The sequence below is a fragment of the Bombina bombina genome, chromosome 10 (assembly GCF_027579735.1).
Source record: "Bombina bombina isolate aBomBom1 chromosome 10, aBomBom1.pri, whole genome shotgun sequence".
In the NCBI taxonomy this organism is placed as follows: Eukaryota; Metazoa; Chordata; class Amphibia; order Anura; family Bombinatoridae; genus Bombina; species Bombina bombina.
The window spans coordinates 144,015,966-144,160,144 of NC_069508.1; positions in this window are offsets into that span (position 1 = coordinate 144,015,966).

Below are 144,179 nucleotides of genomic sequence, written 5' to 3' on the forward strand. Positions count from 1 at the left end.
AACTAACACCTGCGATCGCGGAAACAAACGTTCCGTAACGCAGCCCCATTGATGTCTATGGGGAAATTAAAATACAGTTTAAACCTAACACCCTAACATAAACCCTACGTCTAAACACCCCAAATCTGCTGCCCCTGACATCACTGACACCTACCTACAGTTATTAACCCTTAATCTGCCGCTCCCGATATCGCTGCCACTATACTACCTTTATTAACCCCTAAACCGCCAGCCTCCCACATCGCAACAAGCTAAATTAAACTATATTAACCCCTAAACCTAACCCTAACATAACCCTAACCCTAACACCCCCTAACTTTAACATAATACAAATAAAGCTAAATAAAATTTACACTTATTAATTAAATAAACCTATTAACCCCTAAACCACCAGATCCCCACATAGCAACAAGCTAAATTAAACTATTAACCCCTAACCCTAAAACTAACCCTAGCATAACCCTAACACCCCCTAACTTTAACATAATACAAATATAGCTAAATTAAATTTACACTTATTAACTAAATAAACCTATTAACCCCTAAACCACCAGTCCCCCACATCGCAACAAGCTAAATTAAACTATTAAACCCTAACATCCCCTAACTTTAAAATAATTAAATTAGATCCAAATTAAATTTACAATTATTAACTAAATAATACCTATTTAAAACTAAATACATACTTACCTGTAAAATAAAACCTAAGCAAGCTACAATATAACTAATAGTTTAGCGCTGCAAATACCTGATGATAATAATAATAATAATAATAATAATAATAATAATAATAATAGTTACATTGTAGCTATCTTAGGTTTTATTTTTATTTCACAGGTAAGTTTGTATTTATTTTAACTAGGTAGACTAGTTAGTAAACATTTATTAACTATTTACTAACTACCTAGCTAAAATAAATACAAACTTAAATGTGAAATTAAACCTAACCTGCCTTACACTAAAACCTAACATTACCAAAAATAAAAAAAAACTACCATTACAAAAAAAACGAAATTATCAAAAAAATAAAGATTAATCTTATTCTAATACTCTTAAAAAAAGAACACCCCAAAATAAAAAACCCTACTCTAGAATAAATTACCAAGGACCCTTAAAAGGGCCTTTTGGGGAGCCCTTTAAATGGTTCTTTTGTAGTGCATTGCCCTGAGATAACCAGCTCTTTTACTTTAAAAAGAATACAAACACCGCCTAACACTATACAAACCCCCCAAACTACCAAGGGCCCTTAAAGGGGCCTTTTGTAGGGCATTGCCCTGAGATAACCAATAGAATTAGCCAATAGAATGAGAGCTGCTTAAATTCTATTGGCTGATTTGAATAGCCAATAGGATTTTAGCAGCCCTAATTCCTATTGGCTGATTAAAATCTTTTAGCCAATAGGAATGCAAGGGACCCCATCTTGGATGACGTCACTTGCATTGAAGATTCACTTTACGTCGGCGACCGTAAGAAGAGGAGCTCCGCGTCGGATGTCTTAAGGATGGACCTACTCCGAGCCGGCTGGATGAAGATAGAAGAGGCCGCCTGGATGAAGACTTCTTGTCGCATGGATGAGGACTTCGCCGGCTGGATGGATCCTTCAAGCGGGACTTCAACAACTGTAAGTGGATCGTCTTGGGGTTAATGTTAGGTTTTTTTAAGGGTTTTTTGGGTGGATTCTTTTTTAGTTTAGGGTCTGGGCAGTAAAAGAGCTAAATGCCCTTTTAAGGGAAATGCCCATACAAATGCCCTTTTTAGGGCAATGGTTAGCTTAGCTTATTTTAGAGTTAGGGTTTTTATTTGGGGGGTTTGGTTGTGGGGGTGGTGGGTTTTACTGTTGGGGGGGGTGTTTGTATTCTTTTTACAGGTAAAAGAGCTGATATGTTTGGGGCAATGCCCCACAAAAGGCCCTTTTAAGGGTCAATTGTAGTTTATTGTAGGCTAGGGTTTTTTATTATGGGTGGGATTTTTTATTTTGATAGGGCTATTAGAATAGGTGTCATTCTTTTTTATTTTTGATAATTTGTTTGTTATTTTTCATAATTTAGTCATTCGGCTAGATTACGAGTTTTGCGGTGCTAACTTGCATGTTATTGTCACCGCTCGCTCACTTACCTACAGCACTGGTATTACAGGTTTTCATAAACCCGGCGTTAAAAGGCAAGAAGTGAGAATAGAGCAAAATTATGCTCCATGCCGCACTCCAATACCAGCGCTGCTTAAGTCAGCGGTGAGCTGGTTGTACGTGCTCGTGCACGATTTCCCCATAGACATCAATGGGGAGAGCCGGCTGAAAAAAAGCCTAACACCTGCAATAAAGGAGCGTAAAGCTCCGTAACGCAGTCCTGTTGATTCCTATGGGGAAACTAAATTTATGTTTACACCTAACACGGTCACCCTAACATTAACCCTGAGTCTAAACACCCCTAATCTTACACTTATTAACCCCTAATCTGCTGCCCCCAACATCCCCGGCACCTACATTATATTTATTAACCCCTAATCTTCCGCCCCAATGTCGTTGCAACCTAACTACATTTATTAACCCCTAATCTGCTGCCCCTAACGTCGCTGCCACTATACTAAAGTTATTAACCCCTAAACCTAATTCTAACCCTAACACCCACTAACAAATATAATTAAAATAAGTCTAAATAAAACCTACTATTAATAATTTAATAATCCCTATTTAAAACTAAATACCTGTAAAATAAACCTTAATCTAGCTACAATATAACTAATAGTTACATTGTATCTAGCTTAGGGTTTATTTTTATTTTACAGGCAAGTTTGTATTTATTTTAACTAGGTAGAATAGTTACTAAATAGTTATTAACTATTTACCAACTGCCTAGCTACAATAAATACAAATGTACCTGTAAAATAAAACCTAATCTGTCTTACACTAACAGCTAACCTTACACTACAATTAAATAAATTACATAAATTAAATACAATTAACTAAATTAAATACAAATACCTAAATTACAACAACAAAAAACACAAAATTAAAAACAAATTACAAGATATTTAAACTAATTACACCTAATTTAAAAGCCCTATCAAAATAAAAAAGCCCCCCCAAAATAAAAAAAAACCCTAGCCTAAACTAAACTACCAATAGCACTTAAAATAGCCTTTTGCGGGGCATTGCCCCAAAGAAATCAGCTTTTTTACCTGTAGAAAAAATACAAACAACCCCCCCAACAGTAAACCCCACCACCCACACAACCAACCCCCAAATAAAAAGCTAACTAAAAAAACCTATGCTCCCCATTACCCTGAAAAGGGCATTTGGATGGGAATTGCCCTTAAAAGGGCATTTAGCTCTATTGCTGCCCAAACCCTAACCTAAAAATAAAACCCACCCAATAAACCCTTAAAAAAACCTAACACTAACCCCTGAAGATCCACTTACAGTTTTAAAGAGCCAACATCCATCCTCAATGAAGCCGGGAGAAGTCCTCAACGAAGCGGCAAGAAGTCCTCAACAAAGCCGGGAGAAGTCTTCATCCAAGCCGGGAGAAGTGGTCCTCCAGAGGGGCAGAATGTCTTCATCCAGATGGCATCTTCTATCTTCATCCATCCGGCACGGAGGGGGTCCAACTTCAAGACATCCGGCATGGAGCATCCTCTTCTTACGACGACTCCCGACAAATGAATGTTCCTTTAAGTGACGTCATCCAAGATGGCGTCCCTTAGATTCCGATTGGCTGATAGAATTCTATAAGCCAATCGGAATTAAGGTTGAAAAAATCCTATTGGCTAATGCAATCAGCCAATAGGATTGAACTTCAATCCTATTGGCTGATCTAATCAGCCAATAGGATTGAGCTTGCATTCTATTGGCTGATTGGAACAGCCAATAGAATGCAAGCTCAATCCTACTGGCTGATCGAATCAGTGGCGGCGACGTTGGGGACGGCAGATTAGAGGTTAATAAATGAAAGTAGGTGGCGGTGATGTTAGGGATGGCAGATTAGGGGTTAATAATATGTAACCAGTGTTTGCGATGTGGGAGTGCGGCGGTTTAGGGGTTAATATGTTTATTCTAGTGGTGGCGATGACCAAAGCGGCAGATTAGGGGTTAATAATTTTATTTTAGTGTTTGTGATGCAGGAGGGACTCGGTTTAGGGGTTAATAGATAGTTTATGGGTGTTAGTGTACTTTTTAACACTTTAGTTATGAGTTTTATGCTACAGCTTTGTAGCGTAAAACCCATAACTACTGACTTTAGAATGCGTTACGAATCTTGCGGGATAAGCTGTACTGCTCACTTTTTGGCCTCCAAAAAAAAAAGCTTGTAATATCGGGGCTATGGAAGTCCCATTGAAAAAAGACTTTTCGAAAATTGTGTAAGTTAAAGGGACACTGAAACCAAATTTTTTTCTTTCGTGATTCAGATAGAGCATGAAATTTTAAGCAACTTTCTAATTTACTCCTATTATCAAATTTTCTTCATTCTCTTGGTATCTTTATTTCAAATGCAAGAATGTAAGTTTAGATGCCGGCCCAATTTTGGTGAACAACCTGGGTTGTCCATTGCTGATTGATGGATAAATTCATCCACCAATAAAAAAAGTGCTGTCCAGAGTTCTGAACGTAAAAAAAGCTTAGATGCCTTCTTTTTCAAATAAATATAGCAAGAGAAGAAAGAAAAATTGATAATAGGAGTAGATTAGAAAGTTGCTTAAAATTGCATGCTCTATCTGAATTATGAAAGAAAAAATTTGAGTTCAGAGTCCCTTTAATTTGCAGTACGGCCAAAAAAGTGTGTGGGACAGCTGTGCCTACAAGACTCGTAATAGCAGCGGTAGTGAAAAAGCAGCGTTATGAGCCTTAACGCTGCTTTTTTAATCATAACACAAAACTCGTAATCTAGCCGTTTTTTTTTTTTTTTTTGTAATTTAGTTAGTTTTTATTTTTTGTAGGTAGAAACTTTTTGTAAATTTTAGAGTAGTGTTAGGATTTTTTATTGGTAGTTTAGTTTTATTTAATGGGTAGTTAGTTTAATTTTAGTTTAATAATTTTAATAGTTTAATTGTTAGTTTAAAAAAAAAATTTAAATTTGACAAGTAAGTTTTAATTTAATTTAAGATAGGGAAATTGTAATTTTAATATAAAGTTAGGGGGTCGTTAGGTTTGGGGTTACTAGTTTTAATTAGTTTATTTCGTTGTGGGGGGCTTTCAGTTTAGGGGTTAATAGTTTATTTTAGTATATTTTGTTGTGGGGGGCTTGCGGTTTAGGGGTTAATTGGTTTATTATAGCAGCGATGTGGTCGGACGGCAGATTAGGGGTTAATAATATTTAAATAGTGTTTGTGATGCGGGAGGGCGGCGATTTAGGGGTTAATAAAAAATAGTGGTGGCAATATCGGGAGCGATATCGGCTTTAGTATAGTGGCGACGATGTCGGGGAATGGTGGTTTAGGGGATAATAAAAAATTAGTGGCTGTGATATACGGAGCGTTAGATTAGAGTTAATAAATTTATTATAGTGTTTGCGATGCGGAAGGGCCTTGGTTTAGGGGTTAGTAGGTAGTTTATGGGTGTTAGTGTACTTTGTAGCAGTTTAGTTATGAGTTTTATGCTACAGCTTTGTAACATAACACTCATAACTACTGACTTTAGATGGCGGTACGGATCTTGTGGTTTTAGGCTGTAACGCTCACTTTGTAGCCTCACCGCAAAACTCGTAATAGCAGCGCTATGGGAATCCCATGAAAATACATCATTTTTATGTGTGGGGGACGGATGTAGCGGTACAGGCTAAAAGGTGTGCGGTACACCTATACCAACAAGACTCGTAATAGGGGCGGTGCTGTTTTAACGCTGAAAATGCCATATTTTCAGCGTTACAAGCCACAACGCAAAACTTGTAATCTAGCTGTATGTTTGCAGTTCAAATTGAAGTCCAGAAATCATGTTTCCTCAAAAGAGTGTTTTCTGATGAATTGGAAGACTACTGCTGAATAGGGCAGGTAAAGGGACAGTCTCCTTGGAAATTGTTATTGTTTAAAAAGATAGATAATCCCTTTATTACCCATTCCCCACAGTTTTGCACAGCCGACACGGTTATATTAATATACTTTTTACCTCTGTGATTATTGTATCTAAACCGCACAACCTGCCCCCTTATTTCAGTTCTTTTGACAGACTTGCATTTTAGCCAATCAGGGTGGACTCATAAATAACTCCATGGGAGTGCGCACAATATTATCTATATGACACACATGAACTAGCACTGTATAACTGTGAAAACTGTCAAACTGCACTGAGATAAGAGGAGGCTTCAATGGCTTACAAATTAGTTTATGAGCCTACCTCATGCAGCACACAGGGACTATCACTGGATGACCTTTCGTTTTTTTTATGGCACTATGCTTGTGCTTTTAATATTTGTACAACAGAGGAACTTTTTATTCATCTTTGGGAGTTGCTTCTTAGGACCAGAAGTGCAGGGAGCTCTTGTTTTCCTATGAGCCTACATAGGTTTAGCATTCAGCAAAGAATGCCAAAGAACAAAGCAAATTTGATGATAAAAGCAAATAGGAAAGTTGTTTAAAATGACATGCCCTAACTGAATCCTAAAAGTTCAATTTTGACTTGACTGTCCCTTTAACCCAGTGCAGAGTAACATAAATCTAAGTGTTAAGCACATTTTCAAATTGATTAAGATTTAAGCACCCCAACAAAAGTAATTCAAATTATTGTAATTGATTAGAATAAACTTCATAGATCATGGAGTTACTTGTATCACTTTTCTTTAACAGAATTTCATAAAAGAAAGTCTTGCTTTTCCAGCTATTCACCCAGAACGTCACACTTTGTTACATATGCCCTTTAATATTTCTACAGTTATTGATTTGATCAAATCCCAGGGACAGCATGTGACATAAAGTTATTTTTATGTAAATATTGCCCTTTATTTTATAGTTTGGCATACAGTTAAAAACAGAAACTGCAGTTGCTGGTAAATAAATGTCTAGCTCACAGTCTACTGCAGGGAATTATCCAAAGCAATTCATGCATATAAAAATGTGTTTATGTTTCTTTTAAATCAGAAATATAAACTATGTCAGATGTTTATAGAAAAACACATTTGCAAGTTTTCCTTTATATTCACCCTATTAATACGCAGAGTGTGTCCTCTAAACCAGTGTTTCTTAAAGGGACAGTAAAGTCAAAATTAAATTTTCATGACTCAGATCGAAAATACAATTTTAAACAAATTTCAAATTACTTCTGTTATCAAATTTGCTTTGTTTTCTTTGTATCCCTGGTTGAAGACTAAACCTAGGTAGGCTGATAAAAGCTTAGGAGCGTGAATGTGTCGATTGCAGTCTATGGCAGCGGTGTTTGTAACTATTTATAGCATTGCTATATATTAACAATGTTGCAAACACTGCTATCAGATGGTTAAAGACATGTGCCCACTTCCGAGCTCACCTAGGATTACTCTTTAAACACTTTACAATTTACTTCTATTATCAAATTTGCATAGTTCTCTTGATATCCTTTATTGACTCCTGTTTCCAGCGAGACTGAAGCCTCGCGCGGAAACTGATGTATTTGGCCCCATAAGAGCAATGATAAATCGCCCCCAAAGGTTTTACTTTAAGCCAAAACAGTTTTTATGGATATTTATTAAAGGTGGTCCTGTTAGTGCCTTCCTGCTGAACAATCTATATATCTATATCTAGGGCTATTTTTGTGGGGGTACTCACCTCTGTCTTCTTATAACAAGCAATCTTTGTAATTTCTAGTTTTCACAAGATGGGCTGCAAAATATATCAAGCATTGTAAATATCTTTATGCCTTAGCGTTTCTCAAAGTTACTGAGCACAATATATCAGTGAATCTATCTATCTGTCTGGGTCTGATATTCACCCTATTAGGTAAAATAAAGTGACGGAAGCAGACAGAAACATATACTGACATCCATTTTCATAAACTACTTTTTCATCTTTATAACATTTTTTTCCAGGTTCTGTTAAAAGAAAGACCAAAAAAATGATACACTTCAGATTAAATTGCATAGCAAGCCCTACCCTGTTAGTATGAGAGGGACAAGCTATGTGTCAAGCACTTTACTTGTGGTCGCCGTCAGTGAGTTAGACAGAAAATAGGAGCATAGCGAGTAGGTATTAAATACACATGCAGAATGGTGTCTCATTAAATATTTATTACTTATCAGATAGAACATTAGTTAGGAATAAACAAACACATACAAACATAAATGTTTTTTGTCATTTCATTTATATACATTGATTGGAAGCTTTATTTGTCCTTTTAATTTCCATTAAGGTGTTTTGAGTATTACATGTCAAAGTGCTGTCATAGCGCGGGGGCATCAATTTCATAAGGTATACTTGGCAAGATTGATCAAACTGTAGACAGAGATGCTGCCAGTATATATTACCTTAATATATGTAATAAAAGGGTAGTTGATGTTAAAATATTTCCCTCTTTCATTATTATTGCTTTTTTAAACTATTGAATGTTATATCCACTGTGGGCTGTACTAACCACCAGGTTAAGAATATATAAACATGTTTGGTTTGTAACTAGTGTTTTTATTTATTTGAGAGGACTAAACGGTTAAATAAATAAATAAATATATATATATATATATATATATAGATAGATAGATAGATAGATAGATAGATATATATGTATGTATATATATATATATATATATATATATATATATATATATATATATATATATATATATATATATATATATATATATATATATATATGGAAAATTAAAAACTTTTCTGATTTATTTAGGCCTAGATTTGGAGTTTGGCGTTAGCCGTGAAAACCAGCGTTAGAGGCTCCTAACGCTGGTTTTAGGCTACCTCCGGTATTTGGAGTCACTCAAAAAAGGGTCTAACGCTCTCTTTTCAGCCGCGACTCTTCCATACCGCAGATCCCCTTACGTCAATTGCGTATCCTATCTTTTCAATGGGATCTTTCTAACTCCGGTATTTAGAGTCGTGTCTGAAGTGAGCGTTAGAACTCTAACGACAAAACTCCAGCCGCAGGAAAAAAGTCAGTAGTTAAGAGCTTTCTGGGCTAACGCCGGTTTATAATGCTCTTAACTACTGTACTCTAAAGTACACTAACACCCATAAACTACCTATGTACCCCTAAACCGAGGTCCCCCCACATCGCCGCAACTCGATTAAATTTTTTTAACCCCTAATCTGCCGACCGCAAAGCGCCGCCACCTACGTTATCCTTATGTACCCCTAATCTGCTGCCCCTAACACCGCCGACCCCTATATTATATTTATTAACCCCTAATCTGCCCCCCTCAACGTCGCCTCCACCTGCCTACACTTATTAACCCCTAATCTGCCGAGCGGATTTATACAATATAATTTATATTGTAGCTATATTAGGATTTATTTTACAGGTAAGTATTTAGCTTTAGATAGGAATAATTTATTTAATAAGAGTTAATTAATTTCGTTAGATTAAAATTATATTTAATTTAGGGGGGTGTTAGTGTTAGGGTTAGACTTAGCTTTAGGGGTTAATACATTTATTAGAATAGCGGTGAGCTCCGGTCGGCAGATTAGGGGTTAATAATTGAAGTCAGGTGTCGGCGATGTTAGGGAGGGCAGATTAGGGGTTAATACTATTTATTATAGGGTTAGTGAGGCGGATTAGGGGTTAATAACTTTATTATAGTAGCGCTCAGGTCCGCTCGGCAGATTAGGGGTTAATAAGTGTAGGCAGGTGGAGGCGACGTTGTGGGGGGCAGATTAGGGGTTAATAAATATAATATAGGGGTCGGCGATGTTAGGGCAGCAGATTAGGGGTACATAGGGATAATGTAAGTAGCAGCGGTTTACGGAGCGGCAGATTAGGGGTTAATAATAATATGCAGGGGTCAGCGATAGCGGGGGCGGCAGATTAGGGGTTAATAAGTGTAAGGTTAGGGGTGTTTAGACTCGGGGTACATGTTAGAGTGTTAGGTGCAGACGTAGGAAGTGTTTCCGCATAGCAAACAATGGGGCTGCGTTAGGAGCTGAACGCAGCTTTTTTGCAGGTGTTAGGTTTTTTTTCAGCTCAAACAGCCCCATTGTTTTCTATGGGGGAATCGTGCACGAGCACGTTTTTGAGGCTGGCCGCTTGCGTAAGCAACTCTGGTATCGAGAGTTGAAGCTGCGTTAAAAATGCTCTATGCTCCTTTTTTGGAGCCTAACACAGCCTTTATGTGGACTCTCAATACCAGAGTTATTTTTATGGTGCGGCCAGAAAAAAGCCGGCGTTAGCTACGCGGGTCCTTACTGACAAAACTCTAAATCTAGCCGTTAGATTTTTATATAAAATAAGGGGTGCAGGGTCATGGGGTTTTCAGAGGGGTTGCAGGGCCAGGGTATCTGATCTGATGCATAATGTGGCTATGTGGCAGTGGATCTGCAGAGCTATAGGGTCTGATCAGAGGTCTGGTATATGCATATGTCTAACAGGAGATCACTAGTCTCATGTGGTTTGTGGATATCAGTGAGGCCATAGGGACAGGGGGTCTTTATATGGAGATATGACCCTCAGGGAGGCTCCAGGCAAGGGAATATCACACTTGCAGAAATCATACAGGTTCAGTTAGAGAATATCACCACTGAAATGGAAAATGAGATGAATAATTTGAGCTGTTTGCTCAAATGGCGGCAACCAATGTAATTATTTTATGTCTTTAAATAAAAAGTACAAAGAGGGGCTTTTTGAAAACAAACAGTGACCCCGGAAACAAATCTCACATTTATCTACAGGAAAACACTGTGCACAAGTTTTATTTTTATTCTAATTCTTATAAATTCTTATAAATGTATATATCAAAAACCTCTACTGTTGTGGATACATATTTATCAACAGGTAGCTTTGATATTGGTGTATGTGTGGAGACCAAAGTGCAGCTTCAAATCAGCCAATAGGATTTCAGTAGCTCTCATACTATTGGCTGTTTTGAATTTGAAGAATCAAATCAGCCAATAGGAATGCAAGGTTTGTCATTTTGAAATGGCTACCTTGCATTCAACTTCAGTGTACGGCGGTGACCGTATGAAGAGGACGCTCCGCGCAGGATGGGATCGGCTTCCAGTATAGCTCCGCTCCGCACCGCTGGGATGAAGATAGAAGATATCCCCGAGATGGTTGAAGGTGTCGCCGCCTGGATGAAGGCTTCTCGCCGCCTGGATGGAGATGGATGTCCGTACTTCAGGAACCGTGAGCAAATATTCTGGGGTTGGTGTTAGGTTTTTTTTTTTAGATTAGGGCTTTGGGCTTTTGTAAATACCCTTTTAAGGGTAGTGAAAAAGGGCTGAATGCCCTTTTAAGAGCAATGCCTATACAAATGCCTCTTTAGGGATAATGGGTAGCTTAGGTTTTTTTTAGAGTTAGGTTTTTCCCTTTGGGGGGTTGGTTGGGTGGTGGGTTTTACTGTTGGTGGGACTTTGTATTGTTTTACAGGTAAAAGAGCTGTTTAAAGGGACAGTCTACACCAGAATTTGTATTGTTTTAAAAGATAGATAATCCATTTATTACCCATTCCCCAGTTTTGCATAACCAACACAGTTATATTAATATACTTTTAACCTCTGTGATTATCTTTTATCTAAGCCTCTGAAAACTGCCCCTTTATTTCAGTTCTTTTGACAGACTTGCCAGTTTAGCCAATCGGTGCCTGCTCCCAGATAACTTCACGTGCACGAGCACAGTGTTATCTATATGAAATACATGAACTAACACCCTCTAGTGGTGAAAAACTGTTAAAATGCATTCTGAAAAGAGGTGGCCTTCAAGGTCTAAGAAATTAGCATATGAACCGCCTAGGTTAAGCTTTCAACTAAGAATACCAAGAGAACAAAGCAAACTTGGTGATAAAAGTAAATTGGAAAATTGTTTAAAATTACATGCTCTATCTGAATCATAAAAGTTTATTTTGGCCTAGACTGTCCCTTTAACTTAGGGCAATGCATTGTAGGTTAGAGGGTGTCTTTATTTTGGGGGGCTTTTTTATTTTATAGGGCTATTAGATTAGGTGTAGTTGTTTTTATTTTTTATAATTTTGTTTATTATTTTTTGATTGGTAGTATATTTTTATTTTAGAATAATAGTTATGTTAGGTCAATTTTTAGTTTAATGTTAAGTTTATTTTTATTTCACAGGTACATTTTTATTTCTTTAAATATAGTTATATTGTAATTTTAATTTAAAGTTAGGGGGGTTAGGATTAGGGGTTTATAGATTTATTTAGTGACAGTTATGTGGGAGGCCGGAGGTTTAGGGGTTAATAGGTTTATTTAGTGGTGGCGATGTGGGAGGCTGGAGATTTATGGGGTTAATAAGTTTATTTAGTGACAGTAATGTGGGAGGCCGGAGGTTTAGGGGTTAATAACTTTATTATAATGTAGGTAATGTCGGGGAGCCGCGATTTAGGGGTTAATATATTTAAATAATGTTGGTGATGTGGGTGGATGGCAGATTAGGGGTTAATAGGTTTATTTAATAGTCAATATGTTTTGCGATGTGGGAGGGTGGAGGTTTAGGGGTTAATAGGTAGTTTATGGTTGTTAGTGTACTCTGTAACACTTTAGTTATGAGTTTTGTGAAACATTTTTGTTTCGCAAAATCCATAATTACTGTTTTCAGATGGTGGTATGGATCGTGTCGGTCGGCACTATGAAAATCCCACACAAAAACACAATTTTTTTTGAGAGCGGAATGGACGTTGCGTTACAGGCTAAAATGCTTGCGGTATAACTATACCGACACAACTCGTTATATGCGTTCCTGGCCATTACTCTGGAATGGCCATTTTTTCAGCTTTAAAAGCTGTACCGCAACATTTGTAATCTAGCCTCTTGTTATTTATTGTTCATTTAAAATGGCACAAATAGCTACCTAAGAAGAGAAATATCAAACTGGCATTATGTATGTAAGTTATCTGCACCAAGCTTGCACAAACTGCTACCACCACATTTTTTTTTTTTTTAACTTTATTTATAGAATAGAATCCAAGACATACATGACAAGTACAATCACATTGGTATAATAGGTTTTGATATCAACAAATGCATCGTAAGACATATAAGGCAGTGACCGTGTTATAAGGCCCGATACTTAAATGAAATCTTCATGCATGCACTTGGACTCATCTTTTTTCAAGAATGTTTTAGTATACAGACAAACAAAGGGAAGAAGAAGAAAGGAAAAAGAAAAAGCATAATGACTAAGATAAGGAAAGAAAGAGAATAGCATAGAAGGAAAAACGGAAAGATCAACAAACAACAATTATGCTCATACTCACCCAGGGTACCTCCGGATCCCCCCCACCTAGCCAACACCACGCCTCCGCAGATGAAAGAAATTCTCAACAGTTTGAATCAGTGGAGAGACACCAATTACCCTTTAGATTTTCATTAAGGACATACTGACTATTTTTAAAGGGAAGGAGAACTCTATCCCTAACTATGTCTGCTACCATCACATTTATGCAGGAGGAAGAAAACAGAACAGCTCTGCTACAACTATCTGGGTTGCCATGACAGCTGTTATTTTATTCTTGTCAACAAATCTCCTGACTTGTCTGGACGTGAAAATGTAAAGCACAATCAATTGTTTTACTCTGATAGTTATCACAATTATTTTTTCTTGCCACCTGCAGCTCTTGCTACCTTTTAAATTGTCTACCTTCGGTCTACCTTCTGCTTCTTGCTGACCTCTGATTGTCACCTTCATTTTCCTGCTCCCAACATTCATCAAGAGATGTATATAACTGAAAACATATTTTTATTTTTATTACTATTCACCAGGATGGAATACGTTTGAAGATATTGCTCACATAAACCACAGATCAGACATATTTTTTTTCACCTTCATTCATGGGTAATGAAAATGAAAGATAAAAAATGAAGAATGAAAAACATGATGTTATGATGAAATAGACAATTTCCGTTAGCTGGGGAGATGGCCAACTGCCACGGTACTCAACTCTGATTGATGAATTTGCCTATTTTTCTTCATCTTATAATTTTCACCAGTTGCAATTTCCAGTCACAACTACTGTAGCTTAATCAGTGTTGTATACTTACAACTAACTTGAGGTCTCCTTTGCCCAAATAAAAAAAAATATATATATATATATATGAGAAAATGAGCGGTTGTCACAGAACATTGGTTTGCAAAAAGGAGAAGATAAATTCTCTTCTTACAGAGCTACATAAGGGAAATGCTATGAATTAGAGTGGCATTCTTATTGAAGAACTTTTGTGTAGTGGTCTGGGATGTTATGATTTAATATCAATATTGCAACAGAACAGTATACATATAAAAATGCCTTGTCTACAAGTTATACTTTCCTCCATACTCTTCTCTGTATTTGTGACAATAATAAAATATTTTGAGTAATTTGGAAAGAAATCAACATGTCATAGGGACATATTGGACCTAAAGCACACAAAATGTATCCTTTAATAAATGTGCACTGTAATACGATTGGATTGTTATGAGTAGAGAGGCTAAATACATTTCTAGACGATCCCAACCTCAAACAGATAGTAACAGGGACATGAAACCCAAATTTTTCATGATTTAGATGGAGTATGCCAATTTAAACAACTTTCAAATTCAAATCATTCAACTTTAATCAACTTTCGAATTCAAATCATTACCTTTGTTTTCTTTATATACTTTATTAAGCAGCATACCTAGGTAGGTTCAGGTTAGTAACACACTACTGAGAGCTGGCTACCTATTGGTGGCTGTACATATATGCCTCTTATCATTGGTTTCCCTGATGTGTTCAGCTAGCTCCCACTAGTGAGACAATCTGATGCATAAGACCATAATGTTGTGAATATTATCCTTATTATTATTATTTCAGTAGTGTACCAGCAAAGTGCATTATGTGTTAAGACAAAATAAATATTATAGATCTTCTATATCATTCTGTTAATGTAACTCAATATATATAAAATATTGGTTACCAACTTTGCAGGGACAATGTGTGTAATTTAATAACACTCTGAATTATATAATTTGCAAAGAATAATACATATAAAACCTGAATCCTTTTAGTTCTGATTTATCTATTAATTAAATTGAGACCAATCAATAAACAAACTTACAGCTAGATTACGAGTTTGGTGTTATGAGTGAAAAAGCATTGTTATGCTTCATAACGATGCTTTTTCCCTAACGCCGCTATTACAAGTCTTGTAGGTATAGGTGTACCGCACACCTTTTTGGCTGTCACGCAACATCAGTACCGCACTTTAAAAAAAAGTTATTTTTCAATTGGACTCCCATAGCGCCGGTATTACAAGTTTTGCTGTGAGGCCAAAAAGTGAGCAATACACCTTATACTGACAAGATTCGTACCGCCATTTAAAGTCAGTAGTTGATTTACGTTACAAATCTGTAGCATAAAATTCATAACTAAACTGTTAAAAAGTACACTAACACCCATAAACTACCTATTAACCCCCAAACTGAGGCCCTCCCGCATCGCAAATACTAAAACAAATTTATTAACCCCTAATCTGCCACCACTTAAAAAAATGTATAAACCCCTATTCTGCCCCTCCCCAAGATCGTCGCCACTATAATAAACCTATTAACCCCTAAACCGACTCGCCCTTCCGCTTCGCAAACACTATTTAAAGATTATTAACCCCTAATCTGCCGTCCACCCACACTGCCGCAATAATAAACCTATTAACCACTAAACCGCAAGCCCACCAAAATAAAAAATATTATTAAATAAACTATTAACCCCTAAACCTCTGGCCTCCCACATCACTCCATAAATATATTAAACCCTAACCCTAATGTAACCCTAAGCCTAAGTCTAACACCCCCTAACTTTAATGTAAGTTTAATTTAGATTTATTTTAATTATAAGTATTACCTAAATAATTCCTATTTAAAACTAATTACTTACCTGTAAAATAAAACCTATGGCCTAGATTTAGAGTTTGGCGGTAGCCGTGAAAACCAGCGTTAGAGGCTCCTAACGCTGGTTTTAGGCTACCGCCGGTATTTGGAGTCATTAAAAAAAGGGTCTAACGCTCACTTTTCAGCCGCGACTTTTCCATACCGCAGATCCCCTTACGTCAATTGCGTATCCTATCTTTTCAATGGGATCTTTCTAACTCCGGTATTTAGAGTCTTGGCTGAAGTGAGCGTTAGAAATCTAACGACAAAACTCCAGCCGCAGAAAAAAAGTCAGTAGTTAAGAGCTTTCTGGGCTAACGCCGGTTCATAAAGCTCTTAACTACTGTGCTCTAAAGTACACTAACACCCATAAACTACCTATGTACCCCTAAACCGAGGTCCCCCCACATCGCCGCCACTCGATTAATTTTTTTTAACCCCTAATCTGCCGACCGCCACCTACGTTATACTTATGTACCCCTAATCTGCTGCCCCTAACACCGCCGACCCCTATATTATATTTATTAAACCCTAATCTGCCTCCCACAACGTCGCCGCCAGCTACCTACAATAATTAACCCCTAATCTGCTGACCGCAAAGCGCCGCCACCTACATTATAGCTATGTACCCCTAATCTGCTGCCCCTAACACCGCCGACCCCTATATTATATTTATTAACCCCTAATCTGCCGCCCTCAACGTCGCCTCCACCTGCATACACTTATTAACCCCTAATCTGCCGACCGGACCGCACCGCTATTATAATAAAGTTATTAACCCCTAATCCGCCTCACTAACCCTATAATAAATAGTATTAACCCCTAATCTGCCCTCTCTAACATCGCCGACACCTAACTTCAAACATTAACCCCTAATCTGCCGACCGGAGCTCACCGCTATTCTAATAAATGTATTAACCCCTAAAGCTAAGTCTAACCCTAACACTAACACCCCCCTAAGTTAAATATAATTTTTATCTAACGAAATAAATTAACTGATAGAATCCTATCAGCCAATAGGAATTTGAGGGACACCATCTTGGATGACGTCATTTAAAGGAACCGTCATTCGTCGTTCAGTCGTCGGCCAGGATGGATGTTCCGTGTCGGAGGTCTTCAGGATGCTGCCGCTCCGGATGGATGACTATAGAAGATGCCTCTTGGATGAAGACTTCAATCGGATGGAAGACCTCTTCTGCCCCGCTTAGATGAAGACTTCTACCGGATGGAGGACCTCTTCTTGCTCCGCTTGGATGAAGAATTTGGCTTGGCTGGGTGAAGACGACTCAAGGTAGGGAGATCTTCAGGGGCTTAGTGTTAGGTTTATTTAAGGGGGATTTGGGTTAGATTAGGGGTATGTGGGTGGTGGGTTGTAATGTTGGGGGGGGTATTGTATGTTTTTTTTTACAGGCAAAAGAGCTGAACTTCTTGGGGCATGCCCCGCAAAGGGCCCTGTTCAGGGCTGGTAAGGTAAAAGAGCTTTGAACTTTAGTAATTTAGAATAGGGTAGGGCATTTTTTTATTTTGGGGGTCTTTGTTATTTTATTAGGGGGCTTAGAGTAGGTGTAATTAGTTTAAAATTGTTGTAATATATTTCTAATGTTTATAAATATTTTTTTATTTTTTGTAACTTAGTTCTTTTTTATTTTTTGTACTTTAGTTAGTTTATTTATTTGTATTTATTTGTAGGAATTGTATTTAATTTATTTATTGATAGTGTAGTGTTAGGTTTAATTGTAGATAATTATAGGTATTTTATTTAATTAATTTATTGATAGTGTAGTGTTAGGTTTAATTGTAACTTAGGTTAGGATTTATTTTACAGGTAAATTTGTAATTATTTTAACTATTTTAGCTATTAAATAGTTCTTAACTATTTAATAGCTATTGTACCTGGTTAAAATAAATACAAAGTTACCTTGAAAATAAATATTAATCCTAAAATAGCTATAATATAATTATAATTTATATTGTAGCTATATTAGGATTTATTTTACAGGTAAGTATTTAGCTTTAAATAGGAATAATTTATTTAATAAGAGTTAATTAATTTCATCAGATTTAAATTATATTTAACTTAGGGGGGTGTTAGTGTTTAGGGTTAGACTTAGCTTTAGGGGTTAATATATTTATTAGAATAGCGGTGAGCTCCGGTCGGCAGATTAGGGGTTAATGTTTGAAGTTAGGTGTCGGCGATGTTAGGGAGGGCAGATTAGGGGTTAATACTATTTATTATAGGGTTAGTGAGGTGGATTAGGGGTTAATAACTTTATTATAGTAGCGCTCAGGTCCGGTCGGCAGATTAGGGGTTAATAAGTGTAGGCAGGTGGAGGCGACGTTGTGGGGGGCAGATTAGGGGTTAATAAATATAATATAGGGGTCGGCGGTGTTAGGGGCAGCAGATTAGGGGTACATAGGGATAATGTAAGTAGCGACGGTTTACGAAGCGGCAGATTAGGGGTTAATAATAATATGCAGGGGTCAGCGATAGCGGGGGCGGCAGAATAGGGGTTAATAAGTGTAAGGTTAGGGGTGTTTAGACTCGGGGTACATGTTAGAGTGTTAGGTGCAGACGTAGGAAGTGTTTCCGCATAGCAAACAATGGGGCTGCGTTAGGAGCTGAACGCGGCTTTTTTGCAGGTGTTAGGTTTTTTTTCAGCTCAAACAGCCCCATTGTTTCCTATGGGGGAAACGTGCACGAGCACGTTTTTGAGGCTGGCCGCGTCCGTAAGCAACTCTGGTATCGAGAGTTGCAGTGGCGTTAAATATGCTCTACGCTCCTTTTTTTGAGCCTAACGCAGCCATTCTGTGGACTCTCAATACCAGAGTTATTTTAAAGGTGCGGCCAGAAAAAAGCCAGCATTAGGTACGCGGGTCGTTACCGACAAAACTCTAAATCTAGCCGTAAGCTAGCTACAAAATAAATAATAGTTACATTGTAGTTATCTTATGTTTTATTTTTATTTCACAGGTAAGTTTGTATTTATTTTAACTAGGTAGACTAGTAAATAATTATTAACTATTTACTAGCTACCTAGTTAAAATAAATACACATTTACCTGTGAAATAAAACCTAACCTGCCTTACAATAAAAACTAACATTACAATAAAATAAATTAAATTAATTAAATACAATGATCTACATTACAAAAAAAATAAACACTAAATTACACAAAACAAAAAACAAAATTATCAAAAATTAAAACGAATTACTCCCTGTAAAAAAAAAATACAAACTAGGCGGAGCTTGGCCAGTCAGGAAGATGGCTGCGTGATCACATAGCTCCTAAGCCCTTGTTCCCCAAGCCCAACTAACTAATAGGCATCAACATAATATTTTACCCTTTACAGAGTTCCCTAACATACTAGGACCCAGCAACACTAAAAGTGGAGGAACCAACCTGATACAGTGAGAGATCGACAGGTAAAAGCAACTGCCTCGGCTCTGTAAAATCGGCCATTACGGGAGCACAACTGCGCACACAGAAAGCCATAACAGACTAAGCGCTATAGCAGATCAGGGGTATCCAGCGCCAGAGCGTATCAAAGGGATAGGATCAGCAATGTTTTACAGGTAAAAGAGCTGATTTCTTTGGGGCAATGCCCCGCAAAAGGCCCTTTTAAAGTGATGGTAAACTCTTTTAATTGTAAAAGCCATATTTACATTGTTATTGTTATATAAGATCAAACCGCATTATTATTTTTTCATTTTCGAATGTAAATTATAAGTAATATTCCTCATATTTTGTTATCATGTTTGCAACGCAGCTCCCCGCCTCGCTCCGCCCCTCTTACATGCCCGTAACCACACTTTCTGTGTAGTCCTCTCTCCTCCCTCTCCTTACGTCATCCTGAGTGCTCGTTCACGATATTAGATTACTAAACGCATGCGCATTAATTTCACTGACGTCTAGGAAGTAAACATTGACTCGTGACAGTCAATGTTTACTTTTCACATTGGTAACGCTTAATTGGTGTCTATCGGGTGTTTGAGCGATCTTGACCACGTGCACGCGCAAAGTCTTATCAGGATTTGGATGATGTTGATTGGTTGGTAGTATCGTCAGGAATGATCGGAAAGGCGCATGCGCTAAAATTGTATTGCTAACAGCCTGTTTAGCGACTGGATAGATGATTGGGCACAGGCAGGGGAAATCAATGTGACGTCAGGGTGGGCTGGCGAATTTACAGAACGGAGAGATTCTTGATATGGAAAATAAAAGGTAAACTGCTATTTCATGTTTAGATCGAAATTACACAGGACATTTTAATACAATATGACAATACAGATTACATATTCACCCTATACTGAGTTTACCATCCCTTTAGGCGCCATTGGTAGTTTAGTGTAGGCTAGGGTTTTTTTATTTTGGGGGGCTTTTTTATTTTGGTAGGGCTATTAGATTAGGAGTAATTCATTTTTATTTTTGATAATTTCATTTTTTATTTTGTGTAATTTAGTGTTTATTTTATTTTTTTGTAATTTAGATAATTGTATTTTAGTAATTTAATTTATTTAATTTGATTGTAATGTTAGGTTTTATTGTAAGGCAGTTTAGGTTTTGTTTTACAGGTAACTTTGTATTTATTTTAGCTAGGTAGTTAGTAAATAGTTAATAACTATTTACTAACTAGTCTACCTAGTCAAAATAAATACAAACTTACCTGTGAAATAAAAATAAAACCTAATATAGCTACAATGTAACTATTATTTATTTTGTAGCTAGCTTAGTTTCTTTTACAGGTAAGTATTTAGTTTAATATAGGAATTATTTGGGTAATAATTGTAAGTTTAATTTAGATTTATTTTAATTATATTTAAGTTAGGGGGGGTTAGGGGGGTTAGGGTTAGACTGAGGGTTAGGGTTACGTTAGGGTTAGGTTTAAGGGTTAATATATTTATTTAGTGTTAGTGATGTGGGAGGCCAGAGGTTTAGGGGTTAATAACTTTAGTATAGTGGCACAACATTGGGGGCGGCAGATTAGGGGTTAATAAGTGTATTTAGGTGGCGGCAATATCGGGAGCAGCAGATTAGGGGTTAATAGTTTTATTTAGGTGGTGGCGATGTTAGGGGCAGAAGTTTAGGGATTAATAACTGTAATGTAGGTGTTAGGTTTAAACGTAACTTTTTCTTTCGCCATAGACATCAATGGGGCTGCGTTACTGAGCTTTTTTTTCCGCGATCGCAGGTGATAGGCTGTTTTTTGGCTTGCTCTCACCATTGATGTCTATGGGTAAATCCTGCACAAGCACATCCAAACACTGCTTGTATTTGGGTGAGGTATGGAGCTCAACGCAACCATATCGCCCGCACAAGCTGGGTTTTTAAAAACGTCTAATAGCAGCGCTATAGGGAAGTGAATTAACTACGCTTTTGTGGTGCTCGTTAATTTCCCTATATCGCTGAAAACTCGTAATCTAGCTGTTAGTTTATTAAAATAATTATTAGAAATGATAAGCAATATTTGAATAAAGAAATCAATAAACATACATCATTACAATGATTTAATGATGATCAGGTAAGAACTAATAAAAACAATCACTAAATGATTTGATTTGCAGTAGCTTGCGTGTATAATAAAGAAACAGAAATGTTTGTTATTTGAATTCTCAGCATAGCTGTCAAGAATCAGGTAATCTAATAATCATAGCAAACCATAAGAAGATTATATTATTAACAGATTCCAGATTGACCCAGTGTTATTGTCAACAAACAAAAACCTTTGTGACTATAAAGGGCAAACCAGAATTGATTAACTCAACTGATTAAATAAGAACACTTTGAATATAAATGTAAAGAGTGTATATCTTACTAGCAAAACTGTTTCATATAGGTTTGTTTCATACTTATAAATATTGTGGGATCCTTCCCTAGGGTTCAATGTAAAAAGAACCTCTTAGGTTATCCCTGGACTCTCTCTCTCCATTATCCTGACTTGTCTGTTTAGCCAGCTTAGCCTTCCATCTCCTCTGGACAAGGTGTGGTCATCGTGCATGCTCAGTGTAGCCTCTCTTGTGTCGCCTGCTTGTGCCCCTTTTGTGAGTGAGTGTGTACTTTCTCTTGTTAAGTGTATTCAGTCCACGGGTCATCCATTACTTATGGGATATATTCCCTTCCCAACAGGAAGTTGCAAGAGGATCACCCAAGCAGAGCTGCTATATAGCTCCTCCCCTCACATGTCATACCCAGTCATTCTCTTGCAACTCAACTAGATAGGACGTTGTGAGAGGTCTGTGGTGTTTTTTATACTTAGTTTATTTCTTCAATCAAAAGTTTGTTATTTTAAATGGCACCGGAGTGTGCTGTTTGTTCTCAGGCAGTATTTGGAAGAAGAATCTGCCTGCGTTTTCTATGATCTTAGCAGAAGTAACTAAGATCCACTGGCTGTTCTCGCACATTCTGAGGAGTGGGGTAACTTTCAGAAAGGGAATAGCGTGTGGGGAATCCTGCAAACAAGGTATGTGCAGTAAATTATTTTTCTAAGGAATGGAATTGACTAAGAAAATACTGCTGATACCGATGTAATGTAAGTACAGCCTTAAATGCAGTAGCGACTGGTATCAGGCTGATGAATGTATGTACAATAAGTAATTTTCTAAGGAATGGAATTTGACTAAGAAAATACTGCTAATACTGAAGTAATGTATGAGCCTTAACTGCAGTAGAAGCGACTGGTAGCAGGCTTATTAATAACACTACCTAACTTTTAAAAGTGCATGTTTAAAAAGTTTACTGGCATGTTATTCGTTTTTTGTGAGGTACTTTGGTGATAAATCTTTTGGGGCATGATTTTCCACATGGCTGTCGTTTATTTCTACATAGAAACGGTTAACTGAGGTTTCCCACTGTTGTAATATGAGTGGGAGGGGCCTATTTTAGCGCTTTTTTGCGCAGTAAAAATTCAGTTTCAGTCTTCCTGCTTCTTCCTCCTTGATCCAGGACGTCTCTAGAGAGCTCAGGGGTCTTCAAAATTCATTTTGAGGGAGGTAATCAGTCACAGCAGACCTGTGACAGTGTGTTTGACTGTGATAAAAATGTTAATTATTAAATTGGTTATCCGTTTTTTGGGTATTAAGGGGTTAATCATCCATTTGCTAGTGGGTGCAATGCTTTGCTAACTTAATACATTTACTGTGAAAATTTGGTTGCTATAACTGATTTGGTTCATTGTTATTTCAACTGTGACGATTTTTTGTGCTTCTTAAAGGCGCAGTAGCGTTTTTTATATTGCTTGTAAATTTATTTGAAAGGATTTTCCAAGCTTGCTAGTCTCATTGCGAGTCTGTTTAAACATGTCTGACACAGAGGAATCTGTTTGTTCACTATGTTTGAAGGCCAATGTGGAGCCCCACAGAAATATGTGTACTAAATGTATTGATGTCACTTTGAATAAAAGTCAATTTATATCTGTAAAGAAATTATCACCAGACAACGAGGGGGAAGTTATGCCGACTAACTCTCCTCACGTGTCAGTACCTTCACCTCCCGCTCAGGAGGCGCGTGATATTGTGGCGCCAAGTACATCAGAGAGGCCCATACAAATCACTTTGCAAGACATGGCTGCTGTTATAACAGAGGTATTAGCTAAATTGCCTGAATTAAGAGGCAAGCGCGATAGCTCTGGGTTAAGGACAGAGCGCGCTGATGATGTGAGAGCCATGTCTGATACTGCGTCACAATTTGCAGAACATGAGGACGGAGAGCTTCATTCTGTGGGTGACGGATCTGATCCAGGGAGACCGGATTCAGAGATTTCTAATTTTAAATTTAAGCTTGAGAACCTCCGTGTATTGCTAGGGGAGGTATTAGCGGCTCTGAATGATTGTAACACGGTTGCAATTCCAGAGAAAATATGTAGGTTGGATAGATACTTTGCGGTACCGGTGTGTACTGACGTTTTTCCTATACCTAAAAGGCTTACAGAAATTATTAGCAAGGAGTGGGATAGACCCGGTGTGCCCTTTGCCCCTCCTCCGATATTTAGAAAAATGTTCCCAATAGACGCCACCACACGAGACTTATGGCAGACGGTCCCTAAGGTGGAGGGAGCAGTTTCTACTTTAGCTAAACGTACCACTATCCCGGTGGAGGATAGTTGTGCTTTTTCGGATCCAATGGATAAAAAATTAGAAGGTTACCTTAAGAAAATGTTTGTTCAACAAGGTTTTATTTTACAGCCCCTTGCATGCATTGCGACTGTCACTGCTGCTGCGGCATTCTGGTTTGAGTCTCTGGAAGAGGCCATTCGCACAGCTCCATTGGATGAGCTTATGGCCAAGCTTAAAGCACTTAAGCTAGCTAATGCATTTGTTTCTGATGCCGTTGTACATTTAACCAAACTAACGGCTAAGAACTCCGGATTCGCCATCCAGGCGCGCAGAGCGCTATGGCTTAAATCCTGGTCAGCTGACGTGACTTCTAAATCTAAATTGCTTAATATTCCTTTCAAAGGGCAGACCTTATTCGGGCCCGGCTTGAAAGAAATTATTGCTGACATTACTGGAGGTAAGGGTCATACTCTTCCTCAGGACAGGGCCAAATCAAAAGCCAAACAGTCTAATTTTCGTGCATTTCGTAACTTCAAGGCAGGAGCAGCATCAACTTCCTCCGCTCCAAAACAGGAAGGACCTGTTGCTCGTTACAGACAGGGCTGGAAAGCTTACCAGCCCTGGAACAAGGGCAAGCAGGCCAGAAAGCCTACTTCTGCCCCTAAGACAGCATGAAGAGAGGGCCCCCTATCCGGAAACGGATCTAGTGGGGGGCAGACTATCTCTCTTCGCCCAGGCTTGGGCAAGAGATGTCCAGGATCCCTGGGCGTTGGAGATCATATCTCAGGGATATCTTCTGGACTTCAAAGCTTCTCCTCCACAAGGGAGATTTCATCTTTCAAGGTTATCAGCAAACCAAATAAAGAAAGAGGCATTTCTACGCTGTGTGCAAGACCTCTTAGTAATGGGGGTGATCCACCCAGTTCTGCGGACGGAACAAGGGCAAGGGTTTTACTCAAATCTGTTTGTGGTCCCCAAGAAAGAGGGAACCTTCAGACCTAAAAATCTTAAACAAATTCCTAAGAGTTCCATCATTCAAAATGGAAACTATTCGAACCATCCTACCCATGATCCAAAAGGGTCAATACATGACGACAGTAGACTTAAAGGATGCCTACCTTCATATACCGATTCACAAAAATCATTATCGGAACCTAAGATTTGCCTTTCTAGACAGGCATTACCAGTTTGTAGCTCTTCCCTTTGGGTTGGCTACGGCCCAGAGAATCTTTACAAAGGTTCTGGGCTCACTTCTGGCGGTTCTAAGACCGCGAGGCATAGCGGTGGCTCCGTATCTAGACGACATCCTGATACAGGCGTCAAGCTTTCAAATGGCCACGTCTCATACAGAGATAGTTCTGGCTTTTCTGAGGTCGCATGGGTGGAAAGTGAACGTGGAAAAGAGTTCTCTATCACCACTCACAAGAGTCTCCTTTCTAGGGACTCTTATAGATTCTGTAGAGATGAAAATTTACCTGACGGAGTCCAGGTTATCAAAACTTCTAAATGCTTGCTGTGTCCTTCATTCCATTCCACGCCCGTCAGTGGCTCAGTGCATGGAAGTAATCGGCTTAATGGTAGCGGCAATGGACATAGTGCCATTTGCGCACCTGCATCTCAGACCGCTGCAATTATGCATGCTAAGTCAGTGGAATGGGGATTACTCAGATTTGTCCCCTCTGCTAAATCTGGACCAAGAGACCAGAGATTCTCTTCTCTGGTGGCTTTCTCGGGTCCATCTGTCCAAGGGTATGACCTTTCACCAGCCAGATTGGACGATTGTAACAACAGATGCCAGCCTTCTAGGTTGGGGCGCAGTCTGGAACTCCCTGAAGGCTCAGGGATTATGGACTCAGGAGGAGAAACTCCTCCCAATAAATATTCTGGAGTTGAGAGCAATATTCAATGCTCTTCTAGCTTGGCCTCAGTTAGCAACACTGAGGTTCATCAGATTTCAGTCAGACAACATCACGACTGTGGCTTACATCAACCATCAAGGGGGAACCAGGAGTTCCCTAGCGATGTTGGAAGTCTCAAAGATAATTTGCTGGGCAGAGTCTCACTCTTGACACCTGTCAGCGATCTATATCCCAGGTGTGGAGAACTGGGAGGCGGATTTTCTAAGTCGCCAGACTTTTCATCCGGGAGAGTGGGAACTTCATCCGGAGGTCTTCACTCAACTGATTCATCGTTGGGGCAAACCAGATCTGGATCTCATGGCGTCTCGCCAGAACACCAAGCTTCCTTGTTACGGATCCAGGTCCAGGGACCCGGGAGCGGCACTGATAGATGCTCTGACAGCCCCTTGGGTCTTCAACATGGCTTATGTGTTTCCACCATTTCCGATGCTACCTCGACTGATTGCCAAGATCAAACAGGAGAGAGCATCGGTGATTCTGATAGCGCCTGCGTGGCCACGCAGGACCTGGTATGCAGACCTAGTGGACATGTCGTCCTGTCCACCATGGTTTCTACCTCTGAGGCAGGACCTTCTAATACAAGGTCCTTTCAAACATCCAAATCTAATTTCTCTGAGGCTGACTGTATGGAGATTGAACGCTTGATTCTATCAAAGCGTGGCTTCTCGGAGTCAGTTATTGATACCTTAATACAGGCACGGAAGCCTGTTACCAGAAAAATTTAGAGATATGGCGTAAATATTTATATTGGTGCGAATCGAAGGGTTACTCATGGAGTAGGGTTAGGATTCCTAGGATATTGTACTTTCTACAAGAGGGTTTAGAAAAGGGCTTATCTGCTAGTTCGTTAAAGGGACAGATTTCTGCTCTGTCTATTCTCTTACACAAACGTCTGGCAGAAGTTCCAAACGTCCAGGCTTTTTGTCAGGCTTTGGCTAGCATTAAGCCTGTGTTTAAGACTGTTGCTCCTCCGTGGAGCTTAAACTTGGTTCTTAAAGTCTTCAAGGGGTTCCGTTTGAACCCCTTCATTCCATTGATATTAAGCTTTTATCTTGGAAAGTTCTGTTTTTGATGGCTATTTCCTCGGCTCGAAGAGTCTCTGAGTTATCGGCCTTACATTGTGATTCTCCTTATCTGATTTTCCATTCAGACAAGGTAGTTCTGTGTACTAAACCTGGGTTTTTACCTAAGGTAGTTTCTAACAGGAATATCAATCAGGAGATTGTTGTTCCATCATTATGTCCTAATCCTTCTTCAAAGAAGGAACGACTTTTGCATAATCTGGACGTAGTCCGTGCCCTGAAGTTCTATTTACAGGCAACTAAAGATTTTCGTCAAAATTCTTCCCTGTTTGTCGTGTACTCTGGTCAGAGCAGAGGTCAAAAAGCTTCGGCAACCTCTCTCTCCTTTTGGCTTCGTAGCATAATACGTTTAGCCTATGAGACTGCTGGACAGCAGCCCCCTGAAAGAATTACAGCTCATTCCACTAGAGCTGTGGCTTCCACCTGGGCCTTTAAGAATGAGGCCTCTGTTGAACAGATTTGCAAGGCTGCAACTTGGTCTTCACTTCACACTTTTTCAAAATTTTACAAATTTGACACTTTTGCTTCTTCGGAGGCTGTTTTTGGGAGAAAGGTTCTACAGGCAGTGGTTCCTTCCGTTTAAGTTCCTGCCTTGTCCCTCCCATCATCCGTGTACTTTGGCTTTGGTATTGGTATCCCATAAGTAATGGATGACCCATGGACTGAATACACTTAACAAGAGAAAACATAATTTATGCTTACCTGATAAATTTATTTCTCTTGTAGTGTATTCAGTCCACGGCCCGCCCTGTCTTTTAAGGCAGATCTAAATTTCAATTAAAACTCCAGTCACCACTGCACCCTATGGTTTCTCCTTTCTTGTCTTGTTTCGGTCGAATGACTGGATATGACATGTGAGGGGAGGAGCTATATAGCAGCTCTGCTTGGGTGATCCTCTTGCAACTTCCTGTTGGGAAGGGAATATATCCCATAAGTAATGGATGACCCGTGGACTGAATACACTACAATAGAAATAAATTTATCAGGTAAGCATAAATTATGTTTTTTGGAAAACTCTTAACTCCACCATAACTGATAAGGTTAGGTTCACATAGATGATTGGCTTACACTAATTACAGATTAATTAACATTTTTAGCATTCAGAATATTTTTCTCTCAGAAGATGGAAACCAAAACAAAACAAAAGACATAGACCTTTCTATATTGTACCTTAGTGACATCTCCAGAGGGTGCTGGGAGGGCACTAGCCCCCCAAGCATAATGGCTTTTTCCTACATGCCCCACCAACTATGATCACCCCTTCTTTTCCTAACACCACTCTTCTTAGGCTCCCTCAGTTCCAGCTAATCCTACCATTACACTCCCAGTCCCACCCATTACATTAACAGATCCCACCCATGGCATGTCCGGTGCTGTCCTCCCATTATGGCTCCATCCACAAAACACTGGTAGGTTACTGCATACACATGATTAGATCAAACAAGGAATCGAACATCTGTAATAAAAGAGGAATCAAAAAATATGTAGAATATCGTCTGGAGATACTCCAACTAATACTCATACTAAATTCAAGCTTTATAAATAGAGATATTTTGGTTTGACAGTAATAATAATTTGTAATCTGAAACTATACCAGAAACAAAGTCTGTAAGTCTGCAGATTCCTATTTTGAAGTATAAGACTTCTAGGCAACATGTAATAGATGTTATAGAAAGATAGATAGATAGATAGATAGATAGATAGATAGATAGATAGATAGATAGATATTTATATACTGCCATATGTATCATTACACACACAAGTGTGTGTGTAATGCCTCCCCCTTCTTGCGCTTGATTGGTCAATCGATTGGTCAAACATGTCCTGTCAATCATCCAAAATAAACGTGTTCAGAGGCATTTCCATCCACCAACTCAGAGGTTGCGGTTACGCTGCTTAGTACATTGAGCCCAATATATTTTCTTAGGGTAACTCAGAGAAAAAAAAATCATTGAAACTATTGTTTAAATGCAACAAGCGCAAAACCCCTAAATGCAGTTTCAGTACAAAGGGTGATCCAGACGTGAAAGTGTTAAGATCCATGGATAATATTCTCAGTCTGTAAGTCTACTGAAATGTTGTTTAATAGCTACTTTTTTATATTTTTATGTAAGATTAAGATATAAATGCTTGGATACATTACATGTGCTCCATTCTACAAGCCCCATCGAAGAGAAGTGATATATTTATTTGTCATTTAAATGATGCTAGACCTACTGCAATATACTTGTGGTATATGAATAGAAAAGCTATTAGACTTTACTTAGAGAGCATCTTTTAAAAATAATTTTAAAGTGTGTTTCATAATTTAAGTACTAGCGACCACAAGTGAAGTGCATGATCTCAAAGTGGTCTTGACAATGACTTGACTTTGAGTCTACTCTATGCATATAAATGAATAGGAGAGAGAAGCAGCCCACAGTAGCTATATATACTTTAGATGTATATTGTAAATTGCAAATAAACTTTTTACATAACAACGCTAACAATTTAGATGTTTTTTTAAATGCAACCATTTAAATTATTGGAATTAGGGACGTGCCTTTGTATCCTTTTTATGAATCGGAATGCAGAAGAAGGCAGCCCTAGTTGGAATGTTTCCATGGGTTAAAGTGACATAAAATTGCAACAAGAAAATGGTCTAATGTGTTAGAGAATTATATTATTTTTCTATTACTTGCAAATAACTATCAGCTAGATTACAAGTCTGTGCGTTTGTCTTTTAACACTGAAAATATGGTATTTTCAGCGTTAAAACAGCACCGCAACCATTACAAGTCTTGTTGGTATAGGTGTACTGTAAGCCTTTAACCCTGTAATGCAACGTCAGTACCACACTCGTAAAAATGACGTTTTTTAATAAGATTCCCATAGCGCTGGTATTACGAGTTTTGCAGTGAGGCTAAAAAGCGAGCGTTACACTCTAAAAGATAAAAATATCCCATTAAAGGGATATTAAAGAGCGCTGATGTTAGTAATGGAAAACAATATACAATTTAAAACTAGATATTATACTTTGGATATAGTAGATCAGGTCTACCGTATTAGTCCTGTTTGTTGTCCATATAGTGGTGGTAAATAGGGGATAAAGATGTCCTCTTGAAAGAGATGGTGATGAATCAGGCTGCTCCTCTTGATCCCAGAGAGTATGGAACAACTGTAGAAGAAGAATAGAAAGAGGGCGCCACAATAGCGTGATATCGTCTGGAATGCAGGTACAGATATATGTAGATATTATGCTTACCAGATGGTGTGGCACTGTGCTGTGACCAGTGCAAGAGAGCAGGCTAGCACTTAACAGTGGCTAGTACACTGTAGGAGCCGGGCTCCAAAGGCACTTGTTCTAGTTGCAACTTGGTATCTATCTCCTGCTATCTGGACTTCAGGTTCTGCAGAGGAATGATCTTATGTGTGTTGTTCAATAGGCATATATGAACCACAACACAGACAACTTCAAATAAAAACAACTTCAAATAAAAAAAAGTCAAATTTTTTTATTTGAAGTTGTCTGTGTTGTGGTTCATATATGCCTATTGAACAACACACATAAGATCATTCCTCTGCAGAACCTGAAGTCCAGATAGCAGGAGATAGATACCAAGTTGCAACTAGAACAAGTGCCTTTGGAGCCTGGCTCCTACAGTGTACTAGCCACTGTTAAGTGCTAGCCTGCTCTCTTGCACTGGTCACAGCACAGTGCCACACCATCTGGTAAGCATAATATCTACATATATCTGTACCTGCATTCCAGACGATGTTACACTCTAAAACAACAGGATCTGTACCGCCATCTAAAGTCAGTAGTTATGAGTTTTACGCTACAAAGCTGTAACATAAAACTCATAACTAATGTGTTAAAAAGTACACTAACACCCATAAACTACCTATTAACCCCTAAACCGAGGCCCTCCCACATTGCAAATACTATAAAAAAGTTATTAACCCCTAATCTGCCGCTCCCGACATCGCCCCCACTAATACAATTTATTAATCCCTATTCCGCCATCCCGACATCGTCACCATTATACTAAAGTTATTAACCCCTAAACTGCTGCCCTCCAGCATCACAAACACTATTTAATTATTATTAAACCCTAATCTGCCATCCGCCCACATCACCCCCACTATACTAAAGTTATTAAGCCCTACACCACCACCACTATAAAAAACCTATTAACCCCTAAACCGAAAGCCCCCACAACAAAATATAAGAAATTAAACAATTAAACCCTAAACCAAAAGCCCCCCACATTGCAATAAACTAATTTAAACTAGTAACCCTAAACCTAACGCCCCCCTAACTTTATATTAAAATTACATTTTCCCTTGCTTAAATTAAATTTAAGATTACCTGTCAAATTTAAAAAATCTAATTTTAAACTAACAACTAAACTAATATAATTATTACACTAAAATTAAACTAACTACCAATTAAATAAAATAAACTACACATTAAAAAAATCCTAACACTACTCTAAAAATTACAAAGTATCTAATTACAAAAAAAAGACCAAATTACAAAAAATAACAAACACTAAATTACGGAAAATAACAACCGAAATTATCACAAATAAAAAAGAATTAAAGAATTACACCTAATCTAACAGCCCTATCAAAATAAAAAACTCCAAGCAAAATAAAAAAAAAACCTTGCCTACAATAAACTACCAATGTCCCTTAAAAAACAGTAAAACCCACCACCCAACCATCCCCCCAAAATAAAAAAACTAAATCTAAAAATTCCTAAGCTACCTATTGCCCTGAAAAGGGCATTTGGATGGGCATTGCCCTTTAAAGGGCATTTAGCTATTTTGCTGCCCAAAACCTAATCTAAAAAAAAACACCTAAAAAACCTAACACTTACCCCCGACGATCCACTTACAGTTTTGAAGTCCCGCTTGAACGATCTTCATCCCGGCGGAGAAGTCCTCATCCAGGCGGCGAGAAGTCTCCATCCAGACGGCCTCTTCAATCTTCATCCAGACGACATCTTCTATCTTGATCCCAGCTGCGCGGAGCGGGTCCATCCTGAAGACATCCAGCGCGGAGCATCCTCTTCATACAGTCGCCGCCGTACACTGAATCTTCAATGCAAGGTACGTGATCCAAGATGGCGTCCCTTGCATTCCTATTGGCTGAAATATTTTTTTCTCACAAAAAGAGCTGATATCTTTAGGGCAATGTCCTACAAAAGGCCCTTTTAAGGGCCATTGGTAGTTTATTCTATATTAGGTTTTTCATTTTGGGGTGTTTTTTTTTTAATGGGTATTAGTATAGGAATAATTTTTATTATTTTTGATAATTTGTTTGTTATTTTGTGTAATGTATTTGTTTAGGGGGTGTTTCTTTTTGTAGCAAAAGAGCTGTTTAACTTAGGGCAATGCCCTACAAAAGGCCCTTTTAAGGGCCCCCAAAAGGCCCTTTTAAGGGCCTTTGGTAGTTTGGGGGGTGGGGGTTTGTATACTGTGTTTGTATTTTTTTGTAGCAAAAGAGCTGTTTAATTTAGGGGAATGCCCTACTTTTACGGGCCCTTGGTAGTTTATTCTAGATTAGGCTTTTTTTTATTTTTGGGTGTTTTTTTTTTTTAAAGGGTATTAGAATAGGAATAATTTTAAATTTTTTTTGGATTATTTGTTTTGTTGTTTTTTTGTAATGGTAGGTTTTATTATTTTTTATAATGGTAGGTTTTTAATTTTTGATCGTAACAGCCAATAGAATGCGATCTCAATCTGATTGGCTGATTGGATCAGCCAATCGTATTGAACTTGAATCTGATTGGCTGATTCCATCAGCCAATCAGAATTTTCCTACCTTAATTCCGATTGGCTGATAGAATCCTATCAGTCAATCAGAATTCGAGGGACACCATTTTGGATGACGTCCCTTAAAGGAACCGTCATTCGTCGGGAAGTCGTCGGTGAAGATAGATGGATCCGCGCTGGAGGTCTTGAAGATCAGCCTGTCGTCATCAGATTGAAGAACATAGAAGATGCGGCTTGGATGAAGATGTTTGCCGGTCCGGATGTCCTCTTCTGCCCGCTTGGATCAAGACTTCAGCCGGAGGATGGACGTCACACTTTAGCCCCCGCTTGGGCTTGGATGAAGACATCGGAGGCTCTTCTGGATCGATCGGTGATACCTGGCATGGTGAAGACAAGGTAGGAAGATCTTCAGGGGGGTAGTGTTAGGTTTATTTAAGGGGGGGTTGGGTTAGATTAGGGGTATGTGGGTGGTGGGTTTTAATGTTGGGGGGGTTGTATTTTTCTTTTACAGGCAAAAGAGCTGAATTCTTTGGGGCATGCCCCACAAAAGGTCCTTTTAAGGGCTGGTAAGGTAAAAGAGCTTTGAACTTTTTTAATTTAGAATAGGGTAGGGCATTTTTTATTTTGGGGGGCTTTGTTATTTTATTAGGGGGCTTAGATTAGGTGTAATTAGTTTAAAATTGTTGTAATATTTTTCTGATGTTTGTAAATATTTTTTTATTTTTTGTAACTTAGTTCTTTTTTATTTTTTGTACTTTAGTTAGTTTATTTAAATGTATTTATTTGTAGGTATTGTATTTAATTAATTTATTGATAGTGTAGTGTTAGGTTTAATTGTAGGTAATTGTAGGTATTTTATTTAATTTATTTATTGATAGTGTAGTGTTAGGTTTAATTGTAACTTAGGTTAGGATTTATTTTACAGGTAATTTTGTAATTATTTTAACTAGGTAGCTATTAAATAGTTATTGACTATTTAATAGCTATTGTACCTGGTTAAAATAAATACAAAGTTACCTGTAAAATAAATATTAATCCTAAAATAGCTACAATATAATTATAATTTATATTGTAGCTATATTAGGGTTTATTTTACAGGTAAGTATTTAGCTTTAAATAGGATTAATTTATTTAATAAGAGTTAATTTATTTCGTTAGATTTAAATTATATTTAACTTAGGGGGGTGTTAGTGTTAGGGTTAGACTTAGCTTTAGGGGTTAATACATTTATTATAGTAGCGGTGAGATCCGGTCGGCAGATTAGGGGTTAATTATTGTAGGTAGGTGGAGGCGACGTTGGGGGCGGCAGATTAGGGGTTAATAAATATAATATAGGGGTCGGGGGTGTTAGGGGCAGCAGATTAGGGGTACATAGGTATAATGTAGGTTATGGCGGTGTACGGAGCGGCAGATTAGGGGTTAATAATAATATGCAGGGGTCAGCGATAGCGGGGGCGGCAGATTAAGGGTTAATAAGTGTAAGGTTAGGGGTGTTTAGACTCGGGGTTCATGTTAGGGTGTTAGGTGCAGACTTAGAAAGTGTTTCCCCATAGGAAACAATGGGGCTGCGTTAGGAGCTGAACGCTGCTTTTTTGCAGGTGTTAGGTTTTTTTTCAGCTCAAACTGCCCCATTGTTTTCTATGGGGGAATCGTGCACAAGCACGTTTTTGAAGCTGGCAGCGTCCGTAAGCAACGCTAGTATTTAGAGTTGCAGTGGCGGTAAATATGCTCTACGCTCCCTTTTTTGGAGCCTAACGCAGCCATTCTGTGAACTCTAAATACTAGCGGTATTTAAAAGGTGCGGGGGAAAAAAAGCATGCGTAGCTAACGCACCCCTTTGGCCGCAGAACTCTAAATCTAGCCGATAGTTTCTATTGTAAGAGAGCTTAGGTTTTATTTCACAGGTAAGTTTGTATTTATTTTAATTAGGTAGTTAGTAAATAGTTAATAACTATTTACTAACTAGTCTACCTAGTTAAAATGAATACAAACTTACTTGTGAAATAAAATTAAAACCTAAGCTAGCTACAATATAACTATTAGTTATATTGTAGCTAGCTTAGGTTTTATTTTACAGGTAAGTATGTATTTAGTTATAAATAGGTATTATTTTGTTATTAATTGTAAATATAATTTAGATCTATTTTAATTATGCTAAAGTTATGTTAAAGTTAGGGGGTGTTAGGGTTAGGGTTACGTTAGGGTTAGGTTTAGGGTTAGGGTTAGGTTTAGGGTTAGGTTTAGGGGTAGGTGTAGGGGTTAATAGTTTAATTTAGGTTCTTGTGATGTGGGGGGCTGGTGGTTTAGGGGTTAATAGGTTTATTTAGTGGTAGTAATGTGGGATGCCAGAGGTTTAGGGGTTAATAACTTTATTTAGTTGCGGCGATGTCGGGGAGCGGCGGAATAGGGGTTAATAACTTTAATATAGTGGCAGCGATGTTGGGGTGCGGCGGCATAGGGGTTAATAACTTTAGTATAGTGGCTGCAATATTTAGGAGCAGCAGATTAGTGGTTAATAACTGTAGACAGGCGTCGGCGATGTTGGGGGCAGCAGATTAGGGGTGTTTAGACTTGAGGTTTATGTTAGGGTGTTAGGTTTAAACGTTAGGTTTTTTTCCCCATAGACATCAATGGGGCTGCGTTATGGAGCTTTTCTTTCCGCGATCGCAGGTGTTAGACTTTTTTCTGACCCGCTCTCCCCATTGATGTCAGAACAGCTTTTTGGTGTGGTATGGAGCTTAAAAAACCCATATCGCCCGCACAGGTTTTTTAAAACTTGTAATGGCAGCACTATAGGGGATTAAATAACGCCACTTTTGTTGTGTTCGTTAATTTCCCTATAGCGCTTAAAACTCGTAATCTGGGTGTATGTATTTAACTCTTGCATAGCCTACAAACTCTTAAGCCTACCAATCTAACAGGTAGATTACGAGTTTTGCGTTCATGTTTTAACGCTGAAAAAAATGGTAATTTCAGCTTTAAAACAGCAACACAGCCATTACAAGTCTTGTCGGTATAGCTGTACCGAAAGTCTTTTAGCCTGTAATGCAACGTCAGTCCCGCACTCGTAAAAATTATATTTTTTCATGGGACTTTCATAGCGCAGCCATTACAAGTTTTGCGGTGAGGCTACAAAGCTTGCGTTACAGCCTATACCGACACGATCCGTTCTGCTATCTGAGAGCAGTAGTTATGAGTTTTACACAACAAAACGGTTACATAAAACTCATAACTAAACTGTTACAAAGTACACTAACACCCATAAACTACCTATTAACCCCTAAACCAAGGCCCTCCTGCATCACAAACACTCTTTAAAAGTTATTAACCCCTATTCCACCGCTCCCCGACACCACCGACATTATAATAAACCTATTAACCCATAAACCGCAAGCCCCCCCAACGAAATATACTAAATTAAACTATTAATCCCTAAACCGAAAGCTCCCCACATCGCAATAAATTAATTTAAACCAGTAACCCCTAAACCTAACGCACCCCTAACTTTATATTAAAATGACAATTTCCCTATCTTAAAGTAGAAAAAAACTTACCTGTCAAATTAAAAGAACTAAGTTTAAACTAACAATTAAACTAATATAACTATTAAACTAAAATTAAACTAACTACCAATTAAAGAAAACTAAATTACACATTAAAAAAATCCTAACACTACTATAAAAATTACAAAATATCTAACTATAAAAAATAAAAAATAATAAATTACAAAAAATAACAAAAACTCAATTATGAAAAATAAAAAACGAAATTATCAAAAATAAAAAATAATTACACCTAATCTAATAGCCTTATAAAAATAAAAAAGCCCACCCAAAATAAAAAAACACTAGCCTACAATAAACTACCAATAGCCCTTAAAAGGGCCTTTTGTAGGGCATTGCCCTAAGTTAAACAGCTCTTTTACCTTTAAAAGAAAATATCGAATCAGCCAATAGAATGAGAGCTGCTTAAATCCTATTGGCTGATTTAAACAGCCAATAGGATTTTAGCAGCCCTAATTGCTATTGCCTGATTCAAATTTTTCATCCAATAGGAATGCAATGGTACCCCAGTATAAAAGGGGTACCTTGCATTTCAATTCTCAGTGTGCGGTGGACGATCGCATGAAGAGGACCTCCACGTCGGATCGATGGACCTCCGCTTGGACCTCTGCCTGGACCTTCGCCTTGGACCTCTGCCTCCGCACATCGACTACTCCGCCTCCGCAGGGATGAAGAAGATGCCGGTCCCACGATAGATGAAGGTGGAGCCGCCTGGATGAAGATGGAGCCGCCGGGATGAAGATCGTTCAAGCGGGACTTCAACAACTGTGAGTACCTAAAGAGGGGTTAGTGTTAGTTTTTTAAGTTTTTTTGGGGTGTTTTTTTTTAGATTAGGGTGGGCACTCTTAAAAGAGCTGAATGCCCTTTTTAGAGCAATGCCCATACAAATGCCCTTTTCAGGGCAAAGGGTAGATTTTGTTTTTTAGATAGTTTTTTTTATTTTGTGTGTGTGGGGGTTTGTAATGTTAGTGGGTCTTTGTATTTTTTTTAGAAAAAGAGCTGATATCTTTAGGGCAAAGCCCTACAAAAGGCCCTTTTAAGGGCTTTTGATAGTCTATTCTAGATTAGGTTTCTTTTATTTTGGGGTGGGTTTTTAAAAAAAATGGGTATTAGAAAAGGAATAATTTTTATTATTTTGGATAATTCGTTTGTTATTTTGTGTATTTTCTTTATTTTTTTTTTGCTTTGGGGTGGCTTTTTATTTTTAGATTAGGGGTTGGGCATTTCATAAAAGAGCCCATACAAATGCCATTTTCAGGGCAATGGGTAGATTATATTTTACTTTATTTTTATTTTGTGGGTTTGGGGGGTGGGGATTTGTATACTTTTATGGGGTGTTTGTTTTTCTTTTGTAGGAAAAGAGCAGTTATCTTTAGGGCAATGCCCTACAAAAGGCCCTTTTAAGGGCCCACAAAAGGCCATTTTAAGAGCCCTTGGTAGCTTATTCTAGATTAGGCTTTTTTATTTTGGGGTGGGTTTGTTATTTTTAAACAGGGTATTAGAATAGGAATACTTATTATTGTTTTGGATAATTTCGTTTATTTTTTGTAATGGCAGTTTTTTTTATTTTTTGTAATTTTAGTGTTTTTTTATTTTTTGTAATGTTAGGTTTTAGTGTCAGGCAGCTTAGGTTTTATTTTTATTTCACAGGTAAGTTTGTATTTATTTTAACTAAGTAGTTAGTAAATAGTTAATAACTATTTTTTAACTAGTCTACCTAGTTAAAATAAACACAAACTTACATGTGAAATAAAAATAAAACCTAAGCTAGCTACAATGTAACTGTTAGTTATATTGTAGCTAGCTTAGGTTTTATTTCACAGGTAAGTATGTATTTAGTTTTAAATAGGTATAATTTAGTTAATAATTGTAACTTTAATTTAGCTCTATTTTAATTATGTTAAGGTTAGGGGGTGTTCGGATTAGAGTTAGGTTTAGGGTTAGGTTTAGGGTTAGGTTTAGGGTTAGGTTTAGGGATTAATAGTTTAATTTAGGTTGTTGCGATTTGGGGGGCTGGCGGCTTAGGGGTTAATAGGTTGATTTTAGTGGTAGTAATGTGGGAGGCCAGATTTTTAGGGGTTAATAGGTTTATTTAGTGGCAGCGATGTTGGAAGCGTTGGAATAGGGGTTAATAGATTTATTATAGTGTGGGCGATGTTGGGGTTCAGGGGAATAAGGGTTAATAACTTTAGTATAGTGGCAGCAATATCAGGAGTGGCAGATAGGGGTTTATAACATTATGTAGGTGTCGGCGATGTCGGGGGTGGCAGATTAGGGGTTAATAACATTATGTAGGTGTCGGTGATGTCGGGGGCAGCACATTAGGGGTGTTTAGACGTGGGGTTTATGTTAGGGTTTTAGGATTAAATGTTACTTTTTCCCCCATAGATATCAATGGGTTACGGAGCTTTTCATTCCACGATCGCAGGTGTTAGTTTTTTTTCCAACCCGCTCTCCCCATTGATGTCTATGTTGAAAGCGTCCACGAGCACGTCACAACTGCACTTGTATTTTGTGCGGTATGGAGCTCAACATAACCATATGGCACGCACAAGCCGGCTGTTTAAAAACTTGCAATGGCAGCGCTATGGAGGGTGAAATAACACAACTTTTGTTGCATTTGTTAAAAACCCTCGCGCATAACTCGTAATCCACCATTATGCTTCTTTACAAAAGATACCAATTATGGCCCAAATTAGCTCAAAATCTGATATCACAAGTCCATGTTAACCCCTTGAAGGAATAGGATACACCAATTTTCATATAACTGCATGATATAGACACTACTGTAAAGAAGAATATGCACAGATACTGCAATAATTAATCCAGTATAAAACCTTCTAAAATTTAGAAGCTCACAATCTAGTACTGTTGATAAGGTTCGGCTGGGACACCCACTGAAATGGGCAGAGAAAGTGACACTCCCCCCCTCTCCTGCATATGAAAAGACCCATTACACAAACTAAAGAAAGCAGACATCAGTATACATCTAAAATTTTGGGGCTTGGTTAGGCGTCTGAAGATCAGCACATTATTTAAAAATAAGCAAAACTATACATTTTTACAAAAACACTCCCAGATGGGCTATATCAATGGATCATCTACAAAACGTGTATGCAAAAAAAATTTACAATGTCCCTTTAATGGCCAATGACGGAATTATTTTATGGAACAATTGAGCTGTGTCCGTAAAGGGTTAAAAAATAAATATCAGAGAATTTTAGCGCAGTCAACTTTTATTTAGTGCATTGTATACTTTCAATGCATAACGCGGCCACACTAAACATAGCCTACAAACTCTTATGCCCACCAATCTATGCTTCTTTACAAAGGATACAAATTTTGGTCCAAATTAGCTAAAATCACTTGCTATCTCTTGAGCACGAAGCCAGGGTACCCTAAAACAGTGATTTTTAACCTTTTTTTTGCCGTGGCACACTTTTTTACATTAAAATATCCTGTGGCACACCACCATCCCAAAATTTTAAAAAAATCACACATTGTAGCCTAATACCACATATATATATATATATACATACACACAAACACACACATACTGTATGTATTGTGCTGTTATGCCATGCCTCCTACAAACTACCCCTGCACTGGGAGTAAAAAACAAGCAAGGTTTAAAAAAAATGTCACACTGTTGTCAGTCTGCCGTGGCACACCTGAGGATCTCTCACGGCACACTAGTGTGCCACGGCACACTGGTTGAAAAACACTGCCCTAAAAGATGGTGTGCATTTAGTGCAGATCTTAAAGGGACAGTCTACACCAGCATTTTTATTGTTTTAAAAAGATAGATAATCCCTTTATTACCCATTCCCCAGTTTTGCATAACCAATACAGTTATAATAATATACTTTTAACTTCTGTGATTATCTTGTATCTAAGTCTCTGCAAACTGCCCCTTTATTTCAGTTCTTTTGACAGACTTGCAGTTTAGCCAATCAGTGTCTGCTCCCAGATAACTTCATGTGCACAAGCACAGTGTTATCTATATGAAATACGTGAACTAACACCCTCTAGTGGTGAAAAACTGTTAAAATGCATTCTGAAAAGAGGTGGCCTTCAAGGTCTAAGAAATTAGCATATGAACCTCCTAGGTTAAGCTTTCAACTAAGAATACCAAGAGAAGAAAGCAAAATTGGTGATAAAAGTAAATTTGAAAATTGTTTAAAATTACATGCTCTATCTGAATCATGAAAGTTTATTTTGGCCTAGACTGTCCCTTTAAATGTAGTTCTGTGCTATACTATTAATAGTTATCTCCTAAATTACCATGTTGTGCACATATATAAATCTCAACAATATTCATATATCACATAATATATCATTAATATTTCTTTGTTTGGAGATGTATCCTAAAATAACTTACTTTTAGATTAGTAACCTAATCCTATTAATTTAAAGAGCTGCTGTTTAAGACAACATATTAATGGAGGTGACACAGTGTTCAAAAATATGTAAAAAAATTAATTAATTAATTAATTAATTAATTTAAATATGAAAATAATAAAGTTTAACTTAATGTATCAAATTTCACGTATATGGGTCAAATCCTATCCTTCCGGTATGACAAGGGGAAAAAATATATATAAATTAGTTCATTTTGACCTAACGTATCAGCATCTTGTATGTTGCAGTTTGTTTTCAATGACCATTCCCCTTAAACGTACCTTATATGGCAGAGTCAACCTGGACTTTTACTGGCGTAGACCCAGCTAGCCACTGTAATTTTGTTAGCAATTGTTTTGCAGAACGTTCTTAAAAGCCTCATATCTTATCTTTACTATTAAGAGTGGTTACCAGACTTGTTCAGCACTGAATAATTCAGTTTTGCAAAAACCCATCAGCATGGAGAGTGATCACACAAAATATTTGGAGGTTTTCAGACCTTATATTGCAATGTTGGTTCTTCTTCTTCACATCAAAAACCCTGCACAGTGAGATACAGCTCTCAAGATAAAATGTGATATTCTAACATTTTTGGAAGGGTTTGTAGTACTCCCAAGACATCTTAGATAATCTTGACAGACCAGAGAGAGCTTTAAGAATTAAAGGGACAGAAAAGTCGTAATGAAACTTACATGATTCAGCTAGAGCGTGCAATTTTAAACAACTTTCCAATTTACTTCTATTATAAAATTTGATTTGTTCTCTTGGTATTCTTTGTTGAAGACTAAACCTAGGTAGGCTGATAGGAGCTTGTGTCCATGCTCATATAGCAGTTTATGGCAGTAGTGTTTAGTAACCATGTATAACACTGCTATAAACAATGTTGCAAACACTGGTGCCAGATGGCTTGACACGTGCACGCTTACCTAGGATTACTCTTTAGTGAAGGATACTAAAAGAACTAAGCAAAATTGATAATACAAGTAAAAAGGAAAGTTGTTTAACATGTCGTTCTCTATCCAACCAATTTAAGTTTCATTTTGACTTTACCGTCTCTTTAAGACCTAAGTGTCCACATTGCATATATATCAAATGTTGGCATTTTCAATGTATACAGTCTTGGTAAGAGTCTAACCCTCTTTGCGACATAGGGCCCTATTCTCCAAAACTCGCCAGCATGGAGAAAAATAGTCAGTTTATATTATTGAGCACTATATTGTAAAGCGAGTGTCTTTCCTTTACATAAAGGATATTGAACTCCTCTTAATGAAGTATCTTATAGGACTCCTCACCACACCAGAAAGCTTTAGGGAATTAGGCCCATAGTCACAATGGATTCTCTGGCTTACATTTCAACACACTGGCTTTGTTGTGTTCACTTTTCAAATGTATTGAGGTGCGATGCACAACACCCAGAACAGGAGACCCATGATAAAAGATTATTAAATGTCATTATTAGAACCTACTACCTATTTCTAGAGTGTGTGTGCTATTTAGGGGAAAGGTTTATCATTTACCGGTCCATTCGTGTAAATTGTGACAATTTATTTAGATATAGTGGTTTGATTTTGGCTTTCCTTGACTTTGCTTTAACCCTTTGGTTAAGACTGACTTGGTATTTAACTTTAGCTTGTTTTTGGACTTTGCATTTGTTTAATGAGTTTGTTCTGTTTTTTCCCTATGAGGCTTTGACCTGTACTGGCTGACTTTGAATTTACTTACTCTCTACTTGAGCAAACTGACTTGCAGTTTGCTTTGTATTTGACTATTTCCCTTACACTATTGCTGCTGTTACCCGAATCACCAGTGCTTTATTACCTTATATCTATGCTCTCAGGAAACCTGCATTTAGTCACCTATGTGAGTTGTGAGGTTGTCTTTGTCTGGATAGTGAGACTATACTTTTACAAAGGTACAGTATGTTCTTCTTTTTCAATCAGCTTTAAACATTTACAGTTATTTTCCAGCACTTATTTGTTTCTTTTGCTTTGTAGGAGCTGATTTAAGTACTAGAGATATTTCAGATATTAAGTTTAGTCTCATTGTTCTCTTACCCCTAGCCTCTGCTTGGTTACTGTGTTTAACTTGCAGTGTCCCATTAAGGGTTTGTGGTGACTTGGGACTCTCAAACATTGATTCCAACTTGTTTAATTCTGGAGGAGCAGTACTTCACCTGCTAAATTATTTTAAAACATACGTTTTGTAGATAGATAGATAGATAGATAGATAGATAGATAGATAGATAGATAGATAGATAGATAGATAGATAGATTATAGAGATAGATAGATAGATAGATAGATAGATAGATAGATAGATAGATAGATAGATAGATAGATAGATAGATAGATAGATAGATAGATAGATAGATAGATAGATAGATAGATAGATAGATAGATAGATAGATAGATAGATAATAGAGATAGATAGATAGATAGATAGATAGATAGATAGATAGATAGATAGATAGATAGATAGATAGATGATAGATAGATAGATAGATAGATAGATAGATAGATAGATAGATAGATTGTAGAGATAGATGATAGATAGATAGATGATATATAAATAGATCGATAGATAGATAGATTGTAGAGATAGATAGATGATAGATAGATAGATAGATAGATAGATAGATAGATAGATAGATAGAATGTGTGACTTTATTGCTAGAAAGTAGAAAGGAAAAGATGCATGAAGGTTTAAAAGAAAGTGTAAAATTATCCATTTATTATTTTTTTGGGATACCAGTGCAGATGTCAAACTATATGAAATAGAAATGCTAAACCTTATCCATTTATCTTTCTAAAACCTAATTAAGTTGCATTTATGCGCATCGTCTGGTACGTTGTTTTTTTTTAGATCAGCGGCTTTGATGGAAATCAAGGCTTCTGACCTCTGGTCTAAAATCTTTGTTATAATATTAGTCTTAATATTATGTCAGAATTCATTCAAATTTTATTTTAGCTAAAATGATATAGATGATGTCATAACAGCTTATATATGTGCACTGGCAGCTAAATTAATACAATTCATCATGTACGTTGTTCATGCATTCTTCCAGAGCCAGGTCCATGTAATTACGTACAATGTTAATCTTACTTATTTTCAATTTGATTAACGGTATCTAATTATTCATTTTACATCAGTATCTACTATGTCTACATCTGGAGTCAGGTCCTAGATTTATGGGGTAATTTTAGCTTCATCAGAAAACTTCATTAAATATTCTGAGGATGATTTATCAATGTTTTTCAAAAGTTATCAAATGAATACATTAGTACAATAAAATAGGGTAATATTTTATTCAATATTTATATAGCTGTATGTTTTTTAAATCTGCATTACCACATACCGAGTCATATAGTACTTGGCAATGATATTTAAAGTGAAAGTCAATCGTAGAGTTTTACAAACGCTAGGATTGACTATTGAAAGAAATAAAGGGCACTTTCATTCATGAAGTATAAGATAGAAAGCTCCTTCATTTGTTTCAATTGATCGCTGTTCTTAATTGCTACAGCAGCCCACGGCAAAAACATTTTTTTGCTAAGAGGTGACATTTTCACCTCTTAGCCAATAGCCGTGCAGTAAATCCAGCTCCCAAGGACACCAAGCCGGATTTACCGCACGGCTATTGGCTAAGAAGTGAAAACGTCACCTCTTAGCAATTTTTTTTTTGCCGTAGGCTGCTGTAACAGCTAAGAACGGCGATTGAATGAAACAAATAAAGGAGCTTTCTACATGAAGCATCTTGTACTTCATGAATGAAAGTCTCCTTTATTTGTTTCAATAGTCAATCCTAGCGTTTGTGCAACGCTAGGATTGTCTTTCACTTTAAATCTTATCATGGCTGAATCTGTCTTTAGGCAAAGTAGGAAAATAACACGTAGGGAGTCATGTTTATGGATGTTTAGGTTCTGCAATCAAGCAATCTATTCCTGATTGTCGTACATCCTCTGCCAAGCAAATGAGGTTTTCTCAATCAGAGGCTTGCTTTAAATAGTACATAGGGGCACATTTATCATTCTCTGGACAGAGATAGTGAACCTTTCTATTCCGGATTGCAAGTTATGGGCAGCATTGGAAGCCTGTGTTTATCAATGCACAAGCGTCCGCTCATGCATTACCACCCCCCCTTGTCTCATGTAACCAGTTGCTCAAGAGCAGATCTTGTTAATCACTCCAGGTAGATTAGTTTGGGGTCATTTTAATCTGGATAGCGTTTACGATGCAGCAGTTCAAACCACTGCTCCATAAATATCAGTTGTAGTCTTGCTTATCAAAGGGGCATGTTCCCTTTGATAAATCTGCCTCATAATATTCTTTTAAAGAGGGATACCTTTCTGTTATGCACAGAGCAGTTTTTAAACATGTTAAAAATATATACATGCCCTATGTAGTCCTATATCTGTATTTGCTCCACTTATAGAATAAAATCATTTGAAGATTACTGGTGCTGCTGACTTTTACTTTTCTGTATTTATAGTGGGTGGTGCAGTGACCCACATAGCTTGCACAGTCCCTGGAAGTCTAGTGTGCTGGATGTACTTTGTTGTTTATTACCTTTAGCAAAGGATACCAAGAGAATGAAGCAAATTTGATAATAAAAGTAAATTGGAAAGTTTTTAAAATTGTGTGCCCCATGAATAATGAAATCAATTTTTGGGGGGTTTCATGTCCCTTTAATTGCAAGAATACCCTCTGGCCTTCAGCTAGAAAAGATAGGTGAAATACGATTTAATGAATTATGAACATAATCTCACCTAAAAATCAAGAAACCACAGCAGCATCTTTTCTCCAGTCCACTAGGTGAGCAAAATCTGCATTGTTTTCCAGTTTGTTATCTGATAACCTCTGTTGAGATCATATAGACAGATGTAGCAGGGCTAGCATTGAGTAGTCAGGAGTGTATTTCCATTACTGAGAATTAGAAAACCCACAATTTTCAGAGTTAAACTACACGAAAAGGGGGCAAAATAAATACGACACATAACTAAACATTTTGGGCCAGATTACAAGTGGAGGACAAAATATCGCTTTTGCAAAAGCGATATTTGCTCTCCACTTTGTAATACCAGAGCACGCAAATGTCCTCGCGTTTGCATTGCACAGAAACATTGCGCTCATGAGACCACGGTTCCATAGGCTCCAATGGGAGCCTCGTTCTCATGCCATCAGACACGGCATAAGAACTAGCACAGCGAAGGGGGTAGGTCTCACAGCAATGGGCAGCAAAGTGTAACTATATATGTATATACTTATATGTGTATATACACACATTAACACATACATTTATTTATATATATAAGCATATACATATAAATTTACTTGGAACACACATTTCCCATGGATCACTATGCAAAGGCCCTTTTCAGTGTCTTTTTCTCTTTTTTTTTTTTTCAAACACCTGCAGCCGCCAACTTTAGTCCCTCAAAAACTGCCTTGTGCAGTTATTTATTTACTATTTTTAAATAAAAAATGCTACACTGTATTTTGGGGGGAAATTGGGGCACATCTTCCTCTGGTTAATGAATTCATTTTTTGAGTGCTAATTGCTACCGCAAACTCACTACAGCAATAACCAGCCACTTGTAATGGCTGGTTATTTATTGCCAAACAAATTTGCCTATGTGCGGGCGCACGATAAATTAGGGCTCCACTTGTAATCTAGCCCTTTATATTTCAATCTTGAGGTGTTTATTCTCCCTTTAACAACTATTTCAATAGTGACGCAGAAATGTATCTACTATATATGCAACTGCTTTGTTACATATAAAATATTACTTTTTGTTGACATTATTTCTCTAACTTTATAAAGAATATGAAATGATTACACTGTTATCTTATATGCTATTGAATACATTTGATCTGATGTTATGGGACTTGAAATTAATAAATAACAAATGTATATGGTAACGTGAGATATTAATATTTCTCAGATTCACTTTATAGTTGTATTATACAGCAGAAAAAGACCATAGTTCAGGGCTTTTGGTTCTTAACACAATCAGCATTCTAACAGTAAATTAAGTAACTTACAGGAATAGATATAAGCACAGCTTTAAGGAATGGGCATTGTGCTTGTCATAGAGATACTAAAATTCCCCATAATATTCTTTTCTCGGAAACTGCAGGTACATAAAATTGCTCAGTTACTGGTTTTACAACTCTTGGGATCATCATAAAAAAAAAGATATAAGGTATAAAATGCGTAATCTACTCTAGCACTTACAGCTGTTGTTGCCATATGAAACTTCCATGGAAATGTTGTTGATGCGATAGGGATATATTTTGATGTGCTGGCAGTTCTAAAAGTATCTAGGGGGCGCTAAGCACCCACAATCATTTTCTTAGCGCCACCAATTCTCCAAAAAATCTACAGCCATACATTTGCAAAGCTATTCCCTTTTATATACGTATATATATATATATATATATACAGGGAGTGCAGAATTATTAGGCAAATGAGTATTTTGACCACATCATCCTCTTTATGCATGTTGTCTTACTCCAAGCTGTATAGGCTCGAAAGCCTACTACCAATTAAGCATATTAGGTGATGTGCATCTCTGTAATGAGAAGGAGTGTGGTCTAATGACATCAACACCCTATATCAGGTGTGCATAATTATTAGGCAACTTCCTTTCCTTTGGCAAAATGGGTCAAAAGAAGGACTTGACAGGCTCAGAAAAGTCAAAATAGTGAGATATCTTGCAGAGGGATGCAGCACTCTTAAAATTGCAAAGCTTCTGAAGCGTGATCATCGAACAATCAAGCGTTTCATTCAAAATAGTCAACAGGGTCGCAAGAAGCGTGTGGAAAAACCAAGGCGCAAAATAACTGCCCATGAACTGAGAAAAGTCAAGCGTGCAGCTGCCAAGATGCCACTTGCCACCAGTTTGGCCATATTTCATAGCTGCAACATCACTGGAGTGCCCAAAAGCACAAGGTGTGCAATACTCAGAGACATGGCCAAGGTAAGAAAGGCTGAAAGACGACCACCACTGAACAAGACACACAAGCTGAAACGTCAAGACTGGGCCAAGAAATATCTGAGACTGATTTTTCTAAGGTTTTATGGACTGATGAAATGAGAGTGAGTCTTGATGGGCCAGATGGATGGGCCCGTGGCTGGATTGGTAAAGGGCAGAGAGCTGCAGTACGACTCAGACGCCAGCAAGGTGGAGGTGGCGTACTGGTTTGGGCTGGTATCATCAAAGATGAGCTTGTGGGGCCTTTTCGGGTTGAGGATGGAGTCAAGCTCAACTCCCAGTCCTACTGCCAGTTTCTGGAAGACACCTTCTTCAAGCAGTGGTACAGGAAGAAGTCTGCATCCTTCAAGAAAAACATGATTTTCATGCAGGACAATGCTCCATCACACGCGTCCAAGTACTCCACAGCGTGGCTGGCAAGAAAGGGTATAAAAGAAGAAAATCTAATGACATGGCCTCCTTGTTCACCTGATCTGAACCCCATTGAGAACCTGTGGTTCATCATCAAATGTGAGATTTACAAGGAGGGAAAACAGTACACCTCTCTGAACAGTGTCTGGGAGGCTGTGGTTGCTGCTGCACGCAATGTTGATGGTGAACAGATCAAAACACTGACAGAATCCATGGATGGCAGGCTTTTGAGTGTCCTTGCAAAGAAAGGTGGCTATATTGGTCACTGATTTGTTTTTGTTTTGTTTTTGAATGTCAGAAATGTATATTTGTGAATGTTGAGATGTTATATTGGTTTCACTGGTAAAAATAAATAATTGAAATGGGTATATATTTGTTTTTTGTTAAGTTGCCTAATAATTATGCACAGTAATAGTCACCTGCACACACAGATATCCCCCTAAAATAGCTATAACTAAAAACAAACTAAAAACTACTTCCAAAACTATTCAGCTTTGATATTAATGAGTTTTTTGGGTTCATTGAGAACATGGTTGTTGTTCAATAATAAAATTAATCCTCAAAAATACAACTTGCCTAATAATTCTGCACTCCCTGTATATATATATATATATATATATATATATATATATATATATATATATATATATATATATATATATATATATATTACATATATATATATATATATAGGAATATCTATTTAACAATAGATAGAACATATGTGTTTATATGTGTAAATATGTCTGTAAATACACATTTAAACATTTATATATATATACATACATAGATATATTTAGACACGTGTATGTATGTATGTATGTCTATGTTAAAGCCATATTGACAAGTATTTGTGAAAGGGCGTACTTACATGCCTTGCATCTTTTCGCACCACATTTGTAGAGTAACTAGCTACTGTTATGCTTAGTCAGCCACCTGATTTCACTGGGGGGCCAAAATATTACCTAATGTTTTATTCCTTCTCGGAAAAAAATTACATCCCATAGACACCAAAAGGTGTAGATCTTCTTCACCCAAGAGGATAGGTAAATATCCCTTAACTATTTTAGAAACTATTTTCTTGAAATGTTCTCTGAAACATACTGTTCCTGAAACACTTTATCTGTAGAGCATTTTCTTTTTAGTCTTATAATTTCTCCTTTAAGAATAGTTTTTGTGTTTAGGGTAAATACTTTTTGAATGCAAATACTGTTACCTGCTATGAGTTTCCTATATAATTCAGTTTCATTTCCATCCTCTATACCTTTCAAACCCAAATCTAGGTACTCTATCTTATATGGATCTTTTTTATGAGTAAAGCTCAATCCAAAGGTATTTGAATTCAAAGAACTTAAAAAATGCTGACAAACCTCTTCTGAGTCCCCCATATAAACAGGAGTCATCAATATATCGCTTTTAAAAGAGTATACTATCAGTATGGCAGCCATCATGTCCAAAGACTTGAGACAGCTCCTACCAACCCATCTACAGTTTGGTAAAAGCTAGGGCAAAAGTAACCCCCATGGCTGTCACTCATCTCTGGAGATAAAAACAACCCCCAAAACTGAAGTAATTGTGCTTTAAAAATAAATTGTAAGGTCTTGGAAATAAAGGCTTTATGAGCCTCTGAAAAACCTTAAAAATTGTTCGAGAAAAGGCTGAACAGCCAAAATTCCTTGTTTTAGAGTTATGCTAGAATACAAGCTCACCACATCAATGGTTAACTAGCTTTAAGAAAGTTCCCATTTTAACTGATCCAACATTCCTAACAGCTGTTTAGTGTCTCTTATATAAGAAGGAAGCAAAACCACCAAAGATTGTAACACTTGTTCCAACTATTCTCCCAAAGGTTCCAAGAGGGAACCAATACCTGAAACTATGGGCCTTCCCTGAACATTCTCCAATTAATTAGGGGGTTTAGGCAAAAGGTGGAAGATTGGGTTCCTTGGTTTCTGTACATTCAAGTGTTCACAGGTTGATTCATTAAGTATATCTAGTTCTCTTCCCTCATCCAAAAAATGCCAAATTCTCCTCTGAAAAATAGAAGTAGGATCAGTCTTTAGTTTTAAATAGACTTCTTCATCCTCCAACTGTTTTAAGGTCTACTTAAAATAGTCTTCAGTATTTAAGACTACTATACTGCCACCCTTGTCGCTTTGGTGTATTACAATATTCTTATTTTTCTTCAAGCTTTCGATAGCAATCCTCTCTCTCTTAGTCCCCAATGATCAAAAGTGCTACAAGGTGGAGAAATATTCAAAGGGATCCACCGTTATGTTGCGCGAGCCTGTCAGAATAATCAAAGCTCTCAACATAGCGGCATCACCGAGAGGTGTTTACTATACATGCAATTGGTCGGCAATGCTAGCTTTAGACAGCACCCAGCATCGCCGACCATATAGTAAAGGATCCCTTGAATATAACTGCCATGTTTCTAACCACTAATCCTAATACCCCTAAACCGAAGTACTGCACGATCACAAACTAGCTCTAAACTAATAAACATCTAAACCGCAACATACCCACTGTAAGTCACTATTAACCCCTATGCCGCCACATACCCACCACTACTATCTAACTATTAAGCCCTATACCACCACATACCCACTGCTAGTATCTAACTATTAATCCCTATGCCTATCCGGCTCCTCTTGATACTATGTTGGGCCCTCCTCATCCTGTGTCCAGGTGCCGGGGGCCCATTTTCATGGAGGCCAACTTCAGTGGCCTCTTCCACTGCCTCTTCCACTGCCTCCGCTCTGTAATCTTATTCCATGACGGCGCCCTCTTCATCCAGTCTCCAGGCACTGGGGGTCCAGCTTCATGGAGGTGGAATTTGGCGGCCTCTTGCTGCCTCCGCTCCTCAATCTTTGGCGAGCCCTGGTCTTCATGCGGTCGCTGACTTCCACTGAAATTCTGGAAGCATGGAACCCCAATATATAGGGGTACCACTTAATACTAAATGGCTGATTTTAAATCAGTCAATCCCTATTGGCTGATTTGAATCAGTCAATAGCAAGAACTTTTTAAAATTCAAAATCTAATTATCCTTTTCTATTGTATGATTAGAATTTAAATTTAAAACAGTTCTTGCTATTGGCTGATTATAATCAGCCAATAGGGATTGACTGATTTAAAATCAGCCAATCAGAATTAAGTGGTACCCCTTTATATTGGGGTTCTGCGCTTCTGGGATTTCAGTGTGCAGCGGTGACCATGGCTCCCCGAAGAGCTGAAGATTGTCCCCCCCGCACCTGGAGCCAAGATCAAGAGGGCCCAACGTCAGATCAAGATGAGATTGATTCCCCATCAACTGTGAGTACCACTCTTGAGCTTAGTTAGGGCTTTTTTGGGGTGTATATTTTTTATTTTATAAGCTGTGTAGTTTAGTGTTAGGTAGGATGGTGAGTTTTTTTTATTTTGGATACTGTAGTTTTTTTATGTGACTTAGCTTTTTTTTATTTTTAGTGTGGTTAGTTTTGAGGAGGGGTTTAGTTTAGAGGGGGGTTAGTTTAGATGGGGTTTTAGGTATTCGCGTAGTTCTAGTTCTTTGCATTGGGAGGCGCCTTAATCTCCTAACCACCCCCCATACCTGTATGGGAGTTGATCAGTTGATTATTGTTAGTTAGTATTTTGTAGGCCTTCATTTTCTAACCAACCTTCATACCTGTATGGGGGTTGATTAGGTGATTAGGTTAGGGCATCTTAGGGGTTAATAGGGCATTTAGCTACAAGTTGGGTTTTTTTAAATGCATCCTTATGAATTATGTTTATTCTTTTAACTATTGTGTATACATTAATATGTATTTATATTTTCTTGTTGTGTTTTTTATTTTAAACATAAATATATATTTTAAAATGTATAATCATGTTACAAAAGGAATTAATGCTACAATTGTTTTATTACATAACAGGCATGCAGTTATGTAATACTATAATTATAATGCAACTGCCTTTTATACCATAAATATCTATTTTTTAAAATATATTATTTATATTTACAATAATAAATGCATCAAGCAAGAATATCTACATTTTTATTTATATATCCAATAATTAAAGGGACAGTCTAGTCAAAATGAAACTTCCATGATTCCAATAGGGCATGCAATTTTCAAACAACTTTCCATTTTACTTTTATCATCAAATTTGCTTTGTTCTCTTGGTATTCGTTGTTAAAAGATAAACCTAGGTAGGCTCATATGCTAATTTCTAAGCCCTTGAAGGGCCTCTTATCTAGACAGCGCTAGTTCATGTGTGCCATATAGATAACATTGTGCTCACTCCCGTGAAGTTATTGTTACGTGTGTTATATGACAGTGTGTATGGTATACGTGTGTGTTGTATAATAGTGTGTGTGGGGTGTGTGTTATATGAGCGTGTATGGAATGTGTGTGTGTGTGTTGTATCGGAGTGTGTGTGTGTGTTATATAGAAGTGCATGTGTTGTATGAGAGTGTGTGGGGTGAGTGTGTTTGTTGTATGAGAGTGTGTGTCACGTGTATTGTTGTATGAGATTGTGGTATGTGTGTGCTATTACCTTTTACAACACTTTCAAGTTTTACTACAATCAGGAATAAAGTATGCACACATTTATTCACTTTGATAAACATTGCAACTATCTTATTGTAGATTTCTTCAGAATTTTTCAGACCAAGCATAAAAACAGGGTCATGAAGGTATGTGGTATCATGGCACTGAGCCTTGGGAAATAACCTTGTTTTACCATATGATCTTTGGTACCAGAAAATACCCGTTTTTACACAGCTCAGAGGAGGACATGAAGACAAAGATGCCTGGTTTACATTCTCTTTGGAATTATAACAATACTGAATCAGTATTAAAAATGTATGTTCCAGAATTTGCAAAATAGTGTTGCGAACCTGCAAGGAACTGTTGTTGACCATTAGCTTCTATGCATAGGCAATTTAAGTTACTGTTTTACTGTGTACATTTAATATGCATTTTGTTTTAGCTCACCATCTGTTGTTTACTTGTAATGTAAAACTTTTAATGGCAAAAAAAAAAACTACAAACATTAAATGATTATACAAACAAAAAACACACATTTCTTATGGTTAATAATTAATTTCTCTAAGGAGAGCAGAAATATGACTTCACCCAAGCAATGCAACTCTGCAGTTTTTTAATAAACACATACATAATATGTATATGTGTCCAATAGCAATAATGAAACTTAAAGGGACAGTCTGCTTATAATGTTTTTTATTCTTTAAAAAGATATAAAAGCCCTTTATGAACCATTCCCCAGTTTTGCATAACCAACACTCATATTAATACACTTTTTATCTCTGTGATTTCCTTGTCTCAAAACCTCTACAGACTACCCCCTTGTCTCAGTTCTTTTGACAGACTTGCATTTTAGCCAATCATTGCGGACTCCACGTGATTGATCACAATGTTTTCTATATGACAAACATGAACTAGCACTGTCTAGCTGTGAAAAACTATCAAAATGCACTGAGATGAGAGGTGGACTTCAATGGTTTAGAAATCATTTTGAGCCTACCTCAACTGAATACCAAGAGAGCAAAGCAAATTGTATAACAAGTTGGAGTAAGTAAATATTGTTTTTTAACTGATACAAAAAATACAATTACCTGGGTGTATACAATTTTAAAAAGGTATTTAATCTACTTCTATTATCAAATTTGTTTTGTTTAAGAGATACCTAGGTAGGTAGTGTGCACATGCCTGAAGAACTACATGACAGGAAATAGTGCTACCATCTAGTGCTCTTGTAAAATAAGTTCTGTTCATTCAACTCCCAATGCTCAAAATATCAAGTGCTCTTGCTAATATATAACATTCTTGCAAAACCGCTGCCATATAATGAGTTTACATCCCTTCTTTTCAACAAAGGATTACAAGAAAATGAAGAAAATTTGAAAATAGAAGTAAATTGGAAAGTTGTTCAAAATTGAATGTTCTATCTAAATCATGTAAGAAAAAAAATTGTGTTTCATGTCACTTTAAGCAGCTTTATAAATTGAGCCATTGGGGCCTATTTATCAATGTGCAAGCGGACATGATACAAAGTATTGCTGGTGCAATGCCGCCCCCTGCAGCAGGGGGTGTCAATCAACCTGATCATATTCGATCGGGTTTATTTCTGATGACTGCCTGTTAATTTAAAACTATGTATTTACACAACTAAAAAGCTTTCGGCTAGATTACAAGTTTTGCGGCATGAGTGAAAAAGCAGCGTCAAAGTTCATAACGCTGCTTTTTCACTCCCGCTGGTATTACGAGTCTTGCAGATTTAGGGGCACCGCACACTTTTTTGGCCTTAACGCAAATTAACTTACACAATTTGCGTAAAACCTTTTTTCAATAGGACTTCCATAGCGCTGGTATTACAAGCTTTTTCTGGGAGGCCAAAAAGTGAGCAGTAAAGCCTAAGATTCGTAACGCAATCTAAAGTCAGTAGTTATGAGTTTTACGCTACAAAGCTGTAGCATAAAACTCATAACTAAAGTGTTAAAAAGTACACTAACACCCATAAACTACCTATTAACCCCTAAACTGAGGCCCTCCTGCATCGCAAACACTGTAATAAAAATATTAACCCCTTATCTGCCGCTACGGACATCGCCACCACTATAAAAAAACATATTAACCCCTAAACCACCACACTCCCGCCTCGCAAACACTAGTTAAATATTCTTAACCCCTAATCTGCCGCCCTTAACATCGCCGCCACCTACCTATATTTATTAACCCCTAATCTGCCGTCCCCAACGTCGCCGTCACTATACTAAATGTATTAACCCCTAAACCTAAGTCTAACCCTAACACCCCCTAACTTAAATATAATTAAAATAAATCTAAATAAAAATTGCTATCATTACAAATCAATCATATAAAAATTTTACCAAATGTACCTGTGGGTGCTGGGAAATAATAGATGGCTCTACACATCGATAACAATATAATAAATAAATAAATAATATATCACTACACACTGCAAGAAAATAAACCAAATCATATGTAGAAAAGGGAAAAAATACTTTATTAAATACCTTCAAAAAGCAACCATTTCCTTTAATGAAAACCTTAACCTTATAGGGACACGGAACCCTAAAATTTTTGTTCATGATTTGGATAGAACATACAATTTTAAACAACTTTACTTCTATTATCAAATTGCTACATTCTCTTGTAATCCTTTGCTGAAGGAACAGCAGCATTGTACTACTGGCAGGTAGCTGAACACATCAAGCTAGCCAATCACGAGAGGCAAATGTGTGCAGGCACCAATTAGCAGCAGCTCCCCCTAGTTTTTCAGCAAGTGATACCAAGAGAACGAAGCACATTTGAAAATAGATGTGAATATAAAAGTGTCAAAATAAAATGTTTTATCTAAATCTTGCAAGTTTAATTATGACTTTCCTATCTCTTTAATAACAATGAGAGACAAGGTGTTTCACAATAGACCAATTTCTTGGTTAGCAACAAATTCACTTCTGTAGCAAACACAATTATAGTAAATGGCAAATACATGTATTCCCGGCATAAATAACCTTTTTGAAGGTGCCATCAAATGTTGGTTGCATTGCCAGCGGGTATTAACCCTTGAGAGGCTACAACATATGTATTCTGCAACATATGTATTTACATATTCACCAGCAATAAATTGGTTTTATTAAGAGTAATTTTAAGATACTGTACTTTGATCTAGAACAAAACAACTAGAACTTTTCTCTTTTCCAGTTTTCAATATTATTTAGACTCTAATGATGTCACTTCATTAGAGGAGCAGCCTATAAAAAACACACACAAATGTGTTCGTATAATGTGACGCTAATCATTGAATTAGGCTGCATTTGTGGTATGTAAGTGCACACCAGGCATTTGTCCAAACCCTGTGTTTTAAACTCTGAATCATAACAAAAGAAATTCAGAGAAAAGACTGATATTAAATTGTCATTTTTTATGTTTCTTTATAGAAACAACTTTTGTTTTATATATATATATATATATAAATGCAATGCAAATCTCTGGATAAATGTATGAATCTCTATACTCGATACTAATATGCTGAATGAATTGATATGATGTTGCTACAAAAAGAGAAAACATAATATAATTCCCACAGCGTACGTAAATGCAGCTAATTATATCTATCTACAGTATCTCACAAAAGTGACTACACCCCTCACATTTTTGTAAATATTTCATTATATCTTTTCATGTGACAACACTGAAGAAATGACACTGTGCTACAAAGTAGTTATTTTAATGTCTAAACTGTTGGCAACAAAAGTGAGTACACCCCTAAGTGGAAAGGTCCAAATTGGGCCCAATTAGCCATTTTCCCTCTCCGGTGTCATGTGACTCTTCAGCATTACAAGGTCTCAGGTGTGAATGGGGAGCAGGTGTGTTAAATTTGTTGTTATCGCTCTCACACTCTCACATACTGGTCACTGGAAGTTCAACATGGCACCTCATGGCAAAGAACTCACTGAGGATCTGAAATAAAGAATTGTTGCTCTACATATAGATGGCCTAGGCTATAAGAAGAATGCTTAGACCCTGAAACTGAGCTGTGGCACGGTGGGCACAACCATACAGCAGTTTCACAGAACAGGTTCCACTCAGAACAGGCCTTGCCATGGTCGACCAAAGAAGTTGAGTGCACATGCTCAGTGTCATATCCAGAGGTTGCCTTTGGGAAATATACGTATGAGTGCTGCCAGCATTGCTGCAGAGGTTGAAGGGGTGGGGGATTAGCCTGTCAGTGCTTAGACCATATGCCGCACACTGCATCAAATTGGTCTGCATGGCTGTCGTCCCAGAAGGATGCCTCTTTTAAAGATGATGCACAAGAAAACCCACAAACAGTTTGCTGAAGACAAGCAGACTAAGGACATGAATTACTGGAACCATGTCCTGTGGTCCGATGAGACCAAGATAAACTTATTTGGTTCAGATGATGTCAAGCGTGTGTGGTGGCAACTAGGTACAAAGACAAGTGTGTCTTGCCTACAGTCAAGCATGGTGATGGGAGTGTCATGGTCTGGGCCTGCATGAGTGCTCCTGGCACTGGGGAGCTACAGTTTATTGAGGGAACTATGAATGCCAACATGTACAGTGACATTCGGAAGCAGAGCATGATCCCCTCCCTTCGCACTCTGTGCCGCAGGGCAGTAATTCAACATGATAACGACCCCAAACACACCTCCAAGACGACCAATGCCTTGCTAAAGAAGCTGAGGGTAAAAGTGATGGACTGGCCAAGCATGTCTCCAGACCTAAACCCTATTGAGCATCTGTGGGAAATCCTTAAATGGAGGGTGGGGGGAGCGCAAGGTCTCTAGCATCCACCAGCTCTGTGATGTTGTCATGGAGAAGTGGAAGAGGACTCCAGTGGCAACCTGTGAAGCTCTGGTGAACTCCATGCACAAGATGGTTAAAGCAGTGCTGGAAAATAATGGTGGCCACACAAAATATTGAAACATTGGGCCCAATTTGGACATTTCCACTTAGGGGTGTACTCATTTTTGTTGCCAATGGTTTAGACATTAATGGCTGTGTGTTGAGTTATTTTGAGGGGACAGCAAATTTACACTGTTATACAGGCTGTACACTCATTACTTTACAGCAAAGTGTATTTTCTTCAGTGTTGTCACATGAAAAGATATAATAAAATATTGGGGTGTACTCACTTTTGTGAGATATTGTATCTATCTATCATCTTTCTTTCTTTCTGTCTTTCTATCTGTCTGTGTATTAATCTATTCATCAATGTATCTTTCTGCCTTTCTGTTTACTTATCTTTCTATCTATCTATCTATCTATCTATCTATCATCTATCTATTTATTTATTTATCTATCCATCTATCTATCCATCTGGCTGTATGTCTATCTGATCATCCAACCATCTGTCCATCTTTCCATCTGGTCATCTATCTATTTCTCTGCCTTTCTTCCTTCCTTCTATCTGTCATCTATCTATCTATGACACAAAGCTCATTCACTCACCCTGGGCAGGTCAGAAAACCATTTTTTTTGGTGCTGTAGGTCTAAGTGATGTCGGGTTAACGCGAGAGCAATAAGTGTTCGTTTTTTTGTGTGCTCCATTAAATCTATGGGTAGACGTTCACGATATCCGAAGTCCCAAGGTTAGCGCCCATTGGATTTCACTCATGTGCAAACATTTTACTTTCAACTTGTAATACACGTGCTACCCCGCAGTCATTAAAAGTTTTAGTGAAAGCACTTAATAGTGTGCCACTTGTAATCTGACCCATTATGTTTAGCATTTAATTAGTGTTTAATATCCCATTAAGTTTAAATAAGCTTTCAATACTAAACAGTGATTTTAAATTCAATTGTAAATTTTGTATAAATTAACACAATTTGGCTAAGAATTTGCAGTTTTTGTTACAATTCAGATAACAACAAATTTGAACATTTGAAGCCTCAGTAGTTTAAAAAGTTATTCATGTGCAAAAAATTAGTATTTGCGAATTGTGAGCAATGTGAGCAATGTGATCATTTGTATACAAAGCTTTATAAATCTTCATGAAACTTGTAGCTTGAGGATACAATGGAGTAAACTATCCAGTTGTTGATTTTAGAAAACAAACGACTAGATTACGAGTTTTGCGGTAAGAGCTGCTCGGTAATAACTTGCACGTTATTGTCACCGCTCACTTTCCTACAGCGCTGGTATTACAGGTTTTCATAAACCCGGCGTTAACAGGCAAGTAGTGAGCGTACAGCAAAATTGAGCTCCATACCGCACTCCAATACCAGCGCTGCTGAAAGCTGCAGTGAGCTGGTTTTACATGCTCATGCACGATTTCCCCATAGACATCAATGGGGAGAGCCGGCCGAAAAAAGCCTAACACCTGCAAAAAAGCACCGTAAAGCTCTATAACGCAGCCCCATTGATTCCTATAGGGAAACAAAATGTATGTTTACACCTAACACCCTAACATGAACCTCGAGTCTAAACACCCCTAATCTTACACTTATTAAACCCTAATCTGCCGCCCCCGACATTGCCAACACCTACATTATACTTATTAACCCCTAATCTGCCGCTCCGGACATTGCCGCCACTATAAAAACATATTAACCCCTAAACCACCGCTCTCCCGCCTCGCAAACACTAGTTGAATATTCTTAACCCCTAATCTGCCGCCCCTAACATCGCCGCCACCTACCTACATTTATTAACCCCTAATCTGCCGCCCCCAATGTCGCCGCCACTATACTAAAATTATTAGCCCCTAAACCTAAGTCTAACCCTAACACCCCCTTATTTAAATATAATTAAAATAAATCTAAATAAAAATTGCTGCATTACCTAAATAATTCCTATTTAAAACTAAATACTTACCTATAAAATAAACCCTAAACTAGCTACAATATATTTTACTATATTTTAAATAATTTATATTTTATTTTATATATATTTTACTATATTTTAAATAATTTATATTTTATTTTACAGGCAAGTTTTTATTTATTTTAACTAGGTAGAATAGTTACTAAATAGTTATTAACTATTTACTAACTACCTAGCTAAAATAAATACAAATTTACCTGTAAAATAAAACCTAACCTGTCTTACACTAATACCTAACCTTACACTACAATTAAATACATTTCCTAAATTAAATACAATTACCTAAATTACAAAAAAAAAAACCCACTAAATTACACAAAATAAAAAAAGACATTATCAGATATTTAAACTAATTACACCTAATCTAGTAGCCCTATCAAAATAAAAAAGCCCCCCCAAATAAAAAAAACCCCAGCCTAAACTAAACTACCAATAGCCCTTAAAAGGGCCTTTTGCGGGGCATTGCCCCAAAGAAATCAGCTCTTTTACCTGTAAAAAAAATACAAACACCCCCCCAACAGTAAAACCCACCACCCACACAACCAACCCCCCAAATAAAATCCTAACTAAAAAAAACTAAGCTGCTCATTGCCATGAAAAGGGCATTTGGATGGGCATTGCCCTTAAAAGGGCATTTAGCTCTTTTTCAATTGCCCAAACCCTAATCTAAAACTAAAACCCACCCAATAAACCCTTAAAAAAAACTAACACTAACCCCCGAAGATACACTTACAGTTTTGAAGACCGGACATCCATCCTCAACGAAGCCGGGAGAAGTCCTCAGCGAAGCGGCAAGAAGTCCTCAACGAAGCGGGGAGAAGTCTTCATCCAAGCCGGCAGAAGTGGTCCTCCAGACAAGCATCCATCCGGCGCGGAGCGGCTCCATCATCCGGCGTGGAGCATCCTCTTCTTCCGACAACTAACGACGGATAAAGGTTCCTTTAAATGACGTCATCCAAGATGGTGTCCCTTGAATTTCTATTGGCTGATAGAATTCTATCAGCCAATCGGAATTAAAGGTGAAAAAATCCTATTGGCTAATGCAATCAGCCAATAGGATTGAGCTTGCATTCTATTGGCTGTTCCAATCAGCCAATAGAATGCGAGCTCAATCCTATTGGCTGATCGGATCAGCCAATAGGATTGAAGCTCAATCCTATTGGTTGATATATATGTATATTTATAATAATATCAGTATATATATATATATATATATATATATATAAATGGTATATATATATATATATATATAAATGGTGTATATATATATATATATATATATATATATATATATATAGCATTTTATGCTGAGTGAAGAAGTAGCGTGCGTGCCCCATAATAGTCCAATCTTCACGTCCTAGGCTTTTTGTTACTATTTTATTTTCAACTTGTAATATGAGCGTAAGAATAAGATAGATGATAACACTCAGTAGTGCTAATATTTTTGCATTAATTTTACAAGTGAAAAAGAAAAATTTGAGGTTTCCGTCCCTTTAAAGTTATTACATCGGGGGGAAGAGCCTAACCTAGCTCAGAGATGGCAGCGTGATCTCTGAGCTCCGGGCTGCAATTAAGAAGAAATCGGTCTTAACATTTCAATAAGGACTCTAGTCCTTAACCATCACACGGATGAACCAGGGCTGCTTACAGGGAAGCTATTAGGAGAAGGTCTGCGACCAGTCCAGAGGAGCAGAACATCCGAGCCCACTGATGAATTGAAAGGGCGCCAAAAAGAGCGCCATTAGACCCAGGGCACAACAAAACTATTCAATATTAGAAAATAACACTGGGTCGGTCTGGATCAGCTGAAACACACACCAAGTAAGTTGACTCCTGTACAGAGCTCAGAATAGAGACCTCCGACCAGACACTCATGATTAAAAGCTGCAAAGTGACGTTTAGCCAGAGAGAGCAACGGATCCCTAGAAACTCCACAGGGAATTAAAGCACAAATAGTATTACCAGAGCCACAAAATAAAAACAGCCTCCTAAAACGTTAGTCACAGAGAAGAAGGGTAAGAGTGATTAAGCTGACAATAAATAAGGCAGACCGCATTACTGTACCCAAAGCATACCACAGCACACGCTGCAGCTCATAGGACACAAGCAAGGGGAGAGATGATGCACAACAGTAAAAGGGGCAGATACAGGCACAATTTTACTTTCCACTGAGTTTAGATACCTGTGCAACCCCACATAATGTTAAAGGCCAGTGGTATGTGAAGTAATTAAGACTAAATAATAAAGGAAAGGTCCCCAAAATATTGTCCATATATAGCTGTGAGTTTTGCAGGGCTGCAGTCCTGGGGAAAAGATAAAATAAATGCCAAGCTTACTGCAGAATGTCCTGAGAAGCAGATATTATGACTAATAAGCCCTAATAATTGAAAACAACACTGTTTGTTCACAACCTTGTGGGGCCTGTATATTGCAGTAACATTCCTTTGGCCTAGTCATATTTTGCTTGTTTACATTACGCTCGGCCTCCCCTTCCACCTAGAGGCAGCTTAAAGGATTAAAAAAGACTTAGGTTGTGATTATGTCAGCCAGGAGAAATAGTACTTTTTTCAAGACAGCTAAATATATTAAGACCCTAGGACAGAAATGGAGAATGGGGGAGATTCTGGGTCAGAGTCTACATCACACACACAAGAAGAAGACACCACTCCAGTAACCAAAGCTGATTTATGGGAGCTGGTCTCCAAACAGGACATAGCCTCTAATTTTGAGAGGCTATGGGAAAAGATGGACTCAATGAACTCAGTGGTTACCACGAGCCTCACAAAGATAAGGTCAGACCTAGCGATTTGTGCGGAAGAATAGAGGTCTTAGAGGAGCACAGAGAAACTATTATAGAAGAGCTGACAACGGTCTCCCACAAACTGACTGCACAACAACAATCTTTGATGGAAATGTAGGATAAGGTTAATGACCTTGAAAATAGGAGTCGCCGAAACAACATCAGGCTCAAGGGAGTGCCAGAAAACATCACCAACACCAATCTGTTACCATATCTACAACAGCTTTTTAGGAAGATCACAGGAGACAACGATACAGAATATATCTTGGAGAGGGCTCATAGAGCCCTAAAGGCAAAACCCAAAGAGGAAGCACTACCCAGAGATGTGATCATCAAATTCAGTCTCTATATAGATAAGGAATAAAATGTACAGGCCTCACGAAACAATCCTACCTTTAAATTCCAGGGAACTGTGATGCAATTTTTTCAGGACCTTAGTGTCAGGACCCTTCAAAGGAGGGGATTCCTGTGTCCCTTTACTGCTCTCCTGCGAAAACAACAAATGTATAAATGGGGGTTTCCCTTTGCCCTTTTTGTTCTGAAAGAAGGTAGAACTATCACAATAAGGGAAAGAGAGGAGATCCCGTAAGTATGCAAGATATTGGGGCTGGAGACCCCATCTATGCATACTGAGGGCCCAACCACCTCAAAACCGAACACTTCAAACCCGACCAAATGGAAGAAAGTGAAAAGAAGAAGATCCAAGAAGTGACTATACAGGGAGTGCAGAATTATTAGGCAAATGAGTATTTTGACCACATCATCCTCTTTATGCATGTTGTCTTACTCCAAGCTGTATAGGCTTGAAAGCCTACTACCAATTAAGCATATTAGATGATGTGCATCTCTGTAATGAGAAGGGGTGTGGTCTAATGACATCAACACCCTATATCAGGTGTGCATAATTATTAGGCAACTTCCTTTCCTTTGGAAAAATGGGTCAAAAGAAGGACTTGACAGGCTCAGAAAAAGTCAAAAATAGTGAGATATCTTGCAGAGGGATGCAGCACTCTTAAAATTGCAAAGCTTCTGAAGCGTGATCATCGAACAATCAAGCGTTTCATTCAAAATAGTCAACAGGGTCGCAAGAAGCGTGTGGAAAAACCAAGGCGCAAAATAACTGCCCATGAACTGAGAAAAGTCAAGCGAGCAGCTGCCAAGATGCCACTTGCCACCAGTTTGGCCATATTTCAGAGCTGCAACATCACTGGAGTGCCCAAAAGCACAAGGTGTGCAATACTCAGAGACATGGCCAAGGTAAGAAAGGCTGAAAGACGTCCACCACTGAACAAGACACACAAGCTGAAACGTCAAGACTGGGCCAAGAAATATCTCAAGACTGATTTTTCTAAGGTTTTATGGACTGATGAAATGAGAGTGAGTCTTGATGGGCCAGATGGATGGGCCCGTGGCTGGATTGGTAAAGGGCAGAGAGCTCCAGTCCGACTCAGACGCCAGCAAGGTGGAGGTGGAGTACTGGTTTGGGCTGGTATCATCAAAGATGAGCTTGTGGGGCCTTTTCGGGTTGAGGATGGAGTCAAGCTCAACTCCCAGTCCTACTGCCAGTTTCTGGAAGACACCTTCTTCAAGCAGTGGTACAGGAAGAAGTCTGCATCCTTCAAGAAAAACATGATTTTCATGCAGGACAATGCTCCATCACACGCGTCCAAGTACTCCACAGCGTGGCTGGCAAAAAAGGGTATAAAAGAAGAAAATCTAATGACATGGCCTCCTTGTTCACCTGATCTGAACCCCATTGAGAACCTGTGGTCCATCATCAAATGTGAGATTTACAAGGAGGGAAAACAGTACACCTCTCTGAACAGTGTCTGGGAGGCTGTGGTTGCTGCTGCACGCAATGTTGATGGTGAACAGATCAAAACACTGACAGAATCCATGGATGGCAGGCTTTTGAGTGTCCTTGCAAAGAAAGGTGGCTATATTGGTCACTGATTTGTTTTTGTTTTGTTTTTGAATGTCAGAAATGTATATTTGTGAATGTTGAGATGTTATATTGGTTTCACTGGTAAAAATAAATAATTGAAATGGGTATATATTTGTTTTTTGTTAAGTTGCCTAATAATTATGCACAGTAATAGTCACCTGCACACACAGATATCCCCCTAAAATAGCTATAACTAAAAACAAACTAAAAATTACTTCCAAAACTATTCAGCTTTGATATTAATGAGTTTTTTGGGTTCATTGAGAACATGGTTGTTGTTCAATAATAAAATTAATCCTCAAAAATACAACTTGCCTAATAATTCTGCACTCCCTGTATGGAGGAACAGAACACCCTTCCTGAAGAAGTGGAAAACTTCATGATCTCCACCCTGAAAAGGAGCTAGCCTACTCCAAGGAACATGTTTCATTTGTTCGATTCATGGACAGTCTTGAAATTCAGGACATTGTGTGGACTGTACAGATGTTGTGCTCCTAGATGAAAATGTAGTACTCTAAAAATCATCTAACTGGTTCATAGTTCTTAGTTCTGATTACTGGTTTAAAAAGTTTAGTTTGAAAATTACATACAAGTGCAACTCATGTTTCCAAGAATCGGATGAAAGTAGTATTTTTTCAGGTTTAGAAAAGAATAAAAAACAGAGGCACCACCATGGCCTAATATCGCCAGTACAGGTATAGATAACAGCAAAAGGGAATGTGAATACTCACAAACATAAAGCACCCCACTGGTGCTAGTAAAGCAGGCTGACACTTCACAGTGGTTCAGCACACTGTATCCTAGGCGCAGAGACAGTAAGATATCCTCTGAAACTCCAATATTGATGTGCCTATAGATATAGGAGAAAGCAAACCAACATGGCCCAATATCATCAGGACAAGGAGAAAATAACCCAAATGCTTGCACTTACAAGATGGTGAGCACCTGCAGGTTCAATCTCAGCAAACTGGAACCAAATCGTTACCCAATAGACTTGTGAACAGGCAATCCTCAGCAGGAACCCGGATCAGAAAAATAATTATCACAGGAGGTGATAAAACACACACAATAGCAAGTGTATAAAATTATAAAAAAGTCTTTATTAACACAGCAACGCGTTTCTCAGCCTACTCAGGGCTGTTTCATCAGGCTATAACAAACATTGTAATACACTTGCTATTTAACAGAAAACTAAAAACAAAGGTCTATTGTGATTGGATAATCAATTAGCAACAAACACACCTGTCTGTAATCACCTTTGTGTGGTTGTTTAGGTAACCATTGTAAACATATGTAGGTAAGATGATGTTTAAAAGTGTTATACCTCCTTACAATCTAATTTATAAAAAAACATATAAAAATATATAAAAAAATTGCCTTGATACATACACTAAAATTAACACTCTTGTGTTTGGTCTATCTCAGTAGGGATTGATTAATATAGACAATAATTTGTAGAACCGTTACTACTAGCTAAAAATAAACGCAAAGTACATCTGTTGAACCTACCATACATTTTCGCAATCATTATATCCCTATTTTTCGATATGCAGCAAGACTGATGTTCATAACATTAATATTGACCCCTGCTAAGGCTAACAGATTCATGTCATATGTGAAATAGCACATTGGTGCTAACTAACGGTTTATTTGGGTATCATGTAGTGATCTTGGTCAAACATTTCAGAACTGATTAATTGGGAGTTTGTGAACAAAATGTTCATTCCACAATGAAGCTGTAGCCAAGTGAACGAGAGAATGCTTATACAGAAAATAATATGTTAACAAAAGATCTAGAGAGCAGCTATATATATATATATACATAAGGAGCTGACTTAAAGAGCTGCCGATATGTCAGTTTGTAAAGAGGGAGTGAACAAAAAGTCAATCTATCCGGGGAGGCGTAATAATGTGCCTATCATGTGGCATGTGTAGAAGAGCAGTCTGGAAAGGACCCAATAGGATCACAAATTTGGGCGTGTATAGCTGCCTGTCACGCTTTGTTCGTTGAGTGCATGTGTCTAGTGTTACAATGTGAAGTGGATGATTAATGGTTGCGCTCAATGTCAATCAAATACTGGGATCGTACACCTTCGTACACCTCCGTAATGAATAGACAATAGTGATTGCTAAGGGTAGGGGCAGAAATGCAGGATTAGTGAAAGGGTGTTTAATTTTTAGAACGTGAAATTATGTGTGAGTAAAAAAAACAATACACATTTGTGAAAAATATAAATTGTGCATAGTTAATAAACGACTTCAAGGAATTAGTTTTAATAATATTAATGGAGCAGATTGTTAAGTAAAACTAAACCCACAACATTATAATTATTTTGGCGAATCCACCTTCTATGATCAAAACTTATAGTGTACTTCTCCTTATTCTAATTAAATTATTTGTTTGGTGCAATAAGAGAAAACGACATGTGCTACCAGTTACTAACAGTGTTGTCACATAGAACAACAGATTAATTTCCAAATGATAATAGTTGTTCTATATGACCTGATTGTACTAAATCAGATATAGATCCTAATAATGATTGTGTAGAGGTGTAATATTAAGTGTTGGTTAGTGATGTGTTGGGACCAAATGTGATGACAATGTAGTGAAATATTAATGGTATATCAAGTGTAACTAATGAAATATTCATATGAATAACCTGTATATAGGTGACTGTTGACAATAAAGGTGAGAAAAATCTAAAGTGATAATAATATTCGCTTCTACTAGGATTTATAGAATACGAGTGATATTCTGTCGGAGACAGGATATCATACAAACATTGTATATATCAGATAGAACTGAGTGAGTAGGTGCACCCCAGATTAGATTTGTGAATATCATAACCCAAAGCTACAGAGCCACTTGGGATAATTTCAGAACTGCCATAATAGAAATATCAACTGAAATAGTCAGATTTCTGATGTTCTATTTAGAAAGCTGCCATATCTAGATTTTCATTGAGTCCATCTGGTTGAAGTGTCCTCAGTTTCCTGATCCAAAAAGTCTCTCTTCCAGTTTGCTGAGATTGCACCTGCAGGTGCTCACCATCTTGTAAGTGCAAGCATTTGGGTTATTTTCTCCTTGTCCTGATGATATTGGGCCATGTTGGTTTGCTTTCTCCTATATCTATAGGCACATCAATATTGGAGTTTCAGAGGATATCTGACTGTCTCTGCGCCTAGGATACAGTGTGCTGAACCACTGTGAAGTGTCAGCCTGCTTTACTAGCACCAGTGGGGTGCTTTATGTTTGTGAGTATTCACATTCCCTTTTGCTGTTATCTATACCTGTACTGGCGATATTAGGCCATGGTGGCACCTCTGTTTTTTATTCTTTTCTAGATTCCATACCACAGGATAGCCATCCTTTGACAGAGTGCTGCCTCAACGTCTGGAAATTCTCATTACCCTGAATTTATAGACTTTTTCAGTACTTTTTGGATTTTTAATTTTTTTCTCTTTATTATATTCTGTAATATATATATATATATATATATATATATATAAATATATATATATATATATATATATATATTATTTCTGTGTATATACATATATATATTTATTATATTTTTTTATATTCCTTATTTAATACTATTATCACTATTATTGTTACCAATATTGCTGTCTTTTATATGGTTTTGGTGCTCTCAATATAGTATCACAAGTGTTGCTATCACCATGGAATATGGTTACAGCTTATTTTAATGCTTGTTCATTGCCTACTCTTGAGACCTCAAAAGTAGTATCACTCTACTTACATATTCAAATTTAGGAAGCGCCCCCTAAGGGCGTGGTGTGTCTGCTGAGTACACACCACTCTCTTTATACATTTTTTCAGGTTTACCCATCATTTTGGGATTTTAGTTATGTATTAAGATGTTGTTTGTTTCTCATTGTATGTTTTTTTATTTATGTTTTTTGAAAATTCCAATACAGTACCCATTTCTCTGAAGGTTCATCAAGATCAAATACTAGCAGAAGAGACCTTGATCCTAATAAGGTTAGTAAGATCCACTAAAACACTACACTCTAATACCCTAACATTACCTCATGACTCCCCCAATACATCTTGTCTCCCATAATGTGAGAGGTTTAAATTCTGACGTTAAATGTTGCACAGCTATTAATCAATAACAAACTCTTGGAGCCAATATTATATTCCTCCAGGAGAGACACTTCACTCATTTAGTGATACCTAAGTATTGGTCTAAGTTTTACACTCAACATTAGGAAAAATGATAGGAAAAAGAGGGGGATTTCAATTCTAATTCACTCTGAGTTAACATTTGAACATGATTCCACAATAGCAGATGAAGAGGGGAGATATTTAATAGTTAAGGGCCGAATTGCAGATTCAGATGTTATACTCTGCAATATCTATGCCCCAAACGACAATCAACATGTCTTTTTTAACAATGTTTCAAACTTGTTTACAAACTGGTCTCAACATAAAATTATTTTAGCGGGAGACTTTAATGTCACGATGACAAGAAAATCAGGCACTCAGGGTAAACTTAGCCACCAAGAACAAAGACACAATAGAGTTATTTGTCAGGGTTTCCTGTCTCTTTAAGTTGTTTTGCAGTACTATTTCTTTAACGTGACATCATCGTGGAGATTGATTGGTCACACCTCCTTTAAAACACCTGTTCTCTCAATACCTTGCTCAGTATTTTGGAAACCTAGCCCAAGTTAGGTGTAATACAAGCCAAGAGAATCTAAATGAAATGTTTCAAGTGTGTTGATTATGTTTTGCATTATTTCAGCATTAAGTTCTGAAGCACTTCTGCTCTCTGTACAACTCCGTGTACATTTCAACTGACCGCCACCTCAAAACTCATAACAGGATAACTCAACACTCACTACCATTGGGACGATCATCTGGGATTTACAAATTGGTAAGATCTGACTTTAACATCTTTTTATCTTACCAGTCGTCTCCGTGAGAACAACACCGTACCTGCCGATACGTCACTTCCTGTCCTCCGCGTACAGCGCTTGCTTCACTGTGCTGACAGGCAGAGGGACAGATCCGTTGCAGCGGTCAGACTTCTTTTGCAGCTGAAAGCAAAGAGTGATTGGGACTTAAGATCTGAAGTAAGAGGGGGTTGATCTGGCTTAACGTAGGTACAATTTCTGTGTTTAACCATTACCTATAATTAACAGTGCTTAAGTACAATTGCTAAGCTTTATTGGATTGAACTAAGTAAACTTGTTAATATCTACCAATGTATCACTGAGCTCACTCTGAGGTTCTCTGAGTTGCTACATCCTATTAGAACTCACTAACATAAAAGGTAGTGGGAATAGAGCACCATTTCTACTACTCCACCAAATCTGTGTACTGATACTCAGAACTTAAGAATATATTAATTTCACTGATCAACAGATTCCCCTCTTTCCATAGAGGAATCAATAACATCTGTGAAAACAATCTATCATTTGCAATCTGCAGTTGTGTTCCTCTAAATACAGTGTGTGTTACCATTACATAATACTGAGCCATAAAAATATGGAACCAGCAGAGTTGCCACAGATTGTTTTTAATTTATCACAGAAAGTTGATCAGTTATCCCAAGGTTTGCATGACTTGCGAATTGAGAATGCCTCTTTAAAGAGTGTCATAAGAGACTCCATAACAGCTAGATCGACTCAGCTGGAAATCTTAGCTGAACCCCAAGTCTCCCTGCCAGACACCTTTTCTGGGAATAGGAAAGGTTATAGGCAATTCAAGAATGCTTGTCACTTACTCTTCTCAATGAAGCCACGTACCTACTCCACTGAGAGAGTAAAGGTCCTTACGACCATTTCATTCCTTAGAGGCGAACCCAGGAATTGGGCTGATCGGTTTTTTGAGACCGAAGACGCCATTTTAGGCTCCCTCACTGATTTTTTCTCTGCTATGGATGAAATGTTTCAGGACACAGATATCCAATTAACAGCTGAGAACTCCATGAGGAACCTCAGGCAGGGCAAAAGGCCTGTGGAGGAGTATATAACCGACTTCAAGCAGTTTGCTTCAGATACTCTCTGGAGTCCCATAGCATTGAGGAATCAATTCCGTCTGGGCCTCTCAGACACACTGAAGGATGAATTCGCAAGGATTGAATTACCTAGAACTCTGGATGACTTCATGAGGGTAGCCATACAAATTGATTGTCGCATACGAGAGAGGAAGGCAGAACGGTTCACTTCTGAACCCAAGGTTAAGGCTAATCCAACAAATACAGCATACAGCTCATACAGTCATCCTAAACCCCAGACTGAACCCATGTAAATAGGGTTCTTAAGGGGTCCCCTTAGTTCTGAGGAAAAGCTGCGCCGTAAGGTAAAAAATTTATGCATGTACTGCGCCAGCCCCTCACATATGGTACAGGACTGTCCAGTGCTTTTGAAAAACAATAAAAGTAAGTCACTATTAGTTAATACCTCAATACTCTCTCTGCCTAAAGCAACTTCTTCTTATTGTACCCTCTCTCTCCATCTGCAGTTGGATCAAAACCGTCTGAGGATTGAAGATGCTATAATCGACTCTGGTGCCTCTGGTAACTACATTGATGAAGCCTTTTGTCGTTCTAACAAGATTCCTTTGATTACAAAGAAGTTCCCGATACCAATTAAAGTCATCGATGGTTCTCCTATGACCTCAGGACCTGTTACCCATGAGACTGTACCCCTATTCATTGTCATATCTGGACATATAGAAATGATTTCTTTTGATGTGTTACCCTCTCCTCATTTTTCTTTAGTTCTAGGCCTGGAGTGGTTAAAACTCCATAATCCTACTATTGTTTGGTCTCCTTTCAAAATAAAATTTCTCTCAGATTATTGCAAAGAAACCTGTTTTCATGACCTCTTATTACTCAATCTTAACCCACAAATGGAAGATTTACCCATTGAATATAACGAGTTTTTGGACGTCTTCAGTAAAACTGAGGCCGAAAATCTTCCTCCTCATAGGGTTTACGATTGCCCCATAGACCTTCAACCTGGAGCTCGTATACCTTATGGTCACTTGTATCCCTTAAGCCATCCAGAATTAGAGCATTTGAAGACGTATCTAGAGGACAATCTGAGAAAAGGTTTTATCAGAAGTTCCACCTCTCCTGCTGGTGCAGGAATTTTCTTTGTCCGTAACAAAGACTCTAGTCTAAGACCCATTATAGATTATCGTGAACTCAACAAATGCACGATAAAAAATCGATACCCATTACCCCTCATACCAGAGATGATCGAAAGACTCTCCGAAGCAACCATCTTTTCAAAGTTAGACCTAAGAGGGGCTTACAACCTCATTCGGATAAAAGAAGGACATGAGTGGCTCACGGCTTTCAGGACCAGGTACGGCCTATTTGAATACCTAGTAATGCCGTTTGGGCTATGCAATGCCCCTGCCACATTTCAACACTTCATAAATGATGTGTTCCGTGACTTGTTGGATGTGTGCGTTGTTGTCTATTTGGATGACATTCTCATTTATTCCAGAACCAGGGAAGAACACATAAAACATGTACGTTGGGTACTCTCAAGACTCCGAGTCCATAAGCTTTATGCTAAACCTGAAAAATGTAAATTTCATACCAACCAGGTCTCTTTCCTAGGTTACAACATCTCCCCTAAAGGAATCCAAATGCAGACAGAAAAAGTTGATTCTGTACAGAATTGGCCAGAACCTAAAACAAAAAAGGATTTGCAGAGGTTTTTAGGGTTTTCTAACTATTATAGAAAATTCATAAAAAATTTCTCCACTCTGGTAAAACCTCTGACAAAATTAACTGGATCTAACTCAGTGTTTAAATGGACTCCTGAAGCACTATCTACATTCAATCTCTTAAAAACCAGGTTCACAAGTGCCCCCATTCTTCGTTTCCCTAATCCACAACTCCAGTATACATTGGAAGTTGACTCATCTGACTATGCTATTGGTGCTGTCCTATCCCAGCAGAATTCCCCAAAAGACCCTTACATCCGATATCCTTTTACTCAAAGACCATGACTACTGCAGAACGGAATTATGCAATTGGGGATAAGGAGTTACTTGCAATTCGCCGTTCCTTAGAACATTGGCGCCACCTCCTAGAGGGTACTACATTCCCCATCAATATTTTCACTGACCACAAAAACTTGCAGTACCTTCAAAAGAATAAAACTCTGTCAGCTAGGCAGGTACGGTGGAGTCTTTATTTTGATCGCTTCCATCTCAACATTATTTACAGACCTGCACAACAAAATGGCAAGGCAGATGCTTTATCACGCATTCCAGAGAAACCTACAAACTCATTCCCCAGGACTTCTATCATATCACCTGAATCATTCATCGGATTATCTGTTCCAATGCTTGAGGAACTTAAGGATTACTGTAAGAGGGTTCCTCTTCCTCCAGAACCCTATCTCCAGAAATCCTCTGGGATATACTATTATGGAAACAAGTTTTTTTTACCTTTCCATATGAGAACTCGACTGTTACAGACCACACATGACTCACCTCTTGCTGGACATCCAGGTGTTCAACGTACTATAGAACGAATAAAACGCAGCTTCTGGTGGCCTGGAATGAAAGCAACCGTACAAAATTACATCAAAACCTGCAAGGTTTGTGCCACATCCAAACCAGAGAGGAAAGCTCCATACGGTCTTTTGATGCCCTTGCCTGTTCCACACAGACCATGGGAACATGTGTCAATGGATTTTATTGTTGATCTTCCAGAATCCTGCAAACAAACAACTATTTTTGTGGTCATCGATCTATTAACTAAAATGGCACATTTTATTCCCTTTCACAAGGTCCCCTCATCATCCGAAACAGCACAACTTTTCCTCGACCACATAGTGAAGTTGCATGGTATTCCCCCCATGTTAACAACTGATATAGGTTGTCAATTCACTTCGAAATTCTGGACTAGACTCTGTGAGTTAACCCAAATGGACCATAGATATACCACTGCTTTTCACCCACAGACTAATGGCCAGGCAGAAAGGTTAAATCAATGGCTTGACCATTATCTCAGATGTTACTGTTCATATCATCAAAATGACTGGCTTAAGTATCTCTCGATGGCCGAGTATGCATATAACAACTCAGAAAATTCTTCTACCAAGCTCACTCCATTTTTCGCAAACTATGCTTATCACCCTGACTTCCCTCTATCACCAAATGGTTCTCCGGATTCACCTTTAGTGGACGATCTATGTAACACCTTGCAGGAAAACTTCAGATTTATAAAAGAGACTATATTACATGCCCAAAACGTACAGAAACACTATTACAACCTCCGCAGAAGGAAGCCACCACTGTATGCTGTAGGTGACCTAGTTTGGCTTTCCACCAGGAATCTAAAACTTCAGATACCATCAAAGAAACTAGCCACTCTTTTTATCGGACCTTTCCCTGTACAAAAGGTGGTTAATGAAAATGCTGTAAGGTTGCAACTGCCACCAACCATGAAGATACACCCTACCGTGCATGTGTCCTTGGTTAAACCTTATGCACGGACCAGGGATGACCAGATATTGTTGCCTCCTATCGCCCCCGAACTTGCATCAGATGAATATGAAGTGGAGTCCGTTTTGGATTCCAGATTTCGCAATGGAACCTTGCAGTATCTTGTACGCTTGAAGAATTTTTCAGCGGATGAGGATTCCTGGGAACCAGTATCTAACTTGAGTGCGCCTCGTTTGATATCCTTGTATCATCGTAGATTCCCTGACCGTCCTCGTCCTATCGCTGTGGGACACCGATCCTGAGTGGGGGGGTCATGTCAGGGTTTCCTGTCTCTTTAAGTTGTTTTGCAGTACTATTTCTTTAACGTGACATCATCGTGGAGATTGATTGGTCACACCTCCTTTAAAACACCTGTTCTCTCAACACACCTTGCTCAGTATTTTGGAAACCTAGCCCAAGTTAGGTGTAATACAAACTTCCACAAATATGTTAGCGTTCTTGCAGGAATAATGAGCAGGGAGAGAAGAGGTATATAGTATAAAACTTCGATTTATTTCTTCATTTTAAAAGCATATTATAGAACACAGCAGATCAAGGATTACAGCTGACGCGTTTCCCGCCTCTACGGCAGTTCATCAGAGCTGTTATGCAAGTGTACTATGCAGCTGTTATATTGTCATGGGGGAGTGTGGGTGTGACCAATCACAATGCTTTCTTGTTCCACACCTCGGTTTAACTCTACACATACCCCGGGTGCCAAACTATTTTCATCTCTTGTTGAAGCACTGACATGAATACATATTAGCTGCATATTCACTCGCTAAAAACAAAAATAAAAATAAAAAAGATTATTACCAGTTATATCAAATCTTGGAATTGGGAAATATTTTTTTACAAACTACTAAGTGTTTATCAACATGTGTTGATTTTACACATCTATTTCACAAATATGTGATAGGGCTAATATGTAATAAACCTCACTATTTTAACATACAATGTCAAGTGTACCGTGTATAAGTCAAATGCAAATATTCTATTGACATTGTTATGTTCAAGTGCTGGATTACACTTAGATCTCTATCACAAATGTATACATGCTGACTTCAGTTTCAATCATTATGTATTTGTTTACAACCTGTGGTTATTACATATAAAGAATGATGTTTAATAATGGAACTTTGAATCTGTTGTCTGTTTGGTGATATATTTAAATTTTCACTAAATTTAACTGACATAGGAATAAACAATTGGAGGAATTCACTGAAGATGAGAGATTGCCATCATATCAAAAACAACTAGATGAGACACTTGAAAAAATGAGTGTGGAGTTGTCAGATAACAAATATAAAAAATACGAAAGAGATTGTAGAGACTATGATCTAGGAATAGTATATAATTGGAGTATGGAAAGAAGAGATTACAGACATAAAAAGAACAAAAACAAAGGAAATAATAAAAAACAACAAAAGAAGGTAACGTTCTCAAGTTTTGAGAACACTACAGGCAGTAGTGATTCAACAGGAGAAACTACAGCTACTACAGAAATACCAAATATGTCTACCTCTTTGAATCCCACAACTTCTACACCCATTAGACCACAGATGGATCAGGGGGCTAAACCAAAGAACGGGGTAAGCAACAAAAAATCGATCGAAAAAACCAATGGAGGGATAAAAGAGGCACCACCGGAAGTATATAACTGGTAATAATCTTTTTTATTTTTATTTTTGTTTTTAGCGAGTGAATATGCAGCTAATATGTATTCATGTCAGTGCTTCAACAAGAGATGAAAATAGTTTGGCACCCGGGGTATGTGTAGAGTTAAACCGAGGTGTGGAACAAGAAAGCATTGTGATTGGTCACACCCACACTCCCCCATGACAATATAACAGCTGCATAGTACACTTGCATAACAGCTCTGATGAACTGCCGTAGAGGCGGGAAACGCGTCAGCTGTAATCCTTGATCTGCTGTGTTCTATAATATGCTTTTAAAATGAAGAAATAAATCGAAGTTTTATACTATATACCTCTTCTCTCCCTGCTCATTATTCCTGCAAGAACGCTAACATATTTGTGGAAGTCTGTATTTGCCTTGTTCTTGGGGGTGTGGAGGATCCCCGCGTTCTTACAGGCTCAGCTGTGCTGGATGACGTATACCGGCTTTTGGGAACGAGGCTGCCCACTTCATTGAGGAATCTGGCGATACACGCCACTACAGAGGAGCTCACAAAATTCGTACCAACAGAGGGGGATTTCATTGTGGTACAGTCCGTACTCCCGGAGATGAGCTAAGGAAAGGGTAAGCCTCTAGTACCTATTTATCTATTAATGAACTTGGGACTATTATTACTTCAATTTCTGCTTTCACCCTGTATATGTGAACCCGCGATTGTGGGGCTCTAATGAGAGTGATATTTTTAAAAGGAAAATGTGCAAGTAGAAAACTGTGTGTTACCGCGTATGTGGAGCTCTAAATAGAGTGATACACACTGGATAATCTTACTTTATACATATAACGCTATGAATGTATAACATATCTGAAAATAGGTGTAATACAAGCCAAGAGAATCTAAATGAAATATTTCAAGTCTGTTGATTATGTTTTGCTTTATTTCAGCATTAAGTTCTGAAGCACTTCTGCTCTCTGTACAACTCCGTGTACATTTCAACTGACCGCCACCTCAAAACTCATAACAGGATAACTCAACACTCACTACCATTGGGACGATCATCTGGGATTTACAAATTGGTAAGATCTGACTTTAACATCTTTTTATCTTACCAGTCGTCTCCGTGAGAACAACACCGTACCTGCCGATACGTCACTTCCTGTCCTCCGCGTACAGCGCTTGCTTCACTGTGCTGACAGGCAGAGGGACAGATCCGTTGCAGGGGTCAGACTTCTTTTGCAGCTGAAAGCAAAGAGTGATTGGGACTTAAGATCTGAAGTAAGAGGGGGTTGATCTGGCTTAACGTAGGTACAATTTCTGTGTTTAACCATTACCTATAATTAACAGTGCTTAAGTACAATTGCTAAGCTTTATTGGATTGAACTAAGTAAACTTGTTAATAGCTACCACTGTATCACTGAGCTCACTCTGAGGTTCTCTGAGTTGCTACATCCTATTAGAACTCACTAACATAAAAGGTAGTGGGAATAGAGCACCATTTCTACTACTCCACCAAATCTGTGTACTGATACTCAGAACTTAAGAATATATTAATTTCACTGATCAACAGATTCCCCTCTTTCCATAGAGGAATCAATAACATCTGTGAAAACAATCTATCATTTGCAATCTGCAGTTGTGTTCCTCTAAATACAGTGTGTGTTACCATTACATTATTAATGACATACAGGAACACCTAGCCCCCCACACACTCATAGACACATGGTTTACACTGTATGGGAACGCCACGGACACTACCTATTATTCATCGGCCCATAGAAATTACACCAGCCTTAATTATATCTATATAAGCCAGGTTTTACAGCCATTACTTAGATCATCATCAATCCATGCTTGTGTATGGTCGGACCACTCTGTAATAGATGTGTGCCTAGATGGAGTGATAGACTACAAGAGGACCAAATCCTGGACCTATGACCCTTCCTTAGTGAAGGACCCACTAAAAAGAGAAAGTGTTGTGAAAGCATTAACTGAATTCTGGTCAGTAAACGTTGGGTCTACGGATAATCCAATTATACCATGGGTGGTTTATAAAGCTTATTTGAAAGGACTGCTTATTAAGCAGAAGGCCTTACAGCTAAAACAGTTCAAAATTAATATATCAAAGCTACATAAAGAGATAGAACAATTGGAAGCCCTACATAGAAAAAATAGTGTATTAGCATCCTTGGAGACTAAACTACGGACACTAGCGGCAATACTAAATACACAATCTGTGAGAGCCATCCATAAATTAAAAACACAATATTTTATCTTCACAAATAAGCTGGGCAAGTTCCTAGTTCACAAAATCAGGGAGCGCAGCAAAGCTTCTAGAATCCCTTCTATTGCACTCCCCAACAGCAACCTGACCTCTCATCCCCAACAAATTGTGGATGCGTTTGCAGAATTCTATGGAACACTTTATAATGATAAAAAAGTTATACCTTCTCCGAATTTAGGTGTTCATACTCGGACATTCCTGGAGGAAGCAAATTTACAGACCATATCTAAAGAGGATAGGGAAACCCTGAACGCCCCAATCACAAGGGTTGAAGTAATAAAAGTTATAAAAGATCTCAAAATAGTAAAAGCAGCAGGACTGGATAGCTTTGCTAGCGAATATTATAAAACCTTTAAAGATAACAGACTTTTGCAATTATGTTTTAGAGGGTCAAACTATTCCCTCTGAGTTGCTACAGGCCAAAATAGTGGTTATCCCAAAGCCAGGGAAAAATGCTAAGTTGTGTTCCAGTTATCGGCCCATTTCACTTATAAACCAAGACCTAAAAATTCTAATTAAAAATCTGGCCAAAAGATTGAAGCCCATACTCCCCTCACTGATTCATCCTGACCAAGTAGGTTTTATTAAAGACAGGGAAGCCCCAGATAATGTGAGAAGGTTGATTAATATTATAGATTATTTGGGGGAAGCTCGGATGCCTTCTTTGCTCCTGTCATTGGATGCGGAGAAGGCATTTGATAGGATAGATTGGGGTTACATGAGAGCAGTCTTGACCCAGATGGGGTTCGAGGGAGCCTTTATCAAGGCTTTAAAGGTGATTTATTCATCACCAACAGCTCAGGTTTCTGCTTCGGGATACAAATCTAAGAAAATTTCCATATTGAATGGGACTAGACAAGGCTGTCCCCTGTCCCCTCTAATTTTTGCCCTATGCATAGAGCCTTTTGCGGCCAAAATTAGAATTTCCCCGGATATCACAAGCATAAGGATAGGGGAACGGGAATATAAATTAACACTTTTTGTGGATGACCTTTTACTAACTTTGACAAGACCCTTTATATCATTACCAAATTTGTATAAAATGCTGGACCGGTTCTCACAAATTTCGGGTTATAAAATCAATCTCGACAAAGAAAACTATAGAAATTAACTTTGACCTGAAATGGGCCACACATTCTCTTAAGTATTTGGGTATCCACCTCACAACACAATTTGACCAACTATACAAGCACAATTATATACTTATCGATAGAGAGATCAGAATAAACATTAATAAATGTTGTGCATTCACTTTTTCTTGGCTGGGTAGACTGGCGGCGGTTAAGATGAGTATCCTACCACGATTATACTTATGTACTTGTTTAGGACTTTACCCATAAAGGTCCCAAAAGCAGACTTGGAGAGCTTACAATCAGAGATAGTAGCATTTATAAGGGGGGGGGATATTGCAAGAATCCCAACCTCAACCCTAACCAGACACAGTATAGTAGCCTGGGAGGAGTGGGCGCACCAAATCTTTTAGATTACTATAAGGCATCAAGGATGGCGCAAACCACACTATTAGGAAGAGAATACAAAGATATAATCTGGACCCATTTAGAAGCTAATTTACAAGGGGCTAATCACCCAGATAAGATCTTATGGAGTAAGAAATATAGAGGGAATAAAGTAGGTAAATATAAACCTCCAACATCAGAAGACACAGAATGCATATGGGCATTGGTGTCCAAATCCAACAACCTGCTAACAAAGCACCCGCTGATAACCCCTCTTAGATATCTAATAGACAAAGATCTTCAGAAGACAGTAGATAAATATGCAAACAAGGGGTTATATAGAGTGGCAGATTTTTTAGATAAGGGGAAACTTAAATCCTTCACTCAAATCCAGAATACACTAGCTCCAGTGAAGCTAGAGTGGTACCAATATTTGCAAATTTCCTTAGCAGTACATCTTCATATTAGAAATAGTACACACTCCAAACCTACAATTATAGATGAGTTATATAAGGCTACGCATAGACCCAAGCAAACCATATCCAGATTGTATCTGGCTTTGCAAGGGACACACACTACTAAATCATCAACCATATTAAAATGGGAACAAGATTTACAGGTGTCAAGGGAAACAAAGGTTTGGGATAATGTATTTAAGACAGCGTGCAAGGGGCTGTGGAGTGCTGATTTAAGAGAAAATACAACCAAAACAATCTTCAGGTGGTACCTAACTCTGTTAAAAACTTCCCACATGAAACCGTCAAACAATAGGCTATGCTACAGGGGCTGTGAAGCAAGTAGGTTCTTATTGTCACATGTGGTGGGAGTGTGATCAGATTAAATGGATATGGCAAAATGTATCAGATTTGCTGAGTACTACACTTGGGGAAAGAATACAGTTATCTATCTCTCAAGCCCTCTTGCACAAGCCAGATAGAAGGTTTAATAAAAACATTACTACATTTGTAAGAATAATATGCACGGTGGCCAGAACCTGAATATCAAAATATTGGAAGTCTCAGGTGCCTCCTTGGCAAGAAATTAAGAATAGAATCGCTCTAACGTATAAAATGTACAAATCAGCATCTAAGATTTTAGACACTCAAACCCAATTTGAGCAGATATGGTACTACTGGATACTAGAAGGAAATGTAGAATCCTAGGATACACTGATATTGAGGAGGGGGATTATGGAGTACTAAGATCTTGGGGGACAGGGGGGGAATTCTTGGTGCCTTGGGAGTAACCTGTCTTCAGCATAATTAATAAGGCTTTATTAGAACTGTTTTATCGTTCTTGTTGACATTTTTGTTATGTCCTTATTTTTATGTGTGTTTATCTGGGGGGTTTTTCCTTTCTTTCTTTTTTTACATTTATGTAATGCTAATAAGTGAGGTATAGAGGACTATCAGATACGAACTTAGAGAGGGTAGATAAAATATTAACTGCCTTGCTAGCATCAGATGCAGAGGTTCTGCTCTCTTTGTTGAGAGCTTTCTGTAATACTCTGAAGTCAGATACGAGACGAATGGAAGTTCGACAGTTATCTCCACTAGATAGTCTATGCTCACCGTGATAATATATGCTGTTTTGTTGGTCATATGTGAAGAAAAATGTTAAATATTGTCATGGCCTGAACTATCTATACTGTTTTTTGCAAAAAATGACTTTAATAAAGAATATTTAAACATAAAGTTATTACATCAGTTTTATAACTCTTTAAAGGGACATAAAACCCAAAATATTTATTTCATTATTTAGGTAGAACATACAATTTTACACAACTTTCCAGTTTACTTCTATTATCAAATTTCCTTCATTCTCTTGGTATCATATGTTGAAGGAGCAGCAATGCACTACTAGTTCTTAACTGAACACATGGTGAGCCAATGACAATCGGTATATACAGTTGTATGCAAAAGTTTAGGCACCCCTAGCAATTTTCATGATTTTTATTTATAAATAAATTGGTGTTTGGATCAGCAATTTCATTTTGATCTATCAAATAACTGAAGGACACAGTAATATATCAGTAGTGAAATGAGGTTTATTGGATTAACAGAAAATGTGCAATATGCATCAAAACAAAATTAGACAGGTACATAAATTTGGGCACCCCAACAGAAATATCGCAATAATATTTAGTAGAGCCTCCTTTAGCAGCAGAAATAACAACCTCTAGATGCTTCCTACAGCCTGTAATAAGTGTATGGATTCTGGATGAAGGTATTTTGGGATTGCCATTCCAGAACATTGTACTTGTTCCGCTGCATAAATGCTGGAGTAGATTTTGAGCAGTGTTTTGGGTCGTTGTCTTGCTGAAATATCCAGCTCTGGCGTAACTTCAGCTTTGTGACTGATTCCTCAACATTATTCTCAAGTATCTACTGATATTAAGTAGAATCCATGCGACCCCCAACTTTAACAAGATTCCCAGTACCGGCATTGGTGACACATCCCTTCCCCACATCATGATGAAACATCCACCAAATTTTACTGTGGCTAGGAAGTGTTTGTCTTGGAATGCTGTGTTCTTTTGCCGCCATGCATAACGCCCCTTGTTATGACCAAAAACTCAATCTTTGTTTCATCAGTCCACAGCACCTTCTTCCATAATGAAGCTGTCTTGTCAAAATGTGCGTTTGCATACCTCAAGCGACTCTGTTTGTGGCATGTGTGCAGAAAAGGCTTCTTCTGCATCACTCTCCCATACTCTGAATTGTTGAACGATGCACAGTGACACCATCTTCAGCAAGATGATGTTGTAGGTCTTTGGAGGTGGTCTGTGGGCTGTTTTTGACCGTTCTCACCATCCTTTGCCTCTCCAATATTTTACTTCTGGCCTTAACGAGAACTGTGCCTGTGGTCCTCCATTTCCTCACTATTTTCCTCACAGTGGACACTGACAGATTAAATCTCTGCGATAGCTTTTTGTAGCCTTCCCCTAAACCATAATGTTGAACAATCTTTATTTTCAGGTCATTTGAGAGTTGTTTTGAGGCCCCCATGTTGCCACTCTTCAGAGGAGAGTCAAAAAGAACAACAACTTGCAAGTGGCCACCTTAAATACCTTTTCTCATGATTGGATGCACCTGTCTATGAAGTTCAAGGCTTAATGGGCTCACCAAACCAATTGTCTGTTCAAATTAATCAGTGCTAGGTAGTTACAGGTATTCAAATCAACAAAATTACAAGAGTTCCCTGTCTTATTTCGTTTTGATGCATATTGCACATTTTCTGTTAATCCAATAAACCTCATTTCACTACTGAAATATTACTGTGTCCTTCAGTTATTTGATAGATCAAAATGAAATTGCTTATCCAAACACCCAATTATTTATAAATGAAAATCATGGAAATTGTCAGGGGTGCCTAAACTTTTGCATACGACTGTATATGCAGCCACCAATCAGCAGCTAGAACCTAGGCTCTTTGCTGCTCCTGAGCTTACCTAGATAAACATTTCAGCAAACAATAACAAGAGAAGGAAGCAAATTAAATAATAGATTTCAATTGGAAAGTTGTTTAAAAATATTTGCTTTGTCTAAATCATGAATGTCTAATTATGACTTTACTGTCCCTTTAATGCAGGCTCCTTAGTATAGCTAGTTTTAAACACAGGTTATCATTGTAATAATTTTTTTATTGTGGCCATCGTGATCTACAGAACATGTGCTTTGCGAGACAAGTATTCCTTGGCTTGAATTCACTAAGCATTGCCAAGATTGGCAAGGCATGAATCTGAAGAAAATTCTTAGCCTCTTTTAATTCAGTTTGATCATTTTACTTAGGGCATGTTGTTCTGTTTGAACATGCCAACATAAAGGTCCATTAAAAGGGCTTGCTTGCATGTTCCAAGCAAAGAGAAGATAAACTGCAAATTAAAAAAAATATACTATATATAATTTATATTTGCCCCAGGCCTGTGGACTAGACCTGTTGACTACGCTCAATTTTTGAACGAGAAGTACACAAGCAGATCTTCATTGAATTTTGGAAAGATAAAGAGGGGAGGAGCGCACAAGACCGAACTATCTCCTAGTGTAGTATGTTGCATAAAATGTAGAAAAGAGAAATAAGAAGACAAAATGCCCACTCATGTGTTCCAATCTCTCGCAGATTAGGTATATGACCATATTAGAATAATCAAAATGTAGTATTGAAAGATCAGCTCAAAAACCACACGAAAACCCCAGGTGGTCCTGAAACCATTTAGTATGGTGAGTGATGCAAACAGGGTTCAATGGTGGTATACCTTTTGTGTGATATATATGTTCTCCCACTCCACTGCATGCAAATTTAATCCCCAAACATCAATGATGAAGCCTCTTACCGCCACCTGTTATTCGCCACTCTCAGTGGTTGTGTGCTGTGCTGTCTGGTATCCGGATACTGCTATGCAGGATGTGAAGACTGGGATGGATAGCTCACAAAACGCCATTCAGCGTAGAAACCGTTTGCTCTGCTTGCTCCGTTCGACTTCCAATATGTCACAGACACTCCTCCACCACGTGACCCATGGTGCCCCAATCAGCATTGGCTGTACCACTATCGGGAAGGTGCCTGGCTAACGCGTCGCTTATGAGTAAGGCTTATGTGTCGAAACATGTTAGGCCTGATTTTGCCATTTTAACAGTGATGAAATAAAGAATGGACTTTTAATTGAAGAGTGTCGGCATTATCTTTTGTATCTTTGTATATCACCATGTGGCACAAATGCAATATATAACATTTTAAACAAAAGCTGGAATTAAATGAAACATTAAAGTTAAAATGTTGCCGCTTGGTGTATATACACACTGGGGTTGTAGCAGCCCGTATCAGTAATGTCGCAAAAGGCGGGGACAGGGCCTGACATGTTTCGTAACACGGGTCTAGAATACTATTTTATGCTCCCGCTTTTGCATTAACTTCGCTAAATGGAGACTTTCTGTGTGCGTCAGGATGTGCTCGTATTACACGTTAAAAGTAAAAACGGAGCACAAGCGAAGACCCTATGCGCGCTAAAAGATGAACTTCGAATATCGTGACCGTGTCAACATATTACCTCCTAGACTTAAATGGAGAGTAGAATTTGTAAAAAAAAACACTGATAATCGCACGCTAACCCGACCGCGTTTATTGAAAAGAGCTAAACCCGACATGAAATATGCATATTTTACATTCTAATGTTCTATTTATAAATATTTCTATATACATCTGATGATTTTTTGTTAAAATATATATCTATACCTAAATATATAAATATATATAAATATATGTGTGTATATATATATACATATATATATATATATATATATATATATATATATATATATATATATATATATATATATATATATATATATATATATATATATAATTAAATATAGGTATAGATATATACAGATATATATAGAAATAGCTATTTTAAAATACATAGAACATGTTGCCCTATGTGAAGAACATTGGAATGTGAAATATTTACAATACATACACAGTTAACCATTTTATTAAAAATACATTTTGAATAAATATGATTTTTCATGTTTTCAGCTAGTTGACTGCAAAGGGCTCCATTGCATTTCTGTATATATATATATATATATATATATATATATATATATATATATATATATATATATATATGTATATATATATATATATATATGTCTATATATGTATACATATGTATTTATTTTGCGAAAAAGATAAGAAACAATGGCACTACAAGTGTTGTGTCCTAAATCAATAATGTAGATTAATACATATAATAATCTTATCTGCAGTCAGATTATACCGAGAAGGAAAAGGTGCTATACACTAAAGGAAATAATGTTTACAGGAATTCAGTGAACACTGGAAAAGTGTGTACATGAATAGCACTCAACAACACTATAATTTCATATATAGTTGATAGAAAATATTCGGTTCCCTGAAAGAAAGGGTTAAAACTTAACTTTTAATAGGTTAAGATAAAATACCTCAAAATAAAAACACAATATTTTGGCAATGGTGCACTCTATAATAACAAAGAATGTTTATTGTATCCCCTTGTGGAATGGTGAATAAGGATTCCCCAATAATAATGTTATGGGAGTTCCAAGATGTCTCAAGGGTAACGGAAAAATGCAAAACAGAAATGGGAAGTAACACTGAATATCGGTGTATTGAGTTATTGCTCCTCAATATATTATAATACTTATTATGGTTATTCGTTTATGATCACGTATTTCTTTGGTTCAGAAATCTCTAATAAATATCATAAGTTCTGTTATGTGGTTTCCCATATATATATATAAGACAGAATCAAAGGCACTTGTTTAGTAGTCACCGCCTATATGCGGCTGTTCTGCTGTTAATTATTAGCCAAGTAAGCAGCTGTTCTGCTATTAATTATAAGTCAAGTAAGTCTCTGCGGGATAAGCTGCAAAAATGCAGTTAACTCCTGATATAATAGCTGCCCTTACTTAAGATACATTCGGAATAGTTATGTAATTAAAATCAAGTAAAAGTAAGTATTCCAGCTACAATATGAGATAGTTAACTAGAGGTATAATGCTCCATATATTTGGCTTCTCATAGATATATACGTAACTCATTTAGCCGCAACAAACTTCAATTACAGGCGACACAACTTGTCTGCCATAACCACTTTTGTAAAGGGGAAAGTTAGTTTGGTATTGGCACCATATTTACACAAAAATATTGCAATTAAAAAGAACTCCACGTCCCCACTCCCCCTGACAAATTTTGCCTGTAGGCTTTATCAAATGTGGAGCCGCCGCCTTCTTTCCGGCCTTAAATAGGCTGATTCTCTCATGACCTGTGATGTATAGCTATTGCTGATTGGTTTAATAGTTGGGCGTGTTTGTTTATGTTGATGTGATGCTTTCTGGTATCGGAGCTCGTTGCAAACGGTTACTGGGCAACAGAAATAACAAAAATAACAGATCTTATTTACAGGTGTCAATGTTATAACGTTATTATAGCAAATCAAAAATATAGTAACTGGGCAACAGAAATAACAAAAATAACATATCTTATTTACAGGTGGCGATGTTATAATGTTAAACTGCCTTATCAGAGTGTTCAGTAAAACTGATGAATATTCTCATTAGACATGATAAAGCCAAATATGACTAGAGGAAATAAAAAAGGAACAATATAATCAACTTAAGACTTTTGAAACACAGACTCATTTTGAAAATCTATATAAAAGTTACCAAAAAGAATTGGATCAGTACACCAAAGATCTTCGAGATATGAAACATGGCAAACTACTTAGAGACATCCAAAACTTTAAAGAGAAAAAAGTATATAAATAGAGTGGAGAAGAAAACACTTTTACCACAATCCCTCTAGGTCTTCACAAGCTAATATAATGCAAAGTGATGTATCAGATACAGACGGGGAGGATAATGAGGGGAAATAATCTAATACCAACACCGCTGCTCCCTCTACCTCAACTTTTACACTGCCTGCTAGAAATAAAAGAAAATCTTTTTTAGAAAAAGGTACATCAGAAGAGGTAGAACCTCCAGACGAGGCAACAAAATACAAACAAAAGACCAACAAGATCCAGGAGACACTTGAGATCATCCCACATGGGAGGCTGCTCTCAGCGGAGAGCCCTGAGTCCCTTCTTAATCATTAAAAATTATCAATTTATCTGCCCATCATCTATTTCCCAAACATACTGCGGTATTAACTAAAGGCTTATCATATTGCCCAGCTGGCAATCTAAATAAATTTTAAGACATTAAGGATATACAGCTATATGTATGTAAATTAAGTCTGAAAAATTTATTTGCCAAAAAATATGACCCCACATTATCAGAGGAGGACTTATTATCCCTACATGATCTAGAGAGTCTAATAAATGAAAGTGAAACAACTGAGCAAACAAACTGGAGGAAAAATCTTAAAGCAAAATCTACGTTTGTACCTAAATATAATGCTTTACCCCAACTAGAAGTTTTCAATCAGATAGTATGTCATGAAATTTCAGAATTAAAATCTGGGCCTACATCCCACAATTTGAGCACTGAAGAGAAACTGGCACTAAAGGAAATTCAAAACCTGGGAGGATGTGATCATAAGGGAAGCAGACAAGGGGGAAAAAATAGTTGTTTGGCCTACCTCTATGTACATCAAACAAGTAGAGAAACAACTTAAAAACAAACAATGTTAACAAAGATTATTTAATAAATATTTTTGTTATTTCTGTAGCCCATTTACCTTTTGCAACCAGCTCCGATACCAAAAAGCATTACATCAACATAAACAAACAGATCCCATTATTAAACCAATCAGCAAGCGGTATACATCACACGTCATGAGAGAAACAGCCTATTTAAGGCTGGAAAGAAGGCGGCGGCTCCGCCTTTGATAAAGCCTACGGGTGAACCATGCCAGGGGGAGTGGGGACATGAAGTTTTTAATTGCAATATTTTTGTGTTAATATGGTGCCAATACCAAACTAACAATGGGGCTGAGCCGGCTGAAAAAAAGCCTAACACCTGCAAAAAAGCAGCGTCCAGCTTTTAACGCAGCCCAATTGCTTCCTATGGGAAAATAAAAAATATGTCTACACCCTAACACCCTAACATGAACCCTGAGTCTAAACACCCTAATCTTACACTTATTAACCCCTAATCTGCCGCCCCCCCGACACCTACATTATACTATTAACCCCTAATCTGCCACTCTGGACACCGCCACAACCTGCATTATAGTTATTAACCCCTAATCTGCTGCCCCTAACATTGCCGAACCCTACATTATATTATTAACCCCTAATCTGCCGCTCCAGACACCGCCGCAACCTACATTATATTTATTAACCCCTAATCTGCTGCTGATTGGAACAGCCAATAGAATGCAAGCTCAATCCTATTGGCTGATTGCATGAGCCAATAGGATTTTTCCTACCTTAATTCCGATTGGCTGATAGAATCCTATCAGCCAATCGGAATTCAAGGGACGCCATCTTGGATGACGTCACTTAAAGGAACCTTCATTCAGTCATCGGCCATGGACAGAAGAGAATGCTCCACGTCGAATGTCTTGAAGATGGACCCGCTCCGCTCCGGAAGGATGAAGATAGAAGATGCCGCATGGATGAAGACTTCTGCTGTCTGGAGGACCTCTTCTGCCCCGATCGGATGAAGATTTCTGCCCCTCTGAAGGACCACTTGTGCCTGGCTGGGTGAAGACAGCTCAAGGTAGGGTGATCTTCAGGGGGTTAGTGTTAGGTTTTCTTAAGGGGGGTTTGAGTGGGTTTTAGAGTGGGGTTGGGTGGTGGGTTGTAATGTTGGGGGGTATTGTATTTCTTTTTTTACAGGTAAAAGAGCTGATTACTTTGGGGCAATCCCCCGTAAAAGGCCCTTTAAGGGCTATTTGTAATTTAGTATAGGGTAGGGATTTTTTTTTATTTTGGGGGGATTTTTTATTTTATTAGGGGGATTAGATTAGGTGTAATTAGTTTAAAAATTTGTAATTTCTTTTTTATATTCTGTAATTTAGTGTTTGTTTTTTTCGTAATTTAGTTTATTTAATTTAATTGTATTTAATTGTAGGTAGTTTAGGTAATTCATTTAATTATAGAGTAGTGTGTTATTGTAACTTAGGTTAGGGTTTATTTTACAGGTATATTTGTATTTATTTTAGCTAGGTAGTTATTAAATAGTTAATAACTATTTGATAACTATTGTACCTAGTTAAAATAAATACAAAGTTGCCTGTAAAATAAAAATAAATCCTAAAATAGCTACAATGTAACTATTAGTTATATTGTAGCTATAGTAGGGTTTATTTTATAGGTAAGTATTTAGTTTTAAATAGGAATAATTTAGTTAATATTAGTAAATTAATTTAGATTTATTTAAATTATATTTAAATTAGGGGGGTTAGGTTAAGGGTTAGACTTAGGTTTAGGGGTTAATACATTTAATATAGTAGCGGCGACATTAAATTAGGGGTTAATAAATGTGGGTAGGTGTCGGCGATATTAGGAACGGCAGATTAGGGGTTAATAAAATGTAACTAGTGTTTGCGAGGCGGGAGTGCGGCGGTTTAGGGGTTAATACATTTATTATATATATGGGTGTTAGTGTACTTTGTAGCACTTTAGTTAAGAGTTTTATGTTATGGCGTTAGCCCATAAAACTCTTAACTACTGACTTTTAAATGCAGTAGGAGTCTTGACAGGAGAGGGTCTACCTCTCACTTCTTCCAAGACTCGTAATACCGGTGTTAGACAAGTCCCATTAAAAAGATGGGATACGCAATTGACATAAGGGGATTTGCGGTAGCCTCGTGTCGTGGAAGAAAAGTGAGCGGTACACCTGTACCTGCCAGACTCGTAATACCAGCGGGTGTTAAAAAGCAGCGTTGGGACCTCTCAACGCTGCTTTTTAAGGCTAACGCAGAACTCATAATCTAGCCGTAACTTTCCCCTTTACAAAAGTGGTTATGGCAGACAAGTTGTGTCGTCTGTAATTTAAGTTTGTTGCGGCTAAATGAGTTATGTATATTTATGAGAAGCCAAATATATGGAGCATTATACCTCTAGTTAACAATCTCATATTGTAGCCGGAATACTTACTTTTACTTGATTTCCATTACATAAATATTCCAAATGTATCTTAAAGTGAATGTCAAGTTAACCTGACATCCTTACGGCATTGTATAGACTTTTAAAAATTAGCATCAGTTTAATTTATGATTTTTTTTTAATTGTTTTATTTTCTTAAATTTCTATCTTTTTACTGCATGAAAATGGTGAAAGATAGCACCTCTCTTTTCCTTTCTGGGGCACAGGAAAGGGTTAGCCAAACCCCAATATGTATTCAAAATTAAGTAGTTTTCCAGCCTCCAGTCAAGTTAAAAAGACCTTTATTAATTTCTTACAGGGTCCATCACATCAACCAACCAAGTTGGTTGATGTGATGGACCCTGTAAGAAATTAATAAAGGTCTTTTTAACTTGACTGGAGGCTGGAAAACTACTTAATTTTGAATACCTTTTTACTGCACCAACGATAAGTGCAGCTCTCCCATCCACCATACTGTCTAATTGATTGATAGATGATGATTCTTCAAACAACTAATTCTTGTTTCTCCCCTGACTGTGACGTATATGCAAAGGGACTGAACGCCGGGGGGGGGGGGGGGGGGAACAAGGATTAGTTGTTTGAAGAATTGTCATCTGTCAATCAATTAGACAGTATGGTGGGCGGGAGAGCTGCGTTTATTGGCGGTGCAGTAAAAAGGTAGAAATTTAAGAAAATAAATCATTTTTAAAAATGTAATGAATTAAACTAATGATAATTTTGAAAAGTCTATATAATGCCGTGAGGATGTCATGTTAACTTGATATTCACTTTAAGTAAGGGCAGCTATTATATCAGTAGTTAACTACATTTTTGCAGCTTATCCCGCAGAGACATCCACCAATTTTTCTGTTATATATGTTTGCCATTTTATTACTGCTTACTTGACTTATAATTAATAGCAGAACAGCTGCTTACTTGGCTAATAATTAATTAACAGCAGAACAGCCGCATATAGACGGTGACTACTAAACAAGTGCCTTTGATTCTTTCTTATATATGGGAAACCACATTACAGAACTTATGATTTTTATTAGAGATTTCTGAACCAAAGAGATCAGAAACAAATAACCATAATATCTAAGTATTATAATATATTGAGGAGCAATAACTCAATACACTGATATTCAGTGTTACTTCCCATTTCTGTTCTGTATTTTCCTGTTACCCTTATGACATCTTGGAAATTACATAACATTATTATGGGGGAATCCTTATTCGCCATTCCACAAGGGGATACAATAAACATTCTTTGTTATTATAGAGTGCTTCTTTGCCAAAATATTGTGTTTTTAATTTGTGGTATTTTACCTTAACCTATTAAAAGGTAAGTTTTAACCCCTTCTTTCAGGGAACCGAATATTTTCTATCAACTATATATGAAATTATAGTGTTGTTGAGTGCTATTCATGTACACACTTTTCCAGTGTTCACTGAATTCCTGTAAATATGTATTTATGTGTTAATATGTGTATCTATGTCTATAAATACATACAGTATATACACATATATACATATACATATTTAGACATCTGTACGTATGTATCTTTATGTTAAAGCCCTTTGCTGGCCTTTTTTTTCTAAGACCTCATATCTTTGAGTCCTTATAACTTTTTTTTTTTAATAATTTTTATCAGACGGTGTTAATACGAGTGTAAATGTCCTGTTAAATTTATTTTTTATGTGTTTTGTGCAGCTTTATTGTCTCGCGTAACAGTTATCCAGAGCTTTGAAATTGCGCTAATAAATTCAATTGCGCTTAAGTAAACACATTTATTTTCAACTCATAATACGCATACTATTTCCATTGCTCGCAAAGAGCTGAGAAATACCCCATGTCGCATTTGCACTAGGGTTGGATGGAGAGAGGTAAATGAGGACGATAAGGACAGTTGTATACTATGAGGTCCCCCACTAGTACCCTCTGCATTCATGATATTTACAGTAGCTATTTGGTCAGCTTTTTATACCAACAATTTCTATGGTCTAGAACTGCCCTGTGCAAAATACATGCTCCAATATATTAAGACAGTATCTGCTTTGTATTGGCTGCAGTGCACACATAAGGGGTAGATTTACTAAAGTTTGAGTGGACATGATTTGCTGTAGCAAATTATGTCTGCTCAAACTTGTTAAATGCCGACAGCATACGCTGTTGGCATTTAACATTGCACAAGCATTTCTTGTGAAATGCTTGTGCAATGCCTCCCCCCTGCTCAATCGCCGCCAATCAGGGGCCTGTCAATCAGGGGCCGTCAATCATCCTGACCGTATCGGATCAGGATGATTTAATTCTGCCACCTAAAAGATGGGTGTAGAAAGCAGAATCTATAGCTTGTTAAATCTACCACATAGTCGCAATCAATCTAGAGCCAATAAAGCAGTTATTCATGCGAGTGTGCAGTAAGTTGCCTTTGGCACTTTTAAGAACAGCAGTTCTAACAATTGAAGTTTAATGTTGCTTTTCTGATATCATATAACTTGCACTTCTGGTAAAATAGAAGTCTTATGTCCCTTTTATTTCCCTTAGTGTGTTTTGAATGCAATCTCCAGTGTTTGCAGTTCGGGGTTTAATGACTTGCTGTGTTGGTAAATGTTCCGACTTCAGTTTTGTTTAAAAGTCCTGTGCTTTATCAGCATTTCTAAATACCATAAATGTTAAATGTAACTAAAGAATGCACGGCTCGCTCTTCAGACAGTTTATAAATCTAACAATACGGTTTGCTCGCCCATTCATGGTAAAAATATTCACTGTTTCCTTTTCACTATGTCGTCCACTGGACAATAATACAACAAAGCAAAAGTCATTTGTAATAACACATAATAAACTAATGTAGCACTAGTTATTCGCAGTAATGTGGAGCTTTAGTGGCCATACGTTTGGAAAAGCATAGTTTGAATGGTTACACACACAATATCCTGCAAAGGAGGCCGTGGGTAAAGAGATCACTTGGCCCACAATTTGCTGCTTGGGTTTTCATCACTTTTGGGGTCTCGCTATAACTGATCATTAACAGTATTTTATTTTAAATGTAGTGTTATGAAGTCACAAAACATTAAAGGGACATACAACCCAAATTGTTTCTTTTATGATTCAGATAGAGCATACAAATTTAAAACATTTTCCAATTTACTTCTAATATGAAAATTTGCTTTGTTTTCTTGTTATTCTTTGTTGAAAAGCAGGGATGTAAGCTTAGGCATGTGCACATGTCTGCAGCACTATATGGCAGCAGTTTCGCAATGTCATATATTAGCAAGAACACTAGGTGGCTGCACTATTTCCTGTCTTATTGTGCTTCAGGCATGTGCACGCTACCTACCTAGGTATCTCTTCCACAAAAATTAAGACGAGAACAAAGTAAATTAGGTAACAGAAGTAAATTGGAAACTTTTTTTTAAATGTATGTTCTGTCTGAAAAATGGAAGAAAATGTTTTGGTTTTGTTTCCCTTTAAAGAATGTCTTTACCATGTTATCACTACTGTATACATTAGAAGAAGGCACTAACGGCTAGATTTAGAGTTCTGCGGCCAAAGGGGTGCGTTAGCTAAGCATTCTTTTTTTCCCCCGCACCTTTTAAATACCGCTGGTATTTAGAGTTCACAGAAGGGCTGCGTTAGGCTCCAAAAAGGGAGCGTACAGGCATATTTACCGCCACTGCAACTCTAAATACCAGCGGTGCTTACGGACGCGGCCAGCTTCAAAAACGTGCTCGTGCACGATTCCCCCATAGGAAACAATGGGGCTGTTTGAGCTGAAAAAAAACCTAACACCTGCAAAAAAGCAGCGTTCAGCTCCTAACGCAGCCCCATTGTTTCCTATGGGGAAACACTTCCTAAGTCTGCACCTAACACCCTAACATGTACCCCGAGACTAAACACCCCTAACCTTACACTTATTAACCCCTAATCTGCCGCCCCCGCTATCGCTGACCCCTGCATTATACTATTAACCCCTAATCTGCCGCTCCGTACACCGCTGCAACCTACGTTATCCCTATGAACCCCTAATCTGCTGCCCCTAACCCACGCCGACCCCTATATTATATTTATTACCCCCTAATCTGCCCCCCCAATGTCGCCGCTACCTACCTACAATTATTAACCCCTAATCTGCCGACTGGACCTCACCGCTACTCTAATAAATGTATTAACCCCTAAAGCTAAGTCTAACCCTAACACTAACACCCCCCTAAGTTAAATATAATTTTTATCTAACTAAATAAAATAAATCTTATTAAATAAATTAATCCTATTTAAAGCTAAATACTTACCTGTAAAATAAAACCTAATATAGCTACAATATAAATAATAATTATATTGTAGCTATTTTAGGATTAATATTTATTTTACACGCAACTTTGTATTTATTTTAAACAGGTACAATAGCTATTAAATAGTTAATAACTATTTAATAGCTACCTAGTTAAAATAATTACAAAAGTACCTGTAAAATAAATCCTAACCTAAGTTACAATTAAACCTAACACTACACTATCAATAAATTAATTAAATAAACTACCTAAAATTATCTACAATTAAACCTAACACTACACTATCAATAAATAAATTAAATACAAATACCTACAAATAAATACAAATAAATACACTAACTAAAGTACAAAAAATAAAAAAGAACTAAGTTACAAAAAATAAAAAAAGAACTAAGTTACAAAAAATAAAAAAATAATTTACAAACATTATAAAAATATTACAACAATTTTAAGCTAATTACACCTACTCTAAGCTCCCTAATAAAATAACCAAAGCCCCCCAAAATAAAAAAATGCCCTACCCTATTCTAAAATAAAAATTGAAAAGCTCTTTTACCTTACCAGCCCTTAAAAGGGCCTTTTGCGGGGCATGCCCCAAATAATTCTGCTCTTTTGCCTGTAAAAAAAACATACAATACCCCCCCAACATTACAACCCACCACCCACATACCCCTAATTTAACCCAAACCCCCCTTAAATAAACCTAACACTAAGCCCCTGAAGATCTTCCTACCTTATCTTCACCACGCCGGGTATCACCGATCCGTCCAGAAGAGGGTCCGAAGTCTTCCTCCTATCCGGGGCTGAAGATGTCCATCATCCGGCTGAAGTCTTTATCCAAGCGGGGGCTGAAGAGGTCCATCATCTGGCTGAAGTCTTTATCCAAGCGGGGGCTGAAGTGGTCCATCATCCGGCTGAAGTCTTCTATCAAGCGGCATCTTCAATCTTCTTTCTTCCGGATCCATCTTCATCCCGCCGACGCGGAACATCCATCCTGGCCAACGACTTCCCGACGAATGACGGTTCCTTTAAGGGACGTCATCCAAGATGGCGTCCCTTGAATTCCAACTGGCTGATAGGATTCTATCAGCCAATCGGAATTAAGGTAGGAAAATTCTGATTGGCTGATGGAATCAGCTAATCAGATTCAAGTTCAATCCGATTGGCTGATCCAATCAGCCAATCAGATTGAGCTCGCATTCTATTGGCTGATCGGAACAGCCAAAAGAATGCGAGCTCAATCTGATTGGCTGATTGGATCAGCCAATCGGATTGAACTTGAATCTGATTGGCTGATTCCATCAGCCAATCAGAATTTTCCTACCTTAATTCCGATTGGCTGATAGAATCCTATCAGCCAGTCGGAATTTGAGGGACGCCATCTTGGATGACGTCCCTTAAAGGAACCATCATTCGTCGGGAAGTCGTCGGCCAGGATGGATGTTCCGCGTCGGTGGGATGAAGATGGATCCGGAAGAAAGAAGATTGAAGATGCCGCTTGATAGAAGACTTCAGCCGGATGATGGACCTCTTCAGCCCCCGCGTGGATAAAGACTTCAGCCAGATGATGGACCTCTTCAGCCCCCGCTTGGATAAAGACTTCAGCCGGATGATGGACCTCTTCAGCCCCGGATAGGAGGAAGACTTCGGACCCTCTTCTGGACGGATTGGTGATACCCGGCAGTGTGAAGACAAGGTAGGAAGATCTTCAGGGGCTTAGTGTTAGGTTTATTTAAGGGGGGTTTGGGTTAGATTAGGGGTATGTGGGTGGTGGGTTGTAATGTTGGGGGGGTATTGTATGTTTTTTTTACAGGCAAAAGAGCAGAATTCTTTGGGCATGCCCCGCAAAAGGCCCTTTTAAGGGCTGGTAAGGTAAAATAGCTTTTAAATTTTTATTTTAGAATAGGGTAGGGCATTTTTTTATTTTGGGGGGCTTTGTTATTTTATTAGGGGGCTTAGAGTAGGTGTAATTAGCTTAAAATTGTTGTAATATTATTATAATGTTTGTAAATTATTTTTTTATTTTTTGTAACAGTTCTTTTTTTATTTTTTGTAACTTAGTTCTTTTTTTATTTTTTGTACTTTAGTTAGTGTATTTATTTGTATTGATTTGTAGGTATTTGTATTTAATTTATTTATTGATAGTGTAGTGTTAGGTTTAATTGTAGATAATTGTAGGTAGTTTATTTAATTAATTTATTGATAGTATAGTGTTAGGTTTAATTGTAACTTAGGTTAGGATTTATTTTACAGGTACTTTTGTAATTATTTTAACTAGGTAGCTATTAAATAGTTATTAACTATTTAATAGCTATTGTACCTGGTTAAAATAAATACAAAGTTGCCTGTAAAATAAATATTAATCCTAAAATAGCTACAATATAATTATTATTTATATTGTAGCTATATTAGGGTTTATTTTACAGGTAAGTATTTAGCTTTAAATAGGATTAATTTATTTAATAAGATTTATTTTATTTCGTTAGATAAAAATTATATTTAACTTAGGGGGGTGTTAGGGTTAGGGTTAGACTTAGCTTTTTAATACATTTATTAGAGTAGCGGTGAGGTCCAGTCGGCAGATTAGGGGTTAATAATTGTAGGTAAGGTAGCAGCAACGTTGGGGGTGGCAGATTAGGGGGTAATAAATATTATGTAGGGGTCGGCGGTGTTAGGGGCAGCAGATTAGGGGTACATAGGGATAATGTAGGTTGCGGCGGTGTGCGGTCGGCAGATTAGGGGTTAAAACATTTTATTAGAGTGGCGGCGATGTGGGGGGGCCTCGGTTTAGGGGTACATAGGTAGTTTATGGGTGTTAGTGTACTTTAGAGCACAGTAGTTAAGAGCTTTATGAACCGGCGTTAGCCGAGAAAGCTCTTAACTCCTGGCTTTTCTCTGCGGCTGGAGTTTTGTCGTTAGATTTCTAACGCTCACTTCAGCCAAGACTCTAAATACCGGCGTTAGAAAGATCCCATTGAAAAGATAGGCTACGCAATTGGCGTAGGGGGATCTGCAGTATGGAAAAGTCGCGGCTGGAAAGTGAGCATTAGACCCTTTCCTGACTGACTCTAAATACCAGCGGGCGGCCAAAACCAGCGTTAGGACCCCCTAACGCTGGTTTTGACGGCTAACGCAGAACTCTAAATCTAGGTGTGTGATTCTACAACCCTTGTCAGTGAAAGGAGAAAGGTGACACAGGAAAAAAATGAATATGATCCTCATTTTTTGTCATACAGAATGAGTGATCTGGTAAATACATGTTACCGTTGTGGCGCTCATATAGTATCTATAATACCCTGTTCTTATACTGTTGCAACTTTTGTTTCCAAATCCGAAGCCAAGGAGCCTAATACAGAGCCTTTACTGCTCAGACTGGGAGTTATTTTGATTAGAGCTTTCCAGGTCACATGGACATTGGAAATTACGAATGAGCTCACTCGCCCTGCATCTGAAACTTTTCAATTGGAGCTTGTAGGTCACGTGACCCCAGGAAACTCTGAGCGTGTTTTCTTGCTCCAGATACCCTTTTAGAACTAACTGATGGCACTACAGCTGCGTAAAGTAAAACTAAAGGTCCTTTACTGACACAATTATTGCCAAGACTTTCTGAATTTCTGCCCATTCTAAAACATTGTATGCTTGTATCATTTGTAATACTAGCATACTTGTTATGTACTAGAGAGTACCATATATTTTATTACTTCCCCACACTTTTAATGTATGTTTTTAGCTTCCGTCATCCATTGTGATCTAATATGTGTTTGCAAATAAATGTTTATTTTAAGCCATCTTTTTTATTAATCAATTTTATTGTCAGACATCTCTAGTCCGGTGCGCTTATTCCGTTCTCTTGAATTATTTGTCTAATTTTTTTGTCAAAAATTGTGTTATTGATAAAAATTAATTACAGCAAATGTGGATAATGTGTAAATTCGCCTAGATTCCTAACCTGCTGCTGTATGTCTTACTGGTATAAATAAACTAGTATTCCAATCTTTCTGCTACACATTTGTTTTAAATCATTTAGAGCTCATACAAGATGGCTACAATATCTTTTAGAACATGTGGATTTCCGAGGTCCAATGTAAATGAATACATTTAGGCCAAATTATCTGAAGCAGTGATGTCTAACTCCCTAATATATGAGGACCACAGATCTATATTTTAGAAGCCTTAAAGGCAGCATATAAATGTATGGTTACTAAACACACAAATTATATATTTCCTAAAAGTGCCTAGTGTCAGTGGGCCATATTTAGGTAAGGTTGCTGGTTACCCTCTGTATGTTGTAAGTATATGTGTATGCTCACCTACAAAAAGTCCCCAAAGCACACATTTTTCAGTTCTACTTTGACCTGGGGCAATAAATTATGCAGTTTAAGACTCATATTGAAAATATAAAATTAAAAAAGTTTAATTAAAGTACATATTAATAACATCAGTTAAAAATTGTATTAAAGTACACAGCAAAGTTTGAATTTAAACTATGAAAAAACGTAGGTTTTTTCATAGTTTAAATTCAAACTTTGCTGTGTACTTTAATACAATTTTTAACTGATGTTATTAATATGTACTTTAATTAAACTTTTTTTAATGAAGATTTTTGCAACCCGTCTCCAGATTCTGTTATCTAGATGCAATGGGCCAAATTTAATGTTCCTTTCTATTTATCTACTATTGTTAAGCAATCTTCATTAAACCCAACCGGAATTGCAGTGAGAGGGTTTATTATCCCCAATGAACCCTTCCAGTATTCCTACTTTGTGATCACTGATTAATCTGATAACTAATCATCATTGGTTGGTTATTCTCTGAATAATGAAATAACGATTCTTTAAAAAAAATAACTTTAATAGAAGTAAAATAGCTCTTGCTAACCATTATTTCAATTGTACATATCACTCAAAGGGTATAATACTTATTATTCAACGTATACTCATTTCAGTAATGTGACAGAAACTTAAAATGTGTTCTTGTTTTAGCATACTATTATCTTAGAATGCTATTATCAACTCACAATTACTCCTAAGTATTTTAGTAGTCTGAAAATGTGAATTAAGTTCACAATACGTGTGTCCAGTCTCACATTAGACAAAGAGATGATGACATCATCACCATGAAATATAATTGGAAGGCCTACTAGAAACAGAGAGAGATTATGAGCCTTCATACCTCTATGACCTGTCAGTAAGGCTATCTCAGAAAGAATTTTCCATTCACACATTCTGCTTGACAAGAAAAGATCAGATTGCATTATGGACTATTTTAAAGGCCTTATATACTGTCTATTTTACTATAATTGTTCCAACCCAAGTGTGTTGCCAATGTCTTTGGAAATGTGCTCCGTTATGTTTATTCATGCAATTGAAATAGCTGATTTTGCTTATTGAAAACACCATCCATTATTGAAAATGTCAGTACCTCAGGAATGGCTTTTGTGTATAGAAAGAGATAAGATAATGGGGTATACTCTAGGCTACACCTATTTCAAAGGGGCATTGTTCTTGAGAACAACGAGTTTGGGTTTCAATTAGTAAAAACAGCCATTTCAAAACAAAAATAAACCTAAAGTAGCAACTTCCCAAACATGTAATACTTTATAGCTGGTATAACAATCTATATAATATTAATTGCTACAGTTATACGAGCATTGCACTTTTCCTACTTTTATTTATAACACCATATCTTAGAAATCTTACAATGATAGAAGTATAGTTAGTTAGTCAGCAAATATTTATTATCCTGCACCGTCCTTAAGAAGAAGAAATAAGATAAAGGATGCCCATTATTTTATAGAAACTAAAATGTTTATACTATTTCTTCACTATTTAATCAACTATAATTGTTGGATTAATCTAGATATTATTCACAGGCTAAGCTTTGCTTTGTATACATCATTTTATCTAGCAATTATTTACAGTTTAATTCACCTTTTTGATTGGTTCTGTGCTGCACATACAAACTGTTTGCATATTTATTTTAATTATGATATTTTTACACGTGCTCAGTAAACATAAGTACATGACAGCAAAAGGTGTGCGCTGAGAAAAGTGTATAACCTCTCCTATAAGTAGCTTTCCCACTTAGCTACAGTTCAGATAGATCATAATAAATGGTTTTAGGAGGACGTTAACACATAAGTGTGAAAGCTAAAACAAAATAAACTTCTTACATATAAATAGTTGGAATTTACACAAATCTAGTATATATCTTACAATTTATTAAATTAGAGTTAATTATAAAACCTTAAATATAAAATCTTAGATAGGAACCTCTCCCTTAAAAATGAATACCTGCACCAAAAAAATAGTCCTAATATTCACAGACATGTGAAACTACTAAGTCCACATTGACAAAGTTCTTAACCAATGAGAAAGGGAAACTATATCACCATCATTAAAAGCCTTTCATCTGTTTAGTACTTATTGTTGAAACAATCCACATTGTATTGTTCCTTCAATCTTAGTGTGTTAAATATTCACATATGCAACCACTCTTATTTACCTTTTTGCTCCTGTAGTACACAGCCAGTAGCTTACTTGTTACAGTATCCAGATGATCCTTCTAACCGCTCTTCGCGGTTCATCAAACCCGCTGGTCCTCAGGAAACTTGTACTTTGGCGTCTCTGTCAAGAGCATGATAAAGCCTGATATTAAGGGCGAAACGCGTCAATGGATTGTGGACTCTTCAGTCACAAAGATTACATCCACAATGGGTGCTTAAAATGACACCCAACAAGAAAGAGTATATACTCCAATCAAATCGCAAACTATGGGTCACGTGACCGGCTCCAGAGATATATAGAGAAAGATTCTTTTTTATTAGATAATGTTATTATGAGTGTAGCTATACTTTTAAATTTATTTTTGATGTGTTTTGTGTTACTTTATTGACTAGCATAACAGTTAATCAGAGCTTCACGGTAATCATTCTAACGTAAATAACAATTGCACTAACAAGTTCATATTTACTTTCAACGGGCAGAATTTAATATGTACGAAAACGGCTACAAAAAGTCAATATCGCTTGTGCGCAAACAATAGCACGCCGCCTGTAATTTAGCCCTATAGGTCTACAAAGTTCAATTGAAGACAATTCTTCTGTATAGCTAAAAAAGCTTGTCCCTAGTTTACAGCTATTGTTCAAATGCTTTTACAAGGCTATGACAAAGGTTAAAAAAATCATGCATTTGTATTGCTGGAATTTTAAAATACATTTTGTATCATCTGAAAGAGAGGACACCTGGTTTGTGCAATGTTTTTTCACACATTGTTGAAATGAATAATAATGACATTTTTGCTTAGTAACTGCTTTGCGTGATTTTGTGCAGTTGTGTGGAAAGTAATGCCATGTTTTTTAGATCAACTTAATATAAATTAAACTTGACAAGCAAGATGGGTTCTGTCTCTGTGTGTGTGGAAAACATCTGTTCCTATTCATTTGGCTTCATGCATTAATTGCATGTGAAAAGGTAGAACCATTTCCCGTTTGTTAGATTGGTTGAGTGTCTTGTGAAACTTAATGTCTATTTTTGTCTTTTTAATAGTGACAGTTGTCAAACTCCCCAAACAATCCTAAAATAACCATTCTTGCCATTTTGAGATAAAACATCAATTCGCCATTTAAAAAAAGAAAAATAAAATCTGAAAATTAAGTTAGGAAATCTCTTACAGTAAATTTAGTAAAACAAAACATTTGGGAGGTGCAATTTCTTTCTGGAAGTCAAAATTAACCTTTTATGAGTCAGATAGAGAGTACAGTTTTTAAAAACGTACTAATAAACCTCTGTATATTGATCCTTGTATCATGCTTATCTTCTTTACATGAGACAACACTGTACCCAAATTTTTTCTTTCATGATTCAAATAGAAAATGCAATTTTAATCAACGTTCTAATTTACTCCTATTATCAATTTTTCTTCAGTCTCTTGCTATCTTTATTCGAAAAGCAAGAATGTAAGCTTACAAGCCAGCCCATTTCAGGTTCAGCATCTGCGTTGTGCTTGCTGATTGATGGCTAAATGTAGCCACCAATCAGAAAGCTCTATCCAGGGTGCTGAACCAAAAATGGGCCCGCTCCTTAGTTTAGATTCATACTTTTTCAAATAACGATAGCAGGAGAACGAATAAAAATTGATAATAGTAGTAAATTAGAAAGTTGATTAAAATCACATGCTCTATCTGAATCATGAAAGACACAATGTGGGTTTAGTATCCCTTTAAGTACTATACTGTATGTATAATTTTCTTAGAAAGATTGCTGCTGTATAGTGCCCAAGACATGTGCACACTCCTGAGATTACTCAGTATGGCTTCATGGAAAATGGTCTAAGTTTAAAGGTAGAACAAAAAGAGGATGGGAGCACCAGTTGAACAAAATATCTCTCTTTATTAGTTAAAAAGACTCATGAAAACAGGATAAAATGCTTGTAAATCCTTAGGCGAGATGGGGGTAGCGGTTAATCACGTACCCTAACGCTGACGCGTTTCGGCTTCTGCTGTAATCGTAGCTACCGGGTACCTGTACAGACACATTTTTTAAATGTTAAAACATACTCTCATTGGTTAAAACAAAACACATGGTTAGACACACCTCCACCTCTAAATATTCTGAAATGCCGCCCATCTGGATGGCCCTTAGGTATGAGCTCTATGTTATTGTTAATGGCCACTGTTGTAAAATGTACAAAGATCTAATGCATTGCAAAATCTAATACATCTTAAAATCCATTTATAGTTACCTGGGAATGAGTACAAATCCCAAAGATAAAGGAAAACCTTCCCTAAATAATACATGTTATTTAATTATATGTAAATCACTAACAGTAGACCTATTTGTTTATACATTCAGTCACCGAGTAGGAGAATAATGAAAGGACAAGTAATTTATTAATATATATATATACATATATCTATATGTTTTTGACTCATCTGCTGTCATTTTTAGCATGGGGACAACTCTATAAATTACGGATACTCAAACTAACACCAATAATTTATCAGGTCAAACTCAGAGTTATAACCGTAAGGGACCCTGGTTTTTAGTTTGTGGATCCAGAATATTTCCCTCTTTGAGAGAATCGCTTCCCTGTCACCTCCCCTATTGCCTATCTTGGCCACTTCAATGATGGTCCAGGACAATGATTTGGAATTCTTGTCATGCTTTTCTGTAAAATGACTTACTAAAGGTGTGGTGAGTTCCCCTTGTTTAATATTATTAATATGTTCTCGTATCCTGGTCCTTACTTCACGGGTTGTCAAACCTGTATATTGAATGTCACAAAGGTCACAATTTAAAAGATATACTGCATACGTTGACCTGCAATTGAAGCAAGCTCTGTGTGAAAAGATCTCTCCTGTATGTGTACTTTTGAAAAAGCTGCCTGTCCTGACATGTTCGCACGCTATACAATTTCTATAGCTACATCTATAGACCCCCTTAAATCTCAACCAAGAGGATTCATTTACCCTTGTATCTTTAATTGAGTGGGGGCAAGGTAGTTACCTAGTGTTTAACCCCTTCTATAAGCAAAACGGCAGCCTTGTGAGATGACCTCTGTTAAATCATCATCTGCCTTCAAAATGGCCAAATGCTTCCGTAAAATGTTGCATACTTGATAATACTGCCTACTATATTGGGTGACAAAAGTTACTTGTTTGCAAGCCTTGTCTCCCTCTCTTTCCCTGATTTTATCTTTGAGAAGGCTAGATCTATCTATTGCTTTTACCTCATTGCATATTCTTTCTACTTCTTGTTTGGGGTACCCCCTTTCAAGGAATTTTTTTGTCAAATCCTTCTCATGTCTAGAGTGATCCACATCCCTAGTACAGTTTCGTTTAACTCTAGTGAATTGTCCCTTCAGTACAGATCTAAACACTTGCTTAGGGTCGCTGCTCTCCGCATGTAATAAAGTGTTCCCTGTGATGGGCTTTCTATATAGTTCCACCATAACATTCTGTTCCTTAATTCCTCTTAAGCAGTGGGTGGATTTGGGATGCATATGATTTTTTGTGACAGAGTTACAATGGATGTAGTTTAATAACAGTGGCTGGATTTTGAAAGTATTTTTTTTGACAATATTTTTTTCTGTTGTGACCCACATAGGGTCCATTCCCGTTCTAATAATTCACAGAATATTACAGTTTCTTGGGTTGAAAAGGCCACAGCTCACTTTATTAAAATTTAAATGTAACAACAATAAATATATAACTTGATAAATATTGATTATCAAAAACCAAGGTGCTTGCCCACCAACTACTACATGCTGGAAAACTGCCAAAACATGCCCACAATCTCAAATCTCTTCCACAATTCCCACCACCAAATAATTACTCCAAAAACACCCAACAGCTGCAACAGCAAACCTCTACTGAAAAAAGGGGGGGGGGGGCAAGAGATTCCTTCCTCACAGGTTTTAAAGAACTGAAACCCTCTTCCTTCTCCTCCCTCTTCTTACAGCTTCTGCTCTTTACCCCTTTCACCAATCTTTGAACCATTATTTTTATGGGAATCATCCAGGGTTCAATGACTATCACAACAGTGTGAGTTTAACTTACAATCAAATATTAAATTAAAAACACGCCATTTGTAGATGTTGGGGTCCTGAAGTGTCTTTTCCTGCAGATCCCTAGCTGTACTGGATATCACATAAAGTATATAGTAATTTATTGAGCACACAGGCAGCAACGTTTCGGGAGCCAACCTCCCTTAATCATGCAATAAAAAACACTGATACAAAGTGTATTTATATACCCTACCACCACAAGAGGGCAGTAATGAGTATTTACAAACGGCTAGGTCACAAGTTTTGTCGGTAAGGCTGTGCGGTGCTAACGCTCCTTTTTTTCTTACCGCTCCCTCTAAGCAGCGCTGGTATTACGAGTTTTCTGCAAGCCAGCGTTAGCCTCAGAAAAATTAGCGTTGAGCAAAATTTAGCTCCACATCTCGATACCAGCGCTGCTTAAATCAGCGGTAAGCTGGCTAAACGTGCTTGTGCAGGATTTCCCCATAGGAAACAATGGGGCTGAGCTGGGTGAAAAAAAACTAACACCTGCAAAAAAGCAGCGTTCAGCTCCTAACGCAGCCTCATTGTTTCCTATGGGGAAAGAAAATTTACGTCTGCACCTAACACACTAACATGAACCCGAGTCTAAACACCCCTAATCTTACACTTATTAACCCCTAATCTGCCGCCCCCACTATCGCTGACACCTACTTTATAATTATTAACCCCTAACCCCCCCTAACTTAAATATAATTTAAATTAAACAAAATTAATTTAACATAATTAAATAAATTAATCCTATTTAAAACTAAATACTTACCGATAAAATAAACCCTAACGGCTAGATTTAGAGTTCTGCGGCCAAAGGGGTGCGGTAGCTACGCGTGTTTTTTTCCCCCCGCACCTTTTAAATACAGCTGATATTTAGAGTTCACAGAATGGCTGCGTTAGGCTCCAAAAAAGGGAGCGTAGAGCATATTTACCGCCACTGCAACTCTAAATACCAGCGTTGCTTACGGACGCGGCCAGCTTCAAAAACGTGCTCGTGCACGATTCCCCCATAGAAAACAATGGGGCAGTTTGAGCTGAAAAAAAACCTAACACCTGCAAAAAAGCAGCGTTCAGCTCCTAACGCAGCCCCATTGTTTACTATGGGGAAACACTTCCTAAGTCTGCACCTAACACCCTAACATGTACCCCGAGTCTAAACACCCCTAACCTTACACTTATTAACCCCTAATCTGCCGTCCCTGCTATCGCTGACACCTGCATATTTTTTTAACCCCTATGTACCCCTAATATGCTGCCCCTAACACCTCCGACCCTTATATTATATTTATTAACCCCTAATCTGCCCCCCACAACGTCGCCGCCAGCTACCTACAATAATTAGTCTAATAAATGGATTAACCCCTAAAGCTAAGTCTAACCCTAACACTAACACCCCCCTAAGTTAAATATAATTTAAATCTAACGAAATAAATTAACTCTTATTATATAAATGATTCCTATTTAAAACTAAATACTTACCTGTAAAATAAACCCTAATATAGCTACAATATAACTAATAATTACATTGTAGCTATTTTAGGATTAATATTTATTTTACAGGCAACTTTGTAATTATTTTAAACAGGTACAATAGCTATTAAATAGTTAATAACTATTTAATAGCTAAAATAGTTAAAATAATTACAAAATTACCCGTAAAATAAATCCTAACCTAAGTTACAATTAAACCTAACACTACACTATCAATAAATTAATTAAATTAACTACCTACAATTACCTACAATTAAACCTAACACTACACTATCAATAAATTAATTAAATAAAATACCTACAAATAACTACAATGAAATAAACTAGCTAAAGTACAAAAAATAAAAAAGAACTAAGTTACAAAAAATAAAAAAATATTTACAAACATTAGAAAAATATTATAACAATTTTAAACTAATTACACCTACTCTAAGCCCCCTAATAAAATAACAAAGACCCCCAAAATAAAAAAAATGCCCTACCCTATTCTAAATTAAAAAGGTTCAAAGCTCTTTTACCTTACCAGCCCTGAAAAGGGCCCTTTGCGGGGCATGCCCCAAAGAATTCAGCTCTTTTGCCTGTAAAAAAAAACCATACAATACCCCCCCCAACATTACAACCCACCACCCACATACCCTAATCTAACCCAAACCCCCCTTAAATAAACCTAACACTAAGCCCCTGAAGATCTCCCTACCTTGTCTTCACCTCACCGGGTTCAGCGATCGGTCAAGAAGAGGGTCTGAAGTCTTGATCCAAGCGGCGGCTGAAGAACTCCATCATCGGGCTGAAGTCGGAAGTCCATCATCGGGATGAAGTCTTCTATCAAGCCGCATCTTCAATCTTCTTTCTTCCGGAGCGGAGCGGAGCCATCTTCTTCCCAGCCGACGCGGATCCAACCTCTTCAAGCGACGCCTACTCGCCGAATGACGGTTCCTTTAAATGACGTCATCCAAGATGGCGTCCCTCGAATTCCGATTGGCTGATAGGATTCTATCAGCCAATCGGAATTAAGGTAGGAATATTCTGATTGGCTGATGGAATCAGCCAATCAGATTCAAGTTCAATCCGATTGGCTGATCCAATCAGCCAATCAGATTGAGCTTGCATTCTATTGGCTGATCGGAACAGCCAATAGAATGCGAGCTCAATCCGATTGGCTGATTGGATCAGCCAATCGGATTGAACTTGAATCTGATTGGCTGATTACACCTTCGTTTGAAGAAGATGCTCCACGTCGGCTGGATTGAAGATGGACCAGCTCCGGAAGGATGAAGATAGAAGATGCCGTCTGGATGAAGATTTCTGCCGTCTGGAGGACCTCTTCTGCCCCGATCGGATGAAGACTTCGGACCCTCTGGAGGACCACTTGTGCCCGGCTGGGTGAAGACGGCTCAAGGTAGGGTGATCTTCAGGGGGTTAGTGTTAGGTTTTTTTAAGGGGGGATTGGGTGGGTTTTAGAGTAGGGGTGTGTGGGTGTTGGGTTGTAATGTTGGGGGGGATTGTATTTTTTTTTACAGGTAAAAGAGCTGATTACTTTGGGGCAATGCCCCGCAATAGGCCCTTTTAAGGGCTATTTGTAATTTAGTATAGGGTAGGGAATTTTATTATTTTGGGGGGCTTTTTTATTTTGTTAGGGGGATTAGATTAGGTGTAATTAGTTTAAAATTCTTGTAATTCTTTTTTTATTTTCTGTAATTTAGTGGGGTTTTTTCGCAATTTAGTTTATTTAATTTAATTGTAATTAATTGTAGGTAGTTTAGGTAATTAGTTTAATGATAGTGTAGTATTAGGTGTAATTGTAACTTAGGTTAGGATTTATTTTACAGGTAATTTTGTACTTATTTTATCTAAGTAGTTATTAAATAGTTAATAACTATTTAATAACTATTGTACCTAGTTAAAATAAATACAAAGTTGCCTGTAAAATAAATATAAACACTAAGCTAGCTACAATGTAACTATTAGTTATATTGTAGCTAGTTTAGGGTTTATTTTATTGGTAAGTATTTAGTTTTAAATAGGAATAATGTATTTAATTGTAGTAAATTTATTTTGTTTCATTTAAATTATATTTAAGTTGGGGGTTTAGACTTAGGGTTAGACTTCGGTTTAGGGGTTAATACATTTATTATAGTAGCGGCGACGTTGGGGTCGGCAGATTAGGGGTTAATAAATGTAGATAGGTGTCGGCGATGTTAGGGACGGCAGATTAGGAGTTAACAAAATTTAACTAGTGTTTGCAAGGCGGGAGTGTGGCGGTTTAGGGGTTAATACATTTATTAAAGTGGCAATGTCAGATTAGGGGTTAATAATTGTAGGTAGGTGGCGGCGACGTTGGGGGGGCAGATTAGGGGTTAATAAATATAATGTAGGTGTTGGCGATGTTAGGGGCAGCAGATTAGGGGTTCATAGGTATAATGTAGGTGGCGGCGATTTCCGGTCGGCAGATTAGGGGTTAAAAAAATTTATTTTAGTGTTTGCGATGTGGGGGGGGCCTCGGTTTAGGGGTTAATAGGTAGTTTATGGGTGTTAGTGTACTTTTTAGCACTTTAGTTAAGAGCTTTATGTTAGCCCATAAAACTCTTAACTACTGACTTTTAAATGCGGTAGGAGTCTTGGAGGTAGAGGCTGTACCGTTCACTTCTTCCAAGACTCGTAATACCAGCGTTAGGCAAATCCTATTAAAAGGATAGGATATGCAATTGACGTAAGGGGATTTGCAGTAGCCTCGAGTTGCGGAAGAAAAGTGAGCGGTACACCTGTACCTGGCAGACTTGTAATACCAGCGGGCGTTAAAAAGCAGTATTGGGACCTCTCAACGCTGCTTTTTAAGGCTAACGCAAAACTCATGATCTAGCGTAAGTTAACTATTTCATATACTTAACACTAAACAATCCTTAAAACAGCATATGTAGATGTTTCTTGTAAATCATGTACAAATTATAACCAAAAATGTATGTACAGATGTTACAGAGGTTACAAAAATGTATTCCTCCAGATTCACATATCCTTAAAATTAAAAGGAATTCAAGTATGGTTTACCTGAAATTTTATCAAACCAATACCTACAGCGTGAAGTAATTCTAGCAAGAACAGTGAAAATATCATAAAATGTCAGAGTATATATAAATATGGAAACATAAAAAGAAATGTATGTTTTTTGCATTTTTTACCAAAATACAGAAATATCCCAATCCCTATTCATTCCATCAGGTTCCCTAGTACTTAATTCCTAAATCCAAAAGCATTCCCTATGTTTTAATAATAAAGAGAGACTACCCCCAGACTCTTATTGAAAAAGAAATGGATGTTATATCACACATTCCAAGAGAGAGCCTTTTAAGCTCCAAAAGGGACAAAAAATCCAAGAGTCAGCGGATGGTCTTTGAATTTAACTCTCAAAGCCACTTAGTACAAAACATTATTAAAAAACATTGGGGAATTTTAAAACAATGTAACCTCAATATATTAGAATTTGCTGATATACCAATGCCAGCCTTTAAAAGAGGGGGTTAACATCCATCAAAAAGATATTTAACTGCTAAAAACAATGGCTGCTTTCCCTGTCTTAGTTGTTCCTGTTGGGGAAATATGACCAAAGGGTCATTCTTTTTTAATCCTAACTCTTGTAAAAGATACAAAATTAAGGGCTTCCATACTTGTAATACCCAATATGTGATATATCTTGTTAAATGCCCTTGTGGGCGTGGCTATGTGGGCGAGACTACTCGCTCTATCAGAGATAGAATTATTGAACACAAGAGTTCTGTTAGGAATAATAATTTACTTGCCCCCGTCTTGTGCCACTTCTCAAACATGGGACATGCTGTTAATCAGCTACGTTGCCAGATCATTGAATTTGTTCCGAGATCAAGGAGGGGTGGGGACAGAAATGTATTATTAAAACAAAGGGAATGCTTTTGGATTTATGAATTAAGTACTAGGGAATCTGATGGAATGAATAGGGATTGGGATCTTTCTGTATTTTTGTAAAAAATGCAAAAAACATAAATATACATTCCTTGTAATGTCTCCATATTTATATATACTCTTTGACATTTCATGATATTTTCCCTGTTCTTGCTAGAATTACTTCACGCTGTAGGTATTGGTTTGATAAAATTTCAGGTAAACCATACTTGAATTCCTTTTAATTTTAAGGATATGTGAATCTGGAGGAGTACATTTTTGTAACCTCTGTAACCTCTGTATATACATTTTTGGTTATAATTTGTGCATGATTTACAAGAAATATCTAATTATGCTTCTGTTTTCTGTTAAGTTCATTTAAAACTGTTTTAAGGATTGTTTAGGGTTAAGTATATGAAATAGTTAACTTTGTAAATACTCATTACTGCCCTCTTGTGGTGGTAGGGTATATAAATACACTTTGTACCAGTGTTTTTTATAGCATGATTAAGGGAGGTTGGCTCCCGAAACGTTGCTGCCTTTGTGCTCAATAAATTACTATATACTACATTTTGCTGCCATCCTTTTTTGGACCTTCCTGGATTCTATTTGGTCTTGGTGGTGGAGACCTGGTTGGCGTGCAGTGGTCTGTTGTGCTGGACTGTCCTTGCTTATTTTTTCTGAATATCACATACACAACACATAAGCATATGTATATATATATATATATATATATATATATATATATATTTGCCCTGTCCACTGTATACAGCCTTTACAATAGTTAGAAATAGAGCTTTAATGAATTGACGTCATGTATGTAAACAGATCTCTACAATGTCTCCTGTGACCATTTTAGAATGTTTTACACATTTGCAAAATAATAGACTGCAGAGAAATAGTTGTAAATATGTCCAAAACGTCCTTTCGATGACTTATCAAGTGTCTAGAGGCGTTTACTTAACCCTTTAAGGACACAGCTTTCAGTTTGCTCAATTGTTTTATGACGGAAAAATTCCGTCATATGTGCTTAAGAGGTTAAAAAAGGCAAAACTGGCCTTGAAAAGATGTTGAAAAGTAACTCAAAAATAGATTGTGATCACCAAGAACTTTTCAGTCCCATAAAAGAATTAAGGTCTATAGTGAGGATCCAAAAACACATTTGTAATTGCGTTGAATTAGAAAGTAGCCTTTTCGCCCAGAAAAAGAGTTGAAAAAGCTGCAGCAGATAGATTGTAATAATGGTATCAGCCTATTAAAGGGATATGAAACCCGAAAATGTTCTTTTGTGTTTCAGACAGAGCATACAATTTAGAAATTTTGATAATTTACTTCTATTATCAAATTTGCTTCATTCTCATGATAGTCTTTGTTGAAGAGATACCTAGGTAGGCAGCTGGGACACTACAGGGCAGGAAATAGCGCTGCCATCTAGTGCTCTGGCAAATGTATAACATTCTTGTAAAACTGCTGCCATATAATGCTCCAGAAATGTATAATAGAAGTAAATTAGAAAGTTGTTTAAAATCGCACGTTCTGTCTGAATCATGAAATCATTTTTTTGTGTTTCATACCTTTTAATCAGCAGAAAAATGGATTTCAAATCAAACAATTTTATGTTTTTTTGTTTTTTTATGAACTTGCTTTCTTTTGCTGGACAACTTGACATTTGATTCAATAAAACGTGTATTTCTGGAAAACCTCAACTGCAATTTCCAACTTGCCTGGAAGCTTCCGTAAAGCATTCATTAAGGGGACTTTTAGAGTGAAATTTCTCTTAAATTGGTAAATTATGTTCCCTGCTTTTCTCTAGAAGAACATATGATATAATATGCAGTGAAATACATCAGCAAAGAGATAGGGATGTACAAATGTGTGATTCTGATACAGAACAGATGTTTCCTAGACATTTTTCTGACATTTAAATGTTCCTGTAGAACTAATATTAGCATTTGATTATTGAATGCTCGTAATTGAATGTTGAAGGTAACGTGAATATGCAAATGTAAGATGTAAATCTTTCATGTGTATATTGATAAACATAGGGGCCGATTTATCAAGCGCCGAATAGCCCCTGATGCCCCTGTTTCCGCGCATGCCTTTAGGCTTGTCGGAAACAGCAGTTATGAAGCAGCGGTCCTAAGACCGCTGCTCCTTAACGGGTCCGCCTGCTCTGAGCCTGTGGACATCAATCCGCCTGATCTCATACGATCAGGCTGATTGACACCCCCTGCTAGCGGCCAAACACAAGAACTGCTTGTGCAATGATAAATGCTGTCAGTGTATGCTGTTGGCATTCAGCGATGTCTGTAGTACATGATCCGCTGTCGGACAGACCAATGATAAATCGGCCCCATAGATTCAAACTGATGTCAGTGAGAGTCAATATTTGAATGTTAGGGATATTAAACTGCTGGGCAAAACTACCATAGAATGGTTATTACTCACTGTGTTATTGAATTTCATCCTGTTTTTGCAGCTCTTTTCAAATCTGTTCTTTTTTAATACCAAATAGTGAAGCTCAACCCCCTTTGTACTGGGGTCTGCCATCTTGGAGCTCAGGTATTCTTACAGTCTGTGACATCAGCTGTGCACAGATCAGAAGAATTGCCTATTTTTTCAGCTGTTTAATATACTTCAGGTAAGGGTGTATGATATAGAGCAGGAGCAGTACTTTTTTGCTGTGGCTGCATAACTCTATATTAATATTAAGGGTTTTTAAAATATATTTTGTGTAACTGTAAAGCTGTGTAAAAAAAGCATGTCCTAAACTAGTAGGAGTGTGTTGCCTATTGGTGCCTGCACACATTTGCCTCTTGTGATTGGCTAACTAGATCTGTTCAGATGCAATGATGTTCCTTCAGCAAAGGATAACAAGAAAATGAAGCAAATTTGATAATAGAAGTAAACTAGAAAGTTGTTTAAAATTGTATGTTCAATCCAAACTATGAAAAAAATGAATCACAACGAATAAATGGTGAAGTGCTCAAACAGTGATTGACAGTCCTGACGAGGCCCCTACCGCACAGCATTGTGGGGCGAAACGCGCGTCGACAAAGTCATTTCAAATCCAAGCAGCAATTGTGGAGCAATACTTCAAAGGTCCGGAAAGAATCTGGCGGAGGAGTCCATAAAGCCTGCAAACGGAGTCTCATGTTTAACCTGTGTTCTAAGGAGCAAAGTTACGAGATGAAAAGCTTTAGGTGAGACTGGATGTCGGAGGAGGAGTCCCAGTCCATTACCTGTATTGCCTCAATGATAAGCCTTTTATATCTGGACCATGCTGCTGGATGGTACAACTAAACAAGGTCGTATGCTTTTGTTGTAACAAGTTTGCCACTCTGGATATATAAGTCTGTCAATTCAAGATTTATAGCAATTGTGAAGCTGATTTTTTGAGGACGCTCTTACCTTGGTCTTTTCAGCTCTATTAAGCTTACGGCATTATCCCAATAAGTGACTTTTGACCATTTCACTTTTCTTAGTAAGGATATCAAACAAGATTGATTTTCCTAACATCTGGGATTTTGCTTTGTGAACATTGCCTTTGCTACATATACCTTAAGTATCTTATTTGCAACATGTTAAATATTATGTATCTTATGCTATTAGCGTTGTACTTATAAGTTCATGTGTGCATTAGTAGTATTAAACTTGCTATAGGCTATCCACTGCAGTGGCACATCTTAATTTAGGCATTAGCATACTTCTCTTTGTTTATTCAAATGTTGGTTATAAATAAATTCATTGCATATTGATGAGATCGGTGTGTGTTCATGTCTCTTTGTTCAATACATTATCTCAGCCTAACAATCTACATATTAGATCAAGAATCAGATTTATTTTGAGTGCTGATTTCCCCTTCTTTTTTCACAGTATCCTCATATAGCTCTGCTGTGTGAATATATATTTTTTCTCCCATAAAAAATATTTTGAATTTATATATATATATATATAGGAGTAAGGAGATGATCCCTGCACTATAACACAAAATACAAATACAAAGAATAAACAAATAAAAGTTGTATATATAACAGTAATCCTAAATAGGTCTTAAAAATGAGCATCTGATGCAGACAAAGATACTGAATATTTAAAAAGATACTGAATAATTAAAAGTCAGAGTTCATTCCCAGTGCTGGGCAGCAAAAACAAATTAAATGTAAAGATTCCAAAATCTTCACGAATAGTATGTAGCGAACGAAAGACTGTGTTTCTGCTCCACAGAGCAAATGTGGAGTTCTTAAATGATATAATAGTATGGGGTATACACCCCAATAAGATGCTAGGAATATGAGGGCGCTAAAAGCTAAGTTCCCACCACACTTAGTCAAATAACTAGAGATACAATGAAATTAAAATTAATATCTTTACTTGACAATAACATACAATCAATTATAACAATGAATATAAAATATGTATAATCTGATAGAAGGGACGTCTCCCTTAAAAAACTGGAATACCACCTTAAAAACATGTGAAAAAAATGTGTGAAAAAAGTGTATTAAAAAGATTATATTAAATGAGCGTGGTAATATGATTCAGCGAATATGTTACAATGTTAATATCGATCTTTGAGCACCTTCTCTTGCTTGCTTGTGTCGGCTGAACCCGGTCAGTGTGATTGGAGACTGCTTTGTTTACTCCAAACTCCTTATGCGCCAGATACTGTTATGCCATAGACAAGAGGGACAGGGTGAACCATTAACTTATATGACTTCACCTCCGGGAGCATAAATCAGCGCTTTGACAGTTAATTTGTGTGGGCGGATGAGTCAGTCTGGTCAGAGTGCCCGTATGTACAAACCAAGTCTCAGCTTCGAAGCTGAGACTTGGTTTGTACATACGGGCACTCTGACCAGACTGACTCATCCGCCCACACAAATTAACTGTATGAGTCATATAACTTAATGGTTCACCCTGCATAAGGAGTTTGGAGTAAACAAAGCAGTCTCCAATCACGCTGACCGGGTTCAGCCGACACAAGCAAGCAAGAGAAGGTGCTAACAAATTGGAAGATTTCACCTACTTGTAATTATCTCCAACAGTGTGAGCCAAAAAATCGTTACCACAGTCATTTGGATAAGTGTGAGTACAAAGGAAACCTGATTTTAAGGTGTTTAACATGATCGCTTAACAACTTCCTAGGAGGTCATACAACATAATCACAACTTATTTCACACTGATACTATTTGATGAACTGTAACACTTTTTGATCAGCCAAACAAGGAACTTTGTTACATAAATTGTGACTGATTTACTCAAAGATCGATATTAACATTGTAACATATTCGCTGAATCATATTACCACGCTCATTTAATATAATCTTTTTAATACATTTTTCAAGGAACTTTTTTCACACATTTTTTTCACGTGTTTTTAAGGTGGTATTCCAGTTTTTTAAGGGAGACGTCCCTTCTATCAGATTATACATATTTTATATTCATTGTTATAATTAATTGTATGTTATTGTCAAGTAAAGATATTAATTTTAATTTCATTGTATCTCTTGTTATTTGACTAAGTGCGGTGGGAACTTAGCTTTTAGCGCCCTCATATTCCTAGCATCTTGTTCCTATTGTGACATTCCTGGGGTGACTGTTTTAGAGTGGCTTAGTTCTCTTTTAGCGATTAGCGCTATACTTCCGTGTTCACCTTCGTATACACCCCAATAGCCAAACACTTACTTCCAATTACCTCAATCCTTATGAGGTAAATAGCCGCTAATGAAATGATAGAGCAATACTCCCTCTGGTCTCCAATATGTCTAGTTAATGTGAAAGCAGGGGATTCAAAGGGTTAAATCACCAGTGCTGCTCCTGAAGTATGGTAGTTCACTTCTCCGTACAATCCTCACCTCGCCTTTAAGAGTGTAAAAACGTACATGTGAAAACAATATATCACAGCTATAGTGAAGTACGTTTTTATTTAATACAGCCAATTCACACACAGATAAAACACTCACAAGCGATACCTCAATCAAAATGAGGTAAGAAACAGGCACACAGTAAATAGATGGTGGGGAAGCTGGAACCGTAAGTATTAATACCAGTCCAGGAATGACGATCACTCAATATGCAGATAAAAAAAACGTCCCTGACACGTTTCGAAGTGTCCTTCTTCAGTGTTTTATCTGTGTGTGAATTGGCTGTTTTAAATAAAAACGTACTTCACTATATCTGTGATATTTTGTCTTCACATGTATGTTTTTGCACTCTGAGAGGAGAGGTGAGGATTGTACGGAGAAGTGAACTACCATACTTCAGGAGCAGCACTGCTGATTTAACCCTTTGAATCCCCTGCTTTCACATTAAAATATTTATTGGAGACCAGAGGGAGCATTGCTCTATGATTTCATTAGTGGATACTTAACTCATAAGGATTGAGTTAACTGGAAGTAAGTGTTTGGCTATTGGGGTGTATACCCCATGCTATTATTTAATTTAAGAACTCCACATTTGCTCTGTGGCGCAGAAACATAGTCTTTCCTTTGCATATATATATATATTAACTATTGATGTGTCTGTGCTTATTAAACAAATGGTTTATGCTTGTGTACATAACTGCTAACCTGTAGCGCTGTAGATGTTATCACTTCCTGGTAGTTTCAAAATCATAACAACTTTATTTAAAAGGACATTAAATGCCTATTGCTTTTGTGTAAAACCTGTGCCTGTCCCACACTCACTAGACAAACCTAAAAACAAAATTTAACAATAAATAACTCAAATCACAAACAAAAATAATAATGTGAATAAATGTGATAAAAAGGATATCAGATTAAGGTCCTCAGTTCCTCAAATAGAGAAAAGAGAAAAACACAAAATAGTGAAATATTGTTTAAACAGCATTTATATACAATTGTGTGTTCAAGTGACTACTCATATATGCCTGAGCTATCATCAGTTCAGGTGTAAAAGCAGTCCTGAGTACAAAGCTGTCAGGATCAGCTGTATCTGTGTGTATGTTTATTTAACAAACTCCCGAATCTCCAAGAAAGCAAAAGGGATATAGCAATAGTGTGATATTGTTACAACACAATTTAAATGGTCAATGGTTGAAATGTTACTCACACTTTATGGGAGCTGTTTCCAAGTTCCACTTTAAATGCAGACCTGAATTTTATGGCTATCAGGTTAAGCCTAGGCAAAAGAAGTCCGGAACCGCTTCCAGTCAAAATATTTATTAAAAGTATAAAATTATAAAACAAATGCAATCTGTCAAAAGATAATCACTCGGGTAAGAGTGCAAAAATTATGCAATATACAAGTTACACTTTGTTATCAAGCAGGATGACAACGGATTGATGCAATGTATCCGTATAAAAGCCAAAGTCCTTGCAGTACAACACCCTTCCCTGTGACGTATTACCAGATGCATAATCTCGACGTACATTTCGCCACACCCCTGTGGCTTTTTCAAGAGTGACTCTTAGCGGTTCTAGGTATCCTTTTATTCCTCCTTCACGATTCAATTAGTCCATTTAAGGTGGTAATGTTTTTAAGATGGTATTCATAAAAGCGGTGTGTAGCTATTCTGTTGTTACACATTCAGGTATAACGGATCAAAAATCTGGCATTTTATTTAAAGGAATATACACGTAGATATAAACCATGAATTATGGATGAAAACCAAACTTCATCTCTTATATAACTTTTTTTTAGGTGATCTTTTAGATTCATTGATTTTTTGAAAATCAAATTTGTTTTTTCGGGTAAGATGGTATTTAAATGGCAATCTCTCTTCAGATTTCCCCAATGTCTTTCTATAATGTGTTTTAATTCTCTATTTTGATTATTGTAACTGAAGATAAGACTTAAGTTATTGTTCTTACATTTGGATTTATCCTTGTATTTTAACATTTCTTCTCTTTTTAAAGTGCCAATATTTAATTCTGAGCAGCAATTAATTCCATTTTCACAATCACAGGAAGATAAAAATAAAAGAATCATTGAAACTTTAGAATCAATTAAAACAGAAACAAAATTAATTTAAAAAAAAACATCATAGGGATATGTTAGATTACAAAGAAAGAAAAGAAAGAATGTATAACAAGGATCATAACAAAGAAAAAGGGGAATATAAAAATATGGCTAACAATAAACAATTCCCCAAAAATCAGAGTTAATGAACCTACAAACAATAGATATAATAATAGAGAAGAGGAAATTAAAGACACCTCAAGATACCTGACAAGGGAGGAAAAGACCAATAGGCCATACGAAAATAAGAATAATAGGTCATATCAGGAAAACAATTACAACAAACCAGAAAGGGAAGATAAATATGAGTGGAAAACTATAAACAATAGAAGACATAGAAATGAGAAAGGATATAGTAACTATAGAGAGAGCTTTGAAAGTGAAAATAGATTTCAACCACTTAGTGATATACATGATGAGGAGGTTTTTTTAGGACCAGGAAAGAGGAAATATGTACCAGACCCAGATATCTTCTCAAAAAGGAGGGAAATAGAAGAAAGAGGGAACGGAAAAATAAATCCACAATCCACAATCCACAGGGAAAGATGGTATATAGAAATGTTCAGGAAGAATATATATCCAATGAGAATTTGATTAAAAAAGGAGTTTTTAATCTATCTAAAAAGAATATAACAGAAAGTAAAGCAGATGTACTAAGCAGAGGACTAAAATTTGCACCAAGTCAAAAATTAAACAAATTTGAAACATAAATTGGGGTACAAAAATTTATTAGAAAACTATCTTTAAAAAAATGTTTTGCCCTTAACCCGATAGAAAGAGAGATAAATTTAAATAATAGGGAAACACAATAAAAATTTTCTCACACTACTTTAAAAGAGAAATCCCTATTCAATCCTACACACTGTAAATCAGCACCAATGGAAATATTCTTAGAACTAGTTGAAAGGGATCTAAGAAATATGAAAGGCAATTATAATTGAAATTTGAACAAAAAAGAACAAAGAGCCTTAGAAGAGTTAAAAGAAGATAAGACCATAGTGATCAAAATGGAGGACAAAGGAGGGGGCGTGGTCATAATGGAAAAGGAAAATTACTTTAAGGAATGTGAAAAATTGTTAAAAGACGGAAAAAAACATATGTAAAATTGACTGATAACCCCATAACCAAATTTAAAACTAGATTAGAATTATATCTCCAAAAAGGAAAGGAAAGGGGGATACTGAATAAACAAGAATACAATTGTATTAATATCATATTCCCAAAAATAGCAACATTTTATATCCTACCCAAATTACAACCCACCCGGGAGACCAATAGTAAAATCCCGGACTAGTGAATTATCCAAATATATAGATATGTTACTACAACCTATAGTAATAAAAACTAAATCTTTTTTTGAAAGATACTATAAGTGTACTAAATATCTTGAATGAAATTCAATGGAAAGATGAATATTGGATGTTTACAGGGGATGTAACATCCCTTTATACTATTATTACTAAAGAAAGGGGTTTAAGAGCAGTAGAACTTATGTTAAACAACTTGGGGAATTTGAATAAGACTTATATTAAATATATTCTAGAAGGAATAGAACTTATTCCAGATACTAACTTTTTTTGGTATGGCCAAGACTATTACCTGCAGGTGGGAGGTACGGCGATGGGCACATGTTTTGCCCCCAGCTATGCCAACCATTTCATGGTGGCTTGGGAAAAGTCGTGGGTGTTTGGTGGACATGGCTGGGGGCAGAACATCGTGACCTATCGCCGGTACATAGACAATATTTTCCTCATTTGGAAGAGACCTAAATCCACTTTGGATTCCTTTCTATCATTTTTACAAACCAATGATTGGAATATAAATTTTACATGGGACTATAATAAAGAAAGGCTCAATTTCCTAGATTTGGAGATAAATATCTCCAACAATGAAATATTTACAAAAAATGATTTAAAAACAACCGATGTGAACAACTATATAGGTTTAGATAGCTGCCATCATAGAAGATGGATTGAAAATGTGCCAAAGGGCCAATTTCATAGAATAAAGAGAAATTGTAAAGATAATATAACTTTTAAAGAACAGGCAAACTTTATAAAAAAATGTTTTGTAGAAAAAGGTTTCCAAGAAAAGAAACTAAAAATGATAGAAGAAATTGGCATTTAAATACCATCTTACCCGAAAAAACAAATATGATTTTCAAAAAAGCAATGAATCTAAAAGATCACCTAACAAAAAGTTATATAAGAGATGAAGTTCCAAAAAATTGGTTAACAGAAATGAAAGGTTTTCAATATTGCAAAGATTGTGCTGGTTGCAGAAATGGCAACAGTCAGAAAAATATAGGGGCCTAGTTATCAAGCCGTCAACCTCAAATACGCTGGAATTCCGCATCGTATTTGTGGCGAGGCTGATACGCCTTAGTTATCAAAGGCTCGAGACCGGCAAAAGTAGAATTTTGTGACGTAAGCATCGATCCGCCGGACTCAGTCCGACACAGATCGATTCTTACGTCACTCCAGATGTTCCACACACAAGTGCGGCACATTCTCACTACTTTGCTAGTTATCAAAAAACTAGCAGGTACGCTCGGCACTTTTACGGCCCAGCATACCTGGTTTTCAATCCGCCACCCCTGGAGGCGGCGGATCCCATAGGAATCAATGGGAGTCTGACCATAGCGAAAGTACAAGTTCGCTGCTGACAGACATCCCATTGATTTCTATGGGAGCTGTCTACACCTAACACCCTAACATGTACCCCGAGTCTAAACACCACTAATCTGTCCCCCCCTACACCGCCGCAACTAAATAAAGTTATTACCCCCTAAACCGCCGCTCCCGGAGCCCACCGCAAGCTACTCTATACATATTAACCCCTAAACCGCCGCTCCCGGAGCCCACCGCAACTATAATAAATGTATTAACCCCTAAACCGCCGCTCCCTGAACCCGCCGCAACCTATATTAAATGTATTAACCCCTAATCTGCCCCCCCCTACACCGTCGCCACCTATAATAAATTTATTAACCCCTATCCTGCCCCCCACTACGCCGCCGCCACTGTAATAAAATTATTAACCCCTAAACCTAAGTCTAACCCTAACCCTAACGCCCCCCTAACTTAAATATTAATTAAATAAATCTAAATAAATTAACTCTTATTAACTAAATGAATCCTATTTAAAACTAAATACTTACCTTTAAAATAAACCCTAATATAGCTACAATATAAATAATAATTATATTCTAGCTATCTTAGGATTTATTTTTATTTTACAGGTACCTTTCAATTTATTTTAACCAGGTACAATAGCTATTAAATAGTTATTAACTATTTAATAGCTTACCTAGCTAAAATAAAGAGAAATTTACCTGTAAAATAAAAACTAACCTAAGTTACAATTACACCTAACACTACACTATACTTTAATAAATTATTCCTATTTAAAAATAAATACTTACCTGTAAAATAAACCCTAAGATAGCTACAATATAATTAATAATTATATTGTAGCTATCTTAGGATTTATATTTATTTTACAGGTAACTTTGTATTTATTTTAGCTAGTTAGAATAGTTATTAAATAGTTATTAACTATTTAATAACTACCTAGCTAAAAGAAATACAAAATTACCTGTAAAATAAATCCTAACCTAAGTTACAATTAAACCTAATACTACACTATCATTAAATTAATTAAATAAACTACCTACAAATAACTACAATTAAATACAATTACATAAACTAACTAAAGTACAAAAAATAAAAAAAGCTAAGTTACAAAAAATAAAAAAATAAGTTACAAACATGTTAAAAATATTACAACAATTTTAAGCTACTTACACCTAATCTAAGCCCCCTAATAAAATAACAAACCCCCCCAAAATAAAAAAAAATGCCCTACCCTATTCTAAATTAAATAAATTTCAAAGCTCTTTTACCTTACCAGCCCTTAAAAGGGCCATTTGTGGGGGCATGCCCCAAAGAAAACAGCTCTTTTGCCTGTAAAAGAAAAATACAACCCCCCCCCCAACATTAAAACCCACCACCCACATACCCCTAATCTAACCCAAACCCCCCTTACAAAAACCTAACACTAATCCCCTGAAGATCATCCTACCTTTAGTTGTCTTCACTCAGCCGAGCCACCGATGGAACCGAAGTGGACATCCGGAGCGGAAGAAGTTAATCCTCCAAGCGGCGCTGAAGAAATCTTCCATCCGATGAAGTCATCATCCAGGCGGCGCTGAAGAAAAGTCTTCGATCCGGCCGATGTCATCTTCAAAGAGGCGCTGAAGAGGTCTTCTATCTGGGCGAAGTCATCTTCCAAGCCGGGTCTTGAATCTTCCTTCCGCCGACGCGGAACCACCTTCTTCACCGACGGACTACGATGAATGACGGCTCCTTTAAGGGACGTCATCCAAAATGGCGTCCCCTCAATTCCGATTGGCTGATAGGATTCTATCAGCCAATCGGAATTAAGGTAGGAAAATTCTGATTGGCTGATGGAATCAGCCAATCAGATTCAAGTTCAATCCGATTGGCTGATCCAATCAGCCAATCAGATTGAGCTCGCATTCTATTGGCTGATCGGAACAGCCAATAGAATGCGAGCTCAATCTGATTGGCTGATTCCATCAGCCAATCAGATTTTTCCTACCTTAATTCCGATTGGCTGATAGAATCCTATCAGCCAATCGGAATTGAGGGGACGCCATCTTGGATGACATCCCTTAAAGGAGCCGTCATTCGTCGTAGTCCGTCGGTGAAGAAGGTGGTTCCGCGTCGGCGGAAGGAAGATTCAAGACCCGGCTTGGAAGATGACTTCGCCCGGATAGAAGACCTCTTCAGCGCCTCTTTGAAGATGACATCGGCCGGATCGAAGACTTTTCTTCAGCGCCGCCTGGATGATGACTTCATCGGATGGAAGATTTCTTCAGCGCCGCTTGGAGGATTAACTTCTTCCGCTCCGGATGTCCACTTCGGTTCCATCGGTGGCTCGGCTGAGTGAAGACAACTAAAGGTAGGATGATCTTCAGGGGATTAGTGTTAGGTTTTTGTAAGGGGGGTTTGGGTTAGATTAGGGGTATGTGGGTGGTGGGTTTTAATGTTGGGGGGGGGGGTTGTATTTTTCTTTTACAGGCAAAAGAGCTGTTTTCTTTGGGGCATGCCCCCACAAATGGCCCTTTTAAGGGCTGGTAAGGTAAAAGAGCTTTGAAATTTATTTAATTTAGAATAGGGTAGGGCATTTTTTTTTATTTTGGGGGGGTTTGTTATTTTATTAGGGGGCTTAGATTAGGTGTAAGTAGCTTAAAATTGTTGTAATATTTTTAACATGTTTGTAACTTATTTTTTTATTTTTTGTAACTTAGCTTTTTTTATTTTTTGTACTTTAGTTAGTTTATGTAATTGTATTTAATTGTAGTTATTTGTAGGTAGTTTATTTAATTAATTTAATGATAGTGTAGTATTAGGTTTAATTGTAACTTAGGTTAGGATTTATTTTACAGGTAATTTTGTATTTCTTTTAGCTAGGTAGTTATTAAATAGTTAATAACTATTTAATAACTATTCTAACTAGCTAAAATAAATACAAAGTTACCTGTAAAATAAATATAAATCCTAAGATAGCTACAATATAATTATTAATTATATTGTAGCTATCTTAGGGTTTATTTTACAGGTAAGTATTTATTTTTAAATAGGAATAATTTATTAAAGTATAGTGTAGTGTTAGGTGTAATTGTAACTTAGGTTAGTTTTTATTTTACAGGTAAATTTCTCTTTATTTTAGCTAGGTAAGCTATTAAATAGTTAATAACTATTTAATAGCTATTGTACCTGGTTAAAATAAATTGAAAGGTACCTGTAAAATAAAAATAAATCCTAAGATAGCTAGAATATAATTATTATTTATATTGTAGCTATATTAGGGTTTATTTTAAAGGTATTTAGTTTTAAATAGGATTCATTTAGTTAATAAGAGTTAATTTATTTAGATTTATTTAATTAATATTTAAGTTAGGGGGGCGTTAGGGTTAGGGTTAGACTTAGGTTTAGGGGTTAATAATTTTATTACAGTGGCGGCGGTGTAGTGGGGGGCAGATTAGGGGTTAATAAATTTATTATAGGTGGCGATGGTGTAGGGTCGGCAGGATAGGGGTTAATAAATTTAATATAGGTTGCGGCGGGTTCAGGGAGCGGCGGTTTAGGGGTTAAACTATTTATTTAGTTGCGGAGAGGTGCGGGATCAGCAGGATAGGGGTTAATAATTTTATAATAGAGGGCGACGGTTTAGGGGGGGGCAGGATAGGGGTTACTAGGTATACTGTAGGTGGCAGCGGTGTCCGGGAGCGGCGGTTTAGGGGTTAATACATTTATAAGAGTTGCGGCAGGGTCTAGGAGCGGCGGTTTAGGGGTTAATACATTTATAAGAGTTGCGGCAGGGTCTAGGAGCGGCGGTTTAGGGGTTAATACATTTATAAGAGTTGCGGCAGGGTCTAGGAGCGGCGGTTTAGGGGTTACTGACTTTATTGAGTTGCGGGAGGCTCCGGGGGCACCGGTATAGGGGGTAGAACAGTGTAGTTTAGTGTGAGTGCTTAGTGACAGGCTAGCAATAAAGCTGGGAAAAAGCCGAAGGGCAGCGAGATCGGATGAGTGATAACTCTCACAGTCCGCTGCTCATCGCCCCGCGGCTTTTTGACAGCTTTATTTGATAACTTAGGCGCATTTTTTCAGGTCCACGGCGGCGATGTGAGGCGAGCTTAGGCGGGCGTATTGGGGCGGGCGAAGCCAGAAAAGTAGACGGCTTGATAACTACCCCCCATAGACTTCTTCCATTCTAGAGATGGAAAGAAAAAATATGATATTAATCAATTAATAACATGCAACAGCAAATTTGTGCTATATCTTCTGACTTGTAATTGTAGTTTATTCTAGATAGGCAAAACTACTAGATTGCTAAAAACTAGAATATATGAACATATTTAGAATATAAAAAAGGGATGTTTAAAACATCCAGTATCCCTGCATTTTAAGGAAAAACATGGTGAGGATCCAAGCAGCCTATCATTTATAGGGATTAGGAAGTAAAATATTCACTGGAGATGATCTGACAGGGAGAACAAATTATCTAAATTAGAAATGAAGTTGATTTTTGAATTTAATACCATGGTACCATTTGGATTAAATGCTGACTTTCAACTATGCCATTTTTTAACCTGATACATAAATCCCATATTATGACGAAATATTCTTTGTGTTCTCACTATGTATTTACCACTTAGATCAAATGCTGACTTTGAACTATGCCATTCTTTAATCTGATATGTAAATCCCATAATGTGAGGAAATATTCCTTACGTTTTCGCTATGTATTTACGATATAATACTGCTATGTTAACTATAGATAGATATAATTTGGTTTTCATATATATATCATGGTTTATATATACGTGTATATTCCTTTAAATAAAATGCCAGATTTTTGATCCGTGATACCAGAATGTGTAACAACAGAATAGCTACGCACTGCTTTTATGAATACCATCTTAAAAACATTACCAACTTAAAAGGATTAATTGAATCTTGAAGGAGAAATAAAAGGATACCTAGAACCACTAAGAGTCACTCTTGAAAAAGCCACAGAGGCGTGGCGAAACGTACGTCGAGATTACGCATCTGGTAATACGTCACAGGGAAGGGTGTTGTACTGCAAGGATTTTGGCTGTTACATGGATACATTGCATCAATCCGTTGTCATCCTGCTTGATAACAAAGTGTAACTTGTATATTGCATCGTTTTTGCACTCTAACACCGAGTGACTATCTTTTGCCAGATTGCATTTGTTTTATAATTTTATACTTTTAATAAATATTTTCACTGGAAGTGGTTCTGGACTTCCTTTGCCTAGGCTTAACCTGATAGCCATAAAATTCAGGTCTGCATTTAAAGTGGAGCTTGGAAACAGCTCCCATAAAGTGTGAGTAACATTTCAACCATTGACCATTTAAATTGTGTTGTAAGAATATCACACTATTGCTATATCCCTTTTGTTTTCTTGGAGATTCGGGAGTTTGTTAAATAAACATACACACAGATACAGCTAATCATGACAGCTTTGTACTCAGGACCTTCTTTACACCTGAGCTGATGATAGCTCAGGCATATATGAGTAGTCATTTGAACACACAATTGTATATAAATACTGTTTAAACAATATTTCACTATTTTGGGCTCCATTACATAAGCAGCGTCGCCCGCAAAAGCCGGCGACGCCAGTTTTGGTATTACAAATACGGCGTAGCATACAAGTTACGAGCGTATATTTCACCCTTCGGACGTACTTTTTTTAACCATAGACTAACATAGAACAGACGCACAATTTGGTATCCAATATACAGTGTAAGGACGTACACGCGCAGAATTCAGAGAATCTACTCCATTCTTATCTCGCCACAAATTGCAGGTGCAGGATCCCTTGCACTGAGTAAAAAAGCAACGTAACTCCCTGGAAGCCTTAACAAACACATACATTTAAGCAGCATCTCAAGGTTAAAGGGACAGTATACTATGATATTGTTTTTTAAGGTTTATTTGTGTATTTGAAATAGTTTGAAGCCACAACATAATCAAATGGATTGAGCTTGTAGGTACTTTATCACATTGTGGACATATACTTGCTTATTTACTTTAAATTTCTTCTCAAAACAATCAACAATACTTGGAGGAGAGAACAATGGGAAATCATAATTGTATTACCTTCATCTCTTAACCCCTTAACGACTGAGGACGTGCAGGGTACGTCCTCAGAAAAAAGGCAGTTAATGCCTGAGAACGTACCCTGCACGTCCTCAGTGTGGAAAGCAGCTGGAAGCGATCCTGATCACTTCCAGCTGTTTTCCGGTTATTGCAGGATGCCTCGATATTGAGGCATCCTGCAATAACATTTTTTACCCCTCCGGTGCAGAGAGAGCCACTCTGTGGCCCTCTCTGCACCGGACATCGATGGCCGCATTCGTTGGTGGGTGGGAGCTGAAGTGGGAGGTGGGTGGGCGGCCATCGATGGCTTCTTGGTAAAAGAGGGGGGCGGGATCGGGGGCGGGATCGCCGGGGGCGCGCACGGGCGCGCGCGCGTGCACGGGGGGTGGTGGGCAGGCGCGTGCACGGGGAGGGAGCGGGTGGGAACCACTTACACTACAGAAAGGGTTTTTTTATTATGGGGAGAAAGGAGGGATAAAATCCCTGAATAAAGTAATCTAAGGGATCTGGGAGGGGGTGGGGGATTAGTCTTGGGGGGGGGGAAGCTACACTGCAGAAAAAACAAAAATAAAAAAAATAGACATTTTTACATGCAAACTGGGTACTGGCAGACAGCTGCCAGTACCCAAGATGGCCCCCAATAAGGCAGAGGGGGAGGGTTAGAGAGCTGTATTGGGGGGGATCAGGGAGGTTGGGGGCTAAGGGGGGAATCTTACACAGCAGCATATGTAAATATGCTATATATAAAAAAAGGATACCTTTTATTTTAGTACTGGCAGACTTTCTGCCAGTACTTAAGATGGCGGGGACAATTTTTGGGGTGGGGGAGGAAAGAGAGCTCTTTGGGAGGGATCAGGGGGTCTGATGTGTCAGGTGGGAAGCTGATCTCTACACTAAAGCTAAAATTAACCCTGCAAACTCCATACAAGCTACCTAATTAACCCCTTCATTGCTGGGCATAATTCACGTGTTGTGCGCAGTGGCATTTAGCGGCCTTCTAATTACCAAAAAGCAACACCAAATCCATATATGTCTGCTATTTTTGAACAAAGGAGACCCCAGAGAAGCATTTACAACCATTTGTGCCATAATTGCACAAAATGTTTGTAAATGATTTCAGTGAGAAATCTAAAATTTTGAAAAATTTAACGTTTTTCTTTATTTGATCGCATTTGGCGGTGAAATGGTGGCATGAAATATACCAAAATGGGCGTAGATCAATACTTTGGGTTGTCTACTACACTACACTAAAGCTAAAATTACCCCAAAAAGCTCCCTACATGCTCCCTTATTAACCCCTTCCCTGCTGTGCATAATACATGCATGGTGCGCAGTGGCATTTAGCGGCCTTCTAATTACCAAAAAGCAACGTCAAAGCCATATATGTCTGCTATTTCTGAACAAAGGGGATTCCAGAGAAAAATTTACAACCATTTATGCCATAATTGCACAAGCTGTTTGTAAATAATTTCAGTGAGAATCCTAAAGTTTGTGAAAAAATTTGTGAAAAAGTGAACATTTTTTTTTATTTGATCGCATTTGGCGGTGAAATGGTGGCATGAAATATACCAAAATGGGCCTAGATCAATACTTTGGGATGTCTTCTAAAAAAAAATATATACATGTCAAGGGATATTCAGGTATTCCTGACAGATATCAGGGTTCCAATGTAACTAGCGCTCATTTTGAAAAAAAGTGGTTTGGAAATAGCAAAGTGCTACTTATATTTATTGCCCTATAACTTGCAAAAAAAAGCAAAGAACGTGCAAACATTGGGTATTTCTAAACTCTGGACAAAATTTAGAAATTATTTAGCATGGGTGTTTTTTAGTGGTTGTAGATGTGTAACAGATTTTGGGGGACAAAGTTAGAAAAAGTGTGTTTTTTTTCCATTTTTTCCTCATATTTTATATTTTCTTTTATAGTAAATGATAAGATATGATGAAAATAATGGTATCTTTAGAAAGTCCATTTAATGGCGAGAAAAACGGTATATAATATGTGTGGGTACAGTAAAAGAGTAAGAGGAAAATTACAGCTAAACACAAACACTGCAAAAATGTAAAAATAGCCTTGGTCCCAAATGGACAGAAAATGGAAAAGTGCTGTGGTCATTAAGGGGTTAATATATGGGTTTATATATGAATTTTGAATAGCATAATTATGTGTCACATTTTTATATGAAATTGTGGTTCATTTTTACGAGTGTTAGCCTAATTTGCATAAAACTACTCTTTATTGACACTTTCCGTAGATAAAATACTGGCGTAAGTTACTTGCGACGACTAAAATGTGTATTTGCCCACATTTCAGAAGATCGCCAGTTTGTCCTACTTACGCCACTTTAGCATCTAACGGTGCAGTATATGTAATACCCCGATGTGCGAGGTGAAATTACGGGCAAAGCGGGTTCCCACGCTTGTGCCGAAACCTGCGCCGAATAAGTATATATGCCCTTCGTGTTTTTCTCTTTTTCCCAATTTGAGGAACTGAGGCCCTTCAATTTGATATCCTTTTTATCACATTTATTGACACTAAAAACAAAATTTGTCAGCTGCAAGTGTTTAAAATCAAATGGTTGATTTAGGCAATTTGCAACATTTTGAAAACATAGTTTACAAATCTTACTTTTTGGCATCTCTAGTAGGTCTGAGAAAAAGTACATTTTTACACAAAACAAGTGATATTTCTTTTGAATGCCTTCTGTTAACTGGTGCTTAGTTTATAAACATTTAATATAGCAAAACATCTTGAGGGAAATTCTCTTTTGATGTCTGTTTCTTTGTGCAACATTCTGTAATGGTATTCTCTGTGTTTTTCTAAAGTGGTTTTTTTTTTGTGTGTTTGTAATTGTGTGAGAAATTTTTTTTTCGCAAAGGGGTGTGTTTTGAATAGATGTTGTGGGGTATTTTTTTATTATTTCATAATTCTCTTTTCTAAATAGAATTACGCCACTTTACATGAAGCCTTTAAATTTTGTCAGTGTAATATTGGTTTTGATTTTTCATAAATTTGCTTTTAGTTGTCATTAAGGTTAACGTAAATATTTTAGGAGTAAACTATTTTAAGAATAACTATAGTATTTATTCAATTTCTTTCATTCATTTTTATGTCAGTAATATTTTCTGACCAAAAGTTTTTTAAATCAGCACATTCATAAGATATTGCATAGATTTATAATATTATTTTCTACAGTATTTCCTGTAGAAATCATATTGTGTTTTAGTTTAAAGGGGCATAAAACAGTATGAACTAACCCATTTATAAATATATAATGCAGACAAATCTTACCTGCAAAACGGTTTCTGTTTTAACTCCCACTATCCCTTTAATTCAGGCATAATTTTGTTTGCAGCAAGCTCTCCCCTGGGCATTTCCATATATGGAAGGTTATATCCAGGTCAGAGCTTCTTCAGAATTCACTCGTGCATGTGCACAGTAGGGGGCAGAGTCACATGAAAACTGACTAAAGCAGTGCACAGTATAATGCTGAAACTTTCACAAAGCATATGACCACTTGGTCCACTGGTTGAGCCAGTCCTCGTAGTAGGGGTTTTAAGTAACTTTTAATGACCCCTAAAAAGTTATATTTCCCTTTCCCTTATTTTTAATTCTGTTCCTTTCCCTATACTTAATGTTGGGATTCAGGGGTTAATTCTGATGTATGTGTGGGGGGGGGGGTTGCCCCTCTCTTTTATGTTTGGGATTGGTTCAGATTTTATTGATGTGAGCTATAAATGTGTTGTTTTATTCAGTTGTTATTAGCTTGACAAAAGTGCAGGTGCCCCAAAATATTGCTGTTATGGGTTTCACACTTCGGATTGAGCAAATGAGTGAAGTTTCTTACTTCTCTGCATTATACCAATGACTTTCACAGCTTCTGAAAACATAATAAACAATTTAATTTCATCCACTATGATATCAGGAATTCAAGGATTGTCAAAATTAAATTCTGAAGAGTACAAACATTAAATTAGATTTACTACAGCAATTTATAAAATATATATAAATTGTTTATTTCATATTAGATATTAATGAATTAACATATACCATAAATGAAAGTGCAAACAGTGCAAATAATGCCAACAGGGAAGAGAAAGAAGCAAAGAATGAGGGGCGGAACTACCATTGGTGCAGGAGGTGTTGTGGCACCAGGGACCAAGTGCTTGGGGGGCCCAAAGCAGCCAGTTTATACATAGGCATGTGCAGAATGAGTACAATCCTAATGCAGGCAAAATCTATCTATATTATTGCTATTGCTTTCTACGGAGTAACCTTTTTGGGGGCCCTAAAAGAAAAATCGCACCAGGGCCCTCTGTTTGGTAGGTCCGCTACTGCAAAGAATGAATCAATGCATTAGGAAGATGACTTTTCAACAACCCACATTCAAGCCAATCACAAAGTAATGCTATAAGTATTATTTTAAACTTAAACTCGCCAACAAAAAATAAAAATGTATGTGATGTTGATAATCAAAATAACAATATTGAAAGTAAATTAAATGAATGCACTATTATCAAAAGTTATGATTCACAAACTGTTGAAAATGGTCATAGAATTACTATTACTGAGGAGGAAAAACAGTTTTATAGGGATGTAAATTAATTCTATTACAAACAAGGTCAACATAAGGATTTATTAAGAGAATAGCTTGAAATGGTGAATTAGTTTGAATGTAATATCAAAATAATGAATTGTCAAAATTAACACAATAACCCAGATTCAAGTGGAGCTCTAATGCTAGTGTGGGACCTGATAGCAATATCACTTTACCACACTAGAATTAGCTCACCATTCATATCACTAGTCCATGGTAAAATAGACTTACCAGAAAAAGGTTAGCGCAGCAAATATCTCTTTAGTGAGCCCTATACTTTCAATAAAGATTGCAACCACGCTAAATATTGCTGATAGTACATGTTAAAAGTTATCGCTTGGGGGGCGGAGCCAACACCCAGAGAGATAAGTCGCACATCTATGGAGCTCCTGGGGCATTGTGCAATTTTTCAGAATATAGTGGCTACTTTCGCCCTATTTTTTACCCTACTCTACTGACCTATGAAGAGAAATATCTATTTGTTGTCCTAGAAGCAGTTCAGCAACTCTAAATTTTATTTTGGACTCTGCCCTTGAACTTGTGTGTTGCGCCGCATACACGGAGCACCTCAGGTACTCTGGCTGCTCATGAGGGGTTGAGACTGAACACAATAACTGTTTCACAAGAGCCGCCATCTTTGAGGACATCGCCGATACACTTCGCATTGCCCCATGATCTGAAAGAAATAGAGGGGAGGCGTGCTGACGATGCAGCGATCACAGTTAAGGAGTTGCATAGCTTACACCCGGGGATGCCTTGTCGGGACCTGAGTGTAATGCCTCGGATGGAGATACTTTGGAGCCTTACAGAGCAAATTTGGCCAGGGGAGCCACGTGGGTCTGCCGTTTGCTGGGCCGCCTGTTATAACCCTTATGTGGTAACTAGCTTCCATCACATAGACGTATATGGACCTACAGGACTCTCAACCTGCTTACCACTGTCTTGTGGAGTCCCGCAGTATTCTACCAATGTGGCCGACTGGCAATTAGGACTGGGATACATGCAGCAAGTGCAGCAGGCTTGTTCAGATAGGGCAAAGAAAATTGACATGTGGAGTCCCTTACCGAACAGATGGCTTACCTTCCATGATGATGTTCGACTACATGAACACTTAACACTCTTGGTATTTGCTTGCCCTAGAATTGGCATTGGCTAAGTTATTTTATAAAGTATGCATACAGAGCATATCCTGCGTATAGTAAACATCACACACTACCTATATGCCTGTTGGATTCATTCTTTCTTCATGATATTGTTTAGCCCCAGGGCTCTTGGTATTGACAGTAATTTTTATTCATCACGTATTAATGCTGTTAAATCTTAATGTTAGTGTGCACATATATTCAGGTTGCTTATATATTTCTGTTGCTTTAGAGAGCCGATTGGAGTAAATTGCATTAATTTACATGTTTCAAATTACACCACTTGCGGTTTTAAGGCTCTTTGCGATCAAGCACATTATTCTACCTATATGTTATTGTCTGTGAGTTGACTTGCTAACCTCTAGATTTCAGACACAACCTGTATGCTATTGAACATAATGCTGCATTATGAGCTAATATTCCCAGCACATCATTAACAATGATATTCTGCTTATATGCTCCACTATGTTTTCTCTACAGTTACTTAGAATTGCTGTATTCATATCTGATGTACATTCTACATATGGCTAGACAAGCAGTAATGCAGAATTTGGCTTTACACTAATGCTCCTAGATAACTGAAGTAATAGCCATTTTACACCACCAGATGGTTTAATTACAGTCTGTTTACTAAAATGCTTTGTGCTCAATATTCTTTGTATTCAAATACTCTGCCTCTGGGACTATAACACCTTTACTGTGTGGCACCTGGGTGTCTCTCAAAATAATTTTCTACTTAGAAAATATTGTAGTATACTGCAATTATAGCTACATGTTTAATCTGATGACTGGTGCACTGCTGCACTTCTCTTGCAAGCTTAAGCTAGTGTATTTCTCCCTACTAAAAACTTATTTGCATGATTCAGCATACATAGTTTACAACATTTAGTCTAACCAGCTTTTTGCCCTATTTACAGTTCACTTTGGCTCCCTTATTAAGTTTCTGGTAATCAGAACACGAGGCTTGAATCCTAATGTACTGCATTTATACTCACATACATATTATGTACTACTGCAGCTTTACACATGGAAATGAATCTACTGTTTAACATCTGGTTGCCAATGAATAATTGTACCCTATTTTTACAAGCAATCCTATAATACTACTAGAGACTGCTACTCTGTTCTACCCATATGGCTTAGTTATGTTTGTTATCTCCTTCCTAATGTTTCATTAATCATTTATAACTACATCCAACTCTACAGATGTGAGTAGCTCCTTGGAAAAATCCATAATTTATTACTAGACTACTTTGATTGTTTGGCCCGCCACCTGGACATAGGGCCCGTGCCCGGGTGGCGGAGATAGGTTATAAAAGGAGTGTGAAACGCTACTCACTTTTCAGCATAGTTCTAGTTTCACTATATTTTAATTGTATTCTGATCTATACCTACTATATTAGGTGCTATTGTAGCTATCTCAGGCACATAGATCATCCAGAGAGAGATCATTCTCATATTGGTAGAGCTTCTTACTCAATATTCTACAGTCACCCTACCGTAAATCCAGGCTAATACATATTTTTAAGACAGGCTGGTCCTGCGCTTTTCATATAAAACGAGGCCATAGTATGCGCTGCATAGAAATTAAATTGTCCGCAATAGAGCAGTTTTGAGGACTCCAGATTGGGCATCCTTGCATATAAGAATCTACACTAGGCCAGAATATACCTAGCTTGCTTTTTTTTATATACGTGCACTCTCTGGTTTATATATTTGGCCCTTAACTACTTAATCCACCACCTCCTCCCCCCCCCCCCCATACATAATATACCTCCTATAACAGGAGGGTTAACTAGGCGGTTTTTCTCGTCAATACTGCACCCTAACTATATTCTTCATTATACATTGCAGCATACCTATATATTTTACCCCGCAAATCTACCATACGAAAGACTGGTAAAAAAGAGCCTCTCACTCTCATATGTCTATTTTATTCTTTACTCCAGCAGTTGTGAGGCTAGAATTCAAATAAATTCAAATAGTTCAAAATCTGAGGTAGACAGCGTTAGACCCATAAGTGGTCTTCCCTATTTCAGGTAGCCTTCTGTTATTGCTTAAAATTTCAATTGGTTAGGGGGTCCAAGTGTGACCCTTGATTAGAAGAGAAGGCTTCAATTTGTATTGGCGTAACTGAATTATGTCTCTGCACAATACTCTAAGTGTTCCCTATTTTTGTCATCTTGCTAGTTGATGTTGTTATTAATACTAACATTTCTATTACACTCCTTGTATACCCAATGTTACATTATGTCTATGGCGATGACATTTATGGTGTGTTTTAATGTTAACTTTGTATGCCATCTTTTACCTCAATAAAAATTATTTAAAAAAAAAAAAAAAAAAGTTATCGCTTGGAGAATTAGCCCGACCTGGTCCTGAAGACCTGAAGTAAAATAAAATAAAAGTTACAGAAAAAATATGTAAAACATGCATTTATATATATATATATATATATATATATATATATATATATATATATATATACTGTATATATATATATATATATATATATATACTGTATATATATATATCTGCACACATACGTACATACATACATATAAGCACATATATACACACATATAGACATATATGTATACCCTTTTATGCCCTTCCTAGTCAAATACCTTGGAATATGCAATATCATTTTAAATAGAAATACTTCCAATTCCTATGTTCTTCACTTAGAAAAAAAAAGCGACTTTTTATTTTTAAGTATATATTTTTATATATATTTATCTAAAGATACAATAAATATTCATATAGATGTATGTTTAAAAAAAATGCATATATATATATATATATATATTCTTAAAAATAAAAATAAATATTTGATTCTAAGTAAAGAACATATGGCTAGATTACGAGTCTTGCGTTATGAGTAAAAAAGCAGCATTAAGGCTCATAACGCTGCTTTTTTCCTACCGCTGCTATTACAAATCTTGTAGGTACAGCTGTCACGCACACTTTTTTGGCCTTACTGCAAATCAACTTACGCAATTTGCGTATAGTCTATTTTCAATGGGACTTCCATATCGCCGTATTACAAGCTTTTTTTTTTAGGCCAAAAAGTGAGCAGTACAGCCTATCCCGCAAGATTCGTAACGCATTCTAAAGTCAGTAGTTATGAGTTTTACACTACAAAGCTGTAGCATACAACTCATAACTAAAGTGCTAAAAAGTACACTAACACCCATAAACTACCTATTAACCCCTAAACCGAGGCCCTCCCGCATCGCAAACACTAAAATAAAATTATTAACCCCTAATCTGCTGTTCCCGACATTGCCGCCACTATAATAACATTAGTTAAATATTATTAACCCCTAATCTGCTGTCCCTAACATCACCGCCACCTACCTACATTTATTAACCCCTAATCTGCCGCCCCAACGTCGCCGCCACTATACTAAATTTATTAACCCCTAAAACTAAGTCTAACCCTAACCCTAACACCCCCTAATTTAAATATAATTAAAATAAATCTAAATAAAACCTACTATCATTACCTAAATAATTCCCATTTAAAACTAAATACTTACCTGTAAAATAAACCCTAAGCTAGCTACAATATAACTAATAGTTACATTGTAACTAGCTTAAGGTTTATTTTTATTTTACAGGCAAGTTTGTATTTATTTTAACTGGGTAGAATAGTTCTTAAATAGTTATTAACTATTTAATAACTACCTAGCTAAAATAAATACAAATTTACCTGTAAAATAAAACCTAACTTAAAGGGACACTGTACCCAAAAATTTTCTTTCGTGATTCAGATTGAGCATGAAATTTTAAGCAACTTTCTAATTTACTCCTATTATCAAATTTTCTTCATTCTCTTGGTATCTTTATTTGAAATGCAAGAATGTAAGTTTAGATGCCGGCCCATTTTTGGTGAACAACCTGGGTTGTCCTTGCTGATTGGTGGATAAATTCATCCACCAATAAAAAAGTGCTGTCCAGAGTACTGAAACCAAAAAAAAAGCTTAGATGCCTTCTTTTTCAAATAATGATAGCAAGAGAACGAAGAAAAATTGATAATAGGAGTAAATTAGAAAGTTGCTTAAAATTGCATGCTCTATCTGAATTACAAAAGAAAAAATTTGGGTACAGTGTCCCTTTAAGTTACACTAACACCTAACCTTACACTACAATTAAATAAATTACCGAAATTAAATACAATTAACTAAAGTAAATACAATTACCTAAATTACAAAAAAAACCACTATATTACACAAAATAAAAAACAAATTATCAGATATTTAAACTAATTACACCTAATCTAATAGCCCTATCAAAATAAAAAAGCCCCCCCAAATTAAAAAAAACCCTATCCTAAACTAAACTACCAATAGCCCTTAAAAGGGCCTTCTGCTGGGCATTGCCCCAAAGAAATCAGCTCTTTTACCTGAAAAAAAATACAAACAACCCCCCTAACAGTAAAACCCACCACCCACACAACCAACCCCCCCAAAAAAAACCCTAACTAAAAAACCTAAGCTCCCCATTGCCCTTAAAAGGGCATTTGTATGGGCATTAATTTAGCTCTATTGCGGCCCAAATCCTAAAAATAAAACCCACCCAATAAACCCTTAAAAAACCTAACACTAACCCCTGAAGATCCACTTACAGTTTTGAAGACCAGACATCCATTCTCAACGAAGCCGGGAGAAGTCCTCAACGAAGCGGCAAAAAGTCCTCAACGAAGCCGGGAGAAGTCTTCCTCCAAGTCAAGAGAAGTGGTCCTCCAGATGAGCAGAAGTCTTCATCCAGACGGCATCTTCTATCTTCATCCATCCGGTGCGGAGCGGGTCCATCTTCAAGACATCCAACGCGGAGCATCCTCTTCTTTCCGACGACTAATGACGAATTAAGGTTCCTTTAAATGACGTCATCCAATATGGCGTCCCTTAGATTCCGATTGGCTGATAGAATTCTATCAGCCAATCGGAATTAAGTTTGAAAAAATCCTATTGGCTGATGCAAATTTGATAATAGAAGTATTTGTAATTGGAACTTTTTTAAAAATTGTATACAATAATCCTCATAAAGTTCAGTGGTGGTTTTCTTTTGATTATCATTAGATACATGTTTTAAAGGCTTGTGAATGAACCCTAAGTTTGGACAGGGATAAGAGAATTTGTATGATGTTAAAATTAGATAGTCAAACTTTCTAAAATTAGAATTTTGTATGTGTTTTAATATTAATTAATTGTACAAGACTTTGTAAAGTGAAAAAAAATGCATTTTATCTTCAAAGAATCATTAAAAAAAAACAAAAAAACATACATATAAATAAAAGCGTTGGCATTTTTGGGGGGACTATTAGAGAGTGAGCAATACCTATAGAATCATAAAGCATTTGATGGAAAATAGATGACAAAGAGAAAATCTATATAGAATTGTTTTTTATTTGCTGTTGTTTTTATTTACAATAAAGTATTCAAATGGAATATAAAGGAAACAATTAGTTACATAATGCGTACCACAAAAGTTATAGGAAAACTGCATATATTTTTTTTGATGTATTTATGGTGTTTTACTGCTTTTTTATTTTTATTTCTGCAAAATAAATTTATTTTTGTTGCAGAAAAAACAAAATGTATTATTATTGTGGGATATACACAGAAAAATGCACAAAATCAGTTATGAGAAGGAAAGACTGAAAACAGCTTTAAAGGGACACTGAACCCAAATTTCTTCTTTCACGATTCAGATAAAGCATGCAATTTTAAGCAACTTTCTAATTTATTCCTATTATCAATTTTAATTTGTTCTCTTCGTATCTTTATTTGAAAAAGCAGGAATGTAAACTTACAAGCCGGCCCATTTTTGGTTAAGTACTTGGGCAGTGCTTGCTGATTAGTGGCTAAATGTAGCTACCAAGCACTATCCAGGGTGCTGAATTAAAAATGGACCGCATCATAAGCTTATATTCCTGCTTTTTCAAATAAAGATACCAAGAGAACAAAGAAAAACTGATAATACAAGTAAATTAGATAGTTGCTTAAAATTACATGCTCTATCTGAATTATGAAAGAAAAAAATTGGGTTAAGTGTCCCTTTAAGGTGCACTCAGCAGGCAAAGGACTGATAACACCATAACGGTTTAAAGGTAATTTTAATATAGCAGATCAAGAATTGATCTTAACCACATATCAACATATACAGGCCCATTTATCAAGCTCCGTATGGAGCTTGAAGGGCCGTGTTTCTAGCGAGTCTTCAGACTCGCCAGAAACACAAGTTATGAAGCAGCGGTCTAAAGACCGCTGCTCCATAACCCTGTCCGCCTGCTCTGAGCAGGCGGACAGAAATCGCCGGAAATCAACCCGATCGAATACGATCGGGTTGATTGACACCTCCCTGCTGGCGGCCGATTGGCCGCGAGTCAGCAGGGGGCGGCGTTGCACCAGCAGCTCTTGTGAGCTGCTGGTGCAATGTTAAATGCGGAGAGCTTATTGCTCTCCGCATTTAGCGAGGTCTTGCAGACCTGATCCGCAGTGTCGGATCAGGTCCGCAAGCCCTTTGATAAATGGGCCCCAAGGTATTGACTGACACAGGCCTCGATCACAATCTATCCGGAGTGGCGTATTTGGATCTTTTTTATTGAAATTGTAAACAGGAATGAGCATTCTTGACGTTGGTTCAATAATTTAGGAACTATTGTGAACAAGTTTGGACTTAGCTTGAATAAAGGTATGTACCCTATAAAAAGTTGTTCATGAAGGCAAGGTCTCATGTAAGGGTCTCTTAGAAAGATACAAAGCAGTAAGGCCAGGAATTATAGTTTAAAAGAAGTTAAAATAGAGATAAAAACAAGCAACACATTTCTCCCTTTTAACAGCACTGTGAAATGATTATTGAGGAGGTGTTTTGGACTCTATTTTTGAGGTTTATAGGACACTATTATACCCTGTGTATATTCTCTGTCTGATGTGTTTGTATACGTGGCCGGACTTTTAGCCGACGGACATTTGGCAGATGGACATTTGGCAGACGGACATTTGGCCGAAACACAAGTGTCTGTCAGATAACAGTCCGGCCACGAGATAGATAGATTTGATAGATAGATACATAGATTAGACAGATAGAGGGATCAATAGATGCAATAGATACATTTGATAGATACGATAGATAGATAGATAGATAGATAGATTTGATAGATAAATAGATAGATTTGATAGATAGATAATTTCCCAGACAGAGAATTACAAAACGTGCTGTCTGGGACCCATGGTAAGGTTCCCAGAGGCAGTTGCGGCGCCCGAGGCTCTGATTAGAACAGAGCACTCTGGAACGTATCTGCCCTCGGCCAAAATCGGAACAATCTTTAGCTTTCTGTCTGTCGGCTAAATGTCCGTCTGCCAAATGATGTCCGTCTGCCAAATGTCCTTCTGCATTTTGTCAGAGCACCGTTTGTATATGATTCATATGGTTAATGAGTGTTGAGGATGTGTTATTATAAAAATAGGTTAATGAGACACATGCAAATGAGTATTTTCATTGCATAGTGAACAAAGGGGTTACATGAATCCTGTAAACTTAAGAGGGGTGAATGGGCTATTGTATGTGCCAGTTTCAGGTGACCTTTCAGTTTTTATTTTGAAAAGAGGTAAATATCGCACAAAAACTCCTTGCAAATGGAAACACATTTTGCAGCGGCTGTTTTTAACAAACAATGTTATATAGCATTGTGATCACTTGAGAAACTCGGCTCCCAATTCAGGTGGAAAGAATAAGTCATTTAAGAGAACAAATCGCAAGATGATTATGATCAAGGCGACTATTGGCTGAGTTATGTCCATTCTGAACATAAACATTCGGAATTTTAGAAGACATTATATCTCAGTTTTCTGAGTAACTTTAGTGACATTAAATGCCGAACATCTGCTAAAGTCTTACATTTATTTAAAAGTCTAGGCATGGTTATGACCTGAAACCTGCATATTTTAGTTTATCTTACCTAATATATTGAATATCCAATAACTCAGTGTCCTAGAACATTAACACTGTAGAAAAAAAAACATATAAAATGTTGTACATTATAAATAATTATGAGAGCATGAGTTGCTGGGAACTAAGATACTCCTAAGCAAAGAGTACAAATATACATTTCTGAGATAGAAAGATAACAGCATAATGTTTATGTGTTTATTATGTTTATTTGCATAATGTTTTTTTGAAATCTAATACTTGGAACAATACCATGTTATAAACAAAATAATATTCTTTGGCCTCTATTTATCAAGCTGTCAACCGCAAATACGCTGGAATTCCTCAGCGTATTTTTGGCGAGCCTGATTCGCCTTAGTTATCAAAGGCTAGAGACCGGCAACAGTAGAATATAGTGATGTAACATACGATCCGCCACACAGATCGATGGTTATGTCACTCCAGATGTTCCGATCGCAAGTTTGGCACAATCTGACTACTTTTGGAAGTTATCAAATATCTGCCAGGTACACTCGGCACTTTTCCGGCCCAGCATACCAGGTTTTCAATCCGCCACCCTGGAGGCCGTGAATGCCATAGGAATCAATGGGAGTCTGACAGCAGAGAAAGCTTATGTTCGATGCTGCCCGATATCCCATTGATTCCTATGGGAAATGTCTACACCTAACACCCTAACATGTACTCGAGTCTAAACACCCCTTATCTGGCCCATCTACACTGCCGCCACCTACTTTATACTTATTAACCCCTAAACCGCCGCTCCCGGAGCCCACCGTCACTCTAATAAACGTATTAACCCCTAAACCGCCGCTCCCGGACCCCGCAGCAACTAAATAAAGTTATTAACCCCTAAACCGCCGCTCCCGGACCCCGCCGCCACATACATTATATTTATTAACCCATAATCTGCCCCCCTACACCGCCGCCACTATATTAATTTTATTAACACCTAAACCTAAGTCTAACTCTAACCCTAACACCCCCCTAACTTAAATAATATTTAAATTAATCTAAATAAATTTACTATTATTAAATAAATTATTCCTATTTTAAACTAAATACTTACCTATAAAATAAACCCTAAGATAGCTACAATATAATTAATAATTACATTGTAGCTCTTTTAGGTTTTATATTAATTTTACAGGCAATTTTGTATTTATTTTATCTAGGTATAATAGTTATTAAATAGTTATTAACTATTTAATAACTACCTAGTTAAAATAAATACAAAATTACCTGTAAAATAAATCCTAACCTAAGTTACAATTACACCTAACACTACAATTAAATAAATTAAATTAATTAACTACAATTACCTAAAATTAAATACAATTAAATAAAATAAACTAAAGTACAAAAAAAACAAAACAATTAATTACAGAAAATAATAAAATAATTACAATTTTTTTAAACTAATTACACCTAATCTAAGCCCCCTAATAAAATAAAAAAGTCCACCAAAATAATAAAATTCCCTACCCTACACTAAATTACAAATAGCCCTTAAAAGGTTTTTTTGCGGGGCATTGCCCCAAAGTAATCAGCTCTTTTACCTGTAAAAAAAGAAATACAACCCTCCAACATTAAAACCCACCACCCACACACCCAACCCTACTCTAAAACCCACCCAACCCCCCTTAAAAAACCTACACTAATCCCCTTGAAGATCACCCTACCTTGAGCCGTCTTCACGCAGCCAGGCACAAGTGGACCTCCAGAGGGGCAGAAGTCTTTATCTGATCCGGGCAGAAGAGGACTTCCAGACGGGCAGAAGGCTTCATCCAGGTGGCATCTTCTATCTTCATCCATCCGGAGCGGAGCGGGTCCATCTTCAATCCATCCGACGCGGAGCATCCTCTTCCATCGACGTCCTAACGAAGAATGAAGGTTCCTTTAAATGATGTCATTCAAGATGGCGTCCCTTGAATTCCAATTGGCTGATAGGATTCTATTAGCCAATTGGAATTAAGGTAGGCTGCGAATAAGCCGAAGAGCAGCGAGATCAATGACTGTTAGTTAACAACAGTCCGCTGCTCATCGCACCGTACTTGGTGCGTGGCTTTTTGACAGCTTTCTTGATTCATTTTCCGAACGTATTTAGGTCCGCAGCGGCAATGTTAGGTGATCTTAGGCGAGCGTATTGGGGCCGTCGAATGCAGGTAAGTAGACAGCTTGATATATAGAGGCCTTTTCTCTACTGACTTTAAAGAAATACATCTGAACAATTAACATTGTTGAATGCAATACTGACACTTGAATGATTCTCAAAATTATTATTACAGATTCATCAAATCTATATAATTTATTTTTTATTACATTTAAAAAAAATATATATATATTTTTTTAGATTATACCTGATTCGATAGCTGTAGTAAAACACAGTGCATATGTTGATTGCCAGTTTTACCAAATGTGCAAAGTGCTGCAATGTTGCTTTTTGTTTTGTTTTTAGAAAAAAAAAACATCATATGTGATTGTATTGGCTATCAATCACTATTTATTTACAACATTAATTAGCAAATTTACATACCTCATATATTTTTTCAAAAAGAAAACTAAATAGATTAAGACCCTAACCTGCCGTCTTTCATAGCTATCTTATTTTTCATTAATTTGTCTTATACTCATTATCTGATCATGTCTTACTGAGCTTTTACCATGCCCTACTCACCACTACCCGATCATGTCCTGCTGAACCTTTACTAAACCCTGCTGGCCACTACCTGATCATGTCTTGCTGAGCTTTCACCATGCCCTGCTGGCCATTACCTGATCATGTGATCATGTCTTGTTGAGCTTTTACCATGCCCTGCTGGCCACTACCTGATCATGTCTTGCTGAGCTTTCACCATGCCCTGCTGGCCACTACCTGATCATGTCTTGTTGAGCTTTTACCATGTCTTGATTGCCATTACCTGATCATGTGATCATGTCTTGTTGAGCTTTTACCATGCCCTGCTGGCCACTACCTGATCATGTCTTGTTGAGCTTTTACCATGTCCTGATTGCCATTACCTGATCATGTGATCATGTCTTGTTGAGCTTTTACCATGCCCTGCTGGCCACTACCTGATCATGTCTTGTTGAGCTTTTACCATGTCCTGATTGCCATTACCCAATCATGTCTTGCTGAACTTTCACCATACCCTGCTGGCCACTACCTGATCATGTATTGCTGAGGTTTTACTATGCCCTGCTGGCCCCATTACCCGATCATGTCTTGCTGAGCTTTCACCATACCCTGCTGGCCACTACCTGATCATGTCTTGCTGAGATTTTTACCATGCCCTGCTGGCCATTACCCGATTATGTCTTGTAGAGATTTTACCATGCTCTGCCTGCCATTACCCGATCATGTCTTGCTGATCTTTTACCATGCCTTGCTGGCCATTACCCGATCATGTCTTGCTGAACCTTTATCATGCCCTCCTGGCAATTACCCAATCATGTCTTGCTGAACCTTTATCATGCCCTGCTGTCAATTACCCGATCATGTCTTGCTGATCTTTTACCATGCCTTGCTGGCCATTACCCGATCATGTCTTGCTGATCTTTTACCATGCCTTGCTGGCCATTACCCGATCATGTCTTGCTTAACCTTTATCATGCCCTGCTGGCAATTACCCGATCATGTCTTGCTGAACCTTTATCATGCCCTGCTGTCAATTACCCAATCATGTCTTGCTGAATCTTTATCATGCCCTGCTGGCAATTACCCGATCATGTCTTGCTGAACCTTTATCATGCCCTGCTGTCAATTACCCAATCATGTCTTGCTGAACCTTTACCATGCCCTGCTGGCCATTACCCGATCATGTGTTTCT